Raw genomic sequence first — 144,179 nt, 5'->3', positions numbered from 1 at the left:
ATCATCTTCAATATTTCTTGATGCTGCAATTTCGTGTTTCTCGAGTATCCATTTATGCATACTTTAAAAGCAAATTCTGAAGTATGCATGAATATCAAACCCAAAAGAGTCGAAACACGATTTTGCATTGTTACATTTTAATGCACTGTTTCACCTTTCATTCGAGTCTGTTGCCATTCGGAAAAACGTAAGATATTCTTTCATATTTAATCTGTATTTTTAATAAGCAAACTAAACTAAAGAGCGAGAGATTGAGTTGTCGCCCAGATGGTATAGTGGTTAGGTGAGCCTATTGCTGTAACGAAGGGCCCGAGTTCGAATTCCGGAGAAGACACGGATGTTTCTAAATGTATAGTGTCCGTGCGGAATGGGGGCATTCTACATATGCGGCAAGCCATAAGTCCTCTCGTGTGGTTTGGTGGAAGGGGAAAGGAGTGGGAGAACCCCGGGTGTTCCCTCTCGAAATTGGGGAAATAAGAGAGGTTGAAAAACCTCTCTTTGAAGTAAGTCCAACCTCTCTTTGAAGTAGGATCTGGAAACCATTCTTCCATGTAATACGGCCACGACTACAACAGCAATAGATGGAGTTCTTAAGATTATTATTATTATTTTATGATATGTTTAATTAAAAACGCTAAATATTTTTATAGAATTACTATTTTTTATAGAATAAAAAATATTTAATAGAATTCACTTTTAATGTGCAAAGGATTAAGTAATTACGTAAGTACGTAATTTACTAATATTACTTTACATAACTTTTAAGTAATTTAATAGTAGTAGTTGCATAATTTAAAGCACAAACACAAACTGATTTGAAAATAGTACTTATTTTGCACCAATAATTCTGCGATTAAGTTTTTACTTTTGTCTGCATAAAGAATAATATTAAGTTTTTAAATTTAAGAATCATATCTACTCCATTTTGAACGAGGAAGCATAAAGTCACACAGCAACGACCATTTTTAAAGTGAATTCAGATATTTTTTACACTGATGTGTGTAGCATTTCTTAAATTGGAGCTATAAAGATCTTTCCGTAGCATGGAAGTTTACTTCATTTCGTAAAACATATGTACTATAATATTTTGCTCTGTTGGAAATATACTCCTCACTTATGTCCATTGAACATTGCCCTGAAAGATAAACTCTTCACCTTTTACCCTTTTAAATATCTTATCATATTTTATTCCCATCTTGCTGAAATGTTTGTTGCTTTTTTACTTCAAACATGTTTGTACAAGTTTATTTCATTTAAATATTTTAATTGTTCATAATGCTTAAATTTTTATTTTTATTTTTCAGAAGATATAATTGTTTTATGATTCAATTTTTTTTTCTGATACGGAATGACTGAATCCCCAAGTCACCGTTACTTTAAATTCTGTCATAGTCCACACTGCACATAGCAGCATTCGATGTCTGTTAATACACCAGTTTTTACCCTTGAATCAACACAAAACTGGCAACTTCGCTATCTCATTAACTTTTGAATGTTCTGGCTAATTGCAATCAAAATGAGTTACAAATGGCATAGCTAGAAGTAGTGCTTTATAAAGGCATTCTTATTTCGCTCGGTTAAAATTCTGCTCTTCGCACAGCATAAATTTCCTTATCTGCACTTCGTCTCACGAAAAGCAATATTTTTTTACAAACGTAGATAATATCTAGATAGGGTTGTAAATGTTTTTTTTCCTCTTATCTATAACACATTTGGGCAGTTTCGGCTTGAAGTCACGATATATGTTTATTGTACAGTCATTCTTCACCCAAACTTCACAAATTTGTCTTTAAATATATGAGTGTAGCCAAAGCGTTAGTTTTTAAATCTCTTAATTTTCCCTTTTAACGATAAATAAATCTACTCTTTGTCTTGTTAAAAATTTCAATATAAAAACTCACAGACGTTTATTTGAGTTCCAGATTTTTGAGATGTATCTGGATGCTTTAATTTCTGTGTCTAACACTTGAAGATTACTCATTTTCTCAAAATAAGTTTCATCTAAATTCTTTAATGAAGCTTTTCTCAAAAGGTGTTCTACGGAACCCTTGTATTTCATAAAAAGTTAATCCAATGGATTAAATGGAAAGTTCTGTGGTTTTTCGATGATAAATACAAATGAAGCAATACAAAAATACATGAAAAATACATTAAGTCTCATAAGCACGGTTTTGTTCTGAGGCTTTTTGTCATCTCTCCAAACTTAGAAAACTCAGGCATTAGATTTATTCGTAAAGAAGTTATTGAGGTCCTGTTTGACGATACACAGAGAAGTACGCAGGCGGTTCAGAGAATTCTGAAGTCACTTGAAGCTATGAAAATCTGAAGTAGGAAAGCTAATGAATATGAAAGGGATACTAGACATCTGAGCCAAGCTTCATAAGTTTTTGTCTGACATTTATCAAAATGTGAAGCCGACGATTGTTATGATGGGAGACATCATAACACTAACATAAGGCAAGCGGCCTGCTTCTACTAACTCCTTCCTCTCTCTCGCTTGGAAAAAAGGCACAACTTAAGTACTTGGCGTTCGCCAGACAAATTTGCATAAATAAGTTAAAGCTTTTAATTCTGGCCGGAAGTAGAAAATAAGAAGTGATAGTAAAGATTTAAAATAAAATAAACGTTAGTAAAACTTAAGATCCTTACATACTTCCCGCCAGAGTTAATTAGTTTGAAACTGAGGTCTAAAACGACCTTGTTGAAAACTTTTAGCTCTACAATCTAACGCGAGGCCAATCTTTTACAAACATTTCTCACTAGAAACTAGAAATTTTTTAAAAAAAATTGTTTTTTACATTATCAGCTCCATGGACAATTACTTTTCATCTGTACTGCATCTAAACAGGAGCTTTTAGTTGAAATCTGGTTCCTTCCAGAGATCTGGAAGGAAAACTAGTTTAATGAAATGTTACACAATGAAATGGCAAGTAACATGAATATTTATATTTCTCTTAACATTCTTATTTCATTCATGACTTTATTTTAATTATCTCTCCCCGTGCTCTCTGACATGTGTTGTAAAAGAAAACACCAAACACGAATGTGTTTATGTGTACGTGTTCAACACTGCCGCCTACAATCAAAACACTAACGTGTTAAAATTCAACATAACAAGACCTCGTAACACACCCTATCTTCATCTCTAAACCCTGAGGTACTATTCTGAAAGTGGCTAACTCTGAAGTGTAGCGTCAGAGAGCCTAACTACATTCATTCAACCTTTAACACATATTCACAATACTTTTCTCTTTTTTTTTTTCAGTCACACGAATAAGTTTAAAACTTTTGGCATTACTTTCACTTTTACCATATCACAGTATTTCTTAACATTTAAAATAACAGCTCACATTGTATATAAGAACATATTAACATGCCGTTAATTTTACGCAATTTAAAACATACATTAGTAGTACATTGTTTGATTGTTAACTTCTATTCTTTTCCAAGCAAGTGCCAATTCTTCTACATTGAAACACTACATTTCAAAAGTCTTTCAGACTAAAACTTCTTTCTTGCCAGAATGTTTTAAATAAAATTTATACAATAACTTTTACAATATTGAAGTATTTACACATTCCTATTATACATCAACTTTAGTTTTACTCGCGAGTAATTGAAAAACATAATACCAAAATAGGTAACAACTCATTTCTCGCCTTTTTGGCGATAAAGGTAGACCTCACATGAGGTAAAACTTCTTGAAATCTGCCACTTGCAGTAAGAATGAAAGATTAACTTAAGTTTGCAAAGTAACATAAAATTTTACTTATCTTAGTGATATTCGGACATTCTTTTCTCTGCCCAGTCCTGGAAGGTAGCAACGATTCGTGTTTGATTTATCCTCCTTCTTGTGCGAGCTCGCCCTTCAGTTCCTTCCTCTAGGAGCTTTCTTTTCCCTCCAGTTCGGTCACCATTGAATACCTTCTTTTTCGCCTCTGCCTGTGGTCTTGGCCGTTTGATGGCCGCTGGTCTTGGCGGAACCGGGACACTTCTCTCTCATTCCTGCTTGGATCTCGTTGCTGGCCGTTCAAATTTTCCTTGTATCTTTTCCTCCGCCGCTGGTGGTCCTTCCGCGATTCGGCGACATTTGCCGCGTAGAGTCCTGTCCGATGAGTAGATCTTCCGTTTGGGAGCCGGGTTATAGTTGCCGTTATTTCTCCTGGCTCTCTTTGCATTCGTCGTACTTCTCCCTTCTTTATTCTGGGGGTGGTCGTGCACTCTCTTTTCTGGTCGATGGAACGGCTTCTTTTTCTTGTTACCTTCAATTTTCCAACGAGGAAACTTTCTTTTCAATTGCTCCTGCCTCCTAATGGCTTGTCCTTGTACTTGTCGTTGTTCCACCTCTGGAGCTTGTGCCTGCACTGCCTGCCGTGCCGGATCCTGCAAAAGATCTTTAAATATTTGCATTTTATTACGGTCATAGTATGGTTTTATTTGGTCAATGTTTGCGGAGCATGTTTCACCATTCCTGGCCTTTAACACCACTACAGCGTGAGTTATTTTTTCTATGACATATGGTCCTTCAAATCGTGGAAAAAATTTGGCGGTCTTATCTTCTGGTGCTGAAGAAAGTGAATGCTTAATTTTTAATACTTCATCTCCTACTTTATAAGTTACTCCCCGCCGTTTCATATCATAATAGAGCTTCTGTTTTCTTTGTGCTCCTTCAGTGTTCTTTTTTGCTTCTTTAATTAATTTTTCTATATCACCCATTTTAAATTCTGGAGCTCTTTGTTGAACATAAAATAATTTATCTAACGGCGTTATAATCTTTCTGCCTAAAAATAACTCAGCAGGAGTTTCGCCCGTGTTATCATGTTTTGCGGTCCTAAGGGCGAAAGCAAATTCATTGACATTGTTATCCCAGCTTTTATGAAAATTTTTAACATAACTACGGATGATTTTCACTATATTTCTATTGACCCGTTCCGCTATATTTGATTGCGGCCGATACGGGACCACTTTTAAATGACGTATGCCCAGTTTTTGGCACATGTCTTCAAATATATTACTTACAAATTGAGGACCATTATCCGATATAACTTTTAGGGGCGCCCCGTATTTTAAAATATATTTATTTAAAATAGAATCAGTAACTAATTTCGCGGAGGCTCGTTTTAAGGGAACAATTTCGGTCCACTTACTAAAATGATCAACCATAACAAGGAGATACCGACTTTTATTTAACTGACTTTTTGGGAAAGGACCCAATAAATCGATGCCAATTATTTCATTTGGAAATTCGGATTTAATACTATTTAGAAACCCGGCCGGGCGGAAATTAATATAATTAACTGCTTGACATGTTGGGCAGGACTGGACATACGCCCTTGTTAACTTTTGCAGTTCAGGAAAATAGACTGCCTCGCGTACGCGTTGGATAGTTTTTCGAATACCAGCATGAGAAGCTAAAGGGCTGTCGTGTAACTCCTGCAGGATATTTAATCTAAGACTAGCTGGGATAACAGGTCGAAATTCGTTGTTGGAATTTGTAGTTTTTGTATAAAATAATAGACCATCTATTAGTTCGTAATGGGCCGCCCTATTTCTTATCGCCACAATATCTTGGTGGCTAAAATTTTCAGGATCCTTTAAATACTCATAAATGTTTCCAAACTCAGAATCCTTGCCCAGTTCGGTTATTACAGTTTCTCGGGAATTTTATGTACATGCTGTGAGCATTGCCACCTTTACAGTATTACCTTCTTCATCTATTTTTATTCTGGATAGGGCATCTGCTACGATATTTTCCTTTCCGGGGGTATGCTTGATTACCAGATTATATTCTTGTAGCTTGAGTGCCCATCTTATTAACCTTGGGGATAAGTTTTTCCTTGAGTACAATCTAGTTACCGCCGCATGATCAGAATACACTGTTATTGGCGCTCTTCCAAAATAGACTCGGAACTTTTGCACTGCTAACAGAACTGCAAGTGCCTCTCTCTCAGTCGCGGAATAATTTCTTTGTGTTTGATTTTAAGTTCGACTAAAAAATGCCACGGGCTGCTGATTTTGCGAAAGTACCGCTCCTACCGCATAATCCGAAGCATCCGCTGAAATTTCTAAATTCTCATCCTTTTGAGGAAATTTCAACACAGGGGCTTGCGTTAATGCTTGCTTTAATTTTTCGAAAGCACTGTTGGTTTCGGCCGTCCACGAGAATCTTGCCTTTTTCCTTTTTATTTTTAACAATGGTTCAGCAATAGCTGCAAAATCTTTTATAAAGGACCTATAATATGAATAAAGTCCTAGAAAAGAAGAGAGCTTCTTCGCCGTATTTGGCGGCGGATACTTTTGCATAGCGATTATTTTTTATTCGTCTGTCTCGATTCCTTTCTGAGATATTTTGTAACCTAAATATTTTAATTCAGGGGCTGCAAAGTTGCACTTTTCGACATTAACTTTTAGACCGGCCACATTTAATAAAGAAAACACCTGTCTTAAATCCTGTACATGTTGGTCCAGATTATCACTAGTAATAATGATATCGTCTAAATAGATAAATGTGGACTTTCCAAGAACAGGCCTTAACACAATGTCCATACATCGCTGAAATGTTGCCGGTGCCCCTGAAAGGCCAAACGGCATACGCAGGAATGCATAAGTGCCAGACTTGGTTATAAAAGCAGTCTTAGGCACGTCCTGCGGTCTAAACCCTATTTGAAAATAACCAGTCGTTAAGTCTAAAGTCGTCATATATTTGGTAGACGTTATGTTCCTTAGAATTTCTTCAATAATAGGTAACGGATATACCGGATATTTAGTTATGGAGTTTAATTTGTTTAATTTACGATATTCAATCGCAAAACGCCACATTTTTGGATTTGTTACTGGATAGTCATTGTTTTTCTTACATAAAACCACCGGGCTACCATAACTACTTGAGATGGGCATTATGAACTTTTTCCGTAACATATCTCTAATGTGCCATTCTATATTTTTTTCTTTATTCTTATCATACCGGTATGCTTTGTGGCGAACTGGCATTGAATCTCCGGTGTCGATACTATGGTTAGTAACTTGAGTAAATCCTGGAATATCACTAAATAACGAAGCAAATTCACTTGTCGGATTCTTTGTTGCTCTTCCTTAAGCAGGTGGTTAAGGTTTAACATTGGCGGTTCCGTTTTTTCTTCTCGAACTGGTTTCATCGTCAGCTTAAGGGACGCTTCATTAAAATCCAGCGTTGCTTCTGCGTCTGAAAGAAAATCTATTCCTAAGATGATATGTGCTTGCAGATTCTTTACTATAAAAAACATAATTTTTACTTGTTCGTCCTTGATACGAACGTATAGCGGTAATTTACCTATGCACTTACATCTTTCTCCCTGCGCAGCTAACACTGTCGTATTATCCGAATTATATATGCGGTATTTCCGAAAATACTTCCTAAAAAAATCATCTGCCACACAGGAACACTGCGCGCCTGTATCCAGGAGTGCGGTGGCTGGGATGTTATTCACCAACACTTCAATCTTCGGAAGAGTCAAATTTTTCACCATTTCTGTATTTAACTTGAAGGAAGAGGGGTTTTCTTGGCCTTCGGATTTCCGCACCCTCCCGTCAGCAGAAATCCGTTTTAGTTTAAATCCTTTTTTCTTTCCATGCTTTCCTTCTTTTTCCACTGGCCTTGAGACTTTTTTCCTGGACTGCTATTGAACTGTCGACGTTCGCCGGCTGTTTTTGGATGATCGGGTTTCCTTGCCCACTGATTCGCTTTGCTTCCGTAGCCGTGTGCTTGACTTTGCTGTGGTCTTGGCTCACTAAATTGGTTTCCTTGTTGATATTGGCGTCTTCTTTCAATGTCCGCCGTTCTTCTACTTTCAAACTGGATTGCTAGCTCAAATAACTTTTCCATTGTAGTCGGATTCCTTAATTCAATAAAGTCTTGCACTTGGGGAAGTAACCTCGGCAAAATCACTTGAATTATCTCAGGATCAGGACGATTTCCATACAAGAGTTTGAAGACGTGAATTTTTCTTAAAATAAAGGTGGAAAGATTTTCGATTCTTTGCTGATATATGCTGAAAAGTTCCGTTTCTAATTTCGCACGATCCCTTACGAGAGGGAAGGCTTTTACTAGGGCAGTCTTGAAATTTTCGTAAGTATAGGTGGGACTTCCTGCTTGACCCAAGAGACTTCTGCCTATACATTTGAACCAATTAAGCGCTTGGCCCCTCAAAGCGCTGGTAGCTAAGGTAACTTTCTGGAACTCGTGCACGGGATACATCATGAAGTGGTCCTCTAGTTTTTCCAAAAAACTGGTTACCGATGAGTTTCCATTAAATGTTGCTTCTGGTTTCATCGCTGCGCGCATAATCTGGACGATGTAACCAAATCCTTCCAGGGCGGCAGCTGGCATTTCTGGATTCTGAGCCGCTTCTACAGGCAGCACAGGTTCTTGTTGAAACTCGGCCATGGTTATTCTTCTTCGTCGGGCGCCACTATCAGGTTCAATGTTCCGCCTTACTTGCTTTGGGAACATGCAAAGACCTGACTCGGAAGAGGGAGCTTACTAAAGCTATGTTCAATAAATGTGGGAAGTAGACAAGATACACAGGAAGGGTATACGAAACCCTCTATTTTTCACTCTTTACAATAATTTCCGGACTTCGGAATACAGAGACCAACCACTTGTGGTCTGAACGTAAGAATATAAAAATATTAACTAAACTCTAACTTAACTTTGGAATAATAAACAAGGGCCTACGTGGAAGATTGGCCGTATATTAACAGGAAGCCGTATGTAGTACAGAGAACTGTTAACACTACAATACGTTTAAAATTATCAAGAGGATTAAACCTCTGGCCTGGAAGGCAACCAGCAACCGAGTAAACTGCTAAGGCACGCGACCTGCTTCTACTATGTCCTCTTTCTCTCTCGCTTGGCAAAAAGCCACAACTTAAGTACTTGGCGTTCGCCAGACAAATTTGCATAAATAAGTTAAAGCTTTTAATTCTGGCCGGAAGTAGAAAATAAGAAGTGATAGTAAAGATTTAAAATAAAATAAACGTTAGTAAAACTTAAGATCCTTACAAGTTGGCGAACTGAACACCCTCTACTTGGAAGATCTGCATGGTTAAGGTGACCAGGTATATGCCTCCAATCCTCCACACGTGTGAAAAAGCCTTATTTCCTGTGCTCTATTTTCTACAAATGTCCCCCATAGTTCTTCCCTTTTTATCCATGCAAGGACAGTAGTTGAATCTGTCCAGAAAAATGCACTTCTGGCCTCAAAGTCTTTTAGAACGTCTGCAGCAAAACGAGATGCAATAGTTGCTGCTAACAATTCTAATCTTACAATAGTCGTTTCCTTTTTACCACAAGGGGAAACTTTAGACCTAGCCTGAAGCAACTGGACTTTAACTGATTCAGTTTCTTCTACACGAATGAAAACTACTGCCGCATATGCTGCTTGACTGGCGTCACGGAAAACATGTATTGAACACTGTTTTCGCTGATATCGTATCTACCTTGGAATTTTAATGTTTTTCAAAAGAGAAATGTCTTTTACCCATTTCAAAAATTTAATTTTAATTTCAGTGTTAACTTCTTCGTCCCATTTTACTTTTGTTTCCCATGTACTCTGTAATAACATCTTAAGTAATATAAGGACTGGGCATGCTATACCGATGGGATCAAATACTTTATAGGCTATTGCCAAAATACTTCTTTTCGTCACTTTCTCGAAACAAAGATTTTGTAAATTAGCAACATTTATTTGAAGAGTATCGCCTTGTCTTTTCCATAACAAACCTAATACATTCGCAATAGTTTCTGTTTCTAAACTACAGTCGGTATATTGCCAACCCCGTAATTCAAATTTTCGTTCTGCCATAACATCTGAAGATACTTTCATGAAGCGCTGTAATTCATCTTCACTTCCGACATTTGTTACACAGTTATCAACATAGAAAATATTCATTAATTTAAAAATAATGTTGGAAGGATATTTTACATCTGCATCATTTTTCTCTAAAATTGAATTCAGGTGACATTTAATAACAGCTCCAAGTAAAAATGGACTACTGGTTACACCAAACACGAATCGAGAATGACGAAAATGCTTCAAGCCATCTTCACCCTTTATCCAAAGAAATCGGAGGAAGTTTCTGTCACTAGAATTCAGGCCAATTTGTAGAAAGGCCTTACGAATATCAGAAATCACCACTATTTTTTCTTGGCGAAATCTATTTAAGATTGTAGGAATAAATGCAATAAGGTTAAATCCCTTTTCAAGACAATCGTTGAGACTCGGAGAACCCCCTGCTTTTTTAGACGAAGCTTCAAATACCGGCCGTAACTTCGTAGTACTATGTTCCTTAACAACATGTCTATGTGGCAAATAATGATGGGGTAAATCCAATTCATTTACGGGTACTTCCTCTATTATGCCCTCTTTGAGCCATTCTTGGAATATATTTTTATACTCTTGGCGAAGATTATCCAGTTCAAGTTGCCTAATCGTACCGTGCAACCTTTTAAGCGATAACTCAAAATTATCCGACAGGGGAGGGTGCCCTTCCAACCAAGGCAAAGACACTACAAAGCGGTTATCTTCTATTTTTACAGTATCAAGAAAATGTTGCCTGGTAGCCTCATACAATTCCAATTTACTCTTTTGTTCGGATGGGTCCGTAATACCAAGTGAGTCGAGGGCCCATAAATCAGAAATACAAGCCTCTTTATTCAACATTGAAGTAACTAAGAATGTTGAACCTTCACTATTCAACTCCCCGGTTTTTCCCATAACCGTCCATCCTAACTTTGTCTCAATAGCTACAAGACCGTTTGAAATTTGTTTACGATTTCCCGTTAATAATCGTCCTGCAACATCGGCTCCTATTAAAATTTCTATAGGTCCTTCTAAACGATCTGTTAAACTTATTCCACAGTCAGCAAGCTCTTTAAGCCATATTCCTTGTCCAATAGAAGGTATATCCACATATCCTAAAAATCCTCTATCAGTCCGTCGTGGAAAAAATGGCCCTCTATGGAGCGGCAATCTGGGCAACTCCAATGAACGAAAGGAAAAGGAAATTGCTCAGTAGTATACAACCCTTGGCTCTGGCTATTACAAAAGGATACCGTACAACATCGACAGCGGCAGCCACAATACTAGCGGGACTTTTGCCATTACATATTAGAGCAGCACAAGAAGCAGCAGTAACGACTGTTCTCCAATTACATCTCTGCACTACTTTTGGACCGCTATGCTATGACCCAGAGGAGTATGAAACAAAACGTCTCATAAATGCAACTCATCCTTCACACCATGGAAAAGGGGTTGTAGCACACACCACCTCTCAGCACAGCCTCCGCGAAAAAATAAGGCCAGTAAATGTCATCCATTCGTCTAACTACGGAAAAGGAGTCTCGGCCCACACATCATGGAAAGATGACTCTGACATAAAGATCATTATTATGTTTATACGGATGGTTCAAAAGTTGACGGACAAGTAGGCTGTGGCCTTATAGTATTTAAGAACAAGGAAACGCTGATAACATGGAAAGGTCATATGGGACAGAATAATTCAGTTTTCCAGGCTGAAGCAATTGCGATTCGTAAAGCTATCCTGTTAACAAGCCCCCAGTAAGATCCACTGTTAATATTCTTACAGACAGCCTCTCGGTCATATATGCCTTACGGAATCCCAGACATCCTTCTCCTATCATAGCGGAGATTCAGGACACGCTGAAGGAGCGTTCGTCGACAATAAATATCCTCATATCTTGGATAAAGGCACATGCCGGCATTCAAGGTAATGAGGAAGCCGACAGGCTATCAAAAGAAGCAGCTCACAATATAGATGCACAATGCGTAATCCCGTGGTCTCACCTTAAAAAAGTGACAAGGACAGCAGCTCAGCACCAGTGGCAATGGGAATGGGACTCTACCGAACAAAGCAGGAAGACCTATGAATATTAAAGTTTCGCTCGATCGTCTCGAGTCATCCCCACAAATAACGAGATTTGTGACGGGCCACGGGCCTTTAGCCTCCTATTACTATGAGAGAGGAATTGCAAATACCGAAAGTTGTGTCTGTGGAGGCATTGGTAAACCAGACCATTACTTGACCCAATGCCCTTTAACCGCACAGTGGCATGTGCAGCTTCCGGAACAGGCAACTTCTCATAAGGGTTATCTGATCAAACAGCCAGCATTTCGCATCAAAATATGCAAGATAATGCAGAAACTGGAGGAAATGGGAACACATTTGTGCAGTGTGGAGTAGTTCCCTGTCAATCTCTCTTCTCTCTCTCTTCTATCTTTTTATTTATTTATTTATTTATTTATTATTATTATTATTATTATTATTATTATTATTATTATTATTATTGTATATATTATGAAACATGTATGTATTACGGCCCACTGTATATATTCTGAAACATGTATGTACTATGACCAATGAAAATTATTATGAACTACTATGTATGTATTATGTAACAGGCTCAATATATTATGAAACACGTATGTACTATGGCCAATGAAAATTATTATGAACTATATGTATGTATTATGTAACAGGCTCAATATATTATGTACTATGTAAGCATGTATATGTATGAACTACATATGTAAGCATGTATATGTATGAACTATGTAAGCAAGTATTATGAAAGATCTATGTATTATGAACTACTTGTATATAAGCATGTACTATGAACTATGTAACTATGTAAGCATATATTATGAACTATGTAAGCATGTATACAGGACCAATGTATGCCCTTATAGGCCCCATGAGGTGTTGCCCCGGATAGTTGCGGAACCTGGACTAGACCCGAATAGTCTTAGTAAGCCGCACGGGTGTCCAGATTCTGCTCTCAACTCAACTCAACTCAACTCCAATAGAAGGTATATTATTACAAATAACAGGCTGACTTAACGTATCAAAATTACAGCCGTACGAGCCAGACGTATTAGATAAATGAATTTTGTAAACTTTATGCTCACACAAACTGGTCGTCGTACCGCCAAATAATGCGTGGCTAAGGTATTCCTTTACCGTATACCTATAACCCATATCTTGAGCTGTGCTTTGCAGAATATATCACCTTTGAGATCCAGTATCAATTATAGCTCGAGCCGAACGAGATTTTTTATCTCCTTTAATTATTACTCTTATTGTTTGCAGCAAACTTTAGGAGACCTTGAAGAAATGTTGGCGAGTGTTTCAGCCTGATTTGGAGGCTGTTCCGTTGCCCTTGTCTCACTCATTTGTGAATGGCCCTTACATAGAAAAATATGATGCCTTTTACTGCATGTAAAACAAACTGTTTTTAATCTACACCTCCTGACAGAATGTCCAGATTTCAGACACAGATAACAAGAGCGTGTCCTTTGGACCAAAACTTCTCTTTCCGACAACGATAAATTACGTGCCTGAAAACATTCCGCAGAACCATGATTTATACTGGAACAAAATATGCAGCCTTTTCTAGCTTCATGAGAAGAAGTAAACAGTTCAGCTGCCGTAGATTTTAAGTGTGGTTCTCTTATCTTTAAACCCGAATTTCCTTTCTTATTACCGTGAGCCAATCGATCGAAAACATTGAAAGATTTAGCTGCTAAAAGAATTCTTTCCTCACTTTCAGTTTCACCGCGCAAGAAACATAAAAGGCGCTCAAGGTCAGATTCCCTTTCTCTTAACTCGGCGTTTTCGCCGGTTAAACTTTCTGATCCTTTACGCGAAAACCTAAGTCTCTCCCACGTTTTTAAGACTTCATTCTGCAATTCTGATTCTACCAATGGATATAATATCGCGCAATATTTGCCTCTATTTATTCCCAATATCTCCAAGGCTCTTGGATTAGATTCGAGTTCATCGTATAGTTTCCGTAAAGAGTGTGTACCTTGTTTTTGAATAACAAGGGTTAACAAATCACGAATATAAATCTCCGTTAGTAATTCTTTGTTACCAAAACGCGTTTGCAATGCTTCAGTTGCGCTCTTGTAACTATCGCCAGTTGGCGGAAAGCTTTTAACTATTTCCTCTGCGGGAGAATTAATTCTTCTCCATAGCCTGTGCCAAATAAGCAAATTTATCATTATTATCTAATGTAGGATCTTTATCAATCTTTTGGAATTGCCCCCAAAATCCTAGCCATTTCTTCACGTTGTCGTCAAAGATACGCAATTTAATCTTCGGATAATGTAACATTTTATTCTGAACAAAGGATGGATCAATTAAAGTTACATTACCAGAAGTAAGATCTTTTAGTTTACTTTCCATAAGTCTCCACCTATCAAAATATAATTCAGATTCATCTATTTCCTTAATAAGTAAAGTCTCATCTGTAATTTCTTTAAACATTAATTCTCGTATTTTCATTTCAGTATCAAACAAAACTTTAGCTTTCTCGGCAATAACTTTTATTTTAATTAATTTTTCTTCCTGATTAAATTTAGTTTCTTCATTGTCAAATTCATTACAAGCTTTACTGAATAGTCTTCTATATTGAGTTCTTGCTAATTTTAAAGCTTCCATGGTTTAAAAATAAAAAAGTCGCTTACCTTGCAGACAATATCCTGTCGCTTGATGCCAAATGTTGATTTTTCCGGTAATAATCCTATGTGTTATATCTGACTTCGAATCTAAAATTTTCTGAAGAACACAAAAACCTTGTCTAAAACTTAAAGGTTTATTCAACTGCAACTTCAAAAATGATGTAAACTTAACATCATAAACGAAAACTTAACATCTTAGGTGGAAAAAATTCAAAGTGCTTTAAAGTAACAGCTATGCCGGCAAGGTGAAGAACACTTTCTTTTAAAAGACAAAATCCATCTAGCCCTTTCGGCATATATCTCCATTAGCTGGATTCAGACTTCCGCTCCTACGTGTTTTGGACATAAACGGCGGACTGGAGCTGGAACAGGACTGGATCCGGAACAAGACGGAAACCGGAACAGGACGGGAACCGGAACAAGACTGGAACCGGAACAAGATGGGAACCGGAATCCATCATCCCCTGGCTTCTCCCCCAAGTAGGTCTATTCTGGCTCGAACTAAAATGAACTGCGGTGCTACTAAGGAAAGCACCTCCTTTTATTGACGGCGGTTGCCGTTACTACAGGCGATTATGCAAATATTTAACAGTCCTCACGATCGACGTGATATGTCGGTCTCTTGCGACAGGCGTCGGGTTGCTTTGGTAGGAATTGGTAGGATTTGGTTGGTTTGGTAGGATTTGGTGAAGCACTTTTTGCTGAACTTCAGCCACATTTTCTGGTGTTCGGACACGTTTGGGAGAGTTTTTTGACTTGTTCAAAACATATCCTGTCTGACGCCATTTTCTGACTAATCGTTCCATGGCACTTTTTGATGGCACTCTGACACCGTTAAACTTATGAGCAAACAACTAACCACACTGTTTCCACGACTTTGTTGTAACTTTCCGCAGCAGACGTCGTCTGCTGCTCTGTGAGTATCATCTTCACCTTTATACTGCTCAACTCACACTGACACAGTCCACACTAAGCTCTAAACTGCTTTGGATAACGTGGTGTGGTTATAGGCATATATTCACGTCCAATCGTATCTACTCGTCCAGGCCACTTTTATTTACTTCCCTTTGCTGTGTTTCTTTGTAACCTGGAACTCTGTTCACCGGACCACTTTTATTTTCCCCACCCTGTACAAAAAATGCTGATCTTCACTAAAAGTAAACCTCTATCATTCTAACCGGCAAGAATATTTTTGTGATATCCCTAAGAACGCATATTAAAATATGTCAAAGAAACTAAGGCAATATATTAAAAGTACACTAATCCAGGTATAAAATACCAGAAGTTTTATATTAAAATCAAGAAAATAATTTTTTCTCATAGTAATTTTGGAAACTTTGTGCTTTTTCAGCGACACCCCTGGCCGATCATAGGGCTAAAAGAGCGGTTCTCAGCCTCTTTTTTTTTTTTTTTTTTTTTTTTTTTTTTCCAGCATGCACCCCTTTCACCATTGTTATGAGATCTAGGCCTCCTCTCCAAAACTTGAAAAATACAGATGCATTTATTCAGATTTAGATTATTTTTAAACGCATTTTACAGATTAAATAAAAGTAAAGAAAATATTGATAAATACCAAAACGTGAATAAAAAAGTAATTTTTAATATTCATAAATTAAAATTGAGTTATTTAAACCAAAATAAAAGACCGACCACATGCCCTTTCTGAAATCACTTTTCCATGGATTAATTCGCTCCCTTGTTGAGAACATCTACTCTAGATGAAATAATCAAGCAAAATTCCTGGAGTTTATATGGAAACTTATACGATTACCCTCTTACACTTATTGATGGAACTATGGCTTGTCAAAGGAAAAAGAATTAGAATTTTAAGCTGGACATTTACAGAAATTAAATGTATTAAAGCACATTTAGATCTTACTCTTAAACTTGAAGTGTTACCTACATCCATTGACCCCTCACGCCGAGAAAACATCTTAAGGAGCCTGAAAGATCTGAAGAGCTTCGCGAAGACGTTCTGAAAACCCTGAGAACAAAATCACATCACTACTATTTAGAATAGAAAAAAATTAAAAACAGTATATTTTAAATTAAAAAAGAACTTACCAGGTAGAACTTAACGTAAACTCTTCCAAGTTGTTTGGTGGTTAAAATTTCGGTTAAAGTCTGTTTGGCAGAGATCTGTGCCAAGACTGTGGAGTTTTTCCATGATCTTCGTCACTTGTCTGACTAGATGCCGTTGCTTTAATGAGAACTTGCGAAAAGCCTGTGCGTTGGTTGCATTTATTGGGCTATGTAGCCCAAGGGAATATTTCAGAAAGGACAAACAAATGAAAATGCTTTGAAGTCCTTAACTCTAGTCTTAGCTTATCGGCTATATATCTTCAAACGCACTAGATCAATGTCTGTACTGACTGTTTCCAACTTATACAAGAAGAAAATACTGGTTCAGGATTCTTTACACATCTTACATTCTTTACATTCTTTTCTCTGGATTAGTCTTTACACATCGTTGCTTGCTTGAATCAAATGTCCCTTTCTTTGATGGGTAGGGAGAAGCTATCCGATTCGTTGCTCAACATTTATTACAAGAGTAGAAATCTTTGAAAATGGTATATTTTTTTACGAATCGATACTAGCAATTCACGCTATTTATTCACCCTCATATGCAGACTCAATATGATTTAAAGAAGTTATGTGCTATCTTGGAATTCTTAAAATTAGACACTAGAAAATTTCTTCAGTGGGTACCCTCACAGTATTGCCTCCTCGGTAATGAGACGACTGATTTAGTTCATTACTACATTCATTTTACAATTTAGTTCAGAAAGGGACGAATATTGTTCAATGTCATTTCAGAATAAAGTGAGACAAATAAAAATACTACAATACTGTAAACATAAAACTATTTCAGTCTCGTTAGACATCAAGTCTTCAAAGTGTGTTCTGTGAAACGTCAGGACTTCAAGCAACAGCTCCTTGAAGTTTCGCAAGCCCAGATCAAAATTCGAAAGAATTTATTAACACTACCTGAACCTCAAAATTAAACATCTACATCTAGAATAATTAATAAGATAATTGCTACTACTATTGTTATCTAAATTAATAAATTTGTTTTTATGAGTAAATGTTTAGTAAAAAAATAATTTCCCTTACATTTACCAGATAACTTGCACACAGCACTGATACGTTTTGACTCTTTTTTTTTTTTAACTTTTATTTGCCAGAGGTAGAAGGGGCTCCAAAAATTATAAGATGTCTACAAAATTCTATATTTTTAGAGACTTCATGAGTCGCCAAAATTTGATGGCTACTGTGTTATAGACTGTGTTCACAGATTTAGAATTTTTTATAGTTTAAGTTTTAATGGAAAATCTTTTCGAATATGTATAACACTTTATAAGGCGGAAGAACCGCCTTTTTAACGTGCCTTCTAAGTGTAGTGATCTGCACGCTCGGCGCGTATTCGAGAGGTCCGTGGTCCGATTTCCGGCTAGGAACGTTATCCAAACTGCTCATTTTAAGTCTCCTGCTTCCAAAAAATCCTAATGTCTCTACAACTTATTATTTTAAGAAACTTAGATCAGAGTTAAAACAAAAGTTCTCAAATTCTAATATAGAGTCTCAAATAACCTCAGTGGACCGCATTCAGCTTCTCGAAAAAATCTGAATAAATGAATTCCCTCCCTCCTTAAACAAAGTGTGTATTTTAATGCAAGGAAATTTTATTTTCTAGAATTTTGCACCTTTTCCAAATTTCTGTTTCTAAAATATTCGATTTAAAAGACTACTATACTTTTCCTTTCATGTATATAAGCTGGATGTTTGTCCAAAATTTGTCGGTAAATCTATATCATACACTGAATAAACGTTAAATATGTAGAGTTTATTAAATATTTCGGAGACAGGAAACGTAAGAAATCAACTCTTCCTTCACCGAAATTCGAAACCCATTATTTTCCAGTTTGTGGCTGAACATACCGAGACAGTATGCAAAGGGAATACGATAATTCCTAATACAAGTCTACAGCTTGTAATTTAAATTAAATAAAAATATTAACAAAAAAGCATTATAGTACTGATTATCTTTTCATATTATTTCAATCAATGAAAAAATTAAATGCATGAATTATACTCAAATTTAATTTTACTTCAAAATCGTAAAAAACAACCTTATATTTAGCTTAGGTATAATGAAACACTCAATCGATTTCGAGGGCAGCTAAAGGTCCCTCCTCATCAGGAGAAAGAAATACATAGAAAGAGGAAAATAGGAGAAGGAGTCACAGAAACACGTAGTGCTTATCAGCACTGCACGTGGTTATAACTAGATTTTTAATCAGAGTTGCACTGGCCGCCTACTTTTACTGAGCAGGCTGTCTGATCAAGCATAAAGAAATATTAGCGAAGTTAAAATAGGGAGCGAGGGGCAAATGCACATTACGCTCAAAATCTGAACTTCAAATAATGGAAAGCAACCACTGAACGGATTTTTATACCCTCTGGTAGTACCAAGCGCGAGGAGGTAACGCCATCTATCGGCAAAAATAATTGAATTAAGATAGTAGAATTTTAAAGGCATTAGGAAGGACTGGATTGGACTTCAAATCATTAACTAAACTTTCTAAATCTTTGTGAATGTGAAAAGCCTCAAGAAAATCCAATTCGCCTATGGAAGAAGCCTTTTGGATGATTTTTGCAGACCCAAAATCAAAATTATGGTTAAAAGTCCAGCTATGATACGCTATTGAAGACTTGTTAATTTCGCCTTTTTTGACATAAGATTCATGTTCCTTGATACGAAACTTCAACGCTCTTTTTATTTGGCCAATATATCTTAAACCACACTGACATGATATACTATAAATTCCCCAAGAATTCAAGACAGAAACGCAATCTTTTAGAATCGAAGGGTGAATTTTATTAATAGGGAAGAAACCGACTTGAAAATTGAATTTCTGGAGAATCCGTGCAATTTTATAGCTAACAGAAGGATAAAATGGAAGCACGACAAGGTCATTAATATTATTTCTAACAGTGGAATGTCTTCTTTGATGGGAATCTGAAAATTTTTGACGGCTTTATCAATAATCACGGGAGAAAATCCACGGTCAATCGCAACTGCTCTCAAATAATTAAGTTCATTGGTAAGCAAAGATTCAGAGGAACAAACTTTTAGCGCGCGGAAAACATAATAGTAAAAAGAAGCCATTTTTTGCTTAACAGGGTGGCATGACTTGGCATGGGGTGGTAAACAAACTGCAAAGGGTTTACGGTACACAGTGGTGTTAAAATCGGTTTCATTGCGGATTATAAGAATATCGAGGAAGGGGAGGGAATTGTTGGATTCAATTTCAAGAGTGAATTGGATGGCTGGATCAATTGAATTCATAATAGATAGAATCTCGGATAAATCCTCTTTATAACCGTCAAAAAGTGCGAAAGTGTCGTCAACATACCGAATCCAAAGACGAAAAGATAATTTATCAAATAATTTCATCTCAAAATAGTGCATATAAATGTCAGCAAGTACCGGACTGAGAGGATTACCCATAGCTTTCTCCTGATGAGGAGGGACCTTTAGCTGCCCTCGAAATCGATTGAGTGTTTCATTATACCTACGCTAAATATAAGGTTGTTTTTTACGATTTTGATTGTCACATTAGCGTGTTTCTCTTCTAGTTTAATTTTACTTGCTATGAGAGAAAAACAAGCAGTTCGGATAGTTGGAAATCCGGATATCATATGAAGTGCGGTTATGGAGTTACTTCCTTGTTAAAGTGGTAGCCAATTATAATCTCAAAAACATGAAATGTTTATCACCGGTCTGTAATGTGCAAATTTCAGATGTCGCGAATGACGTATGTAATGAACTTATTAGAAACCTACCACACGTACGATCTCATTCCTTCTGAGAAAATTTATTAAAATTAATTTTTCTATGACACACGAAATGTAACCTTTTATTTATGTTCACCACTGTAGTTATTTAAATGTTTGTTGCTATTTTCAAGTTTGATTAGAATGGAAATGTGAACAATAACTTTAAATAAATAAAATATTTTAATTTAAGCCGTTCGCAAATAACTAACTCATATGCTTTTGAAAATAGAGCAAGCCAGCTAAATCTGTTTTCAAATTGCTTAAAATGCAAAATAGATTGAAACACTTAGGATTTGAAAGAATTTAAATACATAAGGAATTTACTTATCAATTTTTATCTGATCGGTAAATGAATATTACTTTCATGCCACATATTTTGTTACCACCTGTTTTAGAAGTTACATTTCTTCCAAAGTAATTTTCCGCTCTCATATTCTTGTCATTTTAATGCATTCTGTAAGAATTTCTCAGTTAGTTCCTCATTGCTGCTGATTTTGATGCACTTGGTAATTAATTGATCTGTGTGATTTTACAGAAGCTTTCATTGATTTAGACTAAATATATAGCTTTTAAGATTCGGAATTAAGACTGAGGTTCAACTACATTTTGAACCTCTATTTCAGGGCAGTAAAGCGACAATTCTCTTACCGCTCCAAACATTTTGTATGCGATTTTGCTACTGTTATATTTTCTCTTGGAAACAAATGCCGTTTTTTTTTAATATATTGGAAAGAAATCATATGGATTTAATTCATTTTGGTCTTAAAAGTTTGTGAAGTTTCAAATTTTACATAAGTTTATTTCTCAATTCGGGTGTGCCGCTTTAAATGGCGTAACACTGCGTTCATTTGTTCTCTGCTCTTTCCCAACTAACTACTCCGGAAGGTCAGAAAGTGAAAGCGAAATGCTTCCAATTAACAAAGCGGAAAGAAGAAAAGAAAGTGGTTTTTGGAAGCACTCTATAAATGGTTGAACCAAGGACTAAATCCTCGACGGGAAAGGGAATCTCACCAGCCGTTATGGTAGAGATGTCTGTTTACCTTGACCTACTGCATTACGCACTGAATTCAGAGCCGTGCCTGGTACTGGCTGAAATACATTCGGCACCGGGGCGGCAGTTCAGATGCCAGAACAGATTAACGTATACAAGGGTAAGAGGCAGAAATACTCATTGTGAGATACATGTGGATTTAATTCCTTTTAATTTAATCACCATAAGTAGGAACAGGTCAGAGTTGTGAAGCATACTATCTGTAATATTTGAGTGCATTATTATTTCCCGTGATTTTAGTTATTTAATTATTCCGTGAGAATTTAATTATTTAAGAAAGAAGTATAATATACTCACTTTTAGAGGTAAGAAACATTAAGAAAGAAGTGTCTATTTTTAATAGAATTATACATATGTGAGCTACATACATAGTTTCAAAGTTCTAGAGTAAAAATTAGTAGTTGTATTTTAAATATTATGATTAGTAATTTGGGAAATATCCATTATCTCTGATGTATGCTGCAATACAACGAGGTACAGAAGGATACAGATTCCTAATGTCACATTGCGATAGATTTCGCCAGGCTTACCTAAAACATTGTTCCGGATCTTAGATAATCTGCATGTCTCTTACTTTACGGATTAACTTATCCCATTTATGTTCAAACGGAGAAAGATCTAAGGATCCTTTTGGCTAAGGAAGAGTTGGAATAGCATGGAGACACTCCATAGAATGTGAACCGTATGAGTCCAAGCATTATTCTGTTGGACACTGGCTATAAGAAGGGGAACACAACTGCCCGCAGTATATTTTCAACATACCGCTGCGATATTAAAGCTGTACTCATGACTGCTACACGCTGTAAGAGATTATGCCACTTGCCGTCACACTAAGGCCGCGTTGAGACAAGGGCATAAGTCGTTAAAGTTGAGCTGCGTTGCTAAGGCAACCAGTCTGTGCTACGTCACAAAATCTGGTTTAGGGCTCGTGGCATAAGGTTCCAAGTTTTCAATTTTACGCAGAGTTTGGGATAAGCATCGACCAATCAGAGCGAAGCTAAAACGAAGTGCAGATGATTTCTCTGTCACATCGAAGATGACGTTTTCTTTTAATATGGAGCACATCGTATCCGAATGAGTTGTAATCGTATCCGAACGAAATAATGATTTCGTAAGAAACATACGATGATGACATGCATTTTTTAATGAGTGTTTACAATAAATTGGATGAAACTCGTAAAGCGAAAGTTAAGCTCAGGTTCATGCACGCTGTGTATGATCCTGTAGATGATTGATCCCATCCATTATTTTTCCTTTTATTATGAAAATTCTTTAAAAAGTGCATGCTTGCAAAAATTTTATTTATTTATTTATTTTATTTTATTTTATTTTATTTTATTTTATTTTATTGTAAATTATTATTATTACTTTCTTTCTGTTTATTATTTTTGTATAAATTATTACTAACATTTTCTTCCTGTTTAATTATTTTTGTATTTAAGAATAAATTTATTGGGAAAGCTTTAAATAATGTATTGCTATTTGCTTCAAATGCTGATTTTCTTTCCAAACAAACTTCATGAATTAATTTTACTAAACATCAAAGCAATATCAAGAATCTGCTTTTTTTTTCAGTAAAAATATTACTTTTAAAAGAAAGAAAAAGTTATTTTCACTTATTAAAGAATAGTCACAATAGTCAATACAATGGTGTAAGCTTTGTATAAGTAATGAAAAATTAATCTTTTGAGAAAATGTTCTTATGAAGTCCAAGAAGGAAAAAATGTAGTGAAATATCCTTAAAACGACAATCAACAGTCTAGAAAGTTTTGTCTCCTGTTCAATTTGTTCTGTTTTTTAATTACGTTCTGCAGGAAATGAATTTACTTTTAAGGAAACTGAATAGCACACACATTTCATAACATGAATTATAATTTAATGAATAGTATTTATTAGTTATTATCCACGTTTTATTAATAGCATTTGAATGGAATTTTGATCATTAAATTCATGCTATTTCTCTGGTAGAAATTATTGGATAAGGTATGAATGTTTATAATTTTGTCGTATTTGAAGACTTGGGTACCTAAAATTTGTCAATTTGAAATTACATTTGAGGTATTGGGCGTAATTAGAAATGACAGTACATGTTGAAATTAAACTCTTTTTGGTGCTTTAATATGCATGTCTGCCAGTGAGTGAAGAATTGTCGTACTCTGTCAGCAAATGAAAAATCATTAAAAGTAATTACAACAGACGTGGATTAAACTTACATTTATGACATTTCACAGCAGAGCAGAGTAATTTGAATTACCCATGTGATATACACATACCAGTTTGCAGAATTATCCACAAAAATTCCTGAAAGTTAGTGTTTACTTTGTACTGTATTCTCTCGAGTGTAAACCCCTTTTTCTTCCAGAAAAAGTATGTGAAATTCAAGTGCTTATACATGCAGATGATTAGAAATAGATGTATACAAACAGCTGGCAACACAACAAAATATATTTAATGATTGAGTATAAAATATATTGTTGGGTGAACGTTTCATAGTATTGTACAAGTTTAGTTGTGGTTGCTGGTTATGGTGACCAGTTATGGGATACTAGTACTAGTGATAATTGAGAGTGGTAGTGCAGCCAACTACTGTAGTGATCGAAAGTGACAGTGAATAAGGAGTGCTAAGCACAGAAACGTGTTCCTTTTGATTGAAAATTTAAAAAAAACACCTGCAAAATGGAAAAATATTATATACAGGCTATCTGTCAGTTATCCTCAAGATTTGTTTTTAATTAGGCATATTTAGAATATCATATTTCTCCGAAGAGAAATTACATATAAAAATTGAAGAAGGTTTTATATATATATAAATATGCATGTGCATGTTTATGTTTATAGTATAGAGAGTACTACAGTGCAATGCAAAAATATTCCATACTGCTTTGCACAGAAACATGTTGTTCTATACATATTTCAATATGGCATTCTGTAAGTTTCTTTCAAAAATGCCAATGCAGATATTTAATGTATTTATATAGCAATTAAGTCTATTGTCAAAGTATGTTTCTGAGTTGTCATTAAAAAAGGGTATCTCTCATACTTTCTTAATATGATTGTTTTGTTTGAATATAAAAAGCCCTCGGGTTTTTTTTGTTTTTTTTTTTTTTTTTTTGTTTTGTTTGTTTGTTTAGTGAGAATCGCCATGAGCCCTATAGCTCTCGGGGAAAAAAATCAAATATACTTTTCTTGCTAGGGAACAGAACCTTCATTCACAAAATACTCGGCATAATTATCTCTGATATTTTTTGCGATACTTGTGGAGTTGTTTGAAGATTGTTGAGAAACAGATTTTAAACTTTCAGTAGATCTCCAGAGCCCATCCTGGACCTCTCCACACAACAAAGGGTTATCAACACACTTTTGGGGACAATATAATTTGTTGTCATTCTCAATCCCATCTTTAATTAAAAAATCATGGGGGCAACAACAGGCATTTACAATTCTCTCACTGTTTGCTGGGGTTAAAAAGAAGTGGTTTTCTTAAAACCTGCCAGCGAGATGACAATATGCCAAACGCATTTTCGATGCATCTTCTTTCTCGAGAGACTCCATAGTTATAAATTTTCTCTGAGCATGATATATTGCTTCTGGTTCGAGGATATGGTCTCAAAAAGTGCTTTTTTAAACCAAATGCGTCATCGCCTAAAAATACACGAGGCAAGACTCTTGCCCTTTTAGGCACCTTTTTATCGTGTGGCAGATTCAGGATGTTCTGATCTAATGCTCGCCCCAGGAAACAAAAAAACAGCCATGCATTACTGATACGTCCAAAAATACCTAAAAAGAAATGCACAAAATTTTTAATTAAAGTTGTATATGTAATTTTTGAAATAAAATATTTTGGGTACGACATTATTACTATAATCTATGAGAATTATTATACCTAACAGTAACTTAGCAATACAAATAATAATACAAAACAGTATTTTGCATCACAAGATGCCATCAGTACTATGCTGTTGAATTTTTGTATTCGGTATATGTTGAACTTGCCAACGCAGGAGCTTTTATTTCAACATGTTTTCCTGAATAATCATCCGAACTGTGGACCCTAAAAGAGCAGCTAGCAAAAGTTAGAAAATAGGCAAAATACAGCCATATTGTGTAGGAATAAATTGGTTTCTAGGAGATCTAGAAGAAATGCATATTTTTCAGTTGAAGAAGATTATGTTAATATGAGACCTTTGAATAAGCATATTGTGTATGACCTTTATTAAACTCCGCAAGTATTGCTTCAAAGTTAAAAATCTGCTTAAGATTAAGTGTACCACAAGTTATTGAGCTCCGAAAAGTCTGCTCGTGTCTCTGCACAGGGAATGTTTAAGCATCAAATCGCTGTCGAATGCTGAGTTGCTTATAAAATAAGAAGCACCAATAATTGTCCTCAAGAAATTGTTTTAAAACACTTGTAGAGGAAGCAGCTCTTTATCTGAAATGGAAGCCTAAGCTGGTCTAAATAAAAGATGACTGGGCAAGCACAATTGCATAGAGATGCTGTTTGCACGCTAGGTCAAGTTCAGAATTTGCGTTTAGTAAAAGTGTCAGCTGTATTACTATACCGCGAGCTTTGCCTTTAACACTCTTCATATGGTTTTTCTCTATAAAAATTTTATTCGTGAGCATACCTAAAATAATTTGCCTTCTTTGTTACTTGTCAGAATTACTTGCAATATAGTTATGTAATTATGTCATTATGTCTCATTTGCAATTATATCTTTCTGTCGGTTAAAACTTCCAATTTATCCGTATCCATAGGAAGATTTTACTGTCTTTACCAGTCTTCTATGCAAGAAATTTTCTCTTCAAGTCTTCTTGCAGCATAGTTTGAATTTCTGGATTTAGTCTCTGTTAATAAAAGTATGCATTTCTTTGTTTTTTTGTTTCAAATTAATGGCTCTCTTATTAACTTTACTACGAACAACGATATACTAGAAATGTTGAAAACCTTATTATATTTTAATTGTATTGGACGTTGAATATCACGGTCTGTATGCAGTAACCCTCAAAATTAATGATGTGTTAAAACATTTTTCTTGCTTACTCAGAAGGATGCAACACCATCGAAGAAATAGTATTCATTCACATGTGAGGATATTTATTAGAGTAAATCAAGTACTGTGGGGTAAAACAATGCTTAAAATAAAGTACAGAATCTTGGTTAGATATTAAACAGCGGTCAGTCACTTTAACACAAGGAGAAATTCAATCTACCTGCCGATGACTCAGATTAGAATTGCAAATTCACTAACACTATAGTTAGCCCTGACTCCTCGGCTTACTATCTGCGTCCTAAGCTCGGCTTACTATCTTCGTCATCGAAGTTTTACCATGTGCTTGTTAATTTTTACAAGACTTCATCTAGTGCAACGATTTGAATTAATGCAGAATCATTATTCTCATTAAAAGGGACAAAGTATTTGACTTTGCTGATACTTATGAATATCAACATCACTAAAGAAAAATAACAGGTGCTAGCGCACGCGTAGAGCTACATCTTCAAATCTCAAGACGTATTATTCTCTTCCTACCATCTGGATTGAGTTAAATTGCGAAAAATTCATTTGCGTATACTAAAGGAAGTCGCTGCATCTTCAGCCAAGTTTCTTTTTCAGATATCTATTCTAGTAGAAGATTCTTCATAGGCGACAGCCGTAGGAAGAGAAACGACGTCAAGTCCTCTTCCTTCTACGTGCCTTGTTTCTCAGCTGCTAGTAACACCAGAATTCTTCCTCGTGGTGCGAAAACGATACCGATGACAATAATCTGAGTTGAAATGGGAGATTTACCTCACAGTCACCATAGTGGCATCATCCGAACAAGGTATACCAGGCATTAAGATTCTGTTTGTCTTTTCTAAAGTCAGGGAAACCATGTTTATAAAAGGGATATAATATATGTACAAAAGGGAGCAATGGGGAACCCAGTCTTAATTCTTTTGATCAATGATTTTCAGCTGATTTGATTTATACAAAAAGATATGTTTGTTAGAAAGACAGAGTATGATTTTTTTTCAACGTTAAATTTGGCAAAATTTTAGATAAGGCCTTGATGTCAGACATAGTCAAAGGTGTTGGCCGCAGAGAACATGAAGAATGCCTCACTTTCTCGTTATGCTTGGCCTGCACTGATAAATTCGGTAATTCTGAGTAACTGAATTTCTGTCGTAAGACCTATGTTTTAATATTTATTCCTATTTAATTAACAATTTATTATTATCCTATGTTTTAACATTTTATTCTAAATTCTAAATTTTATTATATGATATAATATTCTATACTTTATGTATTATTCTATATTTTATTTTCTATATTTTAAGTATTATGTTAAATCTGTCATATGATATATTCTATGTTTTAGCATTTTACTCTAAACTTGGAAAATTCAAAATTTTATTTTATGGCACATTATGTATTATTCTATACTTCATGCATTATTCTATATTTTATTTTCTGTTTTTTTATAGTGTTATTCCAAAATTTGTCATATGACATAGTCTATGCTAGCTTAATGTAAAACTTGTTTTACATTAAGCTAGCATAGACTATGTCATATGACAATATTCCCAAAGGTACAAAGGGTCTGGTGGGCTGATAATTGATTCATCCATTACACAGTAATCCTTCTTCTAGTTTTCTTCTTTTTATTTTTCTTCTAATAACCTTTCTCGCTTTTTAGATCTCCTCTCTTAATAATAAACTTCTAAACCTCTAAAGAAGTATTGTCAACTTTATTCTTCTTCTTATAGTCGGTTAGTTACTGGGAGCTACACCTGTCCGAACTTTAATGAAATTTCTAGTGCTCCCAACACTTTTACTTGTACCTGTCGTAAGACCTTTTCTAAATGTTCCTTGATTCTATTATGGCTACAAATGACCAACGTTCCTCCTTCTTCACAGAACAACTTGACAAGCAGTTTTCTGCAAACAGTATTTGAATTCATAAGTAAGAACATTAGATCAGTTTCCATGTCTCAAATTGCAGAATTTTTCCGAAGAACTTTCTGGCCCTTATCTTCCCCTGACCTCGTGAAGTCCTATAAGTAGTAAAGTAGCGAATCCTTTGAGAGGTTGTGATTAGTGATGATATTCCCACGATACAGACTACGATAGTTGAAATGATTTATAAAATTCTTAAAACTTTTCCATAGCAAATCATAAAGTTAAATAACTGAATAAGAAAAAGTAACAAAAACGCAAGCATATTTATAATTTTAAGTAAAAGGCGCACTGAGTATGCTTTTAACGGTACTTTTATAATCCATACTCCGTCACAAGCGGTTACTCACGTGCAGCAATGTACTCTATAGGTTTTCTTACTTTGCAGATACCTATACTTTCGAATTTCAAACTCCGACTACTAACAAATTCATTCTAGAAATGAATTTGACTGAAATTTGATATATGGAATACTATTTTCTGAATCTTACCGAGTGTTGAATTATTTTGAATATTCCATTTAGTTGCGGATCTTGTTTAACATTGTACTGCTTGCCATCTTTTGCCTCTTGAAACTGTTCTATTACGTTTTCTTACAACAACTGCATGACAATGGAACACAGAAATGAAGATCTGGTACCTTTTATAATATTTATTAGCATAAGATATATTTGCAAATTTGAACGTGATTGTGATGACTTTCGAAAATGCACACAGATTGATTTAGCTGTGCATGCAATATGAACTTTTCTGTAGTTATGTAGGTTTAATTACAGTTATTTATTATATTTAGCAATCACATTTGTGTTACTCGGTTGATACTCGTTTATTTCATTTAAAATGCAACTTAGAGCTTCGTAGAGAGACTATGAATTATTCAAGATGATGGTAAAAAAGTCACGGTAGTAAAAACAATGATGGTGGTAAAAACTTTATCTTTTAAATTCATTGCCTAAGTTAGAACTGTACCCTAAAAATTTCCAAAACGGCTTAACATGTTCAGCTACTCAGTTTGTTGATTTTTAATTGCTATGCATGAAAAGAGATTTTCATGAAGAGCAATCAGAAGTAAACAAATGAGAAAGACAAAGATCCGCGGATCACAGGCAAATTTTGTAAAAGAACAGAAATATGGAGAGCATGCATTACATACCTAGACTTCATATATAGAGAGATTTTTAGATGATTTCTTTAAAAATGAATTTATTTCTTATTACAAAAATATATTATAACTAAGACGATGACTTTAACATAACAAATTCTCTTATACACGCATAACAAATTCTAAAAATATACACAACACTGTCTTTTTTCCCTCCAAAAAGTACAGGAAAATTATAAACACAGAATAAAATTATAAACATATTAGATCTTCATCTCTCCAACGCTGAACTGCCTTAATATTGCATGACAGTCTAATTTCAGATTTCTGTAATTCTATGTATTTATAAATTGCATGGATTTTAAATACATATGGGAAACAAACTTATTACCATTTGAATTGAAAATCTCTACCAGTAGATGAGAGGATACCATAGTTGCAAAACATCACGTATTTACCAGTTACGAAACGTTTACACATTTTGCATTTATTACGTCAAAAAAAATCTGATTTCAGAGTTCATGCTTCAAAATAAATTCAAACATCACTCAGAGAAAGCCATTTGCTAGCATAGTTTAAAAAAAATTGAGGTTTTAAAAAAAAATATTAAAAACAAAAGAAAAATTTTTAAATGAACATCTATAACATGAATTCAAAGAAGATTTCAGTGCCAAGTTCGAAATGACCAACAAAATCAGCTGGAAAGAGAAACGTGTCGTACATTCTCCTACGATGGGATTAAATTCCGTTCACTTCGCGAATTCTGGCAGAGTCTACGTCTGAAACAAAATCGCTTGAAACAAATTTGTTAAGCGCATTGTGAACCCACGATTCAATTTACTGTAGTAGCGGTTAAAAATTTCGGAATGGTTGGTTACTCAACATTCAATTTACTACAAAAATTATTTAATTTATATTTTGAAAGAAAGGCACATATGACATCGAAAATTTCTTGGGTTTTAATTTTTATCAAAATTAGCATATTTATTTTTAAAAAATTGAATATTTTAAATATCTGAAAATTGTCAATTTTCAGGAAAAAGGTTACCACGTTAGGAAGGAAAATAAACAATGTCATTATAATGTTACTTTGTGGTGTAGCAAGTTCTGCCGTCTAAAAAATATGCTTGACCCATGAACTTAAATCTTATTAGGATGAAAACCTAACACATATCAGTGACTAGTTTAATAAACATTTTCCAGAAGTTTATGCGGAGTTTGGCATGCATCCAAGATTCCTTCAAGGTAAAGGCCCCAATAAAATGCACTGCGGAAGAAGGAAATTCTTTTAGCTAATATCGTGACAAAATTCCAAAACTAAAAATAGATAGCATTTAAATATTAACAACATGGGATTTTTTTCGCTGAATGCGTGAATGTAAAGGTGAGTTTCTAGTATCTGCACTGATGAAATAATAAGCATTGCGCGAAAATCAGTGCAGGTAGAAAGCGAGGATAATGAGGTATAATACGATTTGAAACTGCGGAGCTGTGAAATCACAAAAACACATTGCTGGGCATATCCTAGTAGTCGACTAATGCTTAGAAACCACAGATATGAGACTGGCGGGGCTCGAAGCAATTTTATGCGCCCACCCAATGCATTTCAGTTGCAATAGAGTAAAATGCGCTAACAAACGTTTCAACAATCATTACATTGTTGGCGCACAACCATCACGTATGTAAAGCGTGCAACAGTGCTCTAACAGACTCACAGACGAAGCTGAGGGGGAACAAGGGCATTAATCATCGAATCTCAGGAACTGGCAATTTAAAATAATAAACAACATTAGAGATATATGGATTGTGTTTATACGCGCGATTGATATCGGATGAAAACGAAACAGAATGAATAGATTTGCGATGTTCGTTAAATGAAAATAAATATAGAATTTGTATACTTGCATGCCAAGCCGCATGATTCGTCTAATGTCGGATGTCGATACAATAAATAAATTTATTGGTCAGCTGACAGGTGTTAAAACTTTTATATTCTGGTTTTTGACCGCCTCCTCCTAACAAGCTGGTATTTTTGCTTTAACTAGTTAAGCTAAAGTAACAGCTTCACAACTAATATAATATGAATTGTTGGAACCAAATTAACTTATAAAACCTATTATTTGTACTTGTCGTTAGATCTACTTTGCATGTATACCAACCAGTCAAAACTGTGTACAACGTTTGAGGGCTGCTTTCATATGAAAATTCATGTTGTTAAGTTAAAGTAAACAAAATTCTAATTGAAATTTTAATTAAGAGATAAATTGCGAGCCATGTTTTTCACAAAGGGTAAACGGAAAGTATCAAAAGAAGGAAATGGTTTTCGAGATAAATGGCAAATTACGTAGGGTGTTCTGCGTAGTAAAATTGTCTGTTTTATTTGTGATAAGAAAATATCAGCTCCAAAAGAATACCACTTACGTCACCATTACGAAACGAATTATAGAAAAGAATTTGAAATGCTGAAAGGTAAACAAAAGAAATAAAGTTAATTTTTTTTTTAATCTGGGGCACAACAATAGAATGTTTTTACGGAATCAACTAAATCCAGTGAAGCGGCAGTTAACACAAGTTTTGCTCTTGCTCCCATCGTTGAAAAAGGCCATTGTCCTGACAAAAAAAAAATTATTTAAAAATAATAATTTGTCATTCAATACAGTACCAAAACGTATTAAATCCCTAATGTAATATGATGTCAGTTGAATGAAAAACGCATTGCGTGCGTACAGATTAGTAACAGACTGAATGCACACAGAATTGATGAAATGTATTTTATCAAAAGGAACACTTCACAGTTCTAGAACTGACCACAAAGGTAATCGTACAGCTCCTCTCAGTATCACAGAATACAATCAGTAATTACACTTCAAATTATAAAAATGTTAAACACAACGCAATGTAAAGCACAACTAGAGAGAAGCTTGCATATTTGGATGAATTACAGTTATTCAGTTACAATATTGTTACGAATTTGGTATTTAAAAAAGCTAGTTCAATTATAAGTTAAATGGTTTTATGTCTCGCGCAGTGCAGCGCGTGACGAATATTAAAAGAAAACTAAGCCGGAAAATTGAAAATACAAGAGCGCGTGCATTAAATAAATAAATATCTCTTTTTGATTTCGAGAAAGTACTGGAAAATTCTAGCGCGTGATTTTAAAATCTTATAAAAGGAGGAAAACATCTCAGCTTGTAGTAATTGCTTAGTTTGTTGTTGTTTAGAAAACTGCTCTTGTTGATTGTAGCGAATTCGCGGATTAGCGTTCTTTAGCTGTTTTGAATTGCGTTCTATTGGACAGAGTAGTTAAAAGATAACTACTGTGAGTTATAGTAATACTGCATGATAATTTGAGAAAATTTAAGCATTTTTGTTGTGATGATAATAATTTTTTGTTCATTTTTCATCGGACTTGTGCATTCATTTCATAACGAACCCGTACGCACGCAACAATTTTTGGTGTCAGAAGTGGGATTTGAATGCCAATAATAAGAGCGATGAAAGAGCAGTTAAGGCAGTTGATAACAGCCTTTGCCTCGTTTAAAGAAGAAATGAAAGAAGAGATGAAATCTAGCCAAGGAAAGATGGAAGGGGCCATCAACTCCGTTAAGAACGAAATGAAAGCCGTTCAAGCTGGTCAAGAAAAGATTGAAGCATGTCAAGAAGAAATGAAAAGAGAAATTACCTGCATAATAGAAAATAAATTTGAAGCTATGGAAGGCAGAATTGACACAGTTGAAAATAAAGTTGGACAAATTGAAGAAAAAGTTTCTTTCGTAAAAGATCAAATTGAAGAAAGAGTTTCTTCGGTGAAAGAAGAAATATAAAAAAGAGTTTCTTCTGTAAAAGAGCATATAGAAGGGAGAGTTTCTGCTGTGGAGGAACGAATTGAAGGAAGAGTTTGTGCCGTCCAACACCAAATCGAACAACAAATTGATGAGAGAGTTTCTGCAGTTGCCAAAGAAATGGAAACTTTAAAGAAATTCTTAGCGACGGCAGGGAGCAAGAGTGATGATTTTAAATTCCTACCGATGCCTGCTCGTCCATCTCTGAAGCTATCCACATATGATGGGAAGACATCCTGGCAAGTGTATAAGACCCAGTTTTCTATCGCTGTGGATGCGAATGGATGAGATTCCCAAGCTAAGGCCTGTCATCTCGCCGCTTCTCTGAGAGCAGACGCAGCGGATATCCTGCAGACGCTTCCCGAAAACCAGAGACTAGACTTTGAAGCTCTATCCGGCGCATTGGAACTGCGCTTTGAAAAGTGTTTGAAAGACTACAGCAGCCTTCAACTAAAATCCCGTCAGCAGAAGCCCACCGAAACACTTCAGGAGCTCGCCACGGATGTTGAAAGGCTGTCACATCACGCCTTTTCGGAGTGCCCGACAGAAACAAGAGAAATCCTGTCGCTGCAATATTTCATCGACGGCATCCGGGATCATGAAATACAGAAAGCTCTTCGAATGGCAGATGTAAAGGACATAAAAAGCGCTCTGTTGTACGTCATAAGGTTCGAGGCAGCCCAGCAAGCAACTAGTAGAGATCGCTACCCAGTTAGAGCTGTGCGAGTCCATGAGCCAGTGGATCAACTGATGGCTCGTTTAGATGATTTAGCCAGACAAGTCGCCGCTTTGATACGGAGTAGGAGCGAGAAGAAAGTGGCTGTAAGGTGTTGGAGATGTGGTAGTGAAGGTCACCTAAGACGGAATTGCAGAACACCCCAGGGTACGGATTATAAAGCAGATGATTTTACCAGACAAGTCAGTGGCTTGAGACTGAATAGAACTGAAAAGAAACTAATTCTAAAGTGCTGGAACTGCGGAGTTGAAGGCCACATACGAAGAAACTGCAGAACACCCCGAGGTACGGAAAATAAGACCATTTCCCAGCAACGACGCAGTAAACAAATTAGTGACCATATCGAGGAACGGATGGTCACTAATTTGTTGCCAGATAATGAAAATGGAGGTTGCCAGATAATGAAAAACCTTGTTTTAAAGCGCTTAAAATTTATACAGTGAGTGGCAACAGTAACGGACTGTCCATTAATCGGAATATCGATGGAGTTCCTTGCAATATGATCATTGACACAGGAGCTAATGTTACCATCATTAGGAAAGATTTAGCTGAACAGTTTAAAGATAAATTTATTTGGACGCCATCCTGTGTTACCCTTCAGACTGCGTCTGATGATAAGATCGACATAACTGGGAAGTTAAACGTAAGCATCACGTTAGGAAATGCCGCCTACCATCACACGGCTTATGTGGAGGATATCACAGATCCATGCATACTCGGATTGGACTTTTTAAGGAAATACAATTTTTCCTTAGACTTGAAAAACAACAAACTGCTTCAGCATCTGATGGCATGACTATCCATCCTCAAAAGGGATCCTCACCTGGAAATGCCGACGCCTTGTCCGAAAGACCCAGCTCGGGAAGCTGCCGAAATCATACTAGGGTTGAAAAGAAACGCAAGACTACCAACTGTTCTCCACCACAAATGCTCTTCGGTAGTGACCTTCGTGTGCTTTGTGACCGCCTGTTTGATCGCCATACGGATGCGCCTTCATCGCCTGAGGAATACATCCAAGATGTCCAGGCCCGTTTCGAATTGATGCACCGTTCCGCACGAAACCGAGTCAATTTGGCGACGGAGAAAGTGAAGTCCAGATACGACATAAGAGCTACTGAACATCAATTCCACGAAGGAGACACGGTGTGGTTGTGGAATCCGACTTGACGGAAAGGACTCTGTCCGAAATTACAGTCACCTTGGGATGGTCCGTACACGGTCCTAAACAGACTGAATGACGTCGTGGTTCGGCTCCGTAAGTACTCGAACTCTAAACCCAGGGATAAATAGAAAGGGCTAGCTCATTTCTCTGTTCGACTCCTCGCCGACGCGAGCCTAATGGGGAAAATTAACAGGCAGTAATCTGACGTCACTGTGATGCCACCTGTTCTGATTTTCCGCGTTTAAAACTGTAGTTTCATTCAGCTGCGAGACGATTTTCTAGAGGTTACATATCCCAAATTAATTTTAATCATATATATATCAGTTTTCTAATAATGTATATATTTAAAATAATTTATGTATATGTAATTTTAGTCAGTTTTTATTTTAAATTCTATATTGAAAAATACCATTTACGTAATATGGCTTTTTGCGCTGTAGTAACTTGCCGTAGCATTTACAGAAGTACGAAAGGATGAGATATTTTATTTCATGGGACCAAAGGATCCAAATGAGGTTTTGCTTTTGACGAAAGAATGGATACACAAATGTCAAAGACAAGATTCTATTAATTCGAAGAGCGCAAAAATCTGCAGCGAACATTTTCTATGCAGTGTTTATGAAGATGATATGAACAATCGCTTGTTTGGATAGCCACAAAAAGAAACTCTTGAAATGGAATGCTGTTCCGAAAGTAAATTATAATGACAATAATAAATCGAAATTGATGATAACAATAGTAAATCAAATTTTAATGATTTTGAAATAAAACTCACAAATGAAAATATAGATATTCCTGAATGCCCTAAGTTTAAGGATAAGCAAGAATGCATTGATAATTTGAAGAACAAAATAATATCCGTAGAAAATTGTATTAAAGTATTGAAAAATAGTGAAAAGAAAAATTTTAGAATCTTTGTTCAGCGACAAAGAAGGTGGACGACACCTAGACGGAAATTGGTATCAGAAATCAAAATCTCAAATAGCGAATTTTTTTTTTTTTTTTTTTTTTAGGGGGAAGCACAAATCGGAGAATTTGAAAAAAATGTATAAAGCCTATCTTTATAAAGACGCAGATTAATGTATTACTGAAAAAGAAGGAAAAAATCAGGTGGACTAGTGAAGATATTTCACGTTGCATTGTCATAAGAGCTCTGTCATCTTAAAGCTATGATTTTTGGTAAGAAAAAAATCAAGAAAAAAACTGGAATATCTTTACCTAGTATTAGCAAATTAAAGAAATGGTGCGCTAAATTTTAGTGTAGTCCAAGAATTCAAAGTGATGTTCTTACTCTAAAAAAGGAAAGAGGCGAATATTTGTATTCTGTAGAAAAAATATGCGTTCTCAGTTTCGATGAAATGCATATAGATTGAAAACTCTGCTATGACTCTAAATTGGACCAAGTTCTCGGTTCTTTTCAAAATGTGCAGTTTGTTTTAATCAGAGGTCTCATTTCGCGCTCTGCCTCAAATTATTGAGAAACCAAGTTTTAGATAAAGGATTTGTTTTAGAAGATGGAACTGTTTTAAATTTTGTTATTATTAAAGAGGTTTTAAATAGAGATTGAAAAGAAATCAAATTATGTCACAAACTAAAACCGAATTATTTAATGGTCAAGGAAAACGAGAGACAAAAAGTCGCTCCAGAGAAAACATTATTTTCAAAAAGTACCGCAAAAGGTATACTCCACCCCACAGGAAATCAAAAAGCATCTAACTTCTATGAGTTAATCGATAATATCTTCGGTATTATGAATAGTACCAACAAGAATAACAAGTATTTAACAAACTAATTTTGTTAAGTACTTGTTAAAGTTATTCTTATTGTATCCTTTGTAACTAATTATTGATTAGATTTTGTGCTAAATTAGCATTCTAGATGAAATATAATAGTATAAAACATTAAAGTAATTGGCATAAAAAGGCTTGCTTCCTTTACTCACACTTTTGAAAAATTAAATAACTGTATTAGGTACTCTGAGTAAAGCTATTTTGTCAAAATTAAGGTAACAATCTTACATACATTTATTTAATTGTAATATAGATATAAGTATAAATTACAAAATTATTTAAAAAAATTATTATATTGAATCGGAAGAGAATTATAACAATGTAAAATTTACAATTAGGCAAAAAATCAAACGTAGGTTAGCAAAAATGTTGCCATATATGTCATATATGTTTAAAACTATGTCAATGTAAAACTGTTTCTTGAGTAAATTTAAATAGCTGCTATTATAGTTATCTTAGAAGCAGTATAAAAATTCTCTCAGTTCATATGCACATAAAGAAATGATTAGAAATAAACATTCATTAAATAAAAAACCTGCAAATAAAAATTGAAAAAGACCCACGGAACTTTATGTTAAAAGAGTAGCACATTTTATCTATTATTTTAAAATTGAGTAAGTATTATTAAATTTTTTAATGGTTCAGTCTAAAATGCATAAAGCAGTAACATTGTCTCTTACAGATTATAGCTATCTTTCACACACAGCTCATTTCAAACGCTGGTTCAAAATCGCTAATTTTCAAGCTGTGAATTGCATTTGCGCGCTCAGTGTCATCATGACTACGTCATCACTTCTCACTTTCTGCTTCAGAGGGAAAAGCTGTATGAGCTAGCCCTTCTCTTCTAAGTCCTGCTCTAAACCTAAAGTCGTTCATTACGACAGGTTAGCTCATTACTATGGCCATAGTGCGTAATGTAAATAATTGTAAATAGTATAAGACATGGTCCTTTTTGTTTTCAAATGTGTATTTGATTTGATTTGTATTTAGTATTTGATATGCATTTAGCATTTGATTTGTTTAAGTTAGTTATTGCATTTATTGTTCATGTTGTTTGATATTGTAATGTAATGTTTATGCCTCAGTTGCATTTATGCCACAGTTGTAAGTTTAGCTTCCTGTCCAGGGATTGTACTGCCCGGGACGTGCAGTCCTTGGGAAGGGGGCAGTGTTACGAATTTGGTATTTAGAAAAGCTAATGTTAGTTCAGTTATAAATTAAAGGGTTTTATTTCTCGCGCAGTGCAGCGCGTGACGAATATTAAAAGAAAGCTAAGCCGGAAAATTGAAAATACAAGAGCGCGTGCATTAAATAAATAAATATCTCTTTTTGATTTCGAGAAAGTACTGGAAAATTCTAGCGCGTGATTTTAAAATCTTATAAAAGGAGGAAAACATCTCAGTTGGTAGTTAGTTGCTTAGTTTGTTGTTGTTTAGAAAATTGCTCTTGTTGATTGTAGAGAATTCGCGGATTAGCGTTCTTTAGCTGTTTTGAATTACGTTCTATTGGACATTTGAGTAGTTAAAAGATAACTACTGTGAGATATGGTAATACTGCATGATAATTTGAGAAAATTTAAGCATTTTTGTTGTGATAATAATAAATTTTTGTTCATTTTTCATCGGACTTGTGCATTCATTTCATAACGAACGCGTACGCACGCAACAATATTCATCACAGTTATACAGGGATCGGACCAGAATGTCGTCAAGGTTGATTTGGTGACAAAATTAGTCGCAAAAATCATCGCCAGCCTTGCCGCATATCGCTAAATTGGCGAGATAGCTATTGCCTCAATGTTAAATAGGATTTGCCCCTGTATTCTCATTTTCCCTTCAGAGCATCGTTTCTTTAGATTTTCAAGTTGCATTACACACACAAAAATAAATAAATAAATAAATAAATATAAAAAATTAAAATTAAAATTAAAAAACACCCTACAATTTACAACATATATAATTTCGCTAAAATTATCTACATATGTACAAAATTCGTAACATTTCTCCCTCCAAGGACTGCATTTCATGGACAGTAGGATCCCCTGACAGGAAGTCATACTTGCAAGTGAGAAAAATCAGTGCAATACTAAAACAATAATTTGAATAAATAACAAATCAAACACTAAGTCAACAAATAAATACATAAATTTACAAATTCATATATAAATAGGATCATGGTCTTAGTACACTATTTACATTATATACACAACTGGGACTACGGACTATGGCCATAGTAAGGTGTTAGTCTGTAGTAAGGAATGACTTTAGGCTTAGAATTTGACGACTTACGTATCCGAACTACAATGCGATAGAAGAAATATCCTTTAAAAATCTCCTGTAGTAGATATAAAGCTATAGGAAACTTCTCAGCTGATGGACACTTTAGGAGCGTCCCCAGTCTTCGGCAGAGCTGACATGTGTAAGCTAAGTCACTTCTGGTCTGAACAATATACATTTGGCAGGACTTAATTTAGATTGGCTTACTTCAATTTCTGAAGTACTTTCATAATATTTTCTAAATACAATACTCTTCCCGACGATGGTGATGTCATCCAGATGTAACATACAAGCCTCGTAGGAGAGACCTCTCAAAACGATCTCCATGAGGCTTTCGAACATTGCTTGCGAATTACATAATCCAAATGGCATCACCTTGAACAGCCAAAGTTCTTGTCAGGTAGTAATTATCGTCTTTTATTGGTTATCAGTAGTATCTCTAACCGTCAATATTTACTCTTTAAATAAAAAATCGAAAAACACTTGATTCCAGAAAAAGTGTCCAGAATATCGTTAGTTCTAGGAAGAGGCTAAATGTGTTTCTTCGTAATCTCGTTCAACCGGAGATAGTCAATGCAAAATCTAGTGGAACCATTTTCTTTCTGACCAGGACGATGGGAGAGGCCCAAGGGCTTGCTGAACGCTCGATAACATTGCTTTCTTGCACATCCTTCAGAATCTTTCAAACCTCTTCCTGCATAGCAATCGGTAGACCTGTTAGATGCTGCTTTATTAATGGATGATCCTCTGTATCAATTCTATGCAGCATCAAAATGATCTCACCTTTATCAGACGAGAGCGGGAGAAAACATCTTGATTTCTTCATTAAGACTTTCGGCATCCCTCCTCTCTTCATCGCTTAGTTGTGCATTTTGCAATAACTCCGATGTTAGGCTCTCTTAAGGCACAGATTATGGAAGGTTACTATTTCGTTTAAAGCATGTCACGGAAAACATGCTGTCACCACTTCACCTTTCCTAATGATTTTCGCTTTATCACTCACATTGGCAACTCTCACATGAATAACGGTCCTCCATAGGTCGACGAGTGGCGAGACTACTAATACTCCTTTCGGGGTGTTACAGTTCTTGGAATATTATGCATAAAAGGAAGAGAATAGATTGTTGTTATACAATTTCCAGTTCCACAGGGAAAGTATTCTCAAAATTTCATAAATTTTCATAATTTGTCTATTTTACATTGTGTTAAAAGCAAGTTAGTTAATGATCAATACAGAACACTAGATTTATTTAAAATAAATATCTCCAAACATTTAGTATGCAGCTGGTAGTATATTTGAATTATGGAAGTAACCAACAGGAATTTGTTACAGACAGAAAATAAGCACGATAAATTTGAATATTTTCTTGTGTTATGATAATTATTGTTAATGTTTGCTTTGATAAATAATTAACAAGTCAGATTTGAAGTTAAGTAAAACTAGTCAGTTATTTGAAATTTTGTTAAAAAAATCTGGTTCGCCAGCTGCTTTGAGGTCGTGCATGCGGCTCGCCAGCTGCCTTCATGTGGTGCATCTAGCCCGCATGCAATTTGAGTTTGAATACCACCGGCTTAAGTTATTCTGGTTTCCAAGTAATTTAACACAATTTAAAACCGCCAAGCTCAGAATGAATATCAAGATATTCTTTATTCACAGGTTCTCAGAACTATAAACCGAGCAGTTAGGTGAATTTATGGGTGCAGCGGGAAATAAATGAGTACAGATATAATAGGATCCAACTTCGAAAGCACGAATAATGACTAAATAAAAAAAAAAGGTTTAGAAACGAGGATTTTGAATTAATAAAAAAGCATTAAGACCTATCCCTTTGCCTCCTTTTTTTCTATCATTAACTTCTAAATTTATGAGATATATTGCATTACTAAATTTTATGATTTTTCAAGAAGATATCACCTTTGCTCAGATTTCAATTTGCCATCTCTTTACCCTTTAATTTATAACGAGCAGGAGTTTACAGTAGCATTCCCAATTACAAGAAATTCTACAATTATTGATACGTTTAAACAATGATAAATGGATTCATCCCTTGCAACAATAGATTAAAAAAAAGCGAGTCATTTTCATCTTCTATGAATCGAATACTATCTCATCGAGGAATTTGTTGCGTGTTTCCGCAATAAACAGCAAATGCTATCTGGCCGCAGCAGCAAATTTTAAGGTGAGCAAAAGTTCCACTTGCGAGCCTTCTCTTTTGGGATCAGATAATTCTAAAAATTGACGTATTCTCTACTCCTAGTCTTGATGAACTGAAGAGCACTGCTTTCCGGTGCTTAGAAAATTCCCTGTTTTTTTGCATCGATTACTTAACCAGACACCGACACATCCTCATTTTGAAGACAACTTTTACAAATGGAAGAGTATCTTTAATAGAGAGTATATTGACTTTCCAAGAAAACGTTATATCAGTAATCAATAAGACGTATTCATTAAACAGCCTTTTTATAAAAGGGCTGGTCCAAGGATCATTAGCCAGTGGAAATCGTACTTTACTTCTGAAAATTTATAAGTGATGGCCAAAGAGGAGAACGTATTTGATAAGAACATATATACTTTTAAATCTTTTATTACTTTGCTAAATCATAGAAAACATATAAATATGCAGATGTGATTATGTGAGATAATTAGATTTCGTCAGCAATTAAGCCATAATTACAAAATAAATTTTGTAATTTTGTATTATACATAACCATATATTGTATGAATAAAAAATTAATTAGCTTATCTCTCTCTGTGTGTCTGTCTCTCTATATGTATATACACACTATAACACAAAAAGCGACGCTCCAAGAAGGCGTTATCAGAATAGAACGAAATTACGATAGAATATGCAAACGATGAACTTTTGTCTGCCAAAGAGTGATTATCTGTAACTTGTTCAATGTAGCATCCGGATGGTCTAATGATTTTATTTGTTCTAAAACTCATTTAAGGGTCCACATGTAGTGCAACATGTAATGATACACTCTAAAACATGTAGTGCCAATTTTTGGGGGTTGCTAGCTAAGTTGTTCTCCTATGCTGCAACTAAAAAGGTATATTTTGCCTTTGAATTATTAATATGCTTAGTTTATAGTGGTACCTGATCACCAAAAATGATGAAACATGACTTGAATGAACTGATATAAAGGATTGTAAACACTTTGATATTTACTTTCACGTATGTGCATTAATTATGATCATTATATTATAATTTGCTTCCTCATTTAGGAGGAGGGATATCTATGTGTCAATTTACTTAACACGAAATTTTAAACGACTTCACATCAAAGAAGATTTTTGCTATTTCTTCGAATCCTAGTCAGTCTTTCCTTAAATATGTAATGATGTGCAAGCGATAGATGTTAAAGTCCCATTTTTTTACATTTTACTCAAATTACTTGATAGCCAGCTAGCACTTTTTATAACATAAATCAAAAATATCTCCAGAAAAGAATACATTTAAAAAAATAACAAAACAGAAAGAGAGAAGGAGAATCGAATTGCTATGGCTGTCTTTAAAAAATAAACGTTTGATGCAATGAAAGAAAATTTAACTAAAGAAATGCAAGGTAAGAAATTAGTCTGGTAGTTATGTAATGAAAAAGAAAGAAAGAAAGAAACTAGCATTCTGAAAACCTTTTTATAAAGAAAGTATGACAGTTGACTTAATTGACATGTCTAACACTTTTTAACCGTTAATAATATAACAGTGAAGCTCCTTAGAAAAAACGAAAAGTACTCTTGAATTAAAACTATAATTAAAATGTGTCCCCACCGGTAAAAGACAAATGTATTCTTACATTATTCATTATAGCAGTAATACTAATTTTTTCATTTATTAAAATAAGAAGGTAAGGAAGAAAGTTAGTCGATTAGTCATTAAATTACATGTGAAAGCAAATTTTGCTTTTCCTAAGATTATTTGCCGTTGTTATAATTAATTGAACTTAAAGAAATAATCAACGGAGTTTGGGAAGATCTAAATAAGGTGATCCAATACATGACAGGAGAAAAACTGCATTTAATGGCATTATAAAAATATCTAATGAAAAAAGACACTTTCATAGATAACTTACAACATATCACAACAGATGGCGCCACAATCCAATTTTTTTAAATGTGTGAGAAGCGACATCCTTGCCTGGCTAGCTGAAAGACTCCCTTCCTTCTAATTTGAATTAAAACAAAATAAATAAATAAATAACATCAAAACATTTACTTTCAGATAAGATTAAAATTTCCTTCCTAACATTTTTGTTTTTATTATGTTTTATTGGGAAAAATAATAAACGTAAAACATGTGAAAATTCATAACGTATCAGCTTAAGATCAACTTGTAATTTTTTTTTTTTTTTCCTTAATATTATTTTACTTATTATGGGAAAGTCTCGAGCCCAGGGATAAATAGAAAGGGCTAGCTCATTTCTCTGTTCGACTCCTCGCCGACGCGAGCCTAATGGGGAAAATTAACAGGCAGTAATCTGACGTCACTGTGATGCCACCTGTTCTGATTTTCCGCGTTTAAAACTGTAGTTTCATTCAGCTGCGAGACGATTTTCTAGAGGTTACATATCCCAAATTAATTTTAATCATATATATATCAGTTTTCTAATAATGTATATATTTAAAATAATTTATGTATATGTAATTTTAGTCAGTTTTTATTTTAAATTCTATATTGTAAAATACCATTTACGTAATATGGCTTTTTGCGCTGTAGTAACTTGCCGTAGCACTTACAGAAGTACGAAAGGATGAGATATTTTATTTCATGGGACCAAAGGATCCAAATGAGGTTTTGCTTTTGACGAAAGTGTTTATGAAGATGATATGAAAAATCGCTTGTTTGGATAGCCACAAAAAGAAACTGTTGAAATGGAATGCTGTTCCGAAAGTAAATTATGATGACAATAATAAATCGAAATTGATGATGACAATAGTAAATCAAATTTTAATGATTTTGAAATAAAACTCACAAATGAAAATTTAGATATTCCTGAATGCCCTAAGTTCAAGGATAAGCAAGAATGCATTGATAATTTGAAGAACAAAATAATATCCTTAGAAAATTGTATTAAAGTATTGAAAAATAGAGAAAAGAAAAATTTTAGAATGTTTCTTCAGCGGCAAAGAAGGTGGACGACATCTAGACAGAAATTGGTATCAGAAATTAAAATCTCAAATAGCGAAATTTGGGGGGGGAAAGCACAAATCGGAGAATTTGAAAAAATGTCTAAAGCCTATCTTTATAAAGACGCAGATTAATGTATTACTGAAAAAGAAGGAAAAAATCAGGTGGACTAGTGAAGATATTTCACGTTGCATTGTCATAAGAGCTCTGTCATCTTAAAGCTATGATTTTTGGAAAGAAAAAAATCAAGAAAAAAAACTGGAATATCTTTACCTAGTATTAGCAAATTAAAGAAATGGTGCGCTAAATTTTAGTGTAGTCCAAGAATTCAAAATGATGTTCTTACTCTAAAAAAGGAAAGAGGCGAATATTTGTATTCTGTAGAAAAAATATGCGTTCTCAGTTTCGATGAAATGCATATAGATTGAAAACTCTGCTATGACTCTAAACTGGACCAAGTTCTCGGTTCTTTTCAAAATGTGCAGTTTGTTTTAATCAGAGGTCTCATTTCACGCTCTGCCTCAAATTACTGAGAAACCACGTTTTAGATAAAGGATTTGTTTTAGAAGATGGAATTGTTTTAAATTTTGTTATTATTAAAGAGGTTTTAACTAGAGATTGTGAAGAAATCAAATTATGTCACAAACTAAAACCGAATTATTTAATGGTCAAGGAAAACGAGAAACAGAAAGTCGCTCCAGAGAAAACATTATTTTCAAAAAGTACCGCAAAAGGTATACTCCACCCCACAGGAAATCAAAAAGCATCTGTCTTCTATGAGTTAATCGATAATATCTTCGGTATTATGAATAGTACCAACGAGAATAACAAGTATTTAGCAAACTAATTTTGTTAAGTACTTGTTAAAGTTATTCTTATTGTATCCTTTGTAACTAATTATTGATTAGATTTTATGCTAAATTAGCATTCTAGATAAAATATAATAGTATAAAACATTAAAGTAATTGGCATAAAAAGACTTGCTTCCTTTACTCACACTTTTGAAAAATTAAATAACTGTATTAGGTACTCTGAGTAAAGCTATTTTGTCAAAATTAAGGTAACAATCTTACATACATTTATTTAATTGTAATATAGATATAAGTATAAATTACAAAATTATTTAAAAAAATTATTATATTGAATCGGAAGAGAATTATAACAATGTAAAATTTACAATTAGGCAGAAAATCAAACGTAGGTTAGCAGAAATGTTGCCATATATGTCATATATGTTTAAAACTATGTCAATGTAAAACTGTTTCTTGAGTAAATTTAAATAGCTGCTATTATAGTTATCTTAGAAGCAGTATAAAAATCCTCTCAGTACACATGCAGATAAAGAAATTATTAGAAATAAACGTTCATTAAATAAAAAACCTGCAAATAAAAATTTAAAAAAACCCACGGAACTTTATGTTAAAAGAGTAGCACATTTTATCTATTATTTTAAAATTGAGTAAGTATTATTAAATTTTTTAATGGTTCAGTCTAAAATGCATAAAGCAGTAACATTGTCTCTTACAGATTATAGCTATCTTTCACACACAGCTCATTTCAAACGCTGGTTCAAAATCGCTAATTTTCAAGCTGTGAATTGCATCTGCGCGCTGAGTGTCATCATGACTACATCATCACTTCTCACTATCTGCTTCAGAGGGAAAAGCTCTATGAGCTAGCCCTTCTCTTCGAAGTCCTGCTCGAGCCCACGAAAACTGTGCTAAATTTCTATGCGATCCATCAGGTAAAAAAGTCAGAAAACCTGAGTTAACGTCCAGTTTAAGAAGTGGCGTAGCGCGGAGGGGGGGCAAGGGGTGTATGATGCCCCGGGTGCCGCTCACAGAGGGGCGCCAAATGGTCTCCAAACAAAATTTTCATCATATAACTGTTTTTTTTTTTTTTTTTTTTTTTGGAGGGAGGCGCAAAAAGGTATTTTTCCCCGGGCGGCAGTTATGCTCGCTACTACACTGAGTGTAAACACGAATGCTGCTGAATTATTAGCCCCAAAGTCTCGAAATAAGATTTGTGTTAATTCAATTTAAATGTCGTAAAATTTAAATACGTTATTTTGCTTTTCATTCGAGTCTGTTGCATTCAGCAAAATGAAAGATATTTATCTTTTTAAATGAATCTGGCCGTTATAGATTAACAAATTATTGTTTTTTAAAAGCAGTAGATGAAATTCTTAAGAATATCATTTATGATTGCTTTCAATAAATGCATTTAAATCATGATATGTTTAATTAAAAATATTACAATTTTTATAGAATGGCGTTATACGTGTTTTCAATTTTCAAACATAAAGAAGATATAGTATATCAGGGTGGCTAAAGTGTGGCTCGCGAGCCTGATGCGGCTCTCACAGGCAATTTGTGCGGCTCATGCATATAAAATATATGTGTGAAATATGGTAAACTAAAACTATTCAGTGTCCAAAAGGAAGTAATTGATTAGTTTAGACTCATTTTACAAAGTCACCAGGAATTTCTTTCTATTTAAAACCTCCTCCACTACTTCTATAATGATGTAACTATGAACTTGTTGCTTTTAGGAAATCTAGATGCGGATGTCGAACATTCCTGAATTCAAACGTGCGGCTCTTACTGACATGAAGTTTGGCCAACTCTGATATATAACGTTCCCATGTTAGTCTAAATGTATATGCATCTAGTAGCCTATAAAATGTTTTGCTATTCTACCTGAGCCATCTCGATTGATTATTGATAAAGCTTATTAAACTTTAAAAGAGACCTTTTTGGGGATTGTTAAAATCTGAATCTTTTCAGATTTTTTCATACTTAGTTTTATTTATTCATTTATTGTTTTTTTGCCGGTGTATCTTGTAGAAGTTAGAGTTACTTGTTTTGGCTTGAAGTGCCTATCTTCAAACCTGTATTTAACAGATAAGCAACGAAAAGATCATTAACTTAATTCAAACACAACGTATTCCATATTTTTTACAGTTGAATTCAAAATAGCGATTAAATGGAGGCTAGTTTTGGGTACTATTGAGGGCTAACGAAAATACATTCAGGGTAACTATTACGACCGCAGAGTGAAGCGTCGTCAGACCTTGAAGTGTGTATTTTGAAGCATCAGTCATAATAATTTACATAACAGACGTAATAGTCTATTTTGAAGTAACAGACGTTAAAAACTGGGCTTACAATTATTAAATTGGATGTTGTTTTTCTTGATTGTAAATCACTGGAATTCCCTATAGCAAATGTCTTCTTTTACATTTCTTTTCTTCTATTTATTTTAATTTACATAAAGAAAGTCTCGTAACTATATTGGATAAGCATGAGTTGATAAAGATAAATAGGTACATTTTTATGGTCTCACATTAGCAACGATTCAAATCCTTCAAAACAATATCAGTTTCAATTTAATGCTGAACCTATTTAAAACACGGCACCTTTTCTTTCTTTTTATTTTAATGAAAGCTGTTAAGAACGATAAAGTATAATTTTATAATATATAATTTTCCTCTCTGCTTGGTCTATGCTGAACGTAGACGAACTGGCTGAATTGTGGAACGATTTATCGCTAAGTTGGTAATGACAAAGTCCAGATAAGGGTTAAAATAACCGTTATTCACTCAAAGAAATAGGAGCAGTCGGTCCTCTTCTCGGGCGTACATTGAAGCCTCCACTCTGGTTTCTAATAAAAAAAAAAGAAGAAGAAGAAACTAAACTAAACTGAACTGACTTTGCCGAAACTAGACACAAATACCTAATATAGTTGGCCTTTAATTTAACCTATCCGGCGAGTATCAACAGACACGTACAATACGGCCGAGAGTAGTAGATTTAATAACGGAACAACCTTAATGGCAAACACGCGCCACTAACGACTTCTGAGCTATCTCTATCTCTCTTTAAGTAAACTGAACAATCCTTGGATACTCCTTCTAACTCATTTGCTTACAAAGCGATACTAAAAACTCCTGCTGGTAGGGAATAAAAAATGGGAAACGAGAATAGACAGTACAGCATATTTAAACTTAAAACAACTGTTAGAAACTTAAAATAACCTCTACAAATATTCATGTCAAAGGAAGTAAATTTGCTGCGTTTAAACATTATAAAAATAATTAAACGTCGGAAATAAAAATTTGTCGAGTTTTAAAGCAGTATGATGAAACATGTTGATATCAATCCAATTTTCGGAAAAAGCTAGTGGGCCGTGAAAATAGTTAGACAGAAGTTATCGAAAACATCAATCTGTCAAGATGAATGAAAATTGAATACATACCGTATATTTGACCGTTATACCGTATACTCGCACATTTTCCTCTTCAGCTTTTTAGCGTAATAGTTTCGAAAAATTTCACAGTATTTGCAAAATTTTCTCTTCCCTCAAAGGGCTCGGAAAGCAAGTTTTACTAAATTTTAAAATAAAAATATCTAATGCGTTTATAGAATTGCTGAATTTTCATGATGGTTCTAATAATCATTATATGTGGGAACAGAGACTGAACGATGACAAAGACGATGATCACGGTGACTATGGAGACGACTCGTAATCTGCAGCAAACTACATAGACAGCAATTCCAGCAGTATTAAATTATTTGAGCAGTATTAAAGTATTATTTGACAAGTTATTATTTGAGCAGTATTATCAATTCCAGCAGTGTTAAATTATTTAAAAAGTGGGGAATAGCAGCCGACAACAATAACGTTGGGCGAGATTCGAGGTACAGGAAGCAGAAATGAAGATATTAATATATAATATATCTGTATTGAAGATATATATTACTATAGATATTTTCCATATATATTATAAGAGATATTATTATAAGTATCTATTATATTATTGGATAAATTATTATATGTATCTATTAATATATATTAATATACATATTGAAGATTATTATTATTGATATTTTCTACTAAAACTTATAATTCCAATAAAAGTCTTTTCCCCCTCCTCTCCGCTTGTGTTGTCATTGGTTCTTTACAATATTCTTCTTTGCAAATGTTTTACGCCAGCAATTTTTATCATACGTGTATCGTTCCAACGCAATTCATGTTTTTTCGATGCGCCGATCAGTTTGCGCAGGGAAAAAAAGTGCTTGTTGCTCTTTGAAAATTTCGATATTTTTTCTCAGCATCCGTTATCGTGACAGCTGTAGTATTCTAAGTCATCACAACTCGAGACTGTACCTTCAAATAACTATATCTGAAATTTCATTTCGATTGGTTTAGCGGATTCATATATCGTGGCATTATTTTACTGCCCTGTATTCTACTTTGAAAGAGCATATTAAAGTAGTTTTTAGACCCTAGAGATCAACAGGAAAGTTATTATGGTTGTATTAGCTACAGTAATCAAATATTTGCTGTTATTTAGTTCAAAGAGATATTAATGAAAGCATATGGCCTACACAGCGGATTCAAGAATAACTGTTTAAAATTACTTTTACTTTATAATAACTGAAACGAAGTTCTCTAGAAAGATAAGCGGACTTCTAGTATGGTAGTCTACGTCTTGTTAAAGAAAGAAGATATCAAATGCATTTCTAAAATCAATAAATTATTGAATTTAATAAGGAATATCAGTGATATACGATTAAAATACCAACATAACATTGAATAGAACTTTTCTTTTCTTTCTTTTCCTTTCTTTTTTTTTTTTTTATTTAATCCTGCTTCTTAACTATTGTAATTTTAATATGAACTTATTTTAATACAGTTTACATTACAATTTTAATACACGTTCGAACAATAATGGTATAAATCAAAACCTAGGCTGACTGAGCCTAAATAAAATATTGAAAAAATACATATAAAAATAAAATAAAAGTTATTTAAGACATACCAATAAAATATTATTTTAAAAAAGGAAACTTTTCTCTACAGTACTGGTTTATTATTCACCGACCAGAGGCACCATGATGCGAAATCAGCTCGTTCACAGAATCTAAAATCATTCTTCAGGAATAATCCACTCGGATTCGCACTCTATTTCGTTTTCTACACGTACGTCTATTCGTACTCTGTATTTTATCTGCAGTCTATTCGTTTAACGCATTTCAGTTCTCCCATATTATATCAGCACTCCGTGAGCATTAAAATCACATTCATCGTCTTCAGAAATTCCATTTTTTTTAAACTTCCTAATTAATAGCGTATAATGCTGCGAGAACATAATCCAGATTTTATAATTATTTTCCGTAGTCAACATAAACTCTCGTCAGTCAGTGTAATTTAACTTCCCAAAAAATCAGTCAAACTTACATTAAAGCAGAAATACTATGTTTTCTTTTACAAAATAAATGCCGTTGTTTTGAAAAGTGCTCTTACTTAAATTTTATGCATTTAAGAATTTATGTAATTTAATAATTTATAATTATTTATTTTTTTATAATTTAAAAGGGTTATACTTTCCCAAATTATCTAGATCAGTTTGATACAGGAAACTATATCAGTTTTACACAGTAAACCTTCAGCGTTTTGACGTTTCATAGTTTAAATTTTTGCTTTTGAAACAACCAGTTCAAATAATTATACTGAAACATGTCACTGTGATCAATGCCTAAGTGGATCACCATCGAAAGTATCCAGAATTTCAGAGAAAATACTTAAATAACAGTACTAAACATCATCAACAGTCATAATATGAGCGACACTCACCAAAGGCCAAACTTGAGTGAAAGTATGGATGATCCTCATACAGAAGTATCACTTTAAAAACATTAACACGTACATAATAATTAATACATAAAAGTGAAATACTCCAATTTAAAAATTAAAGCTAAACAAAACTCAGCCTTAGATCTTTGTTGGCTTTAAAGATAAACGTAATACAAAAAATGCGTAACCTTTTGCTTAATTTTAATAGCTACTGTATGTGCTGTACCTTTAAATATTTTTAACCGCCCTTCAGCTGCTTATAATAAAGTAAACAATTTTTTTGCAAAGATTAAAAGTAAATTTAGTTTTAACTAGAAAGGTATGTAAATGAATTCTTTCCATTTCTTGCAGAATAATAAAAATACGCAATGCGTCCTATAACTTAAACAGGACCAGCGTTAAGAAAACTGCGGAATTAAACAAATAGGTTTTCAGTTTATTGGAGAAATATATGTGTAATTATGACCCCGTTTAACGTTAAGACCTAAGTCATCAGTTCAGTGTCGACCCAGAAATTCCTCTTCGCGTCTCGAGTAAAAATTTATCAAATTATCAGTTATTCATAATATCTGCTTTAAGCAACGAAACTGAGCTACAGCAATTTCTAGTTTGGACCTAAGTTCAGCTTAGATATACTAAATGGGCATAACTAAAAGTAAGTGTTTAATTAAATAGTTAAGACACATAACTTAAGCAAAGAAACTGCAAAATGTAATAGCTTGTTTGAATAAGGCAAGCTCATCAAAACATTTTAAAAGGCTCTTAGATGTAATACTATATTTCATTGGAAAAGCATTCATCATTCAAAAGTAGCACAGTTTATATACATTTTGAAAATAATAGCTATTGAAAAGTATCTTTGAATACTGCTTTCCCTGAAAAACTTACGTAACTATTTATTTTACAGCGTTCTCAAAATATCGGCGTTGGGTATTTTTTTTTTTACTCGAAGATTGTTTTCAGGTAATTGTTCTATTATAAAGAAGGAAGTTTTGGATCACTTCATTGTTTTTCAAAACCCTCGCGAAAGTGATAGTTGTATATTGTCATACAAAGCATTTCATATCTCATTTCCGAAAATAAAAATTGCTAAAGAAATTACTATTGTAATTTACTAATAATTAAAAAAATCTAATTTATTAAATTTATTTCAAAGAACACGAGCGTTATCTTACAGAAAGGAATTACTTCGTGGAACCCGCGTCGTATTCATATTATGCAACCTGGTCGAACCGAATTTTCAATCCGGTCGAACCCAGTATCATTGTTCGGCGATCTTATCCACTTGTACGCTGGAGGGTGGGGGGATGCACAAAGAACACATATGATTAAACAAATTTTGAAATTATAACTTAGAAATCTCATACTTGCGGTTATGACTCGTTAGCTATATGATACTTCGCTGTACCCCAAACAATTATTTTTGCCCTGTGAAATATTTTCTCAGTTGTTACGCATTTTCCTCAGCATCGATATCAGAAGTAATGTTTTCTTTCTTATATTCTATTTTTTTAATGGTTTGTAGGCAAATATATAAGATGCTGGTCTGAGGTTCCATAACTGCTGGTCTCAGGTCTGAGGTTCCATAATCGAGTAAATTGACTTATAATACACAAATAACAAATAAACAAAATAATGACAAAAATCATGAAGGAATAAAGAGGATATAAGAAAAAGGGAAAATAATTAAGAATTTTATTACGTAAATTAGCATTTATAAGTTTCATAAATTCATAAGTTTTGTTATTAAAAAAATTAATGCGGTTAGATTTGCACAGAAGATATTGGATATTCCATGTCATTTCAGACAAATTCGCAAGAATCTAGCACTTTAGCAATTCCTGGTGTACAAGAATGTTCGTGTATGCAAATATACACGACTAATTTTCTAAGACTAATTTTCAGCTGCAATTGAAGTTTATCGTTGTTTGACTGATATGTTTTTGATAATATTTTTGATTGTTTATACATATAAACACAAACATCTTAATGGCAGCAATTATTACCAAGCACTTCCTGAAAACAGCCTAAGACATATGGATATATCATTTCTATAAATTCATTGATATATACCATTTTACATTTTCTCTTTGCCAGTGATATTAGATGATCTTTATGCAGGTAGTCCTCTAGTTATAAATCATAGGATTTCGAATCTGAAGATTTGTATAACAATGTTATTGAATAAGTTAGCTTTTGACTTCACTTTTGCATTATCGAACCAGAATTTGAGGGTAAAAAGGAAGCAATATACAGTGATGCTTAACCTGTATGAAATTTAAGAAACCCACAAAATCAATTTGAAATTTTTCTTGAAGCCATGAAACTGAAAATACCCGCAATACCCTGCCCGGATTTCGAACTCCGGAACAATAAGTTCGCAGATAACGCAGGTATGTACAATAAGTTCAAATGCATTTTCAAAGGGATTCAAGTCAAAGATATTCCAGTTTCATTGATCAACAATTTGTAGATAAAGAACAATATAATTTGACTGTGCAACAGATTATAACAAAGCACGTTGGAGATATTTGTCTAACAAAAAGCATATATTAAGAAAATGGCTGAATCTCTGTTTCTATGTTGTTAGCAAATTTTTGCTAAGGAAGAACAGAGAAACTTTAAATAGACTGGATAGAAAAATCTTGGATAGAAAAACATTTTTTTCAAGTAACAAGAAAAGAAACATTTTGAAGCACTTAATACAATGATGCTATCTGACAAGGTTATCCTACCAAATACTGAAGAATCATTTACAGTAAAAGACTTTCCAGAATGTTTACCTCCGAAACTGTAAGTTACAAGACTGTGTGTTTACGTTAGTGGTACTACTGTGTGTTGCTATATGTGTAAGTTAGTAGTATTCATTAAATTAATTCTGCGTATGGATGACTAAGCATAGGATTTTAAAGCACACACCTGCTCAAAACCTTACCTGAACTTAACTTTTTTTTCCCTCAAAGGTGGCTCAAATTTTATTTATTATTTATTTTTTGCAGTTTTTCAATGCAAAGTGAAACAATCGCTTTACAAAAGCTCTTTTTATTTAGTTACTTATATATTTATTTTACTTGTGAATCCTGAATCCAATTTTAGTAACTTTCTTAGGTAATGGATGTTCATATACTGGATTTTTCAACATCGTGCAATAGGAATGAGGTTCATTGAACTAAATGACCTGTTTCCAATCGCTCAAGGTTCTTTTTGATGATCAAGTGCTCCTTGCAGGTGTTTTCCATTTTAAACCAAGGTTAACAGACATCTTTTCAACACAGTGTTGTTTAAAAAATATTGAATATGTGATTCTCATAGCCAGAAATAAAATGATTGCCTTTTTTCGCCACAATTTCTTCGAACTGTAATGGAAGGACCATATGAGAGCTTTTGCTCATTTCTATCATCTATCATTTGCGGCCTTGACATTCTGTTCGTAATTTCGTCCCCTTGGACCACTTTTCGAAACACTACTTTCATGTATCCACAAAGCCTTAATGTACCGAAAATATTCTGACCTAGACTTCTGAGCATCACGATTTGCCCTTGTGAGCATCATGATCAAATGATCCCAGGAATATGTTTTATTTATACATTTTTATGATCTTGACATCTCAAAAGTCAAAATGTGCAAGCTGCTTCAGCTGATACTAAAATAACCACAGTTTCAGTTGAAAGAATAACTCTGCAACAAAACGCTTTTTACAAATGTAAGAGAAACGTTTTTTACCTCCCGGCAACTTATAGCTGAGTAAGGAAAATAATGTTTTCGGTCCAAATATTCGATAATGAGTGTTTCTTGAATGAGTTCAAATTAGAGGCCCCAGAATAGGTTTTTGCTATTTTTACAATGATATCTGTCTGTCTGTGTATCTGAAACCATGTGACAATTTTTTCGTCTTTGATAACTCTTATATGAAGCTTCTAAAAATTTATATTTTTCTGTATTTATCCTTTCTACATTCATATAAATAGTTGATTAGATTTTTGGGTAGAGAACCGAAAGTGGCACTTTACTTGGAAACCCAAAAAGAACTGTTTAGACTATCGAGACTTTAAGACTTTAAGCTCAAGAAAAGCTCGTGAACTTGACGTCTCTGCTAAAGGGATAAAGGGGCACACGTTATTCTTTTATTTTTACCTCCCGCTCATTTACGTACGTAGGTAAGGAAAGTAATGTTTTCGGTCCAAAAATTCGATAGTGATTTTTCTGGGAATAAGCAAGATTTGGGGCTCCCACAGCACGTTTTTATTATTTTACAATGGTATCTTTGCGTGTGCATGTGAGTGACGGTCTTCTTGTCCAAGAAAACACTTATATGAATTATATGAACACCAAAAGCTCTTTTATTTTCATATTTAAACTTCCTACACTCATAATCTTCATTGGATTTGAAGTAAAACTGGACAAAGGGAAGTAATACTTTACGGGAAGCCCGTAGTAATGGAGAACCGGAAATGGTAATTTACTCAAACTCATATCAAATTTTAATGAAAAACTGTTAAATGTTAAAATGTTAAAATGTAGTCCAGAACTTTTCAGTTTCAGTATTTAAAACTTTTATATCAATAAGAACAACATACTAGATTTGGGCTAAAATTATGAACTTGAAGTGATACTTTACTTGAAGCTTTGAACTGACTCGTTGAAAATACATATTATGAGATAAACGAAAATTTCTCGAATTCGATATTTAAAAGAGGTATGTGATTGAGAAAAACGTATTACATTTATAAGCGTTAGATATACTGTTGTAATTATGCTAAATGCAATGACAATAAGCTCATTATACGAAGACAAGCTTTCGTTATAAAGCAATCAGATGTGTTTGCCTGAATGCGCAGTTTTGTGTTCCTTTCCTTTTTGTATCGAATAACTTAAAACAAAAAGGATGATTGTTTGTTTGTTTGTTCGCGTTATTGATTTCTGATCAATTATGATAAATTTTGTCCCACATTTAATCGAATAAAATTGAATATAGGTGAAATACTTGAGCTTTTATGACCATTTGATTAGAAAGACGAAAATCATTAAAAACTGCTAGCCGTTGTTGCTGATAGAATGAGAGAGAATTAGCTTATTTTTCTATCAAAATTTTTTGTGTGGGTTACATATCGCATCAGACTGAAAAATGTATATGTATGACTTCTTATTTTTTGCATTAGAGAAGGATTACATAGGTATAGTTGTTTCTGTTTTTGGATACATTACTCTCAATCTAACTAAACTGGCGTCGGATACGTACGCTAGTATTATATAAAACAATAATCCGTCTAGCTGTTTGAGTGACTTGCTTTATGCTTCAACTACACTCACTTCCAAAAGTTGAGCACGGAAAGGAAAATGCTAATTTCCAGAAGCCAGTCGGAATTGAAGAGGATGCAATTCGCTGCAGAGGTAGATGGAAGTATGCAAATATGTTAGGTAACCGCCAAGCGCGCTTTCATGTCAAGAAATAATCAAAAAAGGCAATCTTATAAGAAGCCAGCTTTATGAAGTGTTACAGAAGTTGATCGTAAGTGCTGATAGAAGGTGTTTAAAACTTTCGTACAATTTTTTTCAAGACATAGTGTTTCTATGACTTCCAGAAGAAGAATGGAAGATTCTGAGCGCTGGCGTGCTGTAGGGCGCATTGAAGCAGGACAGTTGATCACAGATGTTGCTTTTTTCTTTGACGTTCATCATTCGGTAATTTCACGTTTATGGAAACAATTCCAAACCACACAGACAGTTGTCCGAAGGCCCGTAGCCGGTCACCCAAGGGTTACAACCCCCGCGGAAGATCGATATATTGCTATTGTAGCCAAGCGGAATCGCAGAGCGACATCTATGGTTACAGCGTCCATTGGTAAGGTGATATCTGCAGCTACTGTACACCGAAGATTACATATGAGTGGAATGTACGCCCGGGTACGTCGAGTTTGTGTTTCTCTATTCGTCTAATCAAGAGGGGCACGATTACAGTGGTGCCGGGAACCTGTCAATTGGAATGTGTCTGACTGGGGCAATGTTATGTTTACTGATGAGTCAAGATTTGCTCTGGAGCCAGATGACAAGCATGTAAGGATATGAGGTAAACAACGAACACGCAATGAGTCCCAAAACATCACCGAACATCACGCATTCCCAGGCGGAAGCATTATGATGTGGGCAGGGATTTCATTAGGATACCACACCGACACCGATTCTTTGACTGCTGTCTGGTATCGAGATGAAGTCCTAGAATCCATTGTGAGATTGTGCGATGCACCAGTTGTCCCTACTTTTACTAATTCAGAAGTCAAACAACAAAAATCAGCGTTAATTTACAAAATTTTCACAGGACTAGTTTCGATGGTTTTACCGAACCATCATCTTCAGCTGCAAAACCGCAAATGAACAAGATAGGAAATAATGTTTAGATAAGATAAGAAAGCCTGGACAAGAATAAGCAAGTGGCGCCATCTGTTGGCGAAACCAGAACTAAAACATAATTTCTCTAAAAGCCGAAGGCAAATTTGGATTGGAATTAGGATCGTTAACTAGAACAGAAAGATTTTTATGAATGTGAAATGCCTCTAGAAAATCCAGTTCTCCAATGGAAGATGTTTTTTGAATAATTTTGGCAGCAGAAAAATTGAAAGTGTGATTTTCGGACCAACAATGTTGAGCAACAGAAGACTTCTGTGTTTCCTTTTTTCTAACATATGCCTCATGTTCTTTGACGCGAAATTTTAAGGCTCTCTTAGTTTGGCCAATGTAAATTAAACCGCACTGGCAAGGAATCCTATAAATACCCCAGGAATTCATATCCGGAATGGGGTCCTTGAGTATAGAAGTTGGAATTTTATTGATGGGAGAGTAAACAACCCGAAAGTTAAATTTCTGCAAAATATGTGCAACTTTATAGCTAATTGATGGAAAGAAGGGAATGACAACAGAATTTTTATAATCTCCTAAAATAAGAGTGTGGCTTTTAGTGTGTTGAGATGAGAATTTTTTAACTGCTTGATTAATAATGTTGGGTGAAAAGCCCCTGTCAATAGCTATTGCTTTTAAATAATTTAGTTCTTCATCAAGGGCTAGTTTGGAGGAGCAAACTTGAAGAGCACGGAAAACATAGGAATAAAATGAAGCTAACTTTTGTTTAGTCGGATGACATGATTTAAAATGTGGTGGAAGGCAAACCGATGAAGGTTTACGGTAAACTGTAGTACTGAAGTTGGATGTGTTACGTGTGACCAGAATGTCGAGAAACGGAAGAGAATTGCAAGTCTCAAGTTCAAAAGTGAACTGAATAGCAGGATCAATAGAATTCATTGTTGAAAGAACTCTATTTAAATCATCTTTATTACCTTCAAACAGGGTAAAAGTATCGTCTACGTAGCGGAACCATGCCGGGAAGTTTAAAGTTTCAAACAATTTTGATTCATAATAATGCATGTAGATATCAGCCAGGATGGGACTGAGGGGGCTTCCCATGGCTAATCCCTCAGTTTGCTTGTAATATTTATTTTGGAAAACAAAATGTGTTTGTTTCAAACAGAGTTGAGTGAGAGAAATTAGCTCATCAATTTCGATGCAAGAGAAATGAAATTCGCGAAGTCTGGTTTCTAGACATCTTAATGCACCCTCCACTGGGACATTGGTGAATAATGATTTTACATCAAAAGAAACCATGAGTAAATTACGAGGAGAAATGTTTTTAACCTTTTTTACAAACTCTATTGAATTTTTTATGGTGTAAATGTTATTGTCTAATAGAGTGGAAAATCTAGAAACTAAATATTTAGCTAATGGATACGAGGCAGTACCTAAATTTGATACAATAGGGCGGAAAGGAATACCACTTTTATGAATTTTGGGAAGAGCATATAATCTGGCACAATTCGCAACAGATGGGATAAGCGAATGTTTTAAGTTGCTTGAAATGATTTGCGAAGATTTGATCGCAGTTTTTATTTTGGATAAGTCCGAAGGTGAAGGATCTTTAGGGATCGGATTATATGGTCCTTCGTTTAAGAGTTTAGTGACACCATCGATGTAAGTGTTCTTATCCATGACGACTATCTGGCCACCTTTGTCGGCTTTTGAAATGACAATATCCGGGTTAGAATGAATCTCGCGCATTGTAGCTCTTTCTCTCGCAGTTAGATTTGGTTTCAAAGGTTTATTATTGAATTTCACATTATGAGCGATAAGATGCCTAATCATTTCTTTCTCTGAATCTGAAACTTTACTGAACTTGAAAGCTTTTTCGATAGGAGCCAAAATCTTTGGAATCGAGGGTTTACAGGTTTGTGAGAAGTTAAAATTTTTCACTTTCAATTTTTCTGCTGCCAAAATTATTCAAAAAACATCTTCCATTGGAGAACTGGATTTTCTAGAGGCATTTCACATTCATAAAAATCTTTCTGTTCTAGTTAACGATCCTAATTCCAATCCAAATTTGCCTTCGGCTTTTAGAGAAATTATGTTTTAGTTCTGGTTTCGCCAACAGATGGCGCCACTTGCTTATTCTTGTCCAGGCTTTCTTATCTTATCTAAACATTATTTCCTATCTTGTTCATTTGCGGTTTTGCAGCTGAAGATGATGGTTCGGTAAAACCATCGAAACTAGTCCTGTGAAAATTTTGTAAATTAACGCTGATTTTTGTTGTTTGACTTCTGAATTAGTATTTACTCGGCGTGTTATTGTGTCTTAATGTCCCTACTTTTGTTTTAATGGACAATAACGCACGTTCCCATACAGCTGACATCGTCGAAGATTACCTGGAGAGTGAAGGGCGTATGGCGTGGCCAGCATATTCCCCCACCTTAATCCCATTGAAAATCTTTGGGATGCTCTCGGCCGTGCTGTACCTTCACGTTTCCCACCTCCAGCCATTCTTATTGAGCTGGAAACTGCTCTACGAGAAGAGAATGGTGATTGCTTATTTCTGCGGTGGTTTACCACCTAATTGAAAGCATAATCACAAGGTTCAAACTTTGCATACAGATGAGGGGGGGATCACATACCCTATTAATGTGCTTTTTTTTCAGTTTATGCTGTTTATTTTCACTTTATACATAATTCTGTTAAAGTCTTCAGTATGTCATTATCTGATAACTTACAAAAATTTAATATTGTTTTCATTTCTGCATATAATTATTGATTTTGTTTTATGCATAAATATATATGCTACTTTCCTGCCGAATTTTGTGTCAATCAAAGCAGTATTTGTTGATTGTTTTGCATTTTACCTCTTCGTGCTTAACTTTTGGAAATGAGCGTATATTAGGACATGCCGCAAAAACAAATCTGTGTAAAATAAAAATTCTGCAAAATAAAGTTGTTAGAGAAGCAATCAATGCTTCTTGTTTTATAAGGCATAAAAATATATTACATTCCGAGTTAAGAACGAAAGTTGAGTTTGTTGGATAACTTTGAAGGAGAAATCTGTTACACTTTGCGTAATGGCAAACTACTGGCCGGAGGAGGATCAAAAATGCTTTATTTAGAGCGCTGTTAATGCGTCTGTTTTATATCGCTGCGTTCATTAATCAAAATTCGTTAAAATTCAAAAACAAATTCGAAATTCAAAATTCGGGCTTTGAGGTACACATGTTCTGATGCAAGATTATGTGCGTTGAAAATTTAATGGCTTTAAGTGCCATCATCTTTTCACAGCGAGACAAAAAAACATTTAATATTTTAACAATAATGTTTAATAAAAAATAAAAATATTTTGCAAGAATCTTTTCAAATAGTATATCGAGTGCCTCGTCATAATGCCAGTGCTTCATTGTGAATACGTCCGTGCTTCACCACAAATATTCTCTTGCGATACAGCCTGTTATAATTAATAAATTCATTCATGTCACATAAAAATTGCTCGAGCTGTCTAAGATGGATGATCTGAGATCTCGTACTCTTTATTTATGTATGTTATTATGTTTTCTGGATCAATTAAATATCTTGACTGATTTTTTTACTGAAATTCCCTATACAATAATAGATGATAATTGATGATATCCAAATCGTGGGTCTCATGATGTTATCATAAAACTTACATTCCGTTGATGAGCAGTTGTTGGGAAGGCCATTGAGGAGACCCTCATCATATAACAGAAAACTGAAGATGGATGAGAGCATGCCACTTTGAATACGTAAACGAATAATTTGGCATTTTAAGTGGATACAATTTATCGTCTAAATGAATTAAACATGCATCTTTGAAGCCGAAATTAATTAATAAATTACATATTTCAATGAAGGACAATATTCGAAACTTGTGCCAGTTCCACATCGTGATTCTTGCAGATTAGTAAAGTACTGAAACTTAGTTACTGTGGAAAGTAATATTAAGGATTTCTTCCTTTTCATTACAAGCTGCAAGCAAGTGATTATATTTGAGTAAAATACAAGCAAAAGTTTGTCGTAGTAAACTAATTAGCAAATAATTGATATTTGATACCGCACAAAACCTATTATAATTTTCTTAATTTGCCTACAGCCCAACAGCATTCAAAAACACTTTGACTTTCAAGAACATGAAAAAGATCTTCTGGAAATGTTGAAGATTTATAAATAATAACTGAAGAAACAGGGCGCAAAAATTGAAGCTAAGCATGTATTTAAAACTTTGCTTACAGTTGCGAGGTTATTCAATTTGTTAAATAGATTATATTTCAGTGAAATCAGTAAAATTTGGCAATTAGCTCAGTTGTGTCCTATCTCTAAGCCTCATACGGCCATATCATTATTACTAAATAAGATACGATCTTCTAATGCTGAAAACGTTTGACTCATTTTTTAATAGTGTTTTACAGCTATGATGTTTTATAATGGTAATTTGCACCTATTTTTCACAATGGTGTTCACTTAATGTTGTGTATAACTAGGTTCCTGCCCTTGACATACACTGCAATGTCGTTTTATAGCTGTGGTGTTTTAGAACAATGTTTTGCGCCTATGAGATGTATGCTTATATGAAATTCTTCATTGTAATAACAGCAAGCAGCTTTCTGTATCTTTTAAAGAGAGCTTTTTATATTAGAAGGACGCATCGTTTTGGTTAACCAAGAGGCGGCCTTCTAAAACGTGGTGTTGAAATCTTCCTGACCTTTGACATACCTATCTACGGTGTTTTATAGCTAAAGTGAAACCATTGGTCCTTGTGGAGGTACCTTGAGGTAGTAGCAAAAACATAAAGTACGTATATTATCGTTTAACCACATCTCAACAATGAGTACTTGAAATATTTGGTTCATAAAATTAACTTCATTCGCTTTAGTTACGGAATAAACGTTAAATTAAGGACAGATGAACTTTACACAAGTTCAGTTACTTTGATAGCAAATTTAAATATTACTCAACAAATATTATATTCAGATCATATATATAATCTGTACATGATCCTTTTATTATTTCATCCGTTAATGAATACGTGATCTAAATTAAAATGAACGATATGACAGCAAAAAGTAACTTTAATTCTAGTATAGTATAAAATGAAGCATTTTACAGTAGAATCTAAGCTTCAGCTCACAGCATGTGTAGTTAGAGAATTCATGTTTTATTTATGTAATGTTATGCTTCATTCTTATCTGAAATATACTCATTGAAGGATGAGAAAGTATTTTTCTTTTAATTGCTTTCATTTGAAATTTCTATACTAATATAATCTTAATTTCTCATTTAGAAGCATAAAATATTCACATAATGCATTATTATGCAATCTAAAATAATTGTGTAGCATTTACTTACAAAAATGTACAAAATGCATAAACCAAACAATCCAGTTAGATAAGAAAATTAGCATCGATTAGTTAGATAAGAAATCGCATCTGCTTTTTTTAATTTAAATTCTTCAAAAACTTTTACAAATTCTGTTAGCATGCCGCAGATATTACTGTGCTCTAATTCTGTGTGCTTCTTCCGAACCCATTCGGAAGTAATTTCTTTCCAAAAAGTTCCGGATGAAAACTAAATAATGCGAACAAATAAATTCTTTACCAGTACAATAAAGAAGGAGGGTAACAAATTTACTTTCTTTCACAAGCGGTCATCTCACGTACATGAAGACTTCCGTTTTTCTGTCACGTAGGTGACAGTTTTCACTGCATTTGGAAAGGTACGGAAATACTTTCGTGTTCTGTCCACTTTCGCAGGTATTTGTTTTTCCTTTTCCTCAATGGTCACGAACTATTTCTGTATATTTCTGTAGCCGTGTTGCTGCTTTCATTCGATTCATATGTTCCTTCTCCAAGAAAAACATACTTTCCAATTATTTAATTATTTTAAAAATGGTAGAACTTGGATCATTCAAGCAGAAAATGACACTTTGATGCCAAATTACTTTCTTGCCTTCGTACAGAAGAGACATTCTGTCCATTTTCTATACTGACTTACCCGGAAGCTCAGTCTGCGATCTTTGTAAATTTATTAATTATTGCTTGCACTGATCATTAATGTGGTTTTAAATAAGCAAAATTTAATTTTTTCTTCTGAAAATAAGAAAGGTATTTGCTGTAACACATTTTACTTTTAAATTTATTTTTAAACACATTTCTCATTCATTTATTGCAACACGTTATCATCACAGATTTTCATATATTTGTAATTACACTATTTATTTATGAAATGTTATCAGTTATTTGATTATGCTTTGCCGATGTTTTCATTTACAGTGGTTGATATTCGTTTCTGGCCACGAAGGCACGCTAGGAAGGCAGGAGAAATACCTTATAAAATATTGAAAAACTGAATGTGAAATTTTTTGTCACGTACATTGATTGTGCTTTTGAAATTTATTTGCAAAATGTCTCTGTTAAATATTAAGAAACTTTGTAAAATGTTAACTAACTTATTAAATTTTATTATAAAGAACTATTAAATATTAAAGAATTTTTTCACGTAGTTTGCATCTTTCAGAATCTGCTTATTTCAAAACGCTTTTAAATTAAAATAATTTATTCAAAAACTGCTGGCCTTTATCTCCACATCCTGTATTTTGGCATGGATTCCATTAATTATTTGGAGAAGAAATGTTCAGTTTTGTTCCATTCCTCTGTCAAAATTACTTATTTTGGGCTTCTAAAGAAGCTTCATATTTCCTTGTTGTCCACAGTAATTCGTTTGTCGAATCCATATAAATTAACATTTCATTTCACTGCAAATACGATACTATGCCAAGAAATAAATCTTTTCTCAACATGTATTTTATCAACGCCAGGATTAGCTAGCATTGTAAAACTTTCTTTTATTTCAGCTGCAAAGTTTGCAACACTAAGCCTTGAGTTTGCTTCCTTTTCCTCAGAATACACCTGTGACTCCATGGTGTTTTGCTTGAAATTGTGTCCGCATTCTTAAGGCCTTCTCAGCTCTTAAACCCAATATCCAGCGTTTCAAACATTAAAAAAGAAACGAATTACAGTTTTTGAGATAATTTTGATAGAATCAATGGAGTACTTTGAATTAATGGTTTCAAACTACAGATAATAATTCTGTTGATGTATTTTCATTTGAAATCCAAAAATGTGACAGAGACCATAGCCTGGAAATAAACTCAAAGGTTTGAGTGTCCGAATTATTCTAAAAGTTGTTCTTCAACAATTCTTGAGTAATTTATTTTACTTTTAGAACGGTTTTGAACATAATTTTCTAAGATGCGAATGTTGAAACACACAAAAGACAGTACATGTAAAAAAACTCTTTTTTTAGTATTTAATATATAATTTTTTGAGAATGAATTTCAAATACCTATGAGTCCAAAAATAAATTTCAGCTGTTGTAATTGAGAGAATTGTTTATCAGCCTTTTTGTCAGTTAACTTATCAACACATAGCTTACTTTAATTTCAATTATTCTTCCCACACACACTTGTAGAGACATTAGGTATTCTTTTGGAAGCAGGAATGATGAAAAATGAACAAGCACCTTCGCCGGATATCGAACAGCGGACCGCTAGAATACATGCCCAGCGTGCAGACCACCACACCACGAAGGCATGCCAAGAAGGCGGGAGAAATACCTTATATACTTCCCCTTTCAAAGGGCGACTGGAGTCTTAGGGAACCCAATCGCCAAATCCTGAGTGTGGAGAATCATCATCCACTACCCTTTTAGTTCGGTCGCCACTGTAGAGACATTAGGTATTTTTTAGAAGCAGGCAAGATGAAAAATATGCAACGCCTTCGCCGGGAATCGAACCACAGATCTCTAGAATACGCGCCCAGCGTGCAGACCAACACAACGAAGGCATGCCAAGAAGGCGGGAGAAATACCTTATATACTAATAAGGACTACATATTCTATGCTTTCCAGTTTCAGTTTAAAAATAAATTTATAAATTTACCTAAAACTGTAGCCATCCCTTCCTTGATAGGAATTTAACATTTTATTTTATAGAAATTTGTCATTTTAATTCACGGAAAAGAAAAAGGTGTATAGGAAATATCAAGAGTAACTCAAACACATATTTTTTTCGATACAGAAATAGATGTTTGCCTGAACAGAAGATGAGTAATCTGTCGTCAATATAACGAAGGTCAGTAACCCACATAAAGCAACATGACCAATATAAAATTAGAAACTTAGTTATAAATTTACTTAGTCTGTTTAAATTCCTTAATTAGTTTTTGCAAGGAAATTTATTGGTCTCCCTGCATCTTTTTTAAAAAATTATAGATTTATCGCAAATAGGTGATTTAAAAATTTTTTCATCTATTTTGGATTTTTAACTTCGTTATTTTATTAATTAACAACAAAGAAGAAATTGTGTCTAACTTCAGTCGAAAAAAATTAAGACTTGCATCTTCTTTCATGCAAATAAAATGTGGCTTTCTTTTGCCTGATTTTATTTACAATGCAAAAATAAGCACGTTTATGTGTTTATTTTAATGTCTATGAAAATAAAATTTTAATTGTGTTAATATATAAGTAGGTTATGCTCTAGGCAAATATTATTAGAGTTTAACTGTGTGGAATAAATTGTGTTTTGCATTCCGTTTAGGGAAATATTCATATTTTTACTGCACAATATTTGATGGAATAAAATGTAATAAACAAAACAAAGAAAATAAGATTCTCTCACTTGTAAGGTTTATTTTAACTAATACATCATTTTTTGTTAATTATTTTCTGTACTTTCCATTTCTTCTGTTAGTAGAATGCAAATTATATTGAGTTTAAATTGCGAACTAATTTTTCGTTTAGAGAGCGCGAGTTGTAAAAACTAGCTAATAAGCTGTTTATCCTGAGATGCTCATCCGTAGCCGACCTGCATATTTGGTGAGTGAATTTTGATTCTGTTAGCCCAAACGGCTAGAAATCATATTAGCCTGGAACCGAGAAAGTCAATCATTGAACGTTAGCTTTTATGTTGTAAGGATCTAAATACTAGAATTACTCAGGCTCTAAAAGTAATAATAGCTGTTATTTGTTAAATTTTAGTTGTACCATAAGACGTAATTTTTGATAAATTATTTAGTTAAGCTTTATCTCTTGCTTGTGTTACAGAAGTTTAGAATTCTATTACATGCAAAAGACAAGAGAGATGAAACTCGTGTAACTCGATAGCTAACTAAATTAATCTTACAACGAAATCTGAAATGAATATATATATATATGTGTGTGTGTAAAGTCGTGAAGGCTCTAACGCTTACTATTATTTTCCATTAACCAGTTATTTTGTATTTTGGATCTTAACTGTCACTTCTCCCTTCGTTTCCTCGTCGATTGGAGTACTTAAAAGCTGGGCTTTGCATTATTTTCTGCCGCTATTTGGTTAGGTCTGTGTGCCACTTCGCGTTAAACTGAACTGACTGCTAGTTTATTTAATTTAAATTTACATTTGACTGTTATTTTAAGTTATCTCGCCATAAGTGCTGGCTGAGCGTGTGAGCATCAGGTGTGCTTTCTGTTCTACTTTAGTAATAATTAAGGGTTCTTTATACCCTTCTCAAGGTTCAGAGATAATTCGCTATCAGTCTACCTAGAGTTTGGGATAGAATTTATGATATTTATGAAAACCAAACTTTATTAAGCCTATGAAAAAACACAATCCAATTATTTTCAGATTCCAAACATCCTGACGGACTTTAATATCGGAGTGCAGACATTTGAATTTTACTATATAATTATTGCAGTGACAAAGATTGTACAGAAAAACATAACGTCGCTTCGTATTTCAACTTTACTCTCAGCATTTCTTAATGAGAAAGAAAAAAAGATATTGCAAAGTGAGATTTGTCTTCTTCTTGCGTCATAGAAAAACGCAAATACTTACAGAAAAAAATTATATAACGTAATTAATTTACGCTTCTTTTCATTGATTTTCCTTCTGAGAAATAACACGCTATCAACTATACTGCAATCATTACATGTGGCGAAAGTGAACAGAGGAACAACACATACTGTTAATGAGAATCAGCGGTATTTCTTTATTCTTTTGTTCAGTTAACTTCCTTAATAGATAAAATAATTTTTAACAACTTGCATTAGATTTCAATAAAATGACTCTTAGTTGAGTCAAATGTTTGCTTCTTAGTCGTTCTTTAAAATGCGAGTCAGAGGATATATATGAATTTAAAAACACTTTCCCAAATTTAGCTGTTAAATTATTAATAAAAGTAAATTATGGGATCGTAATATTCAACAAATTAGAAGGAAAGAAAAATACACACGTTGATAGTTATTCATTATATTATTATTAATGTACATGTTTATTTTCATCCGCCTCCTAAAAATTATACCTGTATTGAGTTCATCATCAAGCGAAGTATCTTCAATATGAGATGAGTACGGGTGATCCAGCATTAAGGTACTGAGCTTAAGAGAAAAAAAAAAACTCTCGTAAAAGTTCTCGGTATTAAGATAGTGATACCTTTTTTGAATCTGTATTTTATACGAAAACGTTAATCCTTAATACGGTGCTCACAATCTTTACTGTGTTGAGCGGATAAATAGAATCATGACATTTTTACTCAAAATAATTTACATATCGGACCGATCATTTTTATGCTAAAATCTCCAACCTGCGTAATGGTACTTTTACACCGATTACATGAAACTACCGAAGATTTCTGAATGTAGCAGATAAAACAACGTTTTTAATTTTATCAAGGCTGTTATGCACGAAAGGTGAAAGAGCTGTCCAGTCTATAACGAAAAGAAAAGCATTTTAATTTATTTTGAACCTCTCTGCTTATATTTAGTTCAATAATTTAAACATTACGAATTAAGTAACATTTAAGGTCAATATACACAGTCTGATGAAGGGGTAGGCGAGAGAAAAAAGTTTGAAAAACCTCCGTTCTAAACGAAAAAATTATTGCGCATAGGATCATTTCAATCTGTGTTATAAGCAAATATTGGCACAATATCGAGAGTTTTCCAATTTTAGTTCTAAAGCCTGCTCCATAGTTACATAGAATTAGAATGAAAAACTAAAATTTATTCTTCTCTCACAAGAATTCGAGCCTAACAATTCATTGATAAGATACAACACACAAAAACACTTTAAGGGCTTTTACCAAATATTGATTTTATTGTAAGCTAAAGGTAATTATAACAACAAGAAGACTGTCGTTTGCTGGAATTTCAATGCTGAAAATTATTCTCTTGATAAAAACAATTTGAAAGTTATGTAATCTCAGTTTTGGCCACTGTTCTATTAAGCCAGCTAGGCTGTGTCAAGTAGCAACTAATTTTAATGAATTATTTATTGGAAGCAATGGAATCATGCATAATTTTAAAAAAAATAATACCAGATATTTGAAGTAATAAAATTATTTGATTTTTTTTCTTTTGAGGTCTTTTTAGCGAAATAACCCCAATGTGCTTTACCATTAGATCTTTGGGGTTCAAATTTTCTCTTAAAACTGGCTTAATCTTTAATTCGGATGACACATTCTCAGGGATCAGAGCAAAACTTTCTACCTAACGATTTCTGTCATCTATCAGATAAATATAATGTGCAATCCAATATATCGATCACTTTTAATGAAAATATTTCACCTATTTTATCTTAGTGAACAAAATCACAATTTTTTTAATAAGCAACTAATTATATGTTCATAATCAATTTTTCAAAGAAACATTATTACTTATACTATATATGTTGAACAAAAGTGAAGTTTAGCTTTTCATTCTTAAGACGCCATCGTATCATTTATGCATACATTTTTATCATACGATTTGGAGGTTAATTATCTGTGCACAAAACGCCCTCATTGGAAACTTGCCAGCTAATCAATTGTCTTCAAACTCCAAAATTTGAAATAAAACTTAAATATAAATTAACCGGTACAGTAATCCATAAACCCATAAGCTTTACTATCTCAAGAAAAAATTAAGCGGTACAGTAATCCATAAGGCCATAAGCTTCACTATCTCAAGAAAAAGGGAAATCATACTCATTTATACACTCATTTTATTGTTATTCTTGTTTTGTTTTTATTATCATTTCAATAATATTGCTGATTGATTTATAAGATAAAAATATTTTCATTATAAAAATGTATTCCAAAAACATACCATATAACATAAATATATTCATTTTCAGTCAAATATTTCTTTGAATTTGGCAAAAAGAATGAGAAAATTATATAATAGGGATTTTTATTTATTCAAACGACTATCCTAATTTGGAAAAGAATAAGTTACATATATAATATAAGCAACACAAAATAAATTTGTTTTTAGATTATTACCAATTAACCTCGAAAAACTAAAGTGAGAAATAAGTAGCCGGTGTCAAAATTGTTGAGCAAATAGGCTATTGGTAATGTACAAAGAAACGAAGCGTTCCTTTTAGTTCTGTAATATCAACCTATTTATTTATTCTGTCAAATCAGACAACTGTTTACTGGCTGCACGAAAGTCAGCTCCGAAAAGCCACTGCATAATAATTGAAGTATAAAGTTATAATTTAGAAAATTCTTTTCTTTTCGGATATGCGTGCACAGTTTGCCGCATCGTGACGTACGAAATGCAAGAAAGAAATGGATCACCAAAGCGATTCCTTACGATAGAAGTTTATGGAAAACATTTGTATGACGGATGTTCTCGTTTTATGAACAACTGGTATTCCCTTAGAAAGAATATTTACCACGGCACGAAACCAGGCTCAATAAAATCTCTGAAGAAAAATTCAGCTAGTCGAAGTTGATTAAATTAAGATAAACTAAATACTAATGACATTATTAAATACTGCGAAAATTTAGCAAGAAAAGCAGTTCAGTTTTTTAGATTATTTCTGTTATTATCAACAAGATTATTTATTATTATTTAATAAAATGATAGTAAATGATAGTATTTAATAAAATGATAATTAATAAAATAATTATTATTTAATAAAATGATAGTCAATATGAATGCCCAAGCTGCAGTTTAAACACCATTTAAAATTTATAACAATATAATTCGATATAAATAATATTCAATAACACCATGTTCCTCAAAACACTATGATCTCGAAATTCGTTTAAGCAATTGTGTAACATTATGTGTTTTCTAATAGCAATTACTATTAAGTATTGTAATGCACACAATAATGTTTGATAATTAATAGGCATTTTATATAATCAATATATATTACTTAATAATTTGTATGAAAGCAATAAAAGTTTTCTGTGTTTTTGAACAGAAATTCTAAAAGCTTTTTAGGATCTGCATGTTTTAAAAATCGCAGAATAAAAAGGACAGATTTCCTATATTTGCTATTTTTTGTTAGTTTCGAATGATATCATTACTTTAAAAAAGTAAGAAACATGCTTTAAGTTAAACGGTCATTTAAATTTATTGATCGTTTTCGATGAAATTTTGAAATTATTTTCATTATAAATCAGTGAAAGCATTCTTTAGATCATTTTAGACTTTCATGAACTTTCACAGAAGTTAATTTGCTAGTTTCGAAGAAACATTTTGTTGCTTTAAGAGATTTTCTGTGCTAGAAGTGTCCACTATCTAAACGAAATTGATGTGTACCTCTTCATTTGGGAGATGCAATTACTACCAGATTTTCCTTCTAGAAGATTTAAATGCAAAGTTAATTCCTTATGCATAGGAACAATTATTTTTCAACGTTTCAAAGCTAGAGTGCGTCGTTCTTCTTATGACAACTTATGCAAGTTCTTGAAACTTATGCAACTTATGAAAGTTCGTTACCCGCCAGCATAAATTTCGGAATTCTCGGAAAATAATGTAATAAAATTACATAGTGAGTAATGATTTGAGCAATAAATCATAAAGAGCAACATGTTATAAGGCAATAAAAGCGAAGCTTAATCATAACAAATATGCGACTATAAACGGCTGTATCGCTTTTCAAGTTGTTGCCACCAAATATTATTGCCCTGTTTTATTTTTTAAGAAATTAAATAATGAAAAATCTGCATGTGTGTATGTATGTTCCCCTCACTGAATTTTGAATTTCGAATTTTGTATTTCACACTTCAATGAAGTTTTGATCAGCAGATTCAACGATTTGAAAGCGATTAGTGGCAACACTGCATGGAACAAAACATTTTTATCTCCTGGGCGCGAGACTGTCTATCAGAAAGTCAAAGATGCGCTGTTTTTAAATATCTTCTGATTTTGTTGTTAAACTGAATTTTATATAAATTCAAATTTATTAATAATAATTTCTAAATAAAAAGAATCACAGTCAAAATCAAGGGGAAAATATTGCTTTAGAGGAATATTTTCTATATATAAAAATGCAAAAGAATATTATTTACCACTTACATTATTTTCACATAACAGTATTAGGCACTCTGAAATTTATGTTAAAATTTATATTACACTGGAAAAATATGCGCATATAATTGAAGAAATAATGAAGAATAATCTTTTAGATGTAGTTCTCTCAAAATTATGTTATTGGACTTTGCCTTTCAGTGGGTCATTCTTTTAACAACAAACAGATTTTTGAAATAAATACAAATAACAAATTTGTTGCATCTAAACTCCGGCCTATTAGCACCATTACATCTAAACTCTAATCCGAATTAATAAATTAATCCGAATGGGAAAACACAGTTAGAACTCTGAACCTGAACTTGAAGGACTGTATGAAGGAGAGCGAGTAATATTTATGTAAATATAGTCCAGTAATTGTATATAAAATATATATAAATCTAATCTGGTTATATTGTACAGAAGTGTCAGTCTTTCGGCAGAATGTTTTAAGTTTAGATATGTCAACGATCGGAATGGAACGAGCTCGGCTCCCGGGCGACAGAAAAGGTAAGAGATTTCTTTTTATCTTTTAGAATTCTATTTAAGAGATACAAATAATTACTGCTTCAAGTTTTTTTTCTGCTAATGGCAACAATATACAGACTTCCAAGTTCCACAGGAGCTTTAAGTTGCCCAATCTATAAAACCGCTGATAGTTCGACCCGGTTTCTTATGAAATCTTACGAAAAAGGCTAGGCTTTTTCTTGGTGTTTTCTCCATACGCAATGTATAAATAAAAGTTAGATTCTCTTAGTAAATCCTCCATGAAAGCTTTCCTATTCAAAGACAGATAGCATTACCGTGCTTTGCCATAATAGATAAAACAAAAAATTCCTGTTCCATGAATTAGCTTGTTCTGGTATGCTTCAGCGAAATCTGTCTGAATATTACAGTGCTCATAATATTTACTCTATTTAAGATACTGTTTATTGACCGTTACTTTGAAAGTTAACTGGAATCTCAATGTCTTCAAAACATTCTAAGTTCTTATTAGTAGAACAGAAGCTGATAGATAATGTGTTTGGTATATGCAATTAAACAAAACTATGACACATTTTACAGAGTAAACAAAGTATAAACTGGGCGACGCGTGAACATATTTTACGAATAAATCAGTTACTTAAGTTTTCTTCTTACTGTCTTTAGTATCTTTCAATACTAAAACCCACCGGATGTTAGCTTTAGTTATTTAATGCAAAGTTTAGACCTTCCCAATAGCCGCAATTTTAATTAAAGTTTATGGCTTTTAATAACTAAAACCATTATTAAATACGATAATTCAGTAAATGTTCTAACGTTCGCTTCAAATGAAAATATACAATTTATTTAAATAGTAAAAACATGCAAGATGATTTTGCTTCTCAGAATATATTGCTTTTTAAGATTCAACCTCTTCGTTTCTCTCTCAAACTGGAGAATATATTATTCATTCTACGTTTTGCTTCATGCTATGCTACAATACTTCATCAAATCATCATCAATGAAATCCCAAGCGAAATGTCACGTTGCTAATTCACCACATTCATCATTCGGAGTTAGCAGACATATTGCTAAACTAGGCAGCTTAAGGTCTTTAGCTTTTCTTTCAAATAACATAATGTTGGATAGATTTAAAATCAGTATATTTGCCATGTACTAACTTGGAATTCAACGATGACAACAGGTTATATTAACATATATGCTGTTAGCATAATAAATATTAAAAGCCATTTTTAAATCATACGGTGAGTACTTCAGTTAGAAAACTTTAAAATCTCACCAAATAAAAGTTGAAATTTTAATTACCAGCTCTTAACAGTCCATCTTCTCACTCTGACTGAATTGGAAAGATCAAAGTCAATCTCAAAAAGTTGTGATAAAACATTTTAATGAAAGGTACTTCATTTTTAGCGTGTTATAAGACAAAGCGTTGAAAAATTTTCTATCCTTTCGGCTTCCAGAGATCAGTTTTGCTACAATGTTTCAATAATGCAGTAATCAATCAATAAATCTTTAAACTTCATATTTTTTTCTTTCAAGTTCTTTTTTCTTTGCCAACAGAGACAAGTCTCGGTTTGCCTTCGTTTTTAATTAAGTTTACGTATTAGATTTAACAGCTTTCAAAAGTACATTTTCAGAAAAATACATCCAGTGTAGATTGTTTTCCATAATATCAGTTATTTAGATCGACTTTTGATACTATCTACAGCTGAAACACTACCGTACAAATACTTGTCTGATTGCAGACGACAGACAAGGGAGATGAAGCATTCAAAGAGAGGGAGGTGAAGTCTTAAAATTCGAATAAAAACGCATTTCTTGCAAGGAAACGAATGTGTTTCTATGTTTTATTGCCTATTTTCTCGCACCGTATTAGGTAATTTAAAATATACATCTCATAATCATTCTATGAAAATTTATTTGACAATCTTCATGCTGATTCAATGAAATATTGGCAATAAAAAAAATTCCCTGGATTATTTCATTCGCTCTGTTTTAAATCAAACTTCCCACTATTGATTATCTTGGAATATATCGTCTTATGTAGTAGACAAATAGCATAGTCATAAAATTTGATTTGTTTCTACTATGAAAAAAACATGCTTCATGAATGTATTCCCCTACGAACTCGCTTTTTAAAAATCCTCATTACTTTATCTCATTGTTTAATTAATTTGCACCCATCGCGAAGTACAATACAGTGTTGACTATTCGACATAAATGGGACTGTGTGAAGGTTGTATAAACGGAAATGTTGAATACAAAAAGCTATCTAAGAGACATTATTAAAATAGGGAGTCATATATAAATAATAATAATAAAACTGCTTCTTTGTGAAATAAATAGGTCCGTTACGATGCACTCTATAAAATTTCTGCATCAAACATCATTCCCCTTTTCTCGAATAAATTTTCAACAACTAAAATACGAGAAAAGAGAAGTGCAGCAGTAAACTTCCATACATAGAAGGATCAATAGAATACATACTCACTCTGCCGGCTGGATTGTTTATTTTATTAGAGCATATCTTGCAATGAAAATAACGCTTTTTTCAAATATTTAAATGTGTTACAAACTGCAATTGTTATGCAGTTTTGCAAACAGATTAGAGCATGATCAAAAGAAAGTGAACAAGAATATTACAGGCACTCAAGAAAAGAAAAAAGTTCATCAAAGTAAACTACATGCTAAAAGAAATCTATACATGAACTGTGTGCTTTTCTAATATAAGTTAACAGAAAAGCATACATAAATACAAAGGCATCAAGAAATGGGTCAATAATATTAATAATTTTTTTGTAATCTTGTAGCAGGCCAAAGTAAAGGACTTCGAAGGCGCATGTGAGTCACAAATTGGAGGGTTGATCATAACTGATGCACACCTAAGGGAAAGTCTTAAAAGAATTAAACGGAAATTTAAAAGAAGTAATATGAATAGACGTATTAATATGATTGGTATTGCATATTGCAAAATAGTTGCGTTACATTGTCTTCAATTTTTAGTTACCATACTGTACCTATTTTTACATTACGTGTATGAAGGAATTTTGCTATTTTTGAAAGACAAAAGAAATGAATAGTCCAGATTCTGAATTACCGAAGAAAATTAAAAATTATGCAAATAAATCAAACTGATTAATTTATGAAAGCTAAGTGAAAAATGTGTGTAAATATGATGAAAAATGTGTGTAATGATGATATTAAAATGTGATATGGATACATCAGATTCTACTCGTTTATCAGCTTATTGAGTTTCTGTTATAATTTTATTAATCTCTCTTTGAATTTTATAAATCACTTATTGTTTAGTTAGAAACAACTCAGTTTATTAAACCATTCATTCGTATTTTGCAATAAGGAATGCATTATTTTTGGTAACCTCGTAAATGTCATTTGTATATTATCAATATATGGCATAAAAGTGTTATTCCCTCTGTCATAAAGTTTTAAAAAAGTTAAATAAGGAATATGATTTTATCTCTTTAAATTATAAGTGAAAATATATAGGAAAGATAACAATGTACGTGAGTAAATAACATAGTGCGTATGACATATATTCTGAAAGATTCATGAATTTTTATACAAGGTCGTTTAACCAGAATAGAACGAAGAAACACGCCTTTGACAAAGAATCTTTTATGTTATTAGGATAAATACTGTTTTTATCTTCAAAGAGAGTGATGTCGTCTCCTGTCACAGTGAAAGTTTTAAACCACACTCTAAAATGGATTAAAAGATCAATAACTTTTACCCATCATAAAATCATTCGGAAAAAAAAAAAGAATACAACCAGCAGTCTACATTACGTTGATCTCAAGATCGGATGTAAAATTCATTTTACAGACAACACTAGAGGAAAAAATATTAAAAAGAAAACTCCGTTACGGTTGAAGTGAGAAGCTAACTCGAGTGTGAAAGCAAATAACCATCTTTTCAGAAGGAAAACAAAGGAATTATTTTCCCCTGCCGTACGTGCTAATCAACTTTAACCAAAGGCTAGAAACTCCCATAAACTAAACAGCTGGGATAATTTTTAAATGTAAGCTTCAAACTAGTAATAGATTTCATAGACTTAACTATCATAGAAATACTTGCAAAGTGCCTCAATTAAATGATTACAGCTAAGTAAATCTATAATCTGTACCACGACGTAGGCACTGTAGATATCTTATTATTGTTACCAGCCCATTAGTTAAAAATCAGAATTTTCAACAACAGTTTCTTAACGCGTTAAATTTTAATACTTCAGAGATTAAAACTGGAAAAACGAGTGCAATGACTCTTATATTCAGAGAGTTGCTTTTAAAAAATTCTATAGAAAGTTTTATTTGATATCGCTTAGAAAAAGTAATGCATTTTTTGAGATGGAATTAATTTATATCAGTAACTGTTTTATGTATCTTAGCATATGTGTAATCATTCACGATACAAAACAATTTAGCAAATGGGATCAGAAACTTCAGGAAAGATTCATTTGAAAGCACTCTAGCTGCATCCGATGCTATAAGGATCAAACTTCTGAGATAACTAATTTGAATGTTAAACAAGAATTTGTGAGAAAAGTTCAGAATAAAACTTTTTAAATTCTTAAATTGAATTTTGAAAAATTTTCCTGTGGAATGCTGTATTGTCGTTACAAATACATGTGTGGAAAAACTTTAAAAAAAATCTGATGTGTACACCACATGACTTCCTTGTACGGAATATTAAATTATATGCATTTTTTCTTGCATTTCATTTGAACTTATTGGTTTGAATTAAATCTACTTCGTCGATAGCGCATAAACCACAACAGAATAAATACACTCTTTAAAATTCACTATATTTGTTTACCATAGCGACACTCTGACGCTAGGTTCACTAACAGCGTTATATTTCGTTTATATTATAACTCAGAATGCACAAAATTTATATCATTTGAAGAATCATCTAATCATTGTCACATATTCTATTCAAATACCGTAACAAATCTAGAACGATGTATAAAAGAAATTAAGCACACAAAACAAGAAAGAAACAGTTTTCCACAGACGATTCAGTATTTGTCATTCAATTAATTCAGTTCTTACCTCGCGACAAGGCAAAAATACATAAAAACTCCAAATATCTCTATTAAAAATTACGAAGTAAATCTTAAACGCTTATTTTCTCAAAAAAATTCCAGACAGGATTAAACATGATTTAATTCGCAATAATAAATGAAGGCGTTATCTTTGTTGTTGCGAAGCTTAGTCTCTCTAGATTGGCAATAAATATAATATTCTGCTGTTTCAAATGTAAACAAACATTTCCGCCATGTTATTTAAAAATTAGGCTTAACCGCACTTAAACAGCTTTTAAATTGTTGATAATTCTACAAATATTGCTTGCATATTTCTTAAAGGCATAAAAACCTTAACCGGAAGATAAGAACAACATAATTCAATAATTTTTAAAACAAAAAATGCACAAGTTACAAACATATAAGAGTAAAGAAACTGAGATCACTGAGCCAGGTAACAGAGTGAATATATAAATAAATATATTTATATACGTTTGGTGAGGCCGATTGCAACCAAAATACGAGGTGTACATCTACATGTTATAGCAGTCCTATATTTAAAATTTGAACGTTCTGAGACTACTCGTTTTTGAGTTATGCGAGCTACATATGTACGTATGTACGTACATACGCACAGACACCACGAAAAATTCTATTCAGAATTCATTTTGAAGCAGTTTTATAATTTTATTTGAGAGAAAGAGGCTTTTATTCTGTCCTTAAATACAGCTGTCACGCAGGAACATCGTTAAATTGCATTCGATAGCGGTCAAAATGGATATTTTCGTTGAAATATGCTGCCTGAAATTTTTCGCGATTACAATACTTCCTTTTTACTTCGTACAAGGAAGTAAAACATTGGGTAGGCAGGATGAGGTCAAAAATTAATTTCAAGATTTGATTCCCCCCCCCAAAAAAAACTAAGTTAAAAAAAATCTAAATAAGAAGCATTTATAATGCATCATGATATGCTCTCCTGCAGATTAATTATTGTGCTCTTCCTACCAATAATTCGCTACGTTTTGTTCGCTAGATTTACCCATTTTGCTATTAATAACTGATTACCAGGAAAATGAATAGTTGTTATTTATTAAGCTAGATTCAGACGCATATGTCAGGGTATCAAATAAAGCAAATTAAACATATTTTATAACACGTTTTTATAGACGCGATATCTACGCGGTATCTTTTATCGACTTTCCCCCCTATTTACTTACTCAGCATCTTTTTCTTTCTTTTCTCTCTTATGAACATCATGCTGTTGTTGTTACTAATCCTCCTGGTCAATCATAATCCAAATCAGGTCCACTAATTCATCGTGTTCAAGAGGGAGACCGTAGACTTGTTGTTGACCACTATCTTGGGCATTTGATATGTGATAGTAAGCTTCTGCACAATTCAATGCCAATCTGATGGAGAACAACCTGTGGGATGGATCTAAGAGTCTCCTGTTGCTCATTGGCTACTACAACTTCTCGAAGAAGGTCTCAGCTTGACGGTATTTTAAAATTCCTCATGCTACAAAAACCTCATGCTATTACGCGCTTTCATGTTTCCTCCGGGATCTTATTCAGAGTCAAACAGTATGGCAACTGGTACCACTAACCATCAAATCGATCAGAGTGGCATATGAGCATCGATGTAGCCCCAGTGACTCTTTATGTAACACAAAAACCCTCAAGAGAGGAAACGCAAAGAAAACAATCTTTTCACGTGCCTTCATTTCAGGAGCAAACACGCGTGACCCAGTAGCTCCTGCCTGCACCTCCTAGACCTACTCTGCAATCTATTCCTTCATCATTTGAGCGCCGGACGACGTAGCAGTAGCATCTGTTACTCTAACTTATGCTTTTTACATCTCCAAGCTTAGGATTCGACTAACTCTTTGTACTGTACATGCGCAAGGCTCACCCATTGCTTATCAAGTCCACTGCTCATCACGAGAAAGTTTTCTCTATTATGAACTTTGCCATGATATGCCCAAAAACGATATGCCATCGTACACGTGCTACATACAGGATGGGGTTTTCCCAGCCTAGGAGCCTATTGAAGTGCCCAGCACCTGAGCCTTCAGGAGCAAACAAGCAAAATCGAAACCTCACTACGGCTTTGGTGAAACTAGGAGTTCCAGTTTTCAAAGTAAGTAAGTCTACATTCAAACCTTTCCTCTAAAGGTAAGTGCAAGTCCCTGACGGATGAGAGAATACTAAGAAAAAATTATACAAAGTCTATTTCTAAAAATGCTTTCGAGGGAATAAAATGGAAAAATGAAGTGGGAATCATTGGATGAAATTACTAACTAACAATAATAACACATAGAATATATAGTATTTTCATTGTCTGATGAATGGAAGAAATCCACGAACTTAAAGATAAACCAAATTGGCAAGACAAATGCTTGTACTAAAATGCATTCAGTAATTTTTATACGAAGTTGTAACGCAAAGTATAAAGTACAAGAAAAATCAAGTTTATGGTGAGCGATCAAGATTACAATACGCTTTAAGCTTTTCCAACAACCATCAAGGTTCAGATGCTTCGACCCTCGGTGGGTCGACCTCAGAGAGGAGAAGGGATCTCAAAGTTCCCCGGACGAGGAGCGGCTAACGCGCCCGCCACCAAGTTGCCAGTGGCCTTTCAGCATCGGGGCCTTGAGCAAATCTTAGTGGTATAGTTAAACATCACAATCCCAAAACAGTACTCGGCTGTGGGTACTCTGTCCTGGCTTACAATGTTCGAAATGGGGGTCTTCTTGTCGGGGGCAGGTCTGGGTTAATGTTACATTCCGGTGATAGGATGTACTTGACTTAGACCTTGTGTCAGAAAAGGCTAGATCTAATAAAACTTACAGCTTTGATCATTCTGTATCTCAGTCTAAAGTTCTTCATCTATAGTTTCAAGTCCTTGAACACCAGGAAAAAAGACCAGTGTTTCAAAGTCATAAATTAACATTAAAATTTAAACAGTATTTAAGCCTTATTAATGAGATTTATTGCGTTGAAAATCTCGAGTTCATCGAAAAAGTTGCAAGTTTATCGTATTCTTCAAATATCAGTTTGAAAACTTCTTCCTTCTTTGGGAAAGGGTATACGGATAATTTGAAACTTAATAATCGTGTTTCACAGTACTTTTTAACATAAAAACACTACTTTTTTAAATGTATCACTTTTAATGTATAAAATAAATTCCCAATATCTTAATATCACAACAAATTTAAATGAAGAAAAACGATTAATGCAGAAATGATAGTTATTTTGCATGCATTTTGTTTCTATATATCATTTTCCTAAGAATATTTTGCTTATTTGCTTAACGTTTAGCATGTTATTTAGATTTTAAGTTTTTTGCTTTTCATCATTTCGAAGTGACAATTATATAAAATGTAAAACTCCTTTGAAATTCATGTTTAAGGGGTTACGATGAAAAAATGGGATGGGGAGGGGAGAAAAAGAAAAAAATACCTAAAACGATTTCAGATTTTAACAGTCACTCAAAAGGGATCTCCTAAAGATTAATATAGTTTATTAGTGCAGATAGCAACATAGATGGCTCCAAAACATTTTAAAGGATACTAGATAAATATACACTTAGACTAATACAAGAAAGTTATATATCTTATATATAATTGAAAAGTAAAAATATATGTAATGTAATTCTATAAAAATATTTATATTTTTAGTTAGATTTATCTTGAATAAAATGCATTTTTATTTAAATCAGTCAGATTCAAAAATAATTTAAAAACACAATATTCTTAAGAACTGCATACATTGCTTTTAAACAGCTTAGTTTGTTAAGCCCGAACAGAGAGCTTCAGTTTGAAAAATAAATATCTGGCGAATGACAGCTGACTCGAATGAAAAGTGAAACTACGCATTTGCAGTGGACGACATTTAAAGTGAACAAACGCAAAATAATATTTCGAGATTAAAACCATTTTGAGCGAAAAAAGACTCAAAACATAATAAACAGCATTTAAAATAAGGGTTTACTTGTGCAATAATCATTTTCTACTATTCTAAAAGTAATTTAGTTTAGTGGCAGTAGGAAATATATTTATGTTCTAAATAACAAAAATAAGATCACTAGACCTAACTTTTTTATCATATTCAAAGTAAAATAATAAGAGGTAATCTTCTGAGCAATGTTTCTAATGCATGCATTTTTAAAAGCTCCAACAAATATACCAGAATTTCGCAAAAAGCAAGACCACGAAACAATAATTATTCTTTCTTATCAGCAGATGCAAGAAGCTATTAACACGTTTAGATAGTGGCTTGATACAATTGTGATTTAGTAGCTACTCATGCATCAATCAAGCGTCTTGTCTTTTTATTTATTTTTTTTACTTTGTTAAGTATTGCAGTTTGCATTTCTTCGTTTCATTTGCTGCTTTTTCCTTATATAAATTCTTGACTTAAATGCATATAGATGGTTTCTGAATTTTACTTTTTAATACGTGAGTATGGAATACTTCTATCTTATATAAATATTCGATTTTTCTAACAGATGTCTTTCCAATTTCACTATAAAGCCGCCGGAGGCTAATAATAAGAATTTAATTTTCCAATCACCTCCAGCGTTGCAAAAATAACACTAGATTTCTTTATCTTAAAACTAAATAATTACACGGTGAGTCACAAATATGGCTATATGTTTGAAATAAATGTAGTCAACTGTAGAGCAAAATGGTATTTGGTATATTAAACTTGAGACATTATTTTTACATTTCAAATGCGAGTTATATGCCAGAGATTACCTCATTAGCTTCAATAGCCCTTAACATGCAGGTACAGGTAGCAGCTTAGCCAGCACATCTGTCACATTCAGATATTGCTAAATCTAGCTATCTGTTAAGCTTCCAATTTTGAGGAAGAACACATCGAGAGGAATTCCGGGGGTCTCCCACTCCTCTTTCCCTACCATCAACCTTTACAGACATCTTTCGGCTCATCGTGTATTTTGGGTGCCCCTTTGCCGCACAGACACTATACGCTTACAAACATCCATGCTTTCTCCGTGATTCGAACTCAGGCCAATCGGTAATACAGTCAGCGTTATTAATTAACCCGTATATCGAATGGACGGCCTGCGCTAAGCATGCAATAGCAAATTACAGTTATATTGTGGACTACTGCATACCGGAATGATCGTGAAGTATTGAGACCGGTGATGGAGGTAACATAGCATTGTTACCACCGCCTATTAAAAAGTAGATAAAACTTATGCTTAAACCGGAGAACATTTAGAAAAGAAAATTTCTTGAAAAGACTCGCAGTAATGCTGAAGCAAAAAACAGCATTTGTGGAATGCAAGCTAAGATAATTAATAATGTTTGTGGGATCCTGAATAAGATAAAATTACAAGAACCCCTAGATAAAAAGAAGAAAGTAAACCTACTCAGTTGTATTCTTCAGCTTGGTAAATTCACTTCCGAGGGGCACTATATCATTTCTCGTATCTATAACACTGTCGACATTTGTCATAAAATGGCTTAAATGTAAATATCTATCAGTATGTATACATGTATAATTATATAATTATAAACATGTTATAAAAATTTTTGAAATGCAAAGTTATATATATATATATATATATATATCTTTGCATCTATCTACCTATGTATATATATATATATATATATATATCTTTGCATCTATCTACCTATATACATATATATATATCTTTGCCCTATCTATCTGCATCTATCTATCTAACTATCTATATATCTATATATATATATATATGTAATGTACCAGCTTTTGTCCGGCATAAATCGAATGGTGAAGAATCATAAATGTAGTCGTAGCTTAAATTATCAGACGACAAGTTTACAAAACAGGATCCATTTATTATTATTCAGGAGAAAATAGCAGTTACAAAATCAGATATCCGGAGTAAATAAAAAGAATTACTAATAACTTTTTTGTATGAAGTTTACTGCATCGTGACATTTAAGAAAAGCCCCCGATATTCTTTTGCGAGTCCTTTTATAGCCTCTGGAAAGGCGGAACTTCCAAGAAATGACGTCAGCCTCGTTAGCCAATCCAGTTCGCTTTAAATATTTCCAGAACATTCTATTACTGTACGTGTAGAAAAGGCGGGAAAAACAACTTGACTACGGGGCTGTGGATTTAAATCCACGTACTTTCAAATAAGAGAACGTCGCCATTAAAAATGAAAAGAACATACAGTTAGAATTTTATTATTACATACATATATCTTTGTTATATATATATATTTATATATAGTTAACTAAAACTATGAATGGGTTTACACTCAAAATATGAATAAATATAAACAAGTTATATTTACCTCAAAATATGAATGGGCTTACATTACTTTAAAACAGTTTAAATAAATTTTGAATAAAACATTTGCATGGAATGAGTACAGGACTATGCATGCTTATGTATGTATATATGTAAATTGAGCACAGGTCTATGGATATTTTATGTAAATATATACAATAAAACATGCATAGTCCTGTACACATTCCATGCAAATGTTTTATTCTAAATATATTTAAACTGTTTTAAATTAATATAAACCCCTTCATAATTTGAGTTAACCTTGTTGTTTCAATACTTTATAAAAGATAATGAAATTTTATGATGATTAACACCATTTCCAAATGCATTATGTCATCTGAAATATTCCATTTTGTTTGGAAGAAAAAAGTCTGCAACGTAAGCTATATAAATATATTTTGTAAAACTGTAAATTGTTCATTTCTATGAGCGTCTGTGGTGCAGCAGTTAGCGAAACGGAATGATTATTCTGAAATCTGTATTCTACTCCATGGGAGAGTTGGTTTCCAAATTATTTTTCCCATTCAAATTTCTATTCTTTTCACAATATAACGTCATTCTACAACATGCTTATATATCGTAATCCATTCGAGCAGCTAAAGATGCCAGCGTTAAGATTTATTATACCACAAGTTAAATCAATTAACACTTTACTCGCTACTTTATGATTATAAATTATTACAAATTGTAATAACTTCTAATACTGCTCATTCTCAAACATCCCACAATCCTTCTTAAAATCCATAAACGTTTGGGAAGAGGACCCCGGAGGCGAAGCGTTGAACTGTGATATTTAAAGCAGCGCAAAAATGTTTCAAAAATTCTTCTCCCGATCTCCAATTAATGCTACCGTACCATTTGCTCGAGTTTTTCCTCCACTTCTCAGGCCTAGGATTAGACATCAATTCCCAAGAGTTTCGTGACGATTTCCTCAATCGTTTTGACTAGTCTGGTATGGGATAATTCCTTTCCAAGATGATCGGTGGCTGTTGGTCCAGATACTTCAGAAAGTGCAGTTCAGTTGTTCCGAGCGCTAGTTAGTTCCATTTCGACTCGTGAACGAGAGAAAGTGAAATCTCAATAAGCTACCTTTCTGTCTCCAACATGTTGGAATAAGTGCATACATACATCTAGCAAACAGAATTTGGGTAAGTGATACTTTGTTTATAAACTGATTTATTCTTTACTTCTATCTTAAAAGTAAGTAAAATAAAGCATAATTTGCTCAGGAAACTCCCGTTTTATATCTCGGCAATTTGAAGAGAGATTTCTTTTATAGAAATGAAGTATATTAAATAACTAAGAAAGTGAGCAGATATGAATTCACATGTCACGCCTTTTCTGGAATTGTTTAGGTATCAGCATTAAAATTTAATAATTATAAATGGAAGTAAAAGTGAATATACAAATTTTTAAAACAAATCACTTAGTTTGACTTTTAAATCAGTTTCATAGTGTAACGTAAGAAATGTTACAAGATATATAATTAATTAAAAAATACTATGAAGTTTTGAATACGGGAAAATTATTGTTATGCATACTGCCTTTTTATCTGCAAATAATACAATGAAGCTAGTTATTACTTATAAACTACTTTTACTAAAAAATAATTGCATAAGCTAAACAAAAGACTACTTTTACTAAAAAATAATTGCATAAGCTAAACAAAAGACGAAAATAATTTTTAATCCGTTTTTCAGTCCATTTTTTTCCATTTATAGTTGGTTCTGTCAATAGCTGTCTTTATAATTTGCCATTAAAAATAAAAATAAATAAATTAAATTAAATCTCTTTTCACTCTGTATTATTTGTTTAGCATAAGCAATTGTTTAGCAAGCATAAGCTGCACTTTTATGGAAATTTTGAAATTTACTGTAAGAAACTTTTAAAAATTTGCAACTTATTGATTTCTTTAGTTAAAAATGCTTCACTTCATTCAGATTAGGAGTACGCAATATGCTGTAAAATTTAAAAATTTATTCCCTGTTAATATTTACCTTATATAAAATTAGTGGATAGAAAAATACGAATAAAAAAATTAAGATTTTCTGATTCATTTTGGCTATTTCATTAGTTCATTTTGGCTGTCTGCCTAAGGAGAGATACTTTCATGGACGATTTTCTAAAGGAAACTGACTCGTAATCACGTTACACATGGAGAAATCAACAAAAACGCCCATGCAGCCAGCCCTTTCACCGAAACCGAATTTAGAGCGCGGTCCGACTACCAGCGTTCAGCGACTTCTACGGCCACTGATGGACTCGATCCCTAACTGAACATGTTTTGCGTTGTTATTTTGCGAAAATCTGGAAATTTCTTGCGTTGGTTATATGCAAAATTTCATAAATAGAATGCTATGTTTCACTTAAAAATAATCTACATTATTAGTTTACTGACAATTTATTTTAAAAAGTAGATTCACATCAGTTATAAATAATTTATGGATTGTAAATTTACCAGCACGGCTACAATCGTCACCAGCTTTTCCGATAGTCCTTTTCTCCGTAATTTGCTCTTTCGACCCTTTTTATTTACACCCGAAATCTCTACACGCTATATGTAAATTGCTTTTTGAATTATTTTGTCATATTTCGTAAATTTATAAGTAGCCTTAAGTTTATTTTCTGCATTTTGTACTAATAAAATATATTAATAAGATTTCACCAGTATTCGCAAATATCTGCAGGGAATTTTAATAAGATTGCTTAAATATATTTTCTCTCAAATGACTGAAGCATGCGCCAGTGGTTCTAGTTTAAGTAATGAATCAATTGCGGTAAGCTTATAGATTCCATTAATTTTTCTCTGGTGATACATCTTAACAAAAGTATGCGAAACTCTACATATATCTTGAAGCCTTATAAGTGTGAAGGAGAAAAATATTTTTCACAGCCAAATTAATCAAATCAAATGATATCCTTATTAGGATCAAGATTACACTAATATCTGATTTACAAAAATCAATTAAAATTTCGAAGAGTCATATAAAAATATTATCACAGACTACTAAATGTTATTAGGCATGCAAAATTTCTGAAAGCTAATTTCTATAAAATACCTTTTAATTAAGTGAATAATTTAATAACTAATTACGTTAGAAATAACGGTTTTGAATTACCAAATTACATGGGTAAGTTATAATTTGTAATTATGTATTTAATGGAATTCAGTTTCGTACAATCCCTATATAACTAATTTTCCATCTCCTGAAAATTACTAACATTGTATAACTCTGACATATCTTTTGGGACCAATACTGTACATTTCATATTGACTTTTCCCCCTAAAAGTTCTTTTAGAAAAGGAAGGTACTTACACTAATTATAACTTTCTTCAGTGAGAGTATATATGAATGAAATTCTAAGTTTGATATAGTGTACTTAAAGATGCTAAGTGGCAAAATCATAATAAGCTTAAAACCAACATTATTTGAATTGTTTATTAAATTGGAGCCATATTCCTATGATTAATCATTCAATAGTTAGATATTCGTGCAATATCTTTGAATCACCGTACATAAAGCGTAATTTAAGTTTTTTCAAATCTAAAATTACCTTTACAAGCAAGAAAGTAAAGGTTTAGACTCTAATTTGGATGATTTCCGTTTTCTCTAATCCCTAACCTGTTAAATAATTCTGAAAATATTTAAATTGATTTTGATGTTTTAGCTTCGAAGTCATATAATAAATGGTACGATGATAACGTAATCTGCTGTTTTTTTTTTTTTTTTTTTTCAATAATCGTATCAAGCTATAGTATATTCCTCATGTAAATTACGTCTATAAGATTTACTATTTACGATGCTTTCATGTGTGAAATTAGTAAATGTTACATTTCAAAATATATGTAAATGTATAAATTCTATTTCTATTAGGAGAAAGTTTTAGTTCGTAAATCAATGGTCATTTAACTGTGTCCTGCGGAACTCCCTTGGGTTCTGCGCAACAGCTTCGAAGCGGTAAATCTGCTGAACACCGGTCGGTCGACATGGATTCGATCTCAGGCGAACGGGCTGGCTACATGGGCGTTTTCGCGGTTTTCCCCGTGCGAAATGTGAATACAAGTCAGTTTTCCTTAGAAAGTCCTCCACAAAGACATTCATTCCCTTAGGCAGATAATCCTAGTACGCTTTGCCGTAACTGAATAAACCAAACATTTAGAGGTTCCACAAGTTAAAATCAAAGTACGAAAGAACATTTCAGCACCACGTAAAAGAAAATTTAAATTTCTAAACTAATTGAATTATAATATATTTATTTTGATTGCAGTTATTACTTAAAATGGTAGCATAAAATAAGTGTGTTTTACTCTATACATTTCGAGATTCTTCAGTCAAGAATGAAACTCTATCCATTTTGAGAACGATCAGACACTGTTCTCTCTTCTTCAGAAGCTAAGACATTTCTGCTCTAGGATAATTTCAAAAGATAGCCCTGTAAATTTTAATCATTAAACAATAAACTCTCTCTAAACTAATAGTTAGGATAAGTTATTTGGAAATGGCAAGGTATACGAAGTCTATCTGCCTAAGAGAAGAGGTGCCTTCCTGGAAAACTTTCTAAGGAAAACTGATTCGTATTCACATTATACACACGTGGAAAATAACGAAACCTAATTATGCAATTAGCTCATTAGCCTAGATACGAACCCGGGTCGAACTACTATTCAGCAGCCTTACTGGTAAGATCAAATTGTCTTCAGGAAACTAAGAATATTTACTCAGAGTCGCCACGAGGCGATATTGGTGATCAGGTGCACTGAATTTGCAACGATTTTTTTTTTTAATTGAATGCTTCTGTTAAATGCCAGAATGTACAAACGAAGGGATTTCCCCCACCCTAGAACAAGGAATGTGACTGACTACGCCTTCGCTGCGATACAAACCATGGATTATCTGACTGCTAGCTGGACATGCTCCAGTTATCCCACGAGAGATAGCATGGGGGGAGGGGATAATTCCGTATAAATTAAACTAATTTTTACAAGGTTCAGAGTTAAAACATTTAACATATTTTAGTTCAGAATCCAAGAGTTTCGAGTAAAAAAAAGTGCAGAGAATTTTTGAATTGTGCTTTAAAATCAAAGACCTTTTAACCTTTTACGAACTTCGTGAAATTTGAATTTTCCATCTCAAGAAATAATGACTTTATTTTCATTTTCCATATAAAATACATGTCACAGTGATGCATTTTCAGTGCTTAGATAACATTTACTACATTGGCTATTGTAAATATTCAAGAAAATAAATAAATAAATAAAATAATAGTTCTGCCCTTTCTCTGAACGGACAAAATTTGAAGACTATCATAACTTTGTCGACGCAGAGAACGTCACATGTATTCAGCTTCAAATCATGTTACTAACACAGAGCTTCGAATGAAAAATAACTAATTTTGAATTCTCTCACCGATTACCGCAAACAGTATAAATTCAGATGTTATTACACTTTACCTTTAATTCTCGACTATTCATTCGATCTGAATTTGAATAGAAAAACATTTTAGCCTATTGAAATTCGCCTATTAGTTTACCTTTTATGCATTTAAGGATTTTGTTACGATGAGTAACTAGACACTTTTATCTCCAGACTTTTAGCACTGATATTTTTTCCTAAAAATTGTCATTTCCTATATTATCGCAGTCACACTTAATCAGGATTCACAAGCGAATGGTTAGGTTATTTAATTACGGCAAAGCCTCGAAGTCTAAGGGGAGGGATGCCTTCGTGGAGGACGTTCTACAGGAAACTGTCTCGTATACACGTTACACATGGGGAAAACCACGAAAACACCCATGCAGCCAGCCCGTTCGCGGGATTCGAACCTCGGACCGAACTACCAGTGTTCGGCGACTTTACCGCTCGGCCGCTGGTGGGCTAACACAAGCGAATGAGAAATTAAAACCACTGCCTTTGCGCTGGTAAATTCTCCCTAGTTTGATTTCTTACCGCAAACTGAGCTGTTTCTCACTTTGTCATTGTCTGATTCAATTTCAAACTGACTTTCCCATTTTGGTGTCCTGAAGTTGAGCGCCAGTGTTCAGCGACTTTACCGCTCGGCCGCTGGTGGGCCAATAATGTCTTGTGAACAACATATTACTGAAAATTCAAAGTTTACAAATTATGGAACGTATAAAATCAGCAAAAAGAGATGTGGAAGCTAGCTGCCTCTGCTTCTTCATGTTATTGAGTTATTGGGTATTTTATGCTAACTAACCAATTACTATGATTTAAACCTTTAATTTTTTCGTAGTTTTAACCAAATGAAAATTAGTAGCCATATTTATTTTAGCTGGGGTTTTCGAATGCTTAGATTAGAGCTTCTGGTAGCCTCGTCTGGCTGTTACTTACAAACGCCAACGCTCTGTTTAAGCTGTATTCCGATTTTTAGCCTTGCTAGCCAACGTTTTAAAATACGTCCCACTGAATATCTCAGCCAGCTTCCAGTAGTCTATTTTTTATGTGCATTCTCCGACTACGTGAGCTGCAACTGAAATCAAAATATCAGTTGCACTTCGTTAGATGAATTTAAATATGCGGAAGTTTGTCTGTCGCACAAGCTGTACCTTTCTGTTTATTTAAACTTAAACGAAAAGGTTATTTTAACCTTCTTCAAACTCTGTATTTTGTTTCAGACTAAGAGATAACTTGCTGTCAGTCAAATGGGGCCTGCAGAACTTTGATAAAGATTCTACATACCGTAAAACCCTACAGTAGAACAGTACAGAGTATCCTATGACAGTAGAACTGTAGAACCCTACAGAGTATCCTATGACAAATTTCAGAATCTTTTTTACATCCAAATCCTCTTCAGGAAATATATTGATCTAATAAATATAAATATAGGGATCTAATATTGCGGAGATTGCATGCATAATGATCATTCGAAGGAGAATATAATGAAACACGCAGTTAACCGCATGTAAAACTAAACTCAGTGGAGCAACAGCACTCAGTGAGCCATGGCTTGCAATACTCCTATATCTGCTTTCTAGGCATTGAGCATTTGTCTTGGACAAGTGGTCGTCTTGTCGCATGATCCCGTTACAACGGGATCATTACTAAATGTTAACGCATTTAGTGATATTAAAATGCAGAATGACATAACTATTTCGTTCATCAGGTATGAGAAGTGTTTCTTGTCAAAGTACATTGCTGCTGGATTCAGCCTACAAATCCCCTTGGAGCATATGGCACTTCTGTCGAGCACGAAAGACGGGTTTATGGGGCATTTGGCTTCGGATAGCATAAAAAGCGAAAGAAAATGACATTTCCACTTTGTGAAACAATAAATAAGTTACTGTGCGTACTGAAGATGAACTATGAGAAACTCTAAAAGATTTGTAGCTGCTTATAACATAAACTGTGAACACAGCACCTTTCTTCCGTTTCCTATCTTCCAATGAAGTGGTACCTCTGTATACGTTTACTTTTAAATACGTCCAGCTTGGTATATATCCTGTTTAGATGCTAAAATTCTTGTTTAGCTTATGATATTTGTTTGAAATACAATTCGAGTTCGATTGGTCGGTCACCTCTGCGTGCACTCCATTTGTTTACCTCTTTGGAGACAATACTGCGACTGCCCATGAACGTCACTACGCCTTTTACCACTATTAAATTAAGAATCTGCGCTGTAACTATAGACTTTCAAGTAATTTTGTGTTTTTTCTCGTAAACGTTGTGTAAATTCTTTAATAATGAATATATAAGTTTATAACATTTGGAAAGGCGTGCTTTTTTTGAAGTAACGGCCTATAGTAACGTAAACAAATCATATCTGTGCATGTCAAATTTACTCATTATTATGCGTTTATTATGAAGAATATGCGTTTTGATAAAATTTCCGAAATTATTTTAAGTAGAAAATTCAAACGATTTGTGCATCAATCTGAAGATTTTTCTAGCGAGATTAAGGTTTGTCTTTTATTAAATTTATAGAGAACATCATTTTAATTTCTAACGTATTCGCATTATGTAATATTTACATTCAGGAGAAAAATATTTATTATAAAGATTAATGCAAAAATGCTTGATAAAAAAATAATATTTTGTATGTATAGTTGCAAGTTTGATAAATAACCAAAGCAAAGCGCAATAGAAAACAGAAATTCTCGCTTTTACTGAAGTAAATGTACAATTAAAACGCAAAACGCTCTATGAAATAAGAAGCTTAAGAAAGAAGCATATCGAGACGGTTGAAAAGGTAACAAAATCAGAATAATCGGGTACATATAAGCTTTAACCTTAACGATTAAACGTTAAAGTACAAGTGATAGAGCAATTATCCACTTCATCCATCAATTATATCGCTTCATCCATCAATTTGGAAGAGATTTAAAAGACCTAAAAATGACTAACCTTAAGGTTTATCCGGTTCATTTCTAGAAAAAGGGAAAACTATTTAATTTGCAAAATACAATAGCCTTAGGCTTCGTTTTCTAGGCGAACAAATGAAGGATTAATGATCTAGATAAGCATGAATTTCTCGCACAAAAATGTATTTTTATAAAAGCAAGTTCTTTTTTGCTACAGAAGTGAGAAAAAAATATACAGAATGATTTTTAGCGTACGCAATTGAAGCTTTAGAGAATTTTCATTAAATACTTAAAATACTGTTTACAGAGCCTCTACATTTCAATACAGGAGGTTGGTTTTGATTGAATGCAATGAACAATAATTTCTGCTAGATGTCAATACTTATTTCCTTAGTATGTAATATTCTTTAGCATGAAATTCCATAGTATGAGAAAGAGCGTTTAATTCCTACTTTAGCAGCGAATTTGAAGTAGGTCCTTATCAGTCCAAAGAACCAACTTATTAGTTCAAAGGGGCACTTTTCCCTAAAGAACTATTAATTTCGTTTTGGCATTTTACGTCGAAAACTTTAAAAGGCTATATCTCTTTTCAAACCATTGACACCCTATACAGTGTGCCCGTAAAGTCATGGTGCACTTTTGATCGGTCGCAGAAAAGCAACAAAACAAGATAGAAATGTGAAATCTTCACAAAACAAAAGAAAACCTCTTACAGTTTCATACCTGTTCAGTGCAGTTCGATGTGGGCTCCATCCATGCCGTCACAGTCTACTCCGCAAAGAAAAATGGCCCTATCATTTTATCATGCATCAGGCCACACCACACGTTCACTTTAGGGTTTTTAAGTTCGTACTCTACGTGGGCATGAGGATTTTCAGCAGCCCATATTCGGATGTTATGGCGATGACCATGTCCACTAACAGGGAATGTCGCCTCATTGATAAACACAATCTTCTGCAGAAATCGGTTATCACTGTCGACCTCGTGAAACATGTCTGTAGCAAACGCAAATCGTTTGGGTCTATTTGTCGGTTTGATAGCGTGTAACAGCTGCAATTTGTAAGGGCTTCTTGGGTAACTCTTCCACATAGCCTTTACAGACTCGTCGCTGACCGATGGCCAGCCAAAACAGGGTTTGTCCAACAACTGCCGGTATCCTTCAACTGCTTGCCCACCGATTAATGTCATTTCTATGTAGTGGCGGTTCGTTGTACACGCGACGATATTCACGTTGCATTTTTGATCACGGATTCGAATTTAGCAAGCCACAGAACACACTGAACTTTCCGTACGTAATTTAAAATCTGATGTAATTTAATATCTGAAACCTTTTAGATTTTTTTTTGGGGGGGGGGAATTTTTTTGAAGAATAAATTTGTTTCTGTTATTTATACATTTCAACTTTAAAGTTTTCTCTTTTTTTCGTAAATTTTATGGTTTGCTATTTAAAACGCTTTGAGCAAAGTTTGGAATTTTGAAGATTTGATACTATAAAACTTCGAAATTCTAAACTGAGCATTTAACGAGAATATTTTAAACTGTATAATTTGATACATTCTGGCAAAGCAGAAAGTTTTTAAAATGTTAATCTATAACTAATTTTTGAGCTCCACCTTTTTCGTTCACCAATTATACGAGGAATAGTAACTATATTTTCCGGAAAAAAAATGGGAATATATGGATTATCATTATTTTTAAATTAATCTTTTTTTTAAGTAAAAATATATGCTTCTCTTACAGTTTTCTAATATTGCTCTTGATTATTTCGAAATTCGGGTAACCGTAATTAATTCTTTTTGATTTCTCCTCATTATTTCTAATGTCAAACTACAACCCAGAAATATGAATATGTTTATTTTTATGCATTTTTTATGCATTTCTGTTGTGCTCACATTCTCTATGAAAGTTCATAATGAGATTTCACAGGATTATTCCTTATATCTTAATATGCGTTTTAGCACAGATGAAAAATATGTTGCAAATACGATGTGACGCTTTCATAGCACTGTATTTTCCTTTAAAACGTCTCTTTCGTTGATTTAAAATTTAAAAAACTACAGTTTTATACGAAAAACAGCAGATTTTAGAAAATTGTTGTTGGCCGTTTAGTTATTTCTTTTTTTAATGATATATACACTATAACGCAAAATGCGAACATTGATGACTTTATTGGTAATAACATAATTAAATTATAACTGCAAAAAATAAACTAATCAAGCGTAAAGGTAAATTAAATTAAAGCATACTGAAAAATAGAAATAAAAATGTTACGTGAGTTTATAATTCTCAAATGTTTCTGCGCTTTGCAGAGTCAACCTAAATAAATAGCTAACAGTGCTTTTCTAGAACCTGCTGCATATTTCCTCACAAAATGTTCAATGCATAAAGATAAAATATAAACCATAAGGTATCACATAATTATAATAACTAAGGGCATCACGATTCTAGTACCAAAACATTACTATGCGGCACACCTAAGAATCTAGCACCCCATCACAGTTAAAGAGATTTTTAAGTTAAACTGTAATCCTTAAAGACCCAAATAATTCTTAGGAAGGCGAAGACACACTAAAAGGATGTAAATGGAAAATAGTTTTTATTTTACTCCGATGTATTGTTATTAGCTCCAAGAATAGACTACATCACAGGGAAAATTTTAAGGAAATGTCGAAATATAATATCTTCAAACAAGGTACCCCTACATCCAATGGTCATGCACACATATCAAGAACTTTAAAAAGGAACGACATTTTTGCATGAAAATAGAGACAGCGTACATCAATGGAGGCAACTATAGTGATTTATTTTTTCTCTGATATTTATTGCAAGATAAGAAACAACAACCAGTTATAAATAACAAATCTATACAATGGTAGCCTGTTTTTTGCAGAAAAGTTAGACACAAAAGTTCGTGAATGCCCATGTTAAAAAAGTGTGTTTCTAATGTAGGACTGCAAGCTGTAATACGTCTTACCCTAACGTCTCGTGTATTTTCAAGAGAGTTTGGGACAGAATGCAAGCCAGTCGATTCAACGAATGTCTTTTCGTCCTCTAAGACTTTTCGTATTTCTTAGGTTCGATGAAGCGTGGCTTTATAATCCATAAAAGATGTTTCGATAATGACCTGCAGAGTATGCAATAATCTGTTTAAACAGCGGTTAGCTGTCGGAATATCCTCGAGCCCACTTACGAACCCAATCATAATTTAAGAGCTAAGCCATAGTCTGGAGCGATTTCTCGTTCATTTGCTGCAATATATACATATATTTAGAGTTTCTTCAAGAATCGTTTAAATGCGCATAAACACCGTCTTTTTAAGTTTGCAAAACAACATGTTACTTGTCAAGTTCGCTATTTTGCTTATAATAATCATCTTCAGTTTCGGATATATATGCTTAAATGAAATAGTAAATTTTCTAATAGCTTAATGTATTAGAATATAATCTTTTCAATATTCAAAGTACGAAAAGAGTGAAAATGTGATCCTCCACATCCTTTGAAACATTTATCCAAAATACACTGGTGTGCAAAAATTAAGGACGAAATCGAAAAATTAGCATATCAGCTGAACGAAGAGGCAGAGCGGACAGAAAGACCAATCAGGAGATTAAGTAAGGTGGTGTACGGTAGCGCATGCGCAGATATGCAGGTAGACGTAATGGAGGAGTGTCTGAGTAGTATAAAGCATGTTGTCGGTGTAAGATCAGTATTTCTGGCAAAGAGATTGCACGCCGTATAGCAGTTAAAATCACACCGAGTTGCTGCCTCAGCGAGAAATGGCGAATAATCAATTTGTTAGACGACACCTGGATGCTTTTACCCGAGGTCGAATCATTGGGAAGTTGGAGGAAGGCCGAAGTGTGACAAGTGTGGCTGCAGAGTTTGGAATTGCTCACAGCATCGTTTCACGACTTTGGAGACAATTTCAAACTACAGGAACAGCTATCCGGGGGTTTAGTAGTGGTCGTCCACGAGGAACCACACCCGCAGATGACCGGTATATTACCTTACAGGCCAGAAGAAACAGGCGGCAGACAGCGGGAGAAATCGCTAGACACTTGACACAGGCGACTGGACGACCGATATCGCGTTTTACCGTGGCCAGAAGACTGCACGGTGGTGGTCTGTTTGCACGACGCCCTGTACAGTGTGTACCTCTAAAGCCTGCCCATAGGAGAAGGCGTTTTCTGTGGTGCCGGGAACACCGGAATCGGAGAGACAATGAATGGGGACGAGTACTCTTTAGAGATGAGAGCAGATTCAGCCTGAGTAGCGATTCTCATCGCATACTCATCTGGAGAGAGCGGGGAAGCCGCAATCATCCCTCGAACATCATTGAAAGGGACAGGTATAGAGGTGGCGGTGTCCTCGTTTGGGGAGGCATCATGCTTGGTAGTCGTACAGACCTTCACATCTTCGACGCAGGTTCAGTCAACGGGACCCGTTATTGTAACGAGAATCTTCTTCCATATGTGCGTCTTTTTAGAGGCGCTATGAGTCCGCAGTTCCTTTTCATGGACGACAATGCACCATGTCATCGCACAGTAGCTGCCGAACATCTCTTAGAGAGTGAGGATATTGAACGTATGGATTGGCCGGCACGATCTCCGGATCTAAATTCCATCGAGCATGTATGGGATTTTCTAGGCAAACGCTTGGCAGCTCGTACCTTACCACCAGTAACGATTCCGGAGCTTCGATTGGCGCTGCAAGACGAATGGGCAGCAATGCCTCAACAACTCATTGACACCCTCATTCTCAGCATGGGCAGACGCTGTGAAACCTGCCTAGCAGTCAGGGGAGATCATATCCCCTATTAAAGACCGGATGCTTCTTGCTATACACCCATCACAGGGATGTTTCGGCCTTCAGTCGCATTGCGCTCCACGCTACTTTTTCAATAAAGCTTCTTTTTATCCCTCTGATTTCTCTTTTAGTAAGTGTTGCTTACATTACTCATGTCCTTACGTATTGTTGATCTTACGGTATTAAATGTGTTGATTTGGAAAGCTTTTGTACAAAGTTATATTGAAAAAACCGTCTCGTCCTTAATTTTTGCACACCAGTGTATATTGTTTCAGTACCATAGGTCGTGCGCATTCGACAAGTGATATTTTAGTATATGACATTATATGTATCGAATTCGAATGATGTTTATGTTTGAAAAAATGAATTTTGTTCAACCTCAGTTTTATTCAGAAAATATTTTGCTCTAAGAAATTTTATTCTAACTTGTGTTTATTCTCTTTCATAGAGGCATCCCAGCAAGAGCGATGGAACTGACTTGGAATAAATTACTGCTTCTCTTAGGTAGTTATTAGTTAGTCTTTTAGCTTTGTTATTTTGAATAAGGTAACGAAATATATTTTCATTATAACCCTGAAGAAATAATTTACATTGAGAAATGTGTTTCTGAATGTGTTTACCCATTACATAAGTGTAGATGAACTTACTTCTATTTTCAGGTTTGCTAAGCTCTGCTGCGTCTGAATCAAATGTAAGTCGATATTCCTTTCTGTTAAATATTAATGAAAAGTAAATTTCGCTATTTTTAAGTTAAATTATCAATGAATATATTGAAAGCAAAATACGCGTTTAAGAACTGGACAGCCTAGTGAAAATGAAAAGGCATATATCACATATTTAGCAATTCAAGGACTAAAATTTTGTCTAAAACAGACAAAACTTAAACTAAAAACAGTGGTTTCTGCTTATGCAGTGTCTTGAGATTTTCTCTTATTTTACCACGTCTACTCTATTTTTATGACTACTCTATTTTTGAGTGTATTGGACGTCCACGTTGCCCGGGCACAGTCCGCTGGTTTCTTTTTAACTGCCAGATTCTTGTATTAACACAATTAAAGTAATAACGGTCCGTGTCACCTTCCTCTCCGGAGTATCCCTAAGTCTGAATCTGTTGAGGTATACTGGGAATGGCCCATGACCTGTCAAGAATTGTGTGTTAGGCTAGCACGATGGGTCGACTTCCATGCTAACTTTTGGCAATCCTTCGTCCTACCTCTGCCTCTGAACATCCATTTTGTCAGTTTTGTAGCAAGCTTATCAAAGTTTTTTTTAACTTGAGATGAAGGAAATTTATTAGGTTGTTCTAGTAATTCCGTGCTATTATCTGCCTGCTTGGCAGCTTCATTGCCTTGAATCTCTGTATGAGTGGAAACTCATTTTAGAGCGAGTCTTTGTGAGACAGGCATAGCCAGAAGCTGTTTTTGAATTCGGTATATCAAAGGACTCCTACTGTTTTGTCTTGCGATAGCCGCTAGACTTGACGCTGAATCGCTGAGTATGGAGTATTTCTGCTGCTGATATGTGTTAGTGTGCCTAATTGCAGTGCTGATGCGCTGATAGATAGAAGCTGTACTTGGTATACCGAGTTGTTCAATCCTAGTTTCCTCTTCCATTCAAATATTACAGTACCATTTTCCAGTGTGCAGAAAGCACTTCCCGTGCTGTTCTCAGTTTTGGAGCCCTCTTTTATAAGAAGGTTATTAAACAGAACTTTGGAATTGGGTCGTCGATGACGTCGAAGAGATTATAAGCAGCTGCAGGAAAGTTTCTACGAAGTAGCTGCTGTCTCTGAATTGAGAGCAGGTATCTTCTCATGTGAGAAGTAAGTTCACCACCCCATATTGCCCTCTTAAAGTATGTGCTGGTAAAATAAAAGTTTTAAATTACGACTTTTTAATAAAAGATATTCAAATAATTTCTTAAATAAATAGCACTTATTTGTATTCACATAAGAAATTAAGTTTAAGTTTCCTTAAAAGAAACTACGCAATTTGTTAGAATTTATTTCCTTTATGGGCTGTTTCAGTGAACTGAAGAAATTTTCAAAGAACTTCCAAAGATGTAGTAATAAAAGCAATTAAATATCCCATAAAAAGTAAATGAAATATATTTAATATTCTACATATTTTAATATACTATTGATTCAATTTTTTTCTTATACAAAGAATTATTTTATGATATAGCTCCACGTATAAAATTTATACTTAATGTAAATTTAGTTACTTAATATACATTACAATTTGTATTTGCTTAATGTAATTATTTCATTATAAGTGTATTTAATGAAAAAAGCAATCTATACGATTATGCTATTACTTTTGAAAATAAACATTGAAAACTTGTGCTGTACACTAATTTGCATTCTGGTGGAAATTTATGAAAGTCGAAGTATAATAAAACCAAAACGATAAGATAACTGATTAATAAAAGCCTCAGAAATCTAAAAAAGAAAAGGATCGTAAAATGCTATTCCAAGTCCTTCTTAAAGAAACACCTTTGGAAGAAGTCTTTTAAAAAATTAGAATATCAAATTTAGAATAACTGCAGAATAAGACCTTTCACCTTAATAAAATCTTTGAATTTTTCTATGTTAATACTCCCATATTTTAAATGAATTAAAACTAATTAGTATAAACTTGTAGAGTCTTTAGGTTTTTATGAAGTAGGAGACATGAAAAATGAGTAATGCCCTTCCCGGGGCTCGAACCTGGGGATATCAAATATGCGTCGAATATGCTTCCAATTTAACCCCAAAGGCATCCGCAAACGAGAGACAAAATACCTTATAAACTCACAATTTCAAATTATTATTTTATTTTTGATGTAGAAATTATGTCTAGTAGTATTATATAGCGTCATCATTCATGAGTTTTTTAAGTTCATTTTAAGACTTGGTTCTTTTAAATGCTAAATGCTAAAAAATATTAGCAGTTATCTTTCATAGATAAAGTGTTTAAAAGTTAAAAGTTGTGAATAAGTTTACAGGTTGTTATGTAAAAGATCTTAGTATGGTAAATTAAATGAACAATGTAGTTTGTATTCCCAATTTCCTCACTATCATTCATTTGCACATATCAGAGAATTAAGTAAAAGATTATTCTTTGTACGCAACTGTTGCTGTAAGAACATGAAACTTCAAAATTCCCAGTAATGTAGTACTTCTTGAAGCGCACGCAAATTTCAAAAAGCCAGAGCAACTGAAGGGTTGCCAAACTGTAATAAATATTAATATGGTAACGCTATCTACGTCTGCAGAATTCGAGAAGTGTACTGCTATCACCGGAATATTTGATTTAATTATAAAATTCGCAAATGAAAGATATATTGTATAAAGGGTTAAAACGAAAATTTATAACATTTTTATGCAGCTAGTTTTGCATAACACCATAACTTACAGATACAGTTATACATTACTGATAGGTTGTGTATGTTAGCCATATATCATCCTTTTTAAATGAAACCAACAGCCTATATCACGAATTCATTAAAAAATATTGAAACCCAAAACTGAAAATCTGCAGTAACGATTAGAATGGGTCATTCAACATAGAGTCTGCGAATTTAGAGACACTTTTATTATATTTGAGGTATATGAAAGGACATTTCACTATCTTAAGATTCATTCGATATCTCGTGAAAAATTCGCATTAAACAGCATCATGAAAATAATTCAATAATATTATAAGGTATTTTCTCCCTCCTTCCAGCATACCTTCGTGGTGTAACTGGAAGCACACTCGGTGCGTATTCGAGAGGTCCCGGCAAGAGGAGTGCTTTCATCTCTCGTGTACTCCTGTTTCAAAATAACCTAACAACACTGCAATATAATCGCACACTGTGACAAATAAAAAACTGTGTATTTTATTTAGGAGCAAATTCCTAAATATGAAACACCAAATTCTTAAAAATGAGATACTGTTCTTATGTGCCTTTTCACGCTACAGAAATCTGATTTTAAGAAATGGAATTCAATCATTGGGAAATTAGAAAGTTTCTCTTCTTTCCTGCATATTTTGACATATAACATATTTTATTGGCATTTTCAATTGAATTTTCTGTTTTAATTTAAATAAACATTAAAAGAGTATTCTTTAGGGAAGGTGATCAGAAAAATTAGCAGCATTCTAATGAATTTCCCAAACTTGACAAATTACACCTTCATTGATAAAAAGATGAAAACAATTCGCTGAATTAAAGAAAAACTTGATCCTCTCTTCACTGAACTGATTGCCAGGATTTTGAAATTAATATTGTTACAAAGAAAACAATTGAACAATTTTATTAGCTCTTTATTATTCATAAATATCTAGAACTAAAATATACAACTTTTTTTTCCTTTTATGAAAGATAAATTTCTTTACATTTATTGGGTTTAAAATTAAAATATTCTCATTTTCAAAACTATCATTATCAAAATCAGATGAATTAGCCGAATAATTTTTTATACAACTGCAAAACCTGTATTCTCTTTTAATTGTTCTTGCCAATTAAATATGCAAACTAAATGAGCACGTAAAATTTTAAAAAATAATAATTAAACCATAAACTAAAATAATATAAACAATAAGAAAATAATATTTTATGCAGCTGAATTTAGCAAGCACACAAGAGCTACTTGTATGACAGAAGGGCTATTATCGAGACGATATTTAAAGAGAAGATTAGCTTATATCCTCATTATATCCTCTTTATATCCTCTAGGCTTATACCCTCGTTACTCCTTAGGGTGAAAATATCCAAGCAGCAAATTTATTCACTGCAATTCGAACACGGGTCAAACGTTTAAATGTGCACTCAGCCACAGGTGGACCAAGCAAATTTTTTAGCAACAGATACGTAAACGAAATTTTAAACAGTTAGATTAGAACTTTCTGTCACATTTTTGTTGGTTGCAAATTCCCGCAAATTAATTTTTTCGAGAAAGAAATAAGTTTGTTATTTCCACGGGGTAATTCATTAAAAAGTGAATAGCGTGTACAAGACTTGAGCATTGTGTAAACATAAGAAAAGAGAAATGTTCAAATAAAATAAAATAATTAGAATCAACGCTCATGGAAATTGCAGAATGAGTAGATTCTTCTACGTTTGCTAAACGACGAAATTATGAAGTCCTAAAGGGCTCAGCTTGCATACTGTTACCTTTGATTAAGACACAATAACACGCCGAACAAATACTAATTCAGAAGTCAAACAACAAAAATGAGCGTTATATTTACAAAATTTTCACAGGACTAGTTTCGATGGTTTTACCGAACCACCATCCTCAGCTGCAAAACTGCAAATGAACAGGACAGGAAATAATGATTAGATAAGACAAGAAAGCCTGGACAAGAATAAGCAAGTGGCGCCATCTGTTGGTGAAACTAGAATTAAAACATAATTTCTTTAAAGGCCGAAGGCAAATTTGGATTGGAATTAGGATCGTTAACTAGAACAGGAAGATTTTTATGAATGTGAAATGCCTCTAGAAAATCCAGTTCTCCAATGGAAGATGTTTTGGGAATAATTTTGGCAGCAGAGAAATTGAAAGTGTGATTTTCGGACCAACAATGTTGAGCAACAGAAGACTTCTGTGTTTCCTTTTTTCTAACATATGCCTCATGTTCCTTGACGCGAAATTTTAAGGCTCTCTTAGTTTGGCCAATGTAAATTAAACCACACTGGCAAGGAATCCTATAAATACCCCAGGAATTCATATCCGGAATGGGGTCTTTGAGTATGAAACTCGGAATTTTATTGATGGGAGAATAAACAACCCGAAAGTTAAATTTCTGCAAAATATGTACAACTTTATAGCTAATTGATGGGAAGAAGGGAATGACAACAGAATTTTTATAATCTCCTAAAACAAGAGTGTGCCTTTTAGTGTGTTGAGATGAGAATTTTTTAACTGCTTGATTAATAATGTTGGGTGAAAAGCCCCTGTCAATAGCTATTGCTTTTAAATAATTTAATTCTTCATCAAGGGCTAGTTTGAAGGAGCAAACTTGAAGAGCACGGAAAACATAGGAATAAAATGAAGCTAAGTTTTGTTTAGTCGGATGACATGATTTAAAGTGTGGTGTTATCTTTGCTTCTGACTAATGGCATTTCAGGATGTAGCTCATTCAGCCTAAGATTTTAATTTTTTAACAGGCTCGCAGAAAACTGAAATATCAAATAGTACACTTTTCACTGAAACCTAAGACATAATTGTGATGACTTCGTGGTTTAACAAGGCACCATTTAGCAAGACGAAACAAACATTTATTAAATATATAATTCAAAGCATAATATAATAGTTACTCAGAGCAGTACGTCGCTCCTACTGCGTAGTACAATCTACTACCTTCCTCTTCCGAGGCTAACATGCAACTCCTAATAAATACATTAACCCTTCTCGAAGAAGAGCTACCTGCGCCAAGCATGCTCTGTTGATCGCCAAACAGTCGCCAGATATCACACCCCCGTCGTAAGATTGTTGTTGATATTATTTACAAATCAATCAGCAATCTGGAAACTAAAATCTAGCAACTGTTTGCGATCAACGTGAAATAGAAAAAAAAAACTACATATACTTTTATACATTCTATCCTAATTTTCAAATCTCAATTACTATAGACATACCTCAATTTACTACATAAACATAGATAACACATTTTTATATATAAACATAGATAAATCATTTTTAACTTCACTTGTTCCGAACCTTATTATTATTGTAACAATTTATCAATTCTTAATTCAAAGAAACCAAGTTGATATTTTCTTTTATAAACATGTTAAAATATACCCTAGTATTATTCCAATGATGACAGTAAAATTATTAAGTTTCTTATATATATATATAAAATTATATTCTTAACATTCCTTTTAATTAATGATGCTGCAGCATGATTTAAATCCTTGGGAAACAAATATCTAAATTTACCACTTACCTCGAATATTTGTTATCCAATAATTTCTCTATCTATTTCAAATTACATAAACATCTTATTTGCACAAAATTGTAAAATGATTATGAAAAGCAAAGAAAACTATCTAATTATTAACTATACAAAATGTTCGTGAAGATGAACAGTAAATTAATGTTCAAAGTTCACAAGTGGGAAGTCTGGATAATGCATCCGCGTTTGACAGTTTTTTTTCCAGGGCAATGTTCTATTTCGAGATTATATTTCTGCAAAGCTATGGCCCATCGTTGTAATTTGGACGATTGCGGAGCATTTCTCACTATAAAGGCTAGAGGATTATGATCAGTCACAATTTTCACCGATGAACCGAATATCCAAGGTTCAAACTTCTTCAGTGCCCATACTATAGCATAAGCTTCACGCTCTATAGTCGGCCAGCTCTGTTGAGGTTTCGATAATTTCTTGCTCGCGTAGCAGATGGGAAATTGCTTCTCTCCCCTTTGCTGTGACAAACATGCACCTATTCCGATTTGGGATGCATCAGAATGAATGACAAACGGATCCTGCAGTGTTGGGGTGATCAGCTCCGTTGACATCGCTAATCGTTCCTTCAGTTGTTGAAATGTTGACTCATGAATTTCTTTCACGAAATCAGCATCTTCGATGTATTCCTTGCTATTCTGGAGTTTGTGTTTCAGTTCTACCAGCTTCAAATCTGGGGATGCTTCTTCGCCAATTTCCAATAGAACTGTTACTAAATCCTCTTTCTTTGCGTTTTTGAACATTTTCTTCTATTTTCCTTTAGAATCAAGCCTTTCAAACTCTCGATTAAATAATTCTCACGTTTTTACTCTCTTTTGCAAATGAACACTTCTTTCGTTAGTTAGGCTTAACTTTACGCCTCTTCCGTTTTCAACGCTCTAAGCTTCTAACCTCTCTGGTTTTCTCGAAAGAGAGCGTGTTGTGATGACTTCGTGGTTTAACAAGGCACCATTTAGCAAGACGAAACAAACATTTATTAAATATATAATTCAAATCATAATATAATAGTTACTCAGAGCAGTATGTCGCTCCTACCGCGTAGTACAATCTACTACCTTCCTCTTCCGAGGCTAACATGCAACTCCTAATAAATACATTAACCCTTCTCGAAGAAGAGCTACCTGCGCCAAGCATGCTCTGTTGATCGCCAAACAGTCGCCAGATATCACAATAATAAGTCCTTCTCTCACTTACAAAGAAATATAAGGATTACTTATCAGCTATACGAGTTTATTGTCTCTTAACATTCAACAAAGAACAGTGGAAAACAAGTATGATATTAAAAATACTCGAAAGCAAAACCAAAAATATCTAGGGAGAAACATCTTTACACCTTCCTGTTTGATTAGTTTCTACATGAATATACAACCTGTGCTGACATTACAGACTGTGAAACATTAAAATGGGCTGCATCTCAAAATGTTCTTTAAATGCAAATATAATCATATCACTGTGGCTCAGCACGACAGTGGAGAACACTGTACAATATCTCATCGAAGAAAGTATAAAAGCTTTCAGATAACATAAACACGAAGTATAAACAACTCGCTTTACGAATTCTTTTAAATAATAAAGGAGATTAATGCGATTTTACTCCATTTTCAACAATGTACATTTATACTGTTGATCAGGAATGATTTTAGTTTCGTTATTTTTTTCCATAATTAATTTAATTTCTGTCACTTGTCTTCATTTGCCAAACCCTTAACAGTTACATTTGATAAACAGTTACTTTTCTTATCCTTTTTTTTTTTTTTTTTTTTGTTCAGTTCCATATTTTGTGCATTTCAGCATCTGATGTTACAATAAATTAATTTCCCGTTTTCTTACAATTGTTTGCTTACCATAATTTCAAAATTTATGCTTACGATTTCAGTCTATTGGATGTAGTGTAGATTTAGGTTTATGGGTATAGATTCAGTTTGTAATATCAGCGTTAATACCCAGCGCCAGTATTAATGTTAATTGCCAAATTTCCAGGGCCATTGCTTATTGCCAACCCCAGATTAATTATAAGACCAGATGTTTTTAGAATACTTTTGAGTCGTAATTGACTTTAAAACACAAACTCACAGATGATATGACAAAATTGCCTTGACAAGAATTATCGCATTATCTCACAAAATAAATTCTCTAAACAAAAACATAATCTCGAATATCGGTATTGTTCAATCTTCAAATTACTATTCATTCTCAAAATGGCTGGCTGTATGTATCCTCTTCGGTTGCTTGAATTTCCTCAGTATTGAATTATATGCAGCTACTCAGACTTTTCAACGGCTCATGATCTATACATTGGGTGACCTTAAATTTTGCTAAGTATATTTAAATGATGCATTAAATTTCAGTGAAACTAAACAGTACACGAAATTCGCATTCTCTAAGTTTTCTTGAATACCTGAATGTACAAGGTTTCCTATAAGTCTGTAAATATTTTTTTTAATTCATAAAAATTGAAGGATGGGATAGAATTGAACACGGTTTGCAAAAACGTTATTCTCGTGAAGGGGATTTTGGGGGGGGGGGGATAAAGAAAAAATTGTCAAAACTTTAGTCGACAGAGACACTGTACAATAGATTTCATCGATATAGGGCACAAATCACGCATTTCAAGGAAAATTATATTTATTTGCATGCAGGCAAATGTTTGAAAGCATATATGCCATCCCCACAAACTACACTTTGCAAGCGAGTTACAACACCATTAACTTCAGCATGTAGCATATCCGAATGGATGTAAGAGATTTCGTGATGAATGGCGTCCTTTAACTGCACCAAAAAAGATGGGCTACACTCTGAACTTGACATAACTCCAAAGCCATACATCCCGTTGTTCAGTCCTGTGATCGACGGGAATTCTCATTCCTACGATGACGGCTAATTAACCGCTCGTCGGTGAAAATTCTTCTTAGGAATGTCTTCACTTCAGTTTTGATATAGGAAGTTGTCTCCTCTTGCATAAACGTCACTGTGTCAGGGACATTATGGTCCAGTAAATGAGATATCACTTTCTCCTGCAGCAGTTGCAAGTAGCGTTTTGCAGTAATTGAGCTGTTCTCCCAGCCAACTTTTGCACAGCGCTCTTGAAACAAAAAGGGCCCACAATAATGGACGCAATGAAACCACACTAAACAGTTAAAAGCGGTGAATGTAGAGGCTCCTCAATATAGGCACGTTGGTTCTCCTTTGCCCAGATTAAGGAAATGTTGAAACCAGATTAGAAAGGTTATGGGTGTTGATTGTTCCATGCAAGTAAAAATGAGCCTCACCTGTCCTCGAGATATTGAGAACCATTGTGGATCGTCATCGATTTTCGACAAAGCCCAATTTGGGAATTCATATCGCTTTATTTTGTCATTTAATAAGAGCTGGTGAACTGATTATAACTTGTAGGGGTACAATTTTAAAACATTGTGGAGGATGCGGATTACCGATGTTTTTCGGTGTACCAGTGTTCCAAGCTACTTCTCATGTGCTACTTACTGCACCGGTTGATTGTAACTTTAGAGGGTCAATCTGCAAAGCCACATCGGAAAAACGGGTCTCTGATAAACTTGGTGCACAACTACGAAGGCGATGACACAAACTTCCCGTTTCTTCGAAAGTCGTACCAGGAAAGTCAGTCCGGCAAAAGTGATCGTACCTGAACCCTTGTTCCATCCTTTCTGTGTCCAAAACCTTCGTAAAGCTTCAGACTTCGCTTCTTGACTGAGGTAAAACAGCTTCACTAATAACGCTTTATTCACTAATGTCAGCATCACAATTAAACCTTTAAGTACCAGCAAGTAGGGGTAAAAGACATAAATGAGTTGTTAATCATAAAACCTATAATTTATAGAACTCTTATTTACATATTTCTTGTTACTGCGTCTGTGCGATTCCCGCTATTGACGAAAATTTTAACTATTTTTTTCCTTCATCCAAAAAACAAAAATCCCCCTTCAAGAAAATAACGTTTCCACAAACCGCGTTCAATTCCTCCGATTTTTACGAATTTTTAAAATATTTACAGACTTATGGGATATCTTGTATATTATCCTACAGGGTCTACACTACTTCCAATGCTAATTCCTTACACCATACAGACAAACAGGTTACTTATCGCTCTGTCTTATCTTCTAAAGTACAGTAACCACAAACTCAGATGACGGCTTAAAATAAACCATTTTATTTATCGCCAGCCTGACGGTTACACAAAACTTAAAAATATAACACAGCACAATCTCTGAACAATAACTCAACTCGGCGCTTTTACACGTGAACTAATTTGCGTCCTAGTGAGAGTGGACGAAAAGAGAAGTGATAATAAATACAAAATCAAATGCTAACTGTATTCATGAACATAAAATCTTACAACCTTATAATTAATGTTTCAAAATGCACTTTTAGAATATCTGAAATCTCGTTTTTAGAATATTTAATTTTTAAAGAAGGAAGTTAGATCTCTTTTACTTAACAGATGAGTTTATCTTAAATTTCCCTCGAACCGAAACAATTAAAGATCTTAGAAGTTTTCTCTAAGCTTTTAAACTTTTTTCGCAGTTTCATACCACATGCGACACATAAAAAGTGGTGTTTCGTCACTTTAAAAGTAACGAAGAAAAAGGACACTAGTGAAAACAAAAAGATGTATTAAAGCCAGGAAAAAGTTCAAAACTGATATGAAAGCATTTATATGGAATACAGTATTTTGAGTATGTCCGAAAATTAATTTCGCAATATATACAGCAATATATACATACTCCGACCATACTCTGTTCAGACAATTGAATGGAAACCCCAAACCTTGCATTTTATTCTTAAAACTTTTCACCTCTGAAACACAAACGCAGGTACAGAACACAGATGCATCTGCTACAGAATTACTTTCAGTGTACGCATTAACCAAATAATTCCGATATTTCCTAGAAGTTGAAAAAAAAAACATTTTATTCATTGATCACAAAACTTTACCTTACACACTTTTTTACCCAATTAAAAAGGAATATAAGCACACAGATATTTATAGAATAGAAGTAAGCAAAGTTCGATTCATCTTATATGAGACATAAAATTTATTGGGCTCCTATGAGACTGGGAATATTTTTTCAATGCTGTGAATTGAGCAGTTGAATATGACTTTTATAACTATAAAAAGTTAATTAAAAAATTAGCGATCGGTTAAGAAGTCCGCTGTTACCTACCATTTTCTAGACTTGTTTACAAATTCAAAATAGATCATTGTTTATATTTGTAAAAATAAATCGTTTAACATATGTAAAATGGCAATGTTTAAAGTTACAATTATCATCGGTTTTCAGACTCTTTCGCGGCGCAAACAAATACTTAAAATCAACTGACTTCACTTTTTTTTTAAATTTCAGAGCCATAAGTTTCCTACAGATATCTATGAGTATGGATTCGAATCCCAGAGAATGGATGTCAGTCAATCAAGTGCCAAATTACCTCTAGAGACTCGAAAAGTCAGCACTTCTCTGTCAGCTGAAAGATCACAAAGCCTTCCAGAGACTCTCGTTTCCGAAACTCTCAGAGCAAAAGAAGTTGAACAAGCTTCCAAGTTCATAAAACGCATGTTCATAGATGAGAGTGAAGAAGAGGAAGATGATCAACCTTCTAAATCCATAAAAGATGTATTTAAAGAAGAAGACGAATCGCAGCTTAGAGTTTCAGGTAATGTGCAGTATCTGGAAATTTCCTTTTTTGTGAAAATTATCTTCATGAATTATCTTTCCTTTCATGAATTATTTTGATTGAACAGTCAATTAAGATTTATAAAAATATGTGAAATAATAAAATTAAGTTTAGTTTAATATGTAGTACAACCGGAGAAAAATGCAAATTGTAAGAAGCATTTTAGTTTTATTTATATTCTTCGCGTTTATCAATCTTTACGTTGCACATTACGTATAATTCGGTGGTTTTTTTCAGTTATTTTAAGGCATTTATCTACAGTGCTGATGTTTATTTCCATTCTGGTATTATATGCATATTATAAGAGTAATACTAACATGCATCGCTCAAACACATCTTTACACCTCAAAATTTCTTTCCTTTCTCTAATTGATCAGATTTGCTCCTCCTTGGACAGTTCTTATAAATCAGATTGCTGCATCCTCTGCCCGGATTTTCAGCTCCGTTTAGATGTTGAGGTTGGCTTACACGTTCTTCTCTGTTAATGCAGAATTGCTATTTATCGACCTCTAGCAGTGTTACTTCGCTTTGCTCGGATGGCCCGCGAAAACAAAATGGCTGTCAAATAGTAATGCATTTGTTCTCAAACATAAGTGACATTGGTTTTTGCTTACGCATAAGGCGGTGAGAAAAATTCACAGTTTTCGTAAAGCATATGAAATAAAATACTCTGGAAAACAATGCAGATCAAGAAAGGGATAGTTCAGATAAAAATAGGCATTTTTAACCACGCTTTGTTATGAAAAGAAGGCATAAATATTACGATGGCAGACGTAAACAGGCAAGCAATTTTCAGGGCTTGAACATTCAAAAAAGTTACAGAACACTGATGCTTTGCAGGAATATTATACAGCTATCTCCAGTCTGCACCAGATTTTCGAGCAGGACATAAAAATGTGCAACTAAAAATAATAACTTCCTAAATCGTGCAAAAATGTATTGCCATCTCTTACGTTTTTAACAAATGTAAACAAAATCAAAATATTCTTAAAGAGTTTTCTGCATCTGAAGTTCCCATTATTTCCGTCAGATCCCATTATTTCCGTCATTTGCATTTGACGGAATATATGAGTTGATTTTCAGTTCATCTTCAGTTGTATTTTCAGCTTCTTCCTTTGATTGTTCTCGCATATATTATTATCATGTATTCCATTTGGGTCTGCTAGTTTCTATTTGGGTGTTAAAAATTATAATACTTATATTTTATTTCTTTCAATCTAAAATGGCATCGATTCTAGGAATCACCCCTAAATTTCATTCCAACCAACAAAGAAAATGGCTGAGATTTTAAGAAAATAAAATGAATGAACTTAAGCACTAAAATACACCTAGCAAATATTTCTTTTAATAATCGACTTTTCTTTATTAACAACAATAGTATTTCAGTTTAAACTAGTAATTTGAAAATTTTTATACTGTAATTATGTTTTTGTTACTTATGGTTTTATTGGGAAGATCAGTCCAAACATATAAAACATCTCAAGTATCACGCAAGAACAATGATATATAATAAAAAAAATTTAAGGTAAGAACCAGAACAAATGAACATGGGAACAAAAGCAAAAAGTTAAAAATTTAAACAACAAGGAAAGGAACATAAGAGATATAGTCTTTACAAGAAATTTATGAAAGTTTTGGGATTCCAGTATAGTTTGCATATCTCACCACGTTTCTGAGATTCTTTATGTAGTTCTGGGCATAAAAGAAGATGCTCTGCATTCATGATGCCCGAATTACAAATCTGACATATATTAAATGGAAGGATGCCAATTTTATTAAGATGATTTGCCATACAATCGTGGCCTATTTGCAATCTTAAGTTTGCCACAGCCTCTTTACAGGGTTTTTGACAACATTTTTCCATGTATCTTGAATGCTTGCCCAGGACTTGCCTGTTGATTTTGCTGTCTGGTCAGATTTAAGCGTATCCATTAATTTCGCAAAAATATGCTGTTTAAGTGACTCTGGTTTGCTGTCTTGTGGCTCAAGCATTCTTCTCTTAGCTAGTGAATCTGCCTTTTCGTTACGGTCGATACCTACATGTGAAGGGATCTATTGAAAATGATTGCCTTGTATTTATATAGAAAGTTCAAGGTTTGTCGTATTTCTGAGATAATCTGAGTATCTGTGTCATGATTTATAACTACAGCCTGCATGGCTGCTTTGGAATCGACTAGAATAACTGCTTTAGAGAAACAATCGATCTTTATTTGAGGTTTTCTAGAGCTAGTGAGATTGCAAGGATCTTTGCATCCAAATTCGACATGAAGTGTCCCAAAGAAGTACATTGGGAAAAGGGTTTACTGTATACACCAACTCCAAAGTCTTGTATTTTAGAGAAAACAGAGAAACTAATTCTATCTCACAGCGAAATCGCTACAAATCAATCACAGCATTAAGTAAACAAACATTTCGCTAGAACTACAGCTACTACTGAGATGAGTTGTTTGTTCTCGGCTTTTATAAACTTTATAATTAATTTCTCGAATATACTGGAAACATCTATAAATATCTGTATTCTTGTGGATGGCAACAGCAATTACGAGATATTTATTTATTAGGTATTAAATGCACGCGCTGTTCTATTTTTAATCTTCCAACGCAGCGGTCTTTTCAAAAATCGTCTACGTTGCTAAGGCAACATGAAGCAAATCTAATTACAATTCTAAATAAAAAAACTAAATAAATAAATAACTATGAAATCCGTAACAATATGAATTAAGTAATAATTAGTAATAAAGCAAAGTGCATGCGCATGCATGCACCAATATATCGTACAAAACTATGATTGGAAAACTGAGACCATGAGTTCGGCCACATTCGGCTATCGGGGGATGCGTACAAGTTCTGAGTGCACGTGTTCCCCAAAAGCCGAAGGTAGCTGAACGCAAGCTACTCACACACATTTGTAGTAGTGTAGTGTGTGTGTCAGCTCGCTGTGAGTAATCTAACAACACTGAATAAATTATCGTTAATTACTTAGCAGTAAACATTTCATTTTTTTCTTCGTCGATATGTTATTTTATTGTTATATATTATTATTTGCCGATATATTGGCCGGGCCGCAAAAATATTTGTTGTGGCCCGCATGAGGCCCGCGGGCCGCGAGTTTGACATCCTTGCTCTAGTTCATTCAAGTTCAGGGGATTGTTCGTGTAACATACATAATGTGTTTGCTTTTGAACCCGGGAAGAATTATCAGTGTTTAACATACTAAATATTCAGCCACTTGCGAACTCGATGTTGCTTAAAATACGCTTGTTCATTTTTACTTGTAGTTCCTACTAACATTTACTCATCTGCATCTATTTATTTTACATTCGTTTTGATTCTCACTTTATCTGTCTCTTCTTACATTATTTGATATTCGTTTTACGTTTCATCTTCGGCCTACCATTTTAAATTCACCAGTTGTCATACGTAATTTTCTGTAATGAAAATACGATTCTAAAATTCACTGTTGTACTGTTACACAAATGTAAATATTCCTTGATTTATTTGTACTGGTTAGCTATATAATATATACTCAAGGGTTAGAAAAACTGGTACACTGGTATAGTACTTGGTAGGCCCATCACAAGAGCAAAGGACTGCAAAAATACGATTGGGCGTGGACTTCACGAACTTCTGGAAATATGCTGCAAGCAAAGCACACCATAGTTCCTAAAAACCCGCTCCACAATCCGGATGTATCTCGAGATCTTAGATTTCTCTCTTCGATAACTCACTGCATGGCATCCCTAAAAGGATCAAGTTATCCCTTTTATCAGGTTCAAATCTGGAAACCCGAATGGGAATGGCAAACTCCAAACTCAGATAAATGCTCCTGCAACCATAATGTGATGTCTCGGTACTTGTGCAAAAGTGCATTATTTGATGGAACAGGCCTAATCCAATACCATGAATTCAGGACATGGACGGATATGAATCGTCGAGGAAGAACACATACTGTTGACCATTCACTGACGTATGTAGATGTACCCAAGGGTCTCAATTTATTTTCAAGTAAACAAACAATGTACCATAACGAAGCCACTACGAAAAACTGACAAACATTCCGTTAACAAATGGGATCTTTGGCTTCATATGCAGATTACAGGTGAAAGCATTTCGGACGAAAACGTCACGGAGAAGACAACGCAAGGCAAAAACGGCGTTGTACAAAACATCATGGGAGAAAAGAAAGCAAGCAGAAAACCTCTTGGTAAAAAACATCGTCGTCGAAAATAAAACGGTTCAAAAAGTCGCAGTTTAAAATAATTGTCGTCGAAAATATCGTAGTATAAATAAGGCACCTACAAATCAACGCAGGACCATAACGTCGCAGACATGCTTTTTCAGGCTATAAAAGGGCAATTTCAGGCATTTTCACATAATCATTTGTGAGCGCAAGGAAGAATGAGAACTTCCATATTTCGTATTTTTGAATTAACTAATAATTTTTAGCTGAAAAAAAAGAAGGAAAATTAAGCATTCAAAAACTGAAAATGAGTAGAAAACAAATGGAAAAATTACCAATTAACTTAAAATTCCATTGAAAAACTTAAAGAGTTTTTTAATTTTCATAAAAAACTTATTGAAAAGATTATAAATAAAACTTTATAAAAGAAATTAATTAATTTATGATATTATTAATTACCAATGTAAGTTCAAATCTCTATTAATTACTAATTTCATTTTATAATGCTTAGTTTTCCTTCTTATTTTTTCAGCAAAAATTCACTTGATTCAGAACTATGAAATATAAAAGTAAAAATATTCCTCATGTCTTCTTGCTCTCACAGATCATTATTCGTATATGCATTTACAAATTTAAAGCCTTAAAAACATACCTCTGCGATTTTATTCTTATGCGATGAATTGTAGGTTCTCTATCGTACCACTTTCAACGAAAATGTTAATAAACTGGGAAGTTTTTGAACCGCTTTATTTTCGATGATGATATTTTGTACGAAATGCTTTTATAACTGCGATATTTTCTCCTTGCTTTCTTTTCTGCCACCATGTTTTGCCCGGCGACATTTTTGCTTTGCGTTGTTTTCTTCTAGACGTTTTCTTCCGTGATGTTTTCGCATACATATGGTACACAAACATACATACGCGCTACACACACATTTTTTTATCTACTTGATACAGCTGGAAATGCGGCTCGTCAGATCACGCTACTTGTATCCAATCATCAGATGTTTAATACAGTGCCTAAGAAGACGCATAGGTTTATGTCGTACAGTCATCAAACGAACTCGAGTTAGCCGTCAGCTCTTAAAAGTCCATACCTTCACAGTACATTGCACAATCCGGACGCTAAACCTTATTCAGGCTTCTGCACTGAACTCTGATGCTATCTGAGAGTCTTGCACGCTTGTCAGGTGTGTCAGTTGAAGTCATTGATGGTCACGTTCACCCATAAACTTAATGCTTTACCGGAATTCTCGGTACACCTTTACAATGGTATCTATGAAAGTATGAACTTTTCCACTTCCGAAATGCTCTAGTCCAGTGGTTCTCTACGTTTTGACTAACGCGTACCATCTAAACAAAAATTGAAAAGTTTAGTACCACCACTTTAAAGTACTACTCCCACCACCACTCTTGAACAAAGCTCAGATCGCATAAATTTACGATTGTTAGAGGAAAAACTCAATCAGGATGTTGGGGGTTTTAATTTTTTATTTTAGTTAAAAATACTTTACTTCTTTGCGTACCACCAGTGGTACGCGTATCACCGGTTGAGAACCCCTGCTCTAGTCTATCTTACGAGTGCTAACTATGACACTACGTTGAAAATCACTTTTAGAAATTATGAGTAGTCATTTTCATGCCTTTAACAGCTTTGATAGCTGGCAGGGATGTTTATCACTTTATATCATACAAACTGGCGGACTTAGGCATACTGAATATATGCCGACGTGGCGTTGATATGTATTTTGCATAAGCTCTTCGATATAAATTTTTTCTGGCACATGAGTGTATTTTAAACATGTAAGACATCTTACATTTACATTTATTCTTACATTTAACCAATGTAAGAAACTTTCTACTTCTTGCCGCGCTCCTTCCTAGCATAATTTAAAGCATGGCCGGCTAGCAATCGGAAGGTCCGGAGTTCGAGTTCCAGCGAGGGCATTGTTGATTCTTTATGTTTCCCGGGTTAGAAAAGTTCTATATGTCTCTACAAGTGCTGTCGGAGCTAAAATATGGCATTCGTTATATATATATAATTCGTTATCATCTGGGTTTGGCGACTGATTCCCCTCCTCTCCAACCATCCTTCAAATGCGTGAGAATGTAAGGAATTTTCTCTTTCCTTATCGCGTACCTTTGTGGCATAATTCAAAGTACTTCGAGCGAGCAATCGAAAGATGTGGAGTTCAAATTCCGGCGAGAACATCGCTTATTCTTTACGTTTCTTGCTTTGAAATAAACCTGATGACTTTAGAACAGCACATGTTTTGCCTCTCTACTTATATTTATAAGTAGCCTCATATATTCCTGTTTAATTTTATCTTAATTTTTAATCGCATTTTCTGTAATGAGAACGTTTTCTTCACTTTCCTATATTGAGAAAGCTTTCCTAACTATATATTGTCGGTACCAAGACAAAAAAACCACATATCTGCATTTTTCGATTTCCACATTACAGTCATTCTAGATTTTTCGAATATTGTACAAATATGCTAAAACGGAGAGATGTATATTCTTTTCAGAAACAAGATTCGAATTTTCTCCTCCCAAATCGAAGCGCAAATCATATCTTTAAATGCGTTTTTCTCCGAACAGTTTAGTTTTGGAGATACAGTGCTTGCGTGGCTCCGAATGATGTCTGTTCAGCTGCGTGGTCTTAATTTCAAACTAGCAGTCAGCCTCCGCTAACTACTAATATGGTCACGATAGCATTATTAAAAGAATGAAGTTTGAATATATAGATATACGTATTTGTTCATTTGTTTTCATTAAAAATACACATGTATTTCTTATTTGTTATTCTTCTCTCCCTAATTTTCGATGGACTGTAATCAATACATTTATGTACTGCACACACATTAATATTTCAACTTTTGCATTGGATAGAGTATCTATTAAAGATTAAATATTAAAGCAGGAGATATAATAGTTTTAGAAATAATAAAATAAACCGAATACCTTCGACAGGAAAGTTAAATAATGTCAAACCGTTTTACTCATTTTACCTAAACCTTGATGGACATATGCCCATATCTTTAATTATCATATCTTTAAATTAGAATACATATTCTAATTCAAAGATTTTTCTGCTTTTGTCTAAGAATACGAAAAATTGTTCGAAGCACATCTGTCAATTTATCAAATAATTTCTTTTCAAAATTTGCAAAAGATTAATATTTAAAAATTAATTATTTCTGGTTTTTTTATTTAATTTAAGAAAACAGAAAATAGTATTTTCCCTCTACAAAATTAGATCTATACTGCTGCAGCATCTTTTAATAATTATGAATCAAAGGAAAATTACAGGTTTCAACAGCCATGTTTCTGCTACATTTTACACCTTTACACTTAAGTACTTTAATGCGTAAACTCTAATAATTTTAAATAACATTCTCCAAAGAAGCATGGCTTGGGGGAATGTATAATACTTATAATATACAGAGAGCATGTATTACGCTTATCTAACATTACAGGCGATAATTTATTATAATCTGTTAACTTCAAAATAATAATCAATAAAATGTACAAGTGAGGAATCAGATCTAAATGCAAAATTTACTCCAGGCTTTTTATTATTATTATTATTATTTTCCTAGTAAACTGTCTAAAAAATTTGCAAACTTAAAACTCTTATTTATGACTTTTATTTTAATTTATTTAGATGATAATGAAGAGGCAATGGAAATTACTCCCGAAGATTTGCATTATGATTCTCAAAGGATACAAAATATTCCAAAGTCAGAATTTTTGAATAAAAATGCTGGAATATATAAAACATATTCAAATCTTCATTCAGAAAAATACGACAATGTATGGCTGGCTAGTGAAAAGCAGCAAGAAAAAATTACCTCACCAAAAGAAGTATCCGCTGATGAAGAGGCAAATGCAAAACAAGTAGCCAATAAACAAGAAACTGACGGGAAAATTAAAGACACTACGAAAAATAACAAAACTAAACGGCGAAAAGTACTTCGGGTTAAAAAGCGACCAGGATTTAAGAATAAAAACAATCAAACAAAACCTGAATCAAAAATACTTAAAGAACAAAATCAAACCAATATGAATATTAATATGGAACGAAAGGACAAAGAGGAAAATCGTTTAAAATCTGATAGACCAATATTAAACTTCCTGAAATCTCACCAGCCAATAGAAAAAGAGACATTACCAGAAACCAACCTTTCCGCAGAATTGCCTAATACGACTATAAAAGTTAAAAGACTTGAAAAAGAGTCTGCTATTGATTTCCACAGCGAGCTTGGAAACAAACAGCAAACCCATCGTGAAATAAATTCACCGGAGCAAAGTACTTCAAAAGAACGTAAGGATTATGTGGTTACATTTTTACGTAGAATTGGTGAAAAACTGCTCAGTGATTACAAACCTGTCAAACAAAGTTCCAAACCCGAGTGGGTGTCGATGTATAAAACTGAAGATGGAGAAGCCAACAACAATTATTATGTACAAAGTTTTAATTATAGGGGTGACCAAAATAAAGAAGCGAAAGATATGATAAAACTGATACAGTGGACATCTCTTAGAAACGAACCACAAAAGAAAGTTTTCGATTCGTCAGAAAAGAAAACACCTTTTCAGAAAAATAGAAATTTCCAAACACATGATGCACGAAGCTATTCATCTGAAAAAATTTTGAGATCTAATTCTGAAACAGGGAAAAGTCCAGTTAAATGGAACAAAGTAACTAATTATAAACTACTAGAAGCTGGTAAAAAGGATTTGGAAGGTATTCACGAAAAACAGATGGAGAAAAAAATAGTTCGCAAAGTATTCCCTGAAAACGATAGAGCTAAATTAGACGTGGCTTCGATTAGTTTCAAAAAGAAATCTACAAGTCAAAATAGAAAACCTCATTGGCAACCAGGAGAGCCTGTACATATCTCAGGACTTAAGCCGTTGAAAAAGAAAATACAATATGATGAAAATGTTTCCGAAAGAGAAAATTATGAAGACCCTTATCTAGATAATCAAGAATCTGATAATAACAGTTTTCTACAAAACAAAGAGGAAAGTCTGCTTTTAAAATCAAAGAATGGTGAACCAGCATTCTCTCATTATGACCAAAATTTAAAAAGCATTACTAGGAAATCAGCGCCCAGCTACTCAACAGGTAACGAAAATGGCAAGTATTTTGTTCATGTGTTTAGAAGAATGGGAGAAGTAAGTAAAGAAGATTTTGATATTAACAGTGATGAAATCCCTGAAGGTGATGGCTATGTATCATCTATGAAATTAAGTTGGGATGAAGATGATACGAATGCCCAAATAGAAAGAGCCATCGATAGCTGGCCTAAGGTCAGCAAAACATTCACGAGAGAAAAAGACTTTTTTACGAGAGTAGATGAAAGCATTAAAACTTTAGAAGATGCGAACGAAAAAGCTCGTGGAGGATCTAGCTCTACAGAGGATGATGAATACCATTCAGAAAATGAAGAGTATACATACAGAAAAAAGAGATCTACTGAGAAAACACATGACCCCTATATAAAGACACATTTTACAATGGGAAAAAGCAAAACTTCATTTCAGTCTACTTTATCTAGCAATCAAACTAATCCAATATTTTTGGACAAACATCAGAAACCTGTTGCAGGCAGCAGGCTTTCTGGAAATGCAGCACACATCACTCCAGCGCAAACACATTACCGTAATGCTGCTCGACAATCAGAATTAAATGATGACAAAGGGAGAAATGCTGGAAATTTTCGAACTTATTACCATAAACCGGAATATGAAAAGAAAATGAGAAAACTTGCAAAAGAATTCCATATAAAGAAAAGCACTGAAGCATCTCCCTTCGATGAATACGCAAAACCAGTTCGGGAATTAAAAAATTATCAAATATTTCATTCCTACAAAGAACCGAAAAGAGATCAAAAACCTAAATCCCAAATTGAAACATTTTACAATGTTAAGAATATAGACACGAAGCAAGACCGTAGAATATTTGATAAAACTAATATGAAAAGTTTGCAACGTTTAAAACCAAGCTACAGTAACTTGCAACGAAATAATAACGGGCATCAAAGGTTAACAGATAATACAGAAACAGAAGTTGTTCAGTCTTCGGCTGATATCAATAAATTCTTCTTTAAGAAAGGAGAAAGCAGCAAAGAAACTCGAGATGCAAAATCAAAGGGCACCTTTAACAAACCAAATGAACGCAAGACATTGGCTGAAATGAGTTCTGATAAAATATTGATGGAAGCCAATACGAATGAACCAGTAATCAAGACATTTTTTCGTAAAAGTGGTCAAGCGGCTATACCTGATGGAAAAAAGTCATTTTCTGAATACGATGGGACTAGAAATAAACAATCCGACATGGAGAAACTGAATGATGAAGAAGAACATGATGAATATACAGCAGAGAACGCGGATGCCGAAAGTGATTCTCGCTATTCTCCAAATGATGGTATACTCCTGCCACATGACGACCAAAACGACTTCCCCAAAAATTCTATAACTTATCGCAAAGAATCGAAAGCAAAGCCTGTGTTTCGTTTCGAAAGCGATGACTGGAAACATTCATTTAGTTCTCCTGAAGAGCCTGAATATCCAAGGTTGCATTCCATACCCAAAACACACTTCACGTGCAAAGAAAAGTCAACAGGCTATTATGCAGATCCCGAAACAGGATGCCAGGTAAGTTGTATCAAAAATAATTTTAAATAGATGTTATTGACTTCACAAAATTACGTCAGGTTCTTTTTCAGGTCAGGTGAAAATCGTAAGTAATAAATACTTTTTCACAAATATTAATTTATTCAAACAAAAAACTCGACCTGTTTATTAATTCAATAGTCTAATTACAGCCATGTATATTGTTGTAACTTAAAATGGAATCATTTTTGCATCATGTCAGATAATCTAATAAAAGCAAACATATTTAATACTAAGAAACTAAAGAAAATGTCTTTGTCAAGATATTACCTAAAGGTTTCATTCTGAGTGAATTTAACTAATGTTATATACAAGTTAATTTAACCAAGATTAGAAGAAAGTAAAGACAAAACTAAATACAAGTGGATTAAAAGCCGCATTTTATTTTCTTCGTTCATTTATTCGAAATACTGTATGAATTGTTATAAAAGATATGCGAAATGCATTCAACGTGAACTATAAGTTTAAAAAAATCGTTAAGAATATGATTTATGTATAAAGATTCGGGTTAAGCTTATCCTCAACTAATAGTCGTACCCTCATGTACCAGGTTAAGAAATAACTGAACTGGGTAAAATCTCAGATTTCAGCAGTTTGTGTCACGCGATATCAATTCTTAAAAATACCCTGTTAAACGAAAGTTTCTTGAAGTTTTAAATATTCTTCATGAGTCAATTAGTCCGAGAAAAAAAAAAAGTCCAACCTCATAAGGGAAAATTTACAAAAAATAATGTATGTAATTTTTGAATGCAAATTTCAAAATACTTTTTTAGTCAGCAAAAAATGTATGTATATGGGTTTTAAATTCCCCTTTGTAGAAATGATAAAATTCAGTTTCTTTTTACTCATATCTAGCATATATTAGTTTTTATTCCGCTCCAGAGATCAACGATATGAAACGTTTCTTCGGATGAAAATGAAATTTCACAATCATACAATCTTAAATCATACAATTTGAATGGTTAACCATTTAAAAAAGCGTCTGCATGCATACGAATTTCAAACTGAGAAAAAGGCATCATTATTTTATAACTAGATCGGATAGAAAAATTCTTATATTTATTCTTATATTAAACTCTTATATTACTTTAAATATACAGCTTTACAGTGAATCGCGGATTTTATAGAATCAGAAATTTAAAACAAAACGAATTGGTGCTACTATATTTTCTCTCTGCCCTAGAAAATGTTCGTGCTGCTGATTGTATAGCATCAGTCGATGAAATACACGTTTTGCAAAAAAAAAAAAAAAAAAAAAAAAAAACAAAGCACCATGAAGGAAGTGGTTGTTTTTTATGAAACTAAATACGTGTATAGCTCATACACAGATAATAAAATGATTAAAAAAATCAAGGTCATAGTACGTGTTCACGACTCACAATCACCCACTGAGTGTTCAAATTAGTAGTTGGTCGAACCGCCCCTGGCGGCAATGCGCGCTTGAATTCGTCAGGGCAACGAATGGTAGAGGTTCCTAATGTCATCCTGCGACACATTCTGCCAGGCATTCATCAGTTGTCGCTCCAGATCTGCGATATTTTGTGGTGCCCGAATCTGGCGGCCTACCATGCCCCAGACATGCTCAATTGGTGAAAGGTCTGGTGACCTTGCTGGCCAAGAAAGAATATCAACCGCGCGGAGACAGTCCAGAGATATGCGAGCGGTATGTGGCCTGGCATTATCTTGTTGAAAAATTGCCCCAGGATAACGTGCCATGAAGGGTAATGCAACCGGCCGCAGGATGGTATCACATATCGTTGAGCTGTTAAAGATGCACGGAGGATGACTAAAGATGACTTGCTGTCATAAGAAATAGCGCCCCACACCATCACACCAGGGGTTATGGCTGTATGCCTTTGTAAAACAAAGGCTGATTGGGACCGCTGGCCCGTCCTCTCCAGACACGAACACGGTGGTTATCTGCTTCAAGAGTGAAGCGGGATTCATCGTTGAACACTATACGATGCCAGTCTGATGGCGGCCATGATGATCGGCTGCGACACCGCTCCAGGCGACTCCTTCGATGTTGTGGGGTCAAAGGCAAACGTCTTAAAGGCCTCTGTGAGCGTAACTCCACCTCAAACAAGTGCTGCAAGATGGTGGACGGTACCACACAGGTATATATGTAGTTGTAGTGTGTTGAATAGTCGAATTATCAAAATTTAATAACCACCTTACTTCGAAATATAACAATTAAAATGGTATATATTTGATTAAAAATTGGTTACCATTTTAATTATCAAAATTTAAGTTATAATATTTTAATTCTAAAATTTAGTGCGAAATTTGTGCCTGTTTAAGAGAAATCAATTTCTTTATGTCTGGACTTATTTCACTTAGTTTTAAAAACCAAGTATAGATTCCAAGTATAGATAGTACCAAGTATAGATTCAGCAACTTCACTATATTATTAGTATCTATTTTAAGATAAGAAAAATCTCACTGTTATCAGGGCTTAATTTCAGCCAGAGCCCGGTTCCGGTACTTCTCAACTTGTGAGCGAAATCGTCATTCTAACCATAGCGTTTATATCCTCTAAATAAAATGAATTCCGGTAGTTTGTTGTGCAACTGAAACGCAATGTTAACAAAAAAAATTTTAGTAACATTTTATTTAGCAGTTGCTAGTACTAAGTATTGAGTAACTGTCTCACTTTTCTTGGGAAGAGAAAAATGAAAAAACATGATTAACTGAGGAAGAAAATCTTGTCAAAAAACGATCCCATCAGGAGAAGGAAATTTTATGAACTAAATTTTATGAACATCTAGTCAAAATGGCGTTAAAATAGATTAACCAAAATAAAGATGTAATTTTATCTGAATGCGAAGAGTACCGATCAGAAATACTTATTTTCTTTGATCTTTCGATCATGTTTTCTTTTCTGTTAATTTACTCCTCTTTCATTTGTTTATTATTTCTCTTAAATTTTTATGATTGGTTTAAATTATTATTATTATTTATGAATGGTTTAAATTATTGGTTTAAATACTTACTTATCTTTAATTTACTTATCATTTACTTACTTATCTTTAATTTAATTTAACACTTAACATTTCAGTCACGTAACCTACAGTTAGATATATTTTTCAACATTAGTAGAGATCGACAAAATTTTCATTGCAGAGCTCCATACTCTATATTTCATTGTTAGTAACAGACAAAATAAATTTTTATATTCTTTGGTCTTTGACGTAGCAGACAGAAATTTTAACGATAAACTAAAAGAATATTTTATGCACTAATTTTTACTTTTCTGCAGGAACAGCTAATATCTTTTCTACTTAATAAATTGCATAGAAACGCTTCCAAATTTAGCAAAATCTTTTATCAAAATAAAACCAAGTATTCAATTATTTTTTTTTTCTAAAATGTTATTTTCAGAATAGAATCTATCGAGTTGGCAAAAAGCTAATTTCAGTTTTTTAGTGCAAAATAAAACTCAATTCTTTTCTAGATAAAAAATTAACTTTAATCAGTCCTTTCTCTTTGATTGTTTCCTCCAGTCGTTGGCAGCAAAGATCTGAGTTGATCGTTTGGTTGCTTGGAAGCAGCTCAAAATACAACCCACCTTTGTAATCCCACCAAACTGACAGCACGATCTTTTTCTGATGCAATTTAGCTTTCGGTATGATTTGTGCTGATTCATCATGCTTGACACATGACCTTTTCCTATTAATATTATTGTAGACAATCCGTTTCTCAACGCCAGTGATAATTCATTTAAAAAAATGGTCGATTTCATCGCGTTTGAAATGCGTATCGCAAATATTGATGATTCATTGTGTTACGTGAATTTCTTTCAATTCATGCAGAATCCAAATATCGAGCTTCTTACAGATCCAAGATACCTTATGAGATTTTCAGTTGTTGCCTGCGTACATTTAACCTCTTTGCAATCTGTCGCACAGTTACATAACGATTCAATTCAATTATGACTAATTTTTGTCATCATCAACTTCAAAAAGTAAGCCAGAATGTTAGACCTCTTCAAGTTGAAAAATCTAAACCAATTCTGACACATACATTTTGTTAAGCAATCAGCACCATAAACTTCAAATATCTCTTTGTGAGCCTCAGGCGCTTACTTTTTTGCCTTTATGAAAATTAAGTAAAATTTGTCGTAAATGTTTATTTTTGTAGCCCATATTAAAATTTACCGTTAACTAACAGTTGGAAACAAAAATACACGTAATTTTTTTCTATAGCAATCTAAAACGTGTCAGCTACCAAATCTCAAAAGAAAAAAAATTATAAAATTGACAGAAGAATAGCAAAACGAACATAACGCTCTCTATTTGTGTAAACCGAAATTACTTTCTTGTCAACCCAATAATTAGTTATCTTAAGAAATTAGCCTTAAAAATGTAAGTTCTTGAACGTCTCAGTGACTCACCAGCGGTCAAGTCGCTGATCACTGGTAGTTTGACCTGAATTTCGATTTCAGGTGAACAGTTTAACTTCATGAACATTTTCCTCACGTATAACGTGGATTAGAGTCAGTTTTCCTAAGAACGTCCGCAATGAAGGCATAACTCCTTCTTCAACAGATAACTCTTATATGCTTTGTTGTAATTAAACTAATCAAATCAAAAATCTAAGGCAGTGACGTCGCAAAAAGCAGCAGCTGACGTGTCTTGCAGAAAATTTAATAAAACAAATGTAGGAGTTAAAAATAGGATTTTTGGTGGTAAGGAGAAGTTCTAAATCTACCTTAGGTTTAATACAAATATATTCTCCAATCCAATCATATTAAATATTCCTTCACAACCTATGACAGAGTGATTAATATCAGACTTTCTGTCATGTGAGGGCTGTTCACAGAATCAGGTTAATTCACATCAGAAGAGTTTCTATTAGCTTTGCTATATTACCACAAGTAAATTGTTTCCCTAGATAGCGCAGTACAATCTGTTAATATTTTTGTTAATGATTACCGATGCCCCCCGTCCGCCTGCATTCAAAAGCATTCTCAAGTTTTGTTCTTTGACAGATGTATCGAAAATATCATTCAGCACCCAGGGCTGTGGAGTCAGCAGGGAAAATGACCGACTCCTGGAATTTTAATGACTCCGACTCTGACTCCAACTCGACTTCGACTCCCGAAATATATATATGTAAACATATACACATGGGTTACAGCTTATTTTTTTAATATAAAAGAAGTAATAGATGCTACAGAAAACATTGATGGCATAGCAAATTATTTATATTAATTAGCATTTATTATGAAATGGAAAAACTGGCATTAGTTATTTCTAAGAAACAGTATAGCTTCGGGAGGATTTTCTTTGTTGGAGGGCCATAGATCCGATTTGATAAACTTCAGAGCTGATAAGAGTCTTTCCACGGTAACTTGAATAGAAGGAAGAGCTGTTACAGTTAGGGCTACTTCTTTTAACCTTTCAGGATAGATTTTTATAAGTTCTAAAAGAGGTGTCTTGCAAGCGCCATAATATTTCTCTATTTCTTCAAAGGCCGTGTAGAAATCTTGTTTGTATGTATTTTTTTCATTTTTATATTTAAAAGATCTTGTTTTGTACTTTCATTCGCTTTGCCTTAGCCTTTTTAATATTATCCCAAAATATTTTTGAAAATCTAATTCATCAATGGAAAAGGATGATAAGAGACACTACTGCAATGTCTGTAGTTTGACTGTCCTGATTCGAATTCTCCAGTTGTTCTGAGAATAATTTCATTCTTAATGAAAGTTCATAGATGACTTTCTTTGCCTTTTTAATTTGTTTGTCATCCAAGAAAATTCGGTGTTTTGGATCTCCATATATTGAACACAGCAAGATCTCATTGTCTAGAAAACTAGTTTCTCTTTTCTTCATTGAAGAAATGATTCCTTCTGCAATAAACCTTCTATTTCAAAAAGAACAAACATCCTGTTCTCACCTCCTGTCAATACTTCAGACTGCAGCTTTTTTGTGGCTATATACGGTATAGAAAGAAGAGTTTCCAATTCTTAAACATTATTTCACAGTCTTTCTGTTAGTGAAACATTAGGGTTATCTACATCTCCTAAAAAAGTTCTTAATTCTAAAAACCTCTTTATCATCAAATATGTACTTCCTTATCGCATTGCTTGATCAATAATTGCTCCTTTTCCTGCTCGCTTCCTAAGAATGGCATCAATTTTAGGAGTTCTTGCTGTTATTGCTGCTTACCGAAATTTACCAGTATAAACTAAAGGTAAATGGCAACAGTCAAAAAATATTTTGAAACATCTAACATTTCAACCGTTAGTTAAAAAGAAATTCGACATATTTTTGCATGGACATAACTTTTCCACTTATCCAAGAGTAATTGCTTTATGTCACTTTTATTACTTTTGACATGTAATTCTTCTATGTAGTGTTTTTATTTTAATTAAATTTACTTTGTTAAATGTAAAGTTCACATGGTCCTCTGGTTATACCAGTGAGATTTGTAACTAAATGAATCAGTTAATTCACTAATGGCAAATATCACATCCCTCCTCCTCCTCCCTTATAACAACTTACGTGAATCAACTTCTATCTGTTTAATTGAAGTACTAGGAACTGCACAGGATAAGGGTTCAAACCCTTTATTAACTCTTTAAAATTTACAACGCGTCCGCTTGATGCTAGCAAACTTCGCCTCTGCTTGGGCGGTAACTGAAAGTCAGAGAATAGAAACTAAAAATTTGAAGATATTAACAAACGCTATAACTAGACTACAGGGCTCAGCGAAATCCCGAACTGCAACTCCCTTCTGAAACTAGTGGCAGCAGATAAATGCAATTAAGCCACTTGAACCAGCGATCAGCTATCTACGGCAGAGACGGCAGCTAGAGCCCAACTCTCCTTCTAAAAACTCGGTATTTAAACTTTTCTCCTCTACGTAGAATTTGCGTTCTTCCACGCGCGTTATCGAAATTTAACTATTCTGGCACTGACAATTACGGTAATGAAGGCTTATAGAAAAGTCTGAACTAAAATTTAAATTATTATTAAAAATAAATATAACTCCCTAAACCCTTATATTTATTTATTAATAGTTCAATGAAATAGAAAATAACTATTTATTAATGTACAATCCATAAATAAAGATAACTCAGCTTGTCATTAATTTTTTTTTAATTCCTTTTAATTTCATTTCAAATTTAAACTGTCCAACGAAAACTGGAGTCGGAGTCGACCTGTTTTTAGCGACTCCAGCTCCGGCTCCTTTTACCCAAAAATCTGCCCGACTCCATGACTTCGACTCCGACTCCACAGCCCTGTTCAACACAGCTTCCACACCAACCCCGAATTTTATTATTACAAGCTATGCTTAAAAGTTTTACATTCTTATGCGCTATATATAAAACTTGCTGAGCACAAGATTGATAGTATAATTGTTACCACCACGCGCAGGCAATATTGTTTAAATTCTGCAACTGTGTGCAACCAACTCGCAGTTGTCATCCTAGCTTAACCAGTATCGCGCTTTAGCTTAACCAGTATCGCGCTTTAGCTTAACCAGTATCGCGCTTTAGCTTAACCAGTATCGCGCTTTAGCTTAACCAGTATCGCGCTTCCTTGCATGTTTTTCACATCCTCATTTCCGTGTAAACTTTTGCTTAAAAATAATAAGTACAAAGTATTTTTCTCATGGAAAATACTACAAGGCTAGGTACATAAAAGACGCCGTCTAAATGCAAGAAATTTATCCAGGATGGACGAATGTATCTGGAGGCTTAACTTCAATCTATCGACTGACTACCGGGTCAGTAATGAGTCTTTCAAATGTGATATTCATAAGTTTTATGCAGAGCGGATAAACAGACGTAATTACACTATGACATCTAGAAGTTAAATACAGTGGGCGAGTTTGAATGTTGATGAATCTACCGCAAACTAATTTCCTTTATAAAACTGGGAGAATAATCTTAAGAAAATCAGGATTTACCTCGCCAAAGTGGTTTTGATTGTATATTAACCTTATAAGATGCCGAAATTGGCGTTGTCCGTAAATCTACAGCCTCCCCAAAAGCGATTCATCGGGTCAAAAAATAAGGATTGGCAACAGCAAAGTTAACTACCTTATTTAATTAATATTGGCAACAGCAAAGTTAACTACCTTATTTAATGATTTCAGCTCGATTCTATGCATATATATCTATATCATAGCTCAATTTGTAAGTCTTCAGAATGCTCACACTTAGCAAAAATGGACTGCTCACACTTTTCAAATTTTTTGCAACAAATATAATAAATTTTAAAATATTATATCACCTAAGTGGAAAAGAATCACGACAATGTAAAATTTTAAATTAGGCAATAAAAGGACTTGAAATGGCGTAGATTTTGAATAAAATTCTCGAGATCTCGAGGGCGATTGGGCACAAGTTTTCTTCAGGAACAAATATTTATACCCCTGAAGAACAGAAGAAAAGGATAAAAGCAACTATCTTAAATTCATCCTCCAAAACTAAATCACAAATGTTAAAATTTTACATTAAATAGGATATGCCAGACTCAAATTTAACATTTTGGCGACCACAGTCGATAATTACGATCATATAACTACAATTTCGTTTAACCGGTTTAGGTTTATACATTTAATTTACAAATGAATTATAAACTACATTTTTACAGAGGAATTAGGTTTCATTCACAGCTTTTAAAAATATTATTCATTTATTTTAATTATTTCATTTTGTGCAAGCACACTCTTACCATGTACATTGCTCCACCCGAAAATACCGCAACACAAAAATATTCTTCATTTCATACAAAAGATGGCATATGAACACAGAACATCGTTCAAGAAAGGGGAAAATAATTTCTGCAGTTAATAGGCGTTCTATAGCTGAATATACTGGAAACTTAATAAGCAAAATTGCTACCAATTTTGCTTATATAATCAGTGACTCAATCCGTCAATGAAATCGGCTGATTGACGATGTGGTACCAGGGATGCTCAAATACTTTATTGAGGCTCTGTAAATTAGTTGGTGTGGAGTAAAACTCCCAATTCATTCCCATTGTGAAGGCATTAGAGAACATTTACTCAGCACACGAATCATGTCTCTTAAATCCTTTGGCGAGAAAGCTGGGAATCGCCCTGGCCAAGGACCACCTAGGCTCACTGAAAAGATGTCTGGTGGAAATAGTTGTGTTTTTTCTTTCCCTGCGCAGACGAGAACCTGTGTGGTGACTGCACTCCTCACGTTTGTTTACTAGAGGTGAAGTGCATACGAGTTGAGGAGTACAGTAATTTCCTACTAGTGGTGTATCGTGTTTTCAGTGCTACTCCAAGTGAGATTATTAGCGTTCTACTCTGTGAATTTCTACATTTATACTGAAAGTTTTGAGAGCTTATTTGGAAGTCTTCTCCCGGTTTCTTAGTCGGAATTTGAGACGATTTCATGATGGAATGGGGCAAACAACATGCAAGGTCTCGAACTTTTGTATAGGTTGGTCTCCTTTTAAAGCATGTCATAAAAGAGAAATCAGAAATTATGTAATATTAATTAGAGGAGTGGAAAAGAATTTCAGTGTAAATAATCCAAATTGTTTAAAAGATGAAATTTCGGAAAAATGTCTTTAATATAACATATAGATTTTTTTAAAGCGCATAAGAGACTGTAGTCCTTTGATTAGCACTTTACTGGCCGAATATGCTTAGCAAGTGCAAAACGTAACGGATTTGTTCAATATAAAGGTGTCTTCTCGCTGGCCATGAAAGTTCTGATAAGTAAATTCCTTATATCAGACATTCCAGTGGAAGTTTAACTGTTTAAAAAAGCTAATGAATTTAGCTACAATAATTATATAAATGTGGTACGTTTAAAAAGATTTATGACGAAAGTTCCAACAGCAGCAATAAGCCTTAAGAGAGAGTGTCGGTCACGATAGCCAGTCATTCTTCCAGAATATTTAAAAGTATGGCTGACCAGGTAAACAATAACTACATTTTACGATAACCCGAAACAGTGCTCTTAGTGTCGAAGGTCTGGACATGGAACAAAAACTTAAAGAGAGCAAGTCAAATGCAGCAGTTGCAGTAATAAACACAAAAAAGAGGAATGTCAAAGCCGCTTGTCAAATTCGCTATATGGAGTAATTCTCATGAAGTACGTCAAAAGATTTTCCTAAATATATGGTAGAAAGTAAAGTTCTTAAGTATAGTGCATATTATCATGTTCTTATTGCAGAAGTCAGAAGAATCGTTGCAAGTAAAGAAGCCTATGCAAAAGTGGTAGGGATCCAGTCGTTGAGTTACAGCAATTGAGAAAATCCTGAAGGTGATAACTCCAATAATATCTGCTCCCCAGGGAACGTTTGAAGCCGCGTTTAAGCAGCAAGCAGAGAGCGAAATATAGGAAATATGGGGACATCATGATAAAAATGCAGGAAAAATTTGATATCAAGCTAAATGAGCTATCGGAATGCGTAATGAATAGTGGAAAACGAGCCCTAGAAATTAGACAGCGCTAGAGGACTTAGATATGTCAAATACAGAGACAGAACTTGAGAGACGCAAGGGCAAGAAACCTTGTTCCAAAGCGGACTTCGAAGAATTAGAAGCTTGCATTCAAAATAAGCAGAGATGATAAAGCTTACAAAAGAGCAAAGGTTAGTTTTTAGTACAGTTTTCATTTTCTTTCGTTCAGCTTGAGGGGAAGGATTATTTGCTCTTGGAATTCAAGAAGCCCTTCTAACAAGAAAAATTTTATTGTTCACGTAAATGTGGGATGCCTGTCTGAAGAGGCCCATAAGGTTAAAAAAAGGCATCGCTAGAAAGGCATTTGTAAGAATGCCAGTAAAAATGATAATGCCTGACGATAATGTGTGCACGTGAATGTTAAAAACCTTTGTAAAGAGAACAAATAGAATCAGGCTTTGCACGACACATTAAAGTGGCCTGACGGCCTCATTTGAACCGCAGAATATCAGTATGACACGTTTGCTAGGCATTACATTAAGACCACCAATAGTAAATTTATTTCTACCTTGGATTTAGTGAGGATGACTGCAAAAGCATTAATAGGCCTTTCTCTGGCTTTGAATTTGATAGAACCATCTTGAACCTCAAAAACTCAGTACCAAGGCAGGATAGGTTCAAAAGAATAACCGAGACGGATTTACAAGATGTCAACATACAGGCCAATCTCTCTGACGAAAATTATGGCCCAGGTTATAGGAAAATGGTTCTCAGTGGCTGCTTGAAAGGATTCAGAAAAGTGAAAGACACTCAGAGACGCATTACGAGTTCCAATTTCTTTGCGCGCTTTTACTAAACAGAATTTTTACAAGTATTCTGCATCACAGAAGACAAGCGAAGTTATTCAATTGATAACTTTTGACCTCAAAGTCGACTCTACGGAAAGGCGGCTTTATAAAATCAAACAGCATCTTGTGTATTATGCATTTAGTTCATAGGATAGTCAAACAGAAGTGCAGAAGTGTGTTCTCGAATAGTTATGAGTTGAAGAGGGATTCCGCAGGGCTGTATCTTGTCCCCGGTACTGTCTACTATTCTTACACATAACATTTATGAACTCATACCGACCGATGTTGACATTTTTGTGTGCGTGAAAGAAAATTTTCTCTGTTTTGCAGAAAATTCCCACTTTGGTGTTTAGCAAATTGCAACACACCTTTATCAAGATACAAAGCTGGGCTAAGGAATGAAATTTATGCATATAACCATAAAAAATAAATATATTATTTTCCGAGGGAAGAAGAGCAAAGAAGCTGGTGTTTTGAAATTAAACGATGTCAGCAACCCGGTGGGAGAACAAGTTAAAATGTTTGGTATATGGCTCGATAACAAGTTATGCTCAGGTAAATAAAGTTATCTCCAAGCTGGAAAGAATGTTAAATGCTTTTAATAGTTCATTGCAAGCTTAAAGCTCAAGGGAAATCGACCTTGTCAGAACAGCGAATACCATCATAAAAGGGAGAATCGAGCATAAAATTTCTGTTTTTATGTCCTCCTCACAAAAGAATAAAAACAATAGAACTGCTATGTGATCATGCCTTGCCATTGGGCCTTCTATTAGCACTCACCTCCCGCTGCTGCACGTAGAAGCAGAAGTTTTCCCGTTACAAACAAGGCGAATAGCAGTAAGGAAATTCTTGGTTAAGAATACTGCTCTCACTGACGCTTTTCGTACAGCAGCCGGCTTGGAAAGCTATTTACAAAATTTCAAATACAAGTAGGGCGGGTTACAGAAGCCATTGAGGTTGAACTGCGGTATTCAGTGTATCAAGTAATGTTCATCAAAATTGATATTGATTCTAACAATGTCACGTTCACCAATGAGCAAGATGTCTCTGAATTTGCACATTTTAGTATAAAAATGAATGAGTTCTATAACAAACGCATTCGAGATGGGAAGGTACAGCAAAGATCAATTCCTACAGCTGAATAATGCATGAAACGAGAGTTTAAAGCTCTCGTCGCAGTTACCTCCAATTCTAAAACCAGAATTGGAATAGCTGCAATACGTGGGACCGCTGTGATTATCGACTAGCGCATTGACAGCCGAAACTCTATTTTCTCTGTCGAGGCTTGGACCCTCTATAAGCCTTTGGAAAATCTCAGCCTGAATGAAAATGTCATCATTCTCGCGGATAACATATCAGCACCTAATGCTATTAGTTGGGTTCGTAGGAGTTCCAATTCTCTCATCCTAAAGCTTTATGAGAGGATGAAGGCTATTTGCCATCTTAGTATCTTCTGGCTTTCGGTCCACAAGGGCATAGGGTTAAATAAAAAAGCAGACAGAAAAAAGCTGTAAGACATAAAAAAGCTGTAAGAAAGGAGAATGTGCAGATTTTTGATTATCTTTCAGCAGAAGATTCGTCTAGGTTCCTCACTAAAGCCATCGAGAAATAGCAGGTTAGCAGCTGATTGCTATCCCATACAGGGCGCCGATTCAGCTATTATGGTTCGCATAAAGCAAGGCTGCAGCTGTTGGATACAAACTAGCTGCAGTACATATATCGGAGGACGGACTCATAATAAATAAGTGTTATGTAACTGACAGCACTGAGCACGCAATTATTCACTGTAAAACATAATGATAGATCAAAAGTACAATCCTGAAGATGAAACTGGAAAACATCGATCTTTTGGTTGATCTCCTGATTTACTGTAGTAAGAATCCTTGGAGGTATCGCATCCCAGGCAACTTAATCACTAAATGCATTCTGAAATATTCTTGAAAGGTCTTATTAAGGAAAAATGGTAACTACCGGATTGATACGTCCTCGTATTTAAAATTATCAGCAGCAATGCGTATACATTGGAGCGAAAGGCATCGGATGGAAGCCAAGCTTCACAAACAGCAGCTACCTGATGAATTAGCGGTGTACAACACATTCAGTATTTTTTATTCGTACGCCCGGAAACTACGAAACTTAAAACATCGATAAAGGAACATATAAATATCTTAATATTTCCCGCCAAATGTAATTAATTGCGGCCCCGTTCCTATATATCCTCGAATTCAAAGATCTATCCTTTACGATTTTTTATGTACGTGCCCCAATTTCAACCTGACGAATCTCACTACCATCTTCTAAACTATTTTGTCTAATTCGATTCGTGTTTCATGCATTATGATGAGTTTTGCCACAGTGAGACGTTAAGATCAACCGAATGTTTCAGACTGATGCATAAATCTCTTACAAACTCATTAGTATGGTCAAATTTTTACGATCTAGATCATTCACATTTTTATCTTAAGACATGCAATAACTGAGAAAAAATTTTTAATTCCTAATAATAGAGTCTCAAAAGTTAGCTTCAGAGACAACTTTCATTCTTTTATTTAGTTGCAAATTTCAGTCACTTCAACTGATGTTACGGACCGGGAATTTCAAACATTTTCATAATTTGTTTTTCTAAACATACACCAAAATGTGCTTATATAGCAATGAAATTTTTATCGTGCTGCATTTTCTCCGAGAAGTAGAATATTTTCAGAAGGGTTTCTTTACTTTCTGCTTTCATTTGAACAATAAAATTTTATTCAAATGCTGTTATTTAAAAAAGCACTGAGAAATGCATTTTTGCGGAATAAAGCATAATGAAAAAAAAGTGCTGAGAAAATTAACGCCTCACACGTTTAATATAACAAAATTTTGAATACAACATATAAATTCATAGGAAAGAAAATAGGTAAGAATCATAAAATACATTTTAAAAATAGCACCGGCATTTGAACATGCCTATAGCTTTCCGAAAGTAGATAAATTAAACCTTATCTAAAGGATAATGTAAAAATAAGGCAGCATGCTAAATCCTTCTCATATTTATAAAAATAACTAAAATGAGGAAACTAAGAATTTAACAAATATTCTAAGTTCGGCCGTGAGTGCAAAACTTGAATCTTAATAAGCAATAATTTTCTTTCTCCTAAAATTTGCATCTTTTTAAGCATACTTAATAATGTGGCCTCTGGTACAAGTAGTCAAACTTGCTCGAATAAACATAACATACTTACTTTCATCTACTATAATAGCTTCTAGCATTTGGTAACAAAACAAGGAGAAAAACTTAAACAGAAAAATATTTATCACATTATGTCCTTTAAATATTTTATCAACTGTAGATCGCATTACAATCGTTTTACTTGTATCGAAGCAATTTCAGAAGTACACTTTTTTTAGTAATAACATTGCCGACGATTTCAAAATTGCCACCGGCATTTATAACGTTTATCCATCCGAATTCAGGTTAATCTGTACCCAAATTTCTGCTAAAGTAAAAATGTTGTTCTACTTTAAGATTTTCGATCTTTACTTGGAGATTTGGGTTTTCACGCTCCGGTAATAAACTCGTACATTTACTTTTGGAACAAATTAGTGATATTTCACTTACAAGGAAATTTCCTTTCATATTCATCTGCTTAAAAATATACTCATATAGCTATCAATAGTATACGAAAATGAATTTCGAAAAAATTTGAAGAAATTTACACGAAGATTTTTATTACTGATTTTCTGAGATTTATCATTAAACTAAACGTGCTCTTATACAATTTCCAACTCTTTTATATTACAGTTAAAAATTCGTCTTCTAAAATAATGATAGAAGAAAATTATTATTTGAACTGCTAATAATTAAATAGATAATTCATCATCAAACAGTACAAATATTTAGATATAGTAATTTTTGCATTTTGAACTCTCAAATCATACTGCTGTCAAAATAACTGAAGACGCATTAATATAATCTGTTAATCCTATACAAAACAGAACTCTGCTTATATGATAGCTATAAAATGCGATAATGTACTATTATATTATAATTCGTTATCCTAAAATACTTTTAATATTTAATGAATCTCAAAAGTATTTCATTCAAGTTTAGTAGTCAAAATATTATAAAATATAAAGATTCATTAGTGTATCAGTATTAAAATACTCAAGAATAGTTCAAATACACACTTTAAATGCATACCAGATAAGATACGTTATCCGAGGTGTGTTCAGAAATAATTAGTAATTAGCATATAACTACGAAAATATTCTCATTTTTTTTCAGGTATATTACTTTTTAAATAACTGATAAAATATTAGATAGGTAAACACAGGAAAAGTAACAAGTAATTGATCTGAATCATAAAAGAATAAAACTCATAAAAGAACAAAATAACCACTGATGAATGATAGCGAAAATATAATTAATAATATTTTAACTAAACCTTTTTTAAACTTTATTCTAATTTACATAATGCTTATTTAATTTCAGGTATTCCATATGTGTCAAGCAACTGGAGAGAAGCATTCTTTTCTCTGTCCAAATACGACCGTGTTTAACCAAAAGCTTTTGGTTTGTGATTGGTACAGCAAAGTGAAATGTGAAAAATCAGAATTATTTTACAGCATCAATGATCATATTTACCAGCAAAACCCAAGTAATAACGAAATGACCAGTGCCAGACATCCAGATGAAAACAGCTGGAACTGGAAATTACGACAACTAGAAGCTGAAGTGGAGAAAACATTTTCTGCAAATAAAGGTAAACTACCAAAGGAAGAAGATTTGCAAACTGATGATGCAAATATACAGTCTTCTCCGTATTTAAAGCACGCTGATTTGAATCACAACAAAACTACAAATAGCCCCTCAAAACGCACAGAATATAAATCCTCTGCAAGAAAATCTTATAACAAAGATTACGGAATAAGAGAAGCTACAAGAAAATACAATAAACCGTCCAGGAACAGAGGAAATAAAGATAATTTGGGGAAAGAAAAGCCTCTAAAATCAAGAGGTTATGATTATCATAAAGATAATGAATACGTTCATCTACATAAGAATGCTGAACGAGAAAACAGCGCTGATAATCTAAGTACTGGCAAACCAAATTCTGATGCAAACGAATATAGAACGATTAAAAACAGCTGGGACGAAAAGGAAATTCAAAAGACTACACAACCTGAACCGAATTCAACGCCTGAATCAATTCAAAATACGTATGATGATATCAGTTCAAAATATGTAAATTCTGCAGTTGGAAATCCTGCTTTTCAAAGTGAAAATTCTTTCCACAGTGAAAATAATTTTAAATCAAATGATAAAGAGTACGCATCTGCAATAAGCAAACAAGTAAATAACCCCCAAAAGGAAAAAAATAACATAATATTAGTACATAAAGCACATCATCATGTAGACAATGATTCAGCTGAAAGTCGAGAATTTTTAGATAGGAAACCTGTTTGGGATAAAAAAGTTATTTCTGAAAGTGCTTCACAAAGAGCACAACGACCTAATAATGAACCTCCAGAGTATTATGTTCGCAAAAAATATTTGAAAACAAACAATTCTAAAGATGAAACAGTTAATGAACAAGCTGTTTCAGATAATGACGATAATCCACAACAAAATAAAATGTATTTGGATGACTATTTAGACTATAGTGATGTATACAGGAACGGTGAAAATACCCCTCACGAAGAAAACAAAAAGATTACCTATCCAAAAAATGATCAAAGGATTCCTCGCTACATCTATCCTCTACCAGGCATCATACAAAATGATGATGGATCAAGAGAATATAATTATGGTTTCCGAGTAGAAGATCCTCAAAAAATTAATTTACAGGGCGCTCGCATTTTTAAAATAAGTTTTCACGATCCTAATACCAAGATTAAAATAGGAAAACAAACAGATTACAGCCAACCAACTATAGAGTTGCATAAAGAGCTGCTCAATAATGATAAAGATTTTCATAAAAATATACGAGTATACAATTTAACAACTCGCAGTTTTCCAGATGAAACACAAAAAATATATTTGGCGCCTTTCTCATTTGAAAGACAATCTGGCAAGAATGCACAGGTAAAAACTCATAATAAATTTGTGGAGCAAAAATCACTAATCAAACCACCTAAGATTATCCCATCGGCAATTCAAAATTATGACGCCGAGATCAAAACGAAAACAAGTATGAAAAATATTGTCTTCGATAAGAATTTTAGAAATGCACAATTAACACCCTATGGTGGTAGTCCTAAACAAACAAATTATAACATAATAACAGAAAATCCAGATGTTCCCACAGTCGATGTAAAAGCGGACAGTAACAAGCACCTTTATACACGTCCTAAGCCTGTAATGCTCACACACAATGAAAAAACTAATTTGTCAAAAAGTAGTGAGGGGGAACTAGCTTATGGAGTCGTAGTCAAAACTAGACCAGTAAATCAAAATTTTGAAATCTTAGGAAATACTGACAAAGCAAAATCCTTGTTGCTAAAATATAAACAAGCCTCTCAATTTTCCGATTTGAATTCTGAAAAGCCTAGTTTGCGGTCTTACGGTTACACAGTACAAATGGGTCCTTTTCGGAAAGTGAAAGTTCCCCGTTTTGAAAACGAGCTGCAAATCGAAGAAGATATACATTCCCAAGCAGCAATAAAACCATTTTCATCTAATACGGAGGTGCTAAACACCGAAAAAATAAATCATATACCATTATCACTAGACAAAACCATATTTCAAAAAAATTCAAAACCCTTTATAGAGTCGGTATTTCCAGGTCCTACAAGCGCACGTAACAATCAAGATCAAATTATTAAACTGATTCCTCTCACAAAAGACATACAGGAGCCCATCCTAGAAAAGAAAAAATCTGACAATAGTCAACAACATCATCAGGATCGTCTCCAGAGAATACCTGAATTACAATATAACAAAAAAAATAACGCCCATAAAATGTATTACAAAATACCTTCGGCTCAGGAAGTTCGCAAAGAAAAATTTGAAAATTCTGGTACACCCCAAAGACCTCAGAATTTCGCTATAGGAGTACAGCCTTCTATTAACAGCAAATACGTTTTCACAGATGGAGCAAAATTACATAAAGAAACGGGATATTCAATGAACCCAACCTCAGAAAATCACTCCACAACTGATTCTATCAAGCAACAGCCTCCTTTGAAAAATGATGAAAGTTTCGAATGTGACGATGAATCTGAATCAAGTCAAAATACTTTTAATCCTAAAAACCTTCAATTAGGTAAAAATGGACCCGCTCACAAGATTATCACGAATGCACCATCGTTTAATAATAACGTCAGGAAACATGTAGAGGTAACTCTGAAAGGTAACAGAAAATTTTATGATGAAACAACGGTGCATCACGATGAAACTGATAACAGCGCATCGCGATGCAGTTACCATAGCAGCAGCAAAGAAAGTAACATCGAAATTCCAGAACCTAACTATAGCAATGCAAAAGAAAAATTTATTGCTAAATTATTGAAACCGAAAGTACAGAACACACCTAAGCCTGATGGTTACAGTAAACAAAATGAGAAGTTGAAATATCCGCTTTTCCCCATTACTCAAGCACCAAAGATGGAAAAAGCACAACAATACGAAGTTCCACTTCAGAAACGGCCCATAAAACTTTTCGATCTTCCAAGAGCATCACATCCAGCAGCTGTAAAGTACTACCCCGTAAAGAAAACTACCTTAAATGATGATCAAATTCTGGAAAAGAAATTATATAACGATGAAATTAGAACTACAGATGCTATGCCATATACGTCCTCTATAAGTAATACACGAGAAGCAAAATCCTCTGAAGAATCTAGAAGTGCGTCATCTTCAGATAATAAATGGGAAGGAAAGTCTTTTGACGAATCCTTTGACATTAAAGATCAAAAATCTTCAGATAGATCAAAGCGTGTTGCTGAAGACAGGTATTCTAAATATGCTGAATTAGAGAGAGCAGCAGAATTGGAAGCGGAAAGAATGATCAAGAGCAAAAGACGAAACGTAAATAAATAAATATCTTCGCCTACAATAAAAAAGTAATGCTTAAATGAGGGACGAGAGTATTTAATTTTTATGTATGGGGTAAGAATAAGAAAAAATGAACTGATGAACAAAAGTAATTCTTTGATTACTACTTGTAAATAATATGTAAATATGAATAAATTTATTTTTATAAAAGAATTAGCATGTGCATTTTTACAGTAGGAATATTTATCAAGTTTCATCAGTGCACGTTACTTCAAAAGTGCATTTAAATTCAAATTATGTGTGTGTGTGTATTTAATTATCGCAAAGCCTCGAGGGCTATCTGCCTAAGAGGAGGGATGCCTTCGTGGAGGACTTTCTAAGGGAAACTGGCTCGTATACACGTTACACATGGGGAAAACCACGAAAACGCCCATGCAGCCAGCCCGTTCGCGGGATTCGAACCTCGGACCGAACTACCAGTGTTCAGCGATTTTACCGCTCGGCCGCTGGTGGGCCTAAATTCAAATTAATAGAAGTAATTACGCTAGAAAAATATTCAGCATTAAATTTACCTCATAAATACTAAAGCTTAGTATATGCATTACAAATTAAATGATTTCAACTAAAATCATTACAACATCTAAAGGTGCAACAGTAAAAGTATCATACTTTCTTTAGGGATTATTGTGCGGGATTACATTTTTCATAAAGGGTCATTTCATAAAGGATGCATGAGTCATTTTCAAATAACTTCCTCCAAATCTTTTTACTATCTGTTCAGGTTAAAAGAGAAAAATATGAGCTTTATAACACTGTCAGATTTTTTATTAAACAATTATCTGAATCATTCCAATTTTCACATCACTTTATCAAAATATGAAAATATCTTTAATTATGTTCTTTTACGCCAGTATTCAAAAGGAGAATTCCGCATATAAGGTCCTTTTTCAGCTTTTACTTTTATGTAAAATCTGTCAGTTTCCAAAACTTACTCGCCCGATAGCCAGTAATAGAACCGGTAAGACAATAACAGAATCTGAATTCTCTGATTCTCTCCTTCATCACAAAGTTCCTATGCAACCTAAGAAATTTTATTTCAAAGAAATTAATCTAGTTATTTTGCGCAAAATATTTCATTCTTGTGGAATTTTTCAATATTCTAAACTGTCTTACTTCTTGCTGTCTAAAACTTGCTGGTGCTGACTAAAAACTGTCTTATTTCTTCCAGTTTTAACTAACTTACTACAAATCAAATCAGTTTGAAACTAAGAACTTTTGGAACATCAATGTTCTTTGATTCGGAAATGGGTCTCGTGTAGCAAATTAGCAAAGACGGATTTTGGTGAATTTTTCACATTGTTTGTATCTTTATCCCTGTTAGGAAGACCTGATTCGTTTCCATTTTTTCAAACGTTTAATTCTTGATCTGATTCTAATTGAATTTCTTTCTCTGTTGAAGATAAAAAATGCTTACATAAAATATATCTGAGAAATGAGAGAGAAAGAGAACGGAGGACGTGGGCACTATCCCCTTATCAAACGGTTAATTAGTATAGCACCACGTCCACCACTATCTATAGCACCCCTTCAAAATACATAATGCCACCTGAAAGGTATTCAACGTGCACGACAAGACATACACTGATATAATACTGATATTAACACTGATTAATACTGCTACAGTACTGATACATTGACATAACACTGAATATTATTACTGATTAAATGGGAATGATTTGGCATAAGTCGGTAAATAAATCCAAGAAATAATACGTTACAGAGACTCAAAATATTGCGAATTAAAATATCACAAATGAATGTTCTACTGTTACATTACTTGTACTATTGTACTATCTATAGCACCCCTTCAAAATACATAATGCCAACTGAAAGGTAATCAACGTGCACGACAAGACATATAAAATAACATGTTACAGAGTTACAGATTAATATTCAAGATACATTACTGGTATATTACTGAGGCAAATATTACAGATGCAGAACTGATAAAAGGCTAATATAATACTGGTAATAATATTAATACTGATTAATACTGATTAATACTGCTACATTACTGATACATTGATCGGTAAATAAATCCATGAAATTATACGTTACAAAGACTTAAAAAAAAAGCGAACTAAAATATCACAGATCAATGTTCTACTGTTACATTACTTGTACATTACTGATGAAATATAACTGATACACTACTGCTGCAAGGCTGATATAATACTGATACAATACTTTACTGATTGTAAGACTGTTTTTATTGCTCATGCGATATATGCATGAGCAAATATGCATATACAATACTTTACTAGTATTAATACTCATACAATACTTAACTGATATTAATGCTCATACAATACTTTACTGATATTGATACTCATACAACACTTTTATTGGTATCAATACTCATACAATACTGACTAATAGTGATTAATTGTAAATGGAAATGATTTCATACAAGTCGGTAAATAAAACCACGAAATAACACGTTAAAAAGACTCAAGCTAATGCGAATTAGCACAACACATATGCATTATCGACACATTACTGGTATATTACTGATGCAAATATGACTGATATGCTACGGAAACAGGACTGATATAATACTGATACTGATACAATACTTTACTCAATTACGACTGATACAAATATGCATATACAATATTTAACTGTTACAATACTGATACAATACTTTACTTGTATTAATACTGACACAATACTGATTAATACTGGTACTATACTTTTCTGGTGTAAGACTATTATATTGCTGATACAAATTTGCATATAATCCATACGGAGCATACGTTTATGGCAGCAGAAGAATTTACGCTGTCTGACATAAGTCCATGCCCAGCACAGACAGTTTGTCCATTAAATTGACAACTTTTGTAATCAGATATCTCTGCTTTATGAAAAATTTGCAGAATGCCTGCCTGTTGGTACTTGGCAGTTTAATATGAAGATCAGATGTCAATGGACAAGTGATCAGGTAATGCTCTGGTGATCTAATATCTCCGCAGCAGCAGAACTCAGTATGGCTGAGTCCGCGTTTTGCAAAATGTTGCGGAAATGGACCATGGCCAGTGATAAATCGAACGATCTGAGGGTTGAAAATGATACGGTCAGTGTCCACATACGCTATGTGATACTGCGTTCGTCGACCGGTTGAGCCCTCGTCCCATTCCTCTTACCATCGTCCAATGGCCTTCAATCTCAGGCATTTCTTTAGATAAGAAATAGGCCATGGGATATTGACTTTAGTATCTGCATTGCCTGAAGCTGCCTCTTTGGCTAGACTGTCTGCAGTTTCGTTTCCGTAATGCCCAGCATGAGCTTTGATCCGCTCAAGTTTAAGCTGATGGGGGAAATGCTCTCTTAGGTCCTGCTGAATGGTTTGGATGATGGTAGATGGATGGTCAGGATTATCCAAAGCATGCAACGACGATAGACTGTCTGTTTTTATAACTGCTTTTTTAATACCGTAAAAGATTAGGTAGCGTAAGGCTTGTGCAATAGCCTCTAATGCAATCAATGTTTTAGCCTCTAATGCAATCAATGTTTTAGCGGGATTATTACCCCTCCACTTACGAGTTGAAGAAGAGGCTGTCAGGCAACTCATCAAACAGTTACGGCGTCCAGCTTCCTTCTCTGATGAATATTTCCTTCCGGAGAATGAAATACCGGCTCCTGATTTTCGTACCCATCCATCATTTAAAGGCATTGGTGTTCGCATCTAAGTCCAGCCAACTACAACAGCTCTGCCTTCTCAAATAGAAATTTATACAGACGGCTCGAAAATTAACGAAAACACAGACAGTGCTTTTGCTGTTTTGCGGGATCTGAGAAATGAGATAATAATATGAACCTTAAAAGAAAAAGGTAAAGATAATTTATGCTTATGAAAAACTATTATTTACAAAGATTACTTTTCTGAAGGCGTATCAAACATGCTTCACACATTGTAGCCGGGACACGTAAAATTAAGTTTTTCGGAAACTGTACATAGAGGGCGGATCACGTAGTAATACGTTTTCTATGGACTGGTAGTAAACGTAGCTAATGCGAGTTACTACATGTGTGTATGTTTGTTATGCCACTTATTTATACATAGTACTACGCAGGTATAAGCATACAATAGATTAGGTATGGGACGGTAAGGTCATAAATAACAGCGATAAATGAACTCATCATAACTCATTATATCTGCAAATTTACGAATTTTGAGTAGTTTTATTTTAGTGAATTCGGGTAGTTATCGGTGTTTAGACGTCTCAAGAAGAATGGTATTTTCCACATTACAAACCTATATTACTTTTGAAAATCGCGAGTTTTTTAGTGATATTTTGTATTTTTTATAAGTTGAGAAAATCACAAAAAAATTCAAAGTAGTTTTGAATTTATAGTGATTTTACGTAACGACAAAATTCGCGAGGATTTTCCAAAAAATCGCCCGCTCTCGCCATAACGCACCGACGCGAAGCGCCCAACAACAATGTGTTAATAATATAATCACGCCCGTTGCGGCCTTATTTGATTGGATAAAGCGGTTAAGCTTTATATGCGGTGCTGGGCCGCACGCGGGATTTCGTTTCGGTTAGGAATACAAGGTTGGATATTTTCGGCGGAAAGGAGGATATAAAAATAAAAATTGTTAAAAATAGATTTATTTTATATAAGATTTCAATAAATTTTTATAAATGAAATGTGCATATACCTGAACTTCTCTCTCCTTGCATACGGCCCTGTTGTAGAGATTAATACTCATTTTCGAT

General features: G+C 33.8%; 1 protein-coding gene across 1 annotated transcript; it reads left to right on the top strand.

Moving 5' to 3' along the window:
* The first annotated feature begins 84,530 nt into the window (after positions 1-84,530).
* LOC118187092 (uncharacterized) lies at positions 84,531-139,616 on the top strand. The gene is made up of 6 exons (XM_035357282.2): positions 84,531-84,704; positions 97,128-97,183; positions 97,339-97,370; positions 108,978-109,284; positions 117,152-120,153; positions 135,892-139,616. Exons 2-6 carry the CDS (start codon positions 97,147-97,149, stop codon positions 139,438-139,440), a joined length of 6,927 nt encoding a protein of 2,308 aa, XP_035213173.1. The 5' UTR covers positions 84,531-84,704; positions 97,128-97,146; the 3' UTR covers positions 139,441-139,616.
* Positions 139,617-144,179: the final 4,563 nt, after the last annotated feature.

Source organism: Stegodyphus dumicola, chromosome 4 (assembly GCF_044657685.1).
Source record: "Stegodyphus dumicola isolate Sdum_Otavi_A_Nest chromosome 4, ASM4465768v1".
Lineage (NCBI taxonomy): Eukaryota > Metazoa > Arthropoda > Arachnida > Araneae > Eresidae > Stegodyphus > Stegodyphus dumicola.
Note: the sequence above shows the minus strand (reverse complement) of the source record. Positions and strands in the feature narration are given on the sequence as shown.

Coding starts and splice junctions, on each gene's coding strand:
- LOC118187092 (XM_035357282.2), top strand. CDS start 97,147: ATGGAACTGACTTGGAATAAATTACTGCTTCTCTTAG. Junction 97,184..97,338: donor TAAATTACTGCTTCTCTTAG/GTAGTTATTAGT, acceptor TTCTATTTTCAG/GTTTGCTAAGCTCTGCTGCG. Junction 97,371..108,977: donor CTGCTGCGTCTGAATCAAAT/GTAAGTCGATAT, acceptor TTTAAATTTCAG/AGCCATAAGTTTCCTACAGA.